General features: G+C 46.2%; 1 protein-coding gene across 1 annotated transcript; it reads right to left on the bottom strand.

The window, feature by feature from the left end:
- Positions 1-35,914: 35,914 nt before the first annotated feature.
- On the bottom strand, positions 35,915-122,371 carry BAX (BCL2 associated X, apoptosis regulator). The gene is made up of 6 exons (XM_082274470.1): positions 122,242-122,371; positions 77,838-77,886; positions 66,061-66,216; positions 62,589-62,724; positions 46,575-46,679; positions 35,915-36,320 (listed from the first exon to the last, which is right to left on the bottom strand). The coding sequence occupies exons 1-6, from the start codon at positions 122,354-122,356 to the stop codon at positions 36,219-36,221; spliced, it is 663 nt and encodes a 220-aa protein (XP_082130596.1). The 5' UTR covers positions 122,357-122,371; the 3' UTR covers positions 35,915-36,218.
- Positions 122,372-144,179: the final 21,808 nt, after the last annotated feature.

Raw genomic sequence — 144,179 nt, 5'->3', positions numbered from 1 at the left:
ACGTTTTGCGTCGTTGCCAAAAAGTTTGATTTTGGTTTCATCTGACCAGAGCACCTTCTTCCACATGTTTGGTGTGTCCCCCAGGTGGCTTGTGGCAAAATTTAAATGACACTTTTTATGGATATGTTAAAGAAATGGCTTTCTTCTTGCCACTCTTCCATAAAGGCCAGATTTGTGCAGTATAAAACTGATTGTTGTCCTATGGACAGAGTCTCCCACCTCAGCTGTAGATCTCTGCAGTTCATCCAGAGTGATCATGGGCCTCTTGGCTGCATCTCTGATCAGTCTTCTCCTTGTTTGAGCTGAAAGTTTAGAGGGACGGCCAGGTCTTCATAGATTTGCAGTGGTCTGATACTCCTTCCATTTCAATATTATCGCTTGCCTGGTGTGTTCCTTGTTCTTCATGATGCTATCTGAGCTTTAAACTGACCTCTGAGACTATCACAGTGCAGGTGCATTTATACGGAGACTTGATTACACACAGGTGGATTCTATTTATCTTTATTAGTCATTTACAGGGCCGCCATCAGGGGGATACAGCCAGTACTCCTGTATGGGGCCCTGGCACATAGGGGGGCCCGGACAGCAGGAAGATTGGTAGGATGACAGCATACCTCCCAACCTGGGCAGGACTGTCCCGCTGTACAGAGGCTTTGTCCGACATAATTCTGGTGATAAATGTTACCTTCTAGCTCAGAAGTACCTGCAGCAGTGGGAACATTTAGAACAGCCAGGGATTGGCTAACAAACCAGCTGGGTGTGCACTATGCAGCCACAATGAGAGGCTGCACCTGTCAAATTCATGCTGTGATGTCGGTAATGGGCGGAGCTGCTACTCAGACCCGCCCCCTGTGTCAAGCTACACGTGCATAGGGAAGAAGGAAGATATGGCAGCCAGCAACAGAAAGGTATTTTAGAAAGGTAATCATGTGGAAGATGGGGGACCTTTCGGGAAGATAAGGGCAGAGGTGAGACGTGTGTGTGTTGCAGACATTGTAGCAGCTGGGAAGAGGTGCAGTACAGAGGCATTTACATACATTCGCTACTATGGACAGCTTGGTATGGCACTACTCCTGATTTTTAACATTGGCCTCAATGGTAAATCTTGGTCACCTTGGTATAGCACTACTCCCGATTTTTAACATTGGCCTCAATGGAGAATCTTGGTCACCTTGGTATAGCACTACTCCCGATTTTTAACATTGGCCTCAATGGAGAATCTTGGTCACCTTGGTGTAGCACTACTCCCGATTTTTAACATTGGCCTCAATGGAGAGTCTTGGTCAACTTGGTATGGCACTGCTCACTGTCTAACATTTGCATCTATGGGAAATCTTGGCCAGCTTAGTAAGGCACTACTCCCTATCTAGAACTCTCCTGAGCCCTGCATTCTGTATCTAGCATTCTCCTGAAGTATTCCTGACCCCTGCACTCTGTACGTAATGCATTCCTGACCCCTGCACTCTGTATGGGGATGGGGTTGTGAATTTGTGGAGGGAAGAGGGATTGGGGGAGGGGGTGATAATATAATTTTGATATTTTCGGTGGAAGGGGGGTGCCCTGTCAGGTAGGCTGTATGGGGCCCCAAGATTTCTAGCGGCAGCCCTGGTCATTTAGGTCAACATTGGATCATTCAGAGATCCTCATTGAACTTCTGGAGTGAGTTTGCTGCACTGAAAGTAAAGGGGCTGAATAATTTTGCACGCCAAATTTTTCAGTTTTTTATTTGTTAACAAAGTTTGAAATATCCAACAAATTTCGTTCCACTTCATGATTGTGTCCCACTTGTTGTTGATTCTTCACAAAAAATTACATTTTTATATCTTTATGTTTGAAGCCTGAAATGTGGCAAAAGGTCGCAAAGTTCAAGGGGGCCGAATACTTTTAGCAAGGCATTGTATGTAAAGTGCTTAGTGACTCAAAATAAATTTAAATAATTCCAGTGGTATGGTGAAACATATATCAAAAAGTGCTGCAGTGATAAATCTACTAAGGTGCGAATCCTCAAAGGGATTAATAAGGAAAAAGTAAAGTGATGAAGTGCTAAAGAATCAAGTGGTTGGTGTATCTACCAACATAAATATGTGAAATATGGAATTGATATTTATGCAAATCGCACTATAAAGGGAATTTTCTAACTAAAAACCTTGATATTCAGGTTTAATTGCAGTGTTGGCACTTTGAAATAAAAAAGTTGGTTTTCCGTTGCAGTTTGGGCACTCGGGCTCAAAAAGGTTTGCCATCACTGGTATATAGCATCCAGCAGTTTAAATGCCACATCATTTATCTTGAAACATTCTATATTTAATAAACAAAGGGAGATTTCACAAATATCCTGCATGTATTATTATTCTGGAGACACTGATTAGTCTATTCATTTAAGTATCCTACATAATTTATTATACTTCTAGAGACACTAAATAGCTTAGTCATATGTCAAGTATAAGGTTGTCTAAACGACCTCACAAATCATGGAAAAAATATGTACTTATTGTTTTCACCTGGCATCTTTTACTTTGATGTGAGTCTTGATCATGTGAGAGAGAAGGAATTAGGGAACAGTAAAAAGAACAATAGAACGAAAGCCTCCTTTTCTAAATATGGAAACTCGCTTTTTATTGTGACCAGTAATGGGATGGATTGGTGTAAGTATTGGAGAGAATATTGAAAACTCTTTGTAAGGTATTACTATAAAACCTGATGGGAATTGAACCTCTCCTACTCAAGAATTTGCACTTTTAACACCCTGTAACCACTGGGACTTTGGGATTGGGTTGCCTGTCTTGTGTGAGGTGAAATGGTGGATCTTTCATATTATTTGTTGCCAAACTCTTCTTGCTTCATATTTTCCCACTTATCTCACATAGTGATCTATCTTCACTTTTGAAGAAAAGAGAAAATGTACAACCATTAAAGTGCTACTAAACCCACAACAGTAAAATCAGTCTGTCTATGGAGTAAAGAATGCTTGTTATACTCAGTGTGGAAACTAAGGGGCTAATCATCTGCACTGTGTAAAAAGGCTGCTTGAGATTGTATGCACAGATCCTCCTCTTCTTCCACTGACTCCAAAACATGTCCTGATTAGGGATGGTCTTGCGGTTCAACCGGCGGTCGGTTTGCGGCAAACTTTGCTCGTTCGCAGTCAGCCGATTTTGCGAACACATGGCGTTGTTCGCGGTGGCCATATTAGTTTACATTGGGGAGAACTTTGACCCATGACACAGCCATCGGGTGGAACAGGATAGCCAATTGAGACATTTCAGCACATGGACATACCCCCTACCTTATAAATAGACCTGACCTGGCGGCCATTTTACATTCTGCTTTTTGTCAGTGTTGGGAGAGGTTTGCTGTGTGGAGCAGGGACAGATTGTCAGTGACACAAATCACTCTGTTATGTCCACAAAAGTCCTTTTAAGGACTGGTATTTGGTATAGGTGTACTGTCTCTTTTGTCAGTGTAGGGAGAGGTTTGCTGTGTGCAGCAGGGACAGATTGTCTCTTTTGTCAGTGTAGGGTAGGGAGAGGTTTGCTTTTGGGAGCAGGGACAGATTGTCAGTGACACAAATTGCTCTGTTATAGGACCACAAAAGTCCTTTCAAAGACTGGTATTTGGTATAGGTGTACTATTCTTTGGTGTGCAGTGCACTATACAGGGGTGTAATACACTTGTAATATACTTTCTAATATAGAAAGCATATTATAGTGGATTTGTATTGTGCACTGTGCAGCATTGTGACTGGTGTGGTGAGCGTTTCTGCAGCAATACTACAAACAGTGATAAAAGCACTTTTAAAAAAGTATTATAACTGGTGTGAAAGACCAGTGGCCCCCTAATACCAGAGATTGAAGTGGGGTGTTATTTAACAGTATACTGTTATAAGAGTGTATTTTTGTCCTGCAAAAATGTTGCCCCTCTTGCTGCGTTAACTGTGCTACACACAGTGACAACAGTTACTGGCCAATTTTTTTGTATAACTGGTGTGATAGACCAGTGCCCCCCCCCCCCCCAATATCACAGATTGAAGTGGGGTGTAATCTAACAGTATACTTTTATAAGTGTATTTGTGTCCTGCAAAAATATTGCCTCTTTTGCTGCGTTAACTCTGCTGCACAGTGCCAAACTTACTGGCCAATTTTTTGTATAACTGGTGTGATAAACCAGTGGCCCCCCAATACCACAGATTGAAGTGAGGTGTTATTTAACAGTATACTTTTATAACAGTGTATTTTAGTCCTGCAACAATTTTGCCTCTTTTGCTGCGTTAACTGTGCTACACACAGAGACAACAGTTACTGGCCAATTTTTTGTAGAACTGGTGTGATAGACCAGTGGCCCCCAATACCAAAGATTGAAGCGGGTGTTATATACTGCGCTTCTCTAGAGACTTTTGGCACAGGGTAATTTAAAAAATGACTGGCAGAGGAAGAGGCAGGCCCTTACGCAGGGGTGGTAAAGGTAGGGCAGGAGCAGTAGGCCGGACCCAAAGTGTGATGTTTCAGAAGGTGCATTCGATTACGTCAAAGGACGCACCAGACTTGGTTGAGTGGCTCACTCAGCCTTCCTCTTCTGCACCCTCCTCATCCTCTCTATCTGCACCCTCTTCACTCTCTGCTGTGTGCACCCACAAAGACACAACCACCAACAACACCACCACCATATACCCTCCGCTGGAGTCACTGGAATTATTTTCCAATCCATCACAAGACATTTTTGCAGCCATTCTTGGCATCGGATCAGGAAGAGGAAGTAGCAACAGCCGCCACTCGGCAGTCTGACTACAGTACCCAGATCAACCCAAGGAGGTTGGTCCCCACTGTTGCTGATTACTCCGAGATCTCAAATGTTAGTGGGGGGGAAGGTGACGTGGATGATGACGTGTCTATGGATGTCACGTGGGTGCCCACAAGAGAGGAAGAGGAGGGGAGTTCAGAGGGAGAGATGGACCAGCAGATAGGGAGGAGAAGCAGGTGGAAGTTACATTGCACAGGAGGGACAAAGCAGACTGCTAATGTATCAGGAGCGAGCTATCAACCATGTACAGTCACATCTGGCGCTCCCAGGACACCGGCACATGGCTCCGCCGTGTGAGCTTTTTTTAATGTGTCCACTGCTGACAATAGTTTTGCCATCTGCAGCCTTTGCAGTCAACATATAAGTTGCGGTAAGCCCAACACTCACCTAGGGACGCCTAGAAGGCACCTGGACTCCCATCACCAAGCCCAGTGGGAGCAACGCCGTGAGAACCCACAAAGCCACACTCCAGGCTCTCACCATCCAGCCTCTTCTCCTTCTCCTCCTCACAATTGTCCTCCACTCCACCTTCCATCATGCTGTCCTCACATTGTTCTGGAAAAAGGCAGGCTTCCGTGGCCCAAATATTGGAGCGTAAAAGTGTCGGTGCCAAGATACATCTGACCACAAACACATGGTCTAGCAAACACGGGCAGGGAAGGTATATAACTTTTACTGCCCACTGGGTGAACCTTCTGATGGCCGTCAAGCATGTAACCCGTGGCACCCGTGTAGATTTGGTTTTACCGCCACAGATTGCATGCAGGCCTGCCTCTTCTTCTCCTCCTTGGCTAACTCCTCCTTTTCCGCTGCTACCGTCTCTTCCGCTGCACCACCCAAGATCCCCAGAACCTATTCCACATGCCAGGTGAGACATTGCCATGCTGTGCTGCGTCTTTTGTGCCTGGAAGCCATGAGCCACACTGGTCCTGCACTCCTTTCAGCTTTGCGTTCACAGGCAGATCAGTGGCTGACACCGCTCAATTTGACATTTGGTAAAGTGGTGTGCGACAACGATGCCAATCTGCTAAGCGCTGAAACAAGGAAAAATTACACACGTGCCATGCACGGCACACGTCCTGAACTTGGTCGTGCAGAGATTCATTGCCAAATATCCTGGGGTCGTGGACGTCTTGCGGCAGGCCAGGGAAATCTCGGGCCATTTCAGAAGATCTTACACAGCCATGGCTTGCCTTGCTGACATTCAGTGGCGACACAACCTGCCCGTCAGGCATCTTATTTGTGACTGCCCGACCCGATGGAACTCAACCTTGTATATGCATGATAGGCTGCTCCAGCAGAAACGTGCAGTTAACAACTACCTGTACGAACTCTGCGGCAGGACAGGTTCTGGGGAGCTTGGGTTTTTTTCACCTCGCCAGTGGCTGCTGATGCGCGACGCATGCAGACTTCTGCGGCCATTTGATGAGATCACCAAACTGGTCAGTCACGGCTCCATCAGTGACATCGTACCTTACACCTTCTTTCTGGAGCGTGCATTGCGTCGTGTCATTGATCAAGCCGTCGAGGAGCAGGAGCAGGAAGATGAGGAAGTCGCAATATTGGATGAATTCCCAGGGGGTGCTACTCCATCTGAGACAAGTCAACAACAGGAGTCTGAAGAGGAGTCAGAGGAGGATGGTGCCAGGGCGGATGAGGAGGAGCAAGAAGAGCATGCTTTAAACCTTTCTGGGATCCCTGGTGTGGTCCGTTGATGGGGGGAGGAGAACGAGGTCAGAGGTCATTATCCTGGATGAGCTGGAGCCAGGCCACTACACCGCTTCAAGTTTAGTGCAAATGGGGGCCTTCATGCTCCAGTGTTTTAAGGGGGACCCCCGCATAAAAAGCATAAAGGGCAAGGACCAGTACTGTGTGGCAACATACTTAGACCCCCGATACAAACAAAAAATGGCGGAAATGTTACCACCATCACAGAGGGCGGTCAGAATGCAGCACTTCCAGGCCTTAATTAGAGAGTATTCTGTCCTGCAGCACACCCACAAATTGGAAAAACAAGCCTCCATCCCAAAATTGTACACCAAAGATAGATACCATAACTAGAGTTGAGCGGACACCTGGATGTCCGTGTTCGGCGGGTTCGGCCGAACTTGAAAAAAAAGTCCGGGCCCGTGTCCCGGACTTTTGCCGAACTTTTCCCGGACACCGAACCCCATTGAAGTCAATGGGGACCCGAACTTTCAGGCACTAAAATGGCTCTAAAACACCAATGGAAAGGGCTGGAGTGCTGCAAATGGCAGCAAAACGGAGTTAAGAGCATGGCAAGTGCTTTGCAAACAAATGTGGATAGGGAAATAACTTAAAACAACAAAAAAAAACAGAAAAATAAAACAATGTTCTTCATCTCTGAAGGACGAGGCCCATATGGAGTAGGAGGGAGGTTGAGGTGGTGGTGGATGTGGCGGTGTCATAGGCGTGCGCACAGGGTGTGCCGGGTGTACCTGGGCACACCCTTATCACCTAGGGCACATTAGCATTATCGCTCTGTTTGCCAGTGAGGAGATGGGAAAGATCTCCCTCGGACCTGCTCTGCTCTATTTCACTTTGCCAGCAGGGAGAGTAATGTATCGGGGCCATGTACATGTAGGCAAACACATGCATGTGTATTTAAACTTTGGGGTGCACACCCTAATGCAATAGGCTGCGCACACCTATGGGCGGTGTAGGTGGAAGCGGCGGTGGAGGAGGACCAGGGCCGGATTAAGAGCATCATGGGCTTGGTGCTAAGGATTTTGAAGGGCCTTAAGGGCCGTGCCTTGGCATGCACCCAGAGGAGGAAGGGTGCAGCCATGCATGCCTAATTCAACATGGGATGCTGTCTCTGAAGCCCATAAACACATCCATGCATCGGCAACTGTCCCTCCTTGTCCGGCCTTCGTGCTGTGTGGGGAGGTTCTGAGGGAGCTGCCTGGGGAAGCAAGCATAGAAGCCAGACTTCTGTGTTTACAAGTGACAGAAGAGCGGTAACAGTGAATATGGCCAACCCGGGGCCTATATTAAGGTAGGGGCCTGGAGCTGCAGGACCAATAGCCCCTATGTTAATCTGGCCCTGAGGAGGACGAGGTAGCCAACACTACTTTTTTTCAGAAATTTTAAATGAGGGTACACCCCAAAAGAGTGAGAAAGAGCAAAAATAGAACAATGACTGGGTAAGGTCGGTATCCATCGCTATTCTGCACAAGGTACGGAAAAGTCCCGTGGGATCCATGCCTGGTTCATTTTAATGAACGTGAGCTTGTCCACATTGTCTCTGGACAGGCGGCTGCGCTTGTCTGTGATAACGCCCCCCAGCCGTGCTAAATACCCGTTCAGATAATACACTGGCTGCAGGGCACGACAGCACCTCCAAGGCGTAAAGGGCAAGCTCAGGCCATGTGCCCAATTTGGAGACACAGAAGTTGAAGGGGGCAGACCCGTCATTCACTACATGTAGGCGTGTGCACACATACTGCTCCACCATGTTGGTGAAATGCTGCCTCCTGCTAAGACGTTCCATATGAGCTGCTGGTGATGCTGTTTGTTGTGGCGTGCTGATAAAGCTTCTCCACATTTCGGCCATGCTAACCCTGCCTTCTGAGGTGCTGGCGGTGCCCTGGTTGCGTTGGCGACCTCTTCCTCCTCCTCTGCCTTGTGCTTCCACTGTGGCCCCGCTGTCAGGTGGGAATGCCAGCAGCATCGCGTCTACCAGCGTGCGCTTGTACTCGCGCATCTTGGGATCGCGCTCCAGTGAGTGAATTAAGGACGGTACGTTATCCTTGTAACGGGGATCCAGCAGTGTGGCCACCCAGTAATCAGCACAAGTTAGAATGTGGGCAACTCGGCGGTCGTTGTGGAGACACTGCAGCATGTAATCGCTCATGTGTGCCAGGCTGCCCAGAGGCAACGAAAGGCTGTCCTCTGTGGGAGGTGTATCGTCTGTGTCCTCTGTATCCCCCCAGCCACGCACCAGTGATGGCCATGAGCTGGCCTGGGTGCCACCCTGCTGTGAACATGCTTCCATCTCCTCCTCCAGCTCCTCCTCCAGAACTGTGCCCCTGCTGGACAATTGTGTCCCTGGCGTTTGTGTGTGCAGGAACCCACCCTCGGAGCCCCTTGAGAATGACTGCCCTGAAAGCCTTGGAAATGTTACCTCTTCATCCTCCTCCTCCTCCTCATCCTGTGCCACATCCTCTTCCATCATCGCCCGAATTGTTTTTTCAAGGAGGCATAGAAGTGGGATAGTTAAGCTGACAATGGCGTCATCGACACTGGCCATGTTGGTGGAGTACTCAAAACAGCGCAACAAGGCACACAGGTCTCGCATGGAGGCCCAGTTATTGGTGGTGAAGTGGTGCTGTTCCGCAGAGCGACTCACTCGTGCGTGCTGCAGCTGAAACTCCACTATGGCCTGCTGCTGCTCGCACAGCCTTTCCAGCATGTGCAAGGTGGAGTTCCACCTTGTGGGCACGTCACATATGAGGCGGTGAGCGGGAAGGCCGAAGTTACGCTGCAGCGCTGACAGGCGAGCAGGGTGAGAACACCGAAAGTGCGCACAGACGGCCCGCACTTTCTGCAGCAGCTCTGACATATCGGGGTAGTTTTTAAGGAACCTCTGCACCACCAAATTCAGCACATGCGCCAGGCAAGGGATGTGCGTCAAACCGGCTAGGCCCAGAGCTGCTATGAGATTTCGCCCATTATCGCACACCACCAGGCCAGGCTTGAGGCTCACTGGCAGCAACCACTCATTTGTCTGCTGTTCCATGCTCCTCCACAACTCCTGCGCGGTGTGTGGTTTTTCCCCCCAAACAGGCAAGTTTTAAAACTGCCTGCTGTCGTTTACCCCTGGCCGTGCTGAAGTTGGTGGTGAAGGTGTTACGCTGACCGGATGAGGAGGCGGTAGAGGATGAGGAAGCCGAGTAGGAGGAGTTAGGAACAGGAGGCAAACTGAAGCGCCCTGCAATCCTCGGTGGTGGAAGGACATGCGCCAAATTGCTATCCGCCTCAGGCCCATCCGCCACTGCATTTACCCAGTGTGCCGTTAGGGAGATATAACGCCCCTGACCGTGCTTACTGGTCCACGTATCTGTAGTTAGGTGGACCTTGCCACAGATAGCGTTGCACAGTGCACACCTGATTTTTTCCCCCACTTGGTTGTGCAGGGAAGGGATGGCTTGCCTGGAAAAGTAGTGGCGGCTGGGCACGACATACAGTGGGACAGCCACCGACATAAGGTTTTTTTAAAACTGTGCGTCTCCACCAGACGGAATGACAGCATTTCAAGGGCCAAGAATTTTGAAATGCTGGCATTCAGGGCCAGGGCTCGCGGGTGGGTAGGGGGGTACTTCCTCTTCCTCTCAAGTGTTTGGGAGATGGAAAGCTGAACGCTTCCACGGGACATTGTGGAGATGGTTGGTGACCCAGGTGGTGGTGTTGCTGACAGATCCTCTGTTTGCGGGGTGGCAGGTGCCGGTATCACTACAGATGTGGATGGAGCGGTTGAGACTGTAGCAGAAGAGGAAGCAGGATGAGCCAGAGACATTTCTTGGTTTTGAAGGTGTCTACTCCACTGCAGCTCGTGCTTTGCACTTAGATGCCTGATCATGCAGGTTGTGCTCAGGTTGAGAAGGTTTATGCCTCGCTTCAGGCTCTGATTGCACAGGGTGCAAACCACTCGTGTCCTGTCATCAGCACATTTTCTAAAGAACTTTCACGCTAGAGAACTCCTTTGAGCTGGCTTTGGTGCGCTCGTTCCCTTGCTGCGTTGGGCAGTAGCAGGCGTAGTGTCTAGGGCACGGCCGCTCCGCTTCTGCACCCTGCTCCCTCTTCTGCTGTGCTGGTGGCTCTGTGCGACCACCGCCTCTTCCTCCAAACTACTCAGGTCACCTGCATGACCTTCATTCCATGTGGGGTCGTGGACCTCATCGTCCTCCACATCATCTTCTACCCAGTCTTAACCCCTGCCCTCCTTGTCGGTCTCCACAATTCTGAACGCCGCAGCAGTTGGCACCTGCGTTTCGTCATCATCGGAGACGTGCTGCGATGGTCCTTGCATGCACTCATCTTGAGAAATAAGTGGTTGGGCATCGCTGCACTCAATCTCTTCCACTTCTGGGGCAGGGCTAGGTGGATGGCCCTGGGAAACCCTGCTGACAGAGTCATCAAAAAGAAGAAGAGACTGCTGTATGGCTTGGGGCTCAGACTGCTTGCCTGATTTGCAAGGGGGTGAGGTGAAAGACGGTTGGACATCGGCTGCAGGTGCCAACTCTGACCTTTCTGCAGTAGACTGGGTGGGAGACAATGTGAAGGAACTGGAGGCACTGTCAGCAGCAAACCAATCTACTATCGCCTCTACTTCTTCTGGCCTCATCACTTCTAGAGGCGTATGATGCCCTACCAAATACTGATGCAGGTTCTGTCGCCTACTCACACTTGAGGAAGGTGTTTCACTTGTGCGTGTAGCTGGCACAGATCGACCACGTCCTCTCCTTGCAACAGGAGCTCTACCAGCAGCACCACGACCCAGGCCACTGCCCCTATCTGACGGTCTCCTCATATTTCTGTAATTTATGATCTTGCCCTAGAAAGGTGTTTATTGAATAGCGGAACAAGACAACAGTATCGCACGGGTGTATCTCACAGTCAAGTATGCAAACTATGCCGCAATTTAATGTTTTTTTACCCCAAAAGGGTGTATATTGAATAGCGGAATAGGAAAAAGGATAAAAAACGGTGTATCTCACACGTACAAACACAGACTAGGCCCCGATTAAAATTTTTTGTACCCTAAAGGGAGGATGAGGAAGAGGAGTAGGAGGAGTTGGGAACAGGAGGCAAACTGAAGCGCCCTGCAATCCTCGGCGGTAGAAGGAGATGCGCCAAACAAATTTAAAAAAGGTGTATCTCACATGTACCGATACAGACTATCCCGCAATTTAATTTTTTACACTCAAACAGGGTGTATATTGAATAGCGGAATAGGACACATTTTATAAAACGGTGTATCTCACACGTACAAACACAAACTAGGCCCCGATTACAATTTTTTGTACCCTAAAGGCAGGGTGAGGAAGAGGAGTAGGAGGAGTTGGGAACAGGAGGCAAACTGAAGTGCCCTGCAATCCTCGGCGGTAGAAGGAGATGCGCCAAACAAATTTAAAAACGTGTATCTCACATGTACCGATACAGACTATCCCGCAATTTAATTTTTTACACTCAATAATTTTTTACGCTTTAATTTTTTACTACCCTAAAGGCAGGATGAGGAGTAGGAGGAGTTCGGAACAGGCAGCACCCTCAAATCTTCGGAAATATGAGATGCACCCCAAAAATTGGAAAGGTTTATCTCACACGTACCAACACAGACTATCCTGCAATTTAATTGTTTATACCCAAAGGTTTTTATTGAATAGCGGAATAGAAAATATTATCAAAAAAAGGTGTATGTATCTCACACGTACAGAACCAGACTAGGCCCCAATTACTATTTTTTGTACCCCCAAAGGCAGGATGAGGAGTAGGAGGAGTTCTGAACAGGCAGCACCCTCAAATCCTCGGAAGTATGAGATGCACCCCAAAAATTGGAAAGGTGTATCTCACACGTACCAACAGAGACTATCCCGCAATTTAATTGTTTATACCCAAAGGTTTTTATTGAATAGCGGAATAGAAAATATTATCAAAAAAAGGTGTATGTATCTCACACGTACAGAACCAGACTAGGCCCCAATTACTATTTTTTGTACCCCCAAAGGCAGGATGAGGAGTAGGAGGAGTTCGGAACAGGCAGCACCCTCAAATCCTCGGAAGTATGAGATGCACCCCAAAAATTGGAAAGGTGTATCTCACACGTACCAACAGAGACTATCCCGCAATTTAATTGTTTATACCCAAAGGTTTTTATTGAATAGCGGAATAGAAAATATTATCAAAAAAAGGTGTATGTATCTCACACGTACAGAACCAGACTAGGCCCCAATTACTATTTTTTGTACCCCCAAAGGCAGGATGAGGAGTAGGAGGAGTTCGGAACAGGCAGCACCCTCAAATCCTCGGAAGTATGAGATGCACCCCAAAAATTGGAAAGGTGTATCTCACACATACCAACACAGACTATCCGCAATTTAATTGTTTATACCCAAAGGTTTTTATTGAATAGCGGAATAGAAAATATGATCTAAAATTGGTGTGATTTATCAATAGCACATGTGAACAGCAGTGTCTTATATCAGTCAGCTCTGCTGCAGGCTATGGAGGGGAAAAAAAAAATTCCCCTTTTAAGTTTGTAATTTTTAACTAGATTAGTACAGACTATGCCACAATTTAATTTTTTTAACCCAAGGGTGTATATTGAATAGTGGAATAGGAAAAAAGTGTATAATTTTTTAAATCACTCAATAATAGCACATGTGAACACAGCAGTGTATTATCAGTCAGCACAGCAGCACTGAAGGAAAAACACTGCACACAGTGACTGATAGAAAAAGACTTTTCTCCCTCCTCCTCAGTGGGCAAAAAAGATTGTTTTCACTGCACCCCACACACAGCAAAATTGATGTGGACCACTGACACCTGCCTATCTCCAGCCTCTCCCTAAAAGGATTGATAAGATCGGTCACTGCAAACCCCCCCCCCCACACAGCAAAATCGATTGTAGAACACTGACCCTAAAAATCAGCAGCCTCGCCCTAAAATACCCTACAACTCGCCCTGCCTAAAACACTCCGACCTGTCCCTCAATTCTATCCGGACACAAATGATTTTTGCCCGTCTGTCCCTAATCAGCAGCCAGCACGATGTGTGCTCTGTCCCTGAACTACAGCATAATGACGCAGCGGCGCTGGCTCGAACTTATAAAGACTTGGTCACATGCTTCAGATGGCTAATCACAGCTACTAATACATTTGTAGGCATGGCTGGGATGGCTTAAGGCACACCAGTTAAACGCTTGTTGATTGGCTGTTGAAAGCCCGCCATGAAAAGCGCGCCAATGCATACAAAACCCGGAAATAAAATGACCGAACACGGATTTTTACCCGAATATACAGTAAAGTTTTCGGGTCCGTGTTCGGGTAACAAAAATTCAATTATTCGGTACGAACACGAATAATACAGTCCATGTTCGCTCAACCCTACTCGTGAGAGATGGTATAGTCCGAGTATACGGTAATCCTAGTGACCTGGAAAATACCTACTCGTGGAGAACATTAGGAGAGGCTATTTCCAGGTTACGTGAGATGGGTTGTATAACCGTATTAAATACATTTCCAGAATGGATGGGTCCAGATATGGAACCCTTCACGTCTGCTCTGCGCTCTAAGCTACTGAAGTCTGCACCACTTAATCTCAGGGCTCCTTTATTGTCCTTGTTGGGAGGCCTGGGTTTAAACAGCAAGATTCATGAAGCAACAACCGTTTTAAGCCAGACTTCATCTGGAAGGAAGCTCACTCCCGCACCATAAAAGTGGGGCATGTTGATGCACATGTGCCCCTGGTCCCAGACTTTGATAACAGAGTGGCAGACAGAATTGCCAAGGTGAATGCAGTTGTGCCAAATGATCCTGTCTTGATGAACTTGGCCAACTGGGCCCACAAGCAATCTGGACATTTGGGGCAGAAAGCCACATATGAATGGGCACAGCAAAGAGGATTGCCCATATCAATGAACATGATAAGGACTGTAATAGGGAACTGTACAGTGTGTGGAGAAGTGCGACAATGGCCATTGCAAAAGTACTCCACCGGGTCGATTAAGAGGGGAGAGAGGCCTGCAGAGATTTGGCAGATTGACTTCATCGGTCCCCTTCCCCGGGGAAACAATGGACTGAGGTATTGTTGCACTGCAGTGGACACCTATTCAGGACTTTTGTTTGTTCATCCTTGCAAACGTGCAGATCAAGCCGCAACACTCCACTGCTACAGAAAATTGTTTTTTGCGTATGGCTGTCCCAAACAAGTCCAAAGTGATAACGGCTCACACTTCACCGGATCAACAGTACAGCCAAAGATTCTGGAGTGTACTGGTTGTGCCACATCCCATACCATCCACAGGCAGCTGGTTTGATTGAAAGATACAATGGGCTATTGAAGGACCAGATACGCAAACTTACACCCACACGTACACTAAGGGGGTGGGATCGGGTCCTCACATAGGCAGTCATGTTGGTAAATTCAAGGCCACTAGCCAAAAGCACACCATATGAAAGGATGGTTGGGGCTGGGGTGCAGATTCCACAGCTAGAGTGCAGAGTTCAGTATTTACACAAGGTTCCTGAAAGAACAGGGTTTAACAGGTACCAAGTTACTGCTTCCCATGACATAGAAACCAAGAGTGACGTATCTGAAGCTGAAGCCTATCTAGGAATGAGAGGGAATCTGGCAGGAAGGTTTGAAGTTATATTTGCATTGGCAGATGAGCTTCAGGACAGTGGCTGGGACTCTGATTGGTTAGTGGATACTTCCCAGCAAGAGTGGAAGGTGAGGCTCTATAATATCAAACCTTCCAAAATAAACAGCAGTGATCTTCTAGGAAATATCAGTATATTTCCTCTCCTCCCTGTTGATGTTCTTTGGGAGGGTCAGAAGTGGATACAGGCAGGTGGAAAAGTGTTGGTCAGAGATCCAGGCAAGAAGTCAGTTAGAGGAGAGATTGTAGCTGAAGGGCCGGGGTCTACTGTATATGTATTAGTAGAAGGAACAGATAATCCGCTTTGTTTTCCACTCCACAGGCTGTCTCCGATTTGATCCATAGAAAGACCAGAGAAAGTGGTTACATGATGGACAGAATGATGGAAGACCGCAATAGCTGTGGAGAGCAAGGCCTTTTGATGTATTACAAGCCTGGACTTGTTTTCTAAAGAACGTTAGATTGGACCTTTTCTAATAAACTTTTAGCCAAAGACTGAAACACCTTCATAGTTATAGGAGGGAGGTTGCAAGCAAATTATTGTTTAGTTAGTTCCCCCATTTTTTTTTTTTTATTATTTAAGATAAACCAGGGGGTGGGAGAATTATTAGATGTAAAGTTGGAGGCATTATGACATTTGTGAGCCAAGGGGTGGAGTGTTGTGGAAATTGCATATTTAATACAGTGGCTCACCAATGCATTGTAATCTCTGGTCAAGAAGCCATATAAGGTCATACCTTTCTTTTCAAAGCCTACCTCCACCCCCCCCCCCCTTTAAGGTGAAGTCAAACAATGGATAAGCAAGCCCTTTTCTCCTCAGGACAAAGGGTGTTGGTTCGGGGGATGGTATTCTAAATACTTCTGGCCAAAGCTGCAAGAAAGACAGTCTCACAAGAAATATCCATGAAGCAAGAACTGGACCCATGACCCATGTTGCGTGATAGCAAATGGGACTCCATGGCTGCAAACTTCTTTTAGTTAAGTATTCTTGATAGATATATATATATATATATATATCTTTATCTGTATCTGCCAGTCTTGTATTATTATATTAGTTTTGTATGTACAGATTGCTTTTGCATAGTAAAAGCACATTTATATACACCACAAAGGTCTAAGTTTCCTTGTTTGTACCGCAAAGTAACCTTGCTAGACACAAGCAAAACAGTCTCCCATTGTAACAACTGGATTATACACCAGTAGAAAAGGTTTACTTTAATTCATAACGGAATATACAGAAAAATAATATTATACATTACAAGGTATACAATATAATTTAACATGGGTCAGATTACAATTAAAACAGGTAGGTATGTCAAGAGCTGACATGTGAGGGAATTCATTCCTGCATCGCACAAAAATATATATATATATATATATAATTTTTTTTTTTTTTTGGTACATAGTGGTGTTGGCATCTGATATGGCATTAAAAAGCATGATATCTTGGCATCCATATAACTCAATGCATTTCATGGTTCTGTACCCACTTTGTCAGGAGTAAGATGCAATAGAGATATCTAAAGATAGAATAGAAAAATATTAGAAAAAATTCCCCATGCCACAGGGGACAGCAATAGCTCCCTAAAAATTAGGTAAGAAGGGGGAAAAAAGATATTTACCTACAGGTCAGCTCAAAAAAGCAACCAGCTCCAGGGAGAAGAATGGGGGCGTCAAGCATATGTCTCACCCAGGGCGAGGTGGGAGAGACCAGCCCCAGCCACAGAGAAACAAGCCAAAGACAGGCCAGGTCTGTGAGAAACCATTTCCCAAGTAATGATATGTAGAAACTAGTATCATCCACGTTTGTCTAAGGATATATAAAGTTATATGAAATGTATGTCAAACTTGAAATGATGCACATGCCAGATGGAGACACACCTTAATTACTATCACTCACAACCATTCTTTCATTGCAGAGGTACACTTTACTTACCTAGTTACTTTTTCTTGTTTTTCCATCACTTTCTTTTGTTTTAGATCGCTTTCTTGTCCTTATATTTCTTAACCCTGGAAACTGGATTCTTGGTTATGGTATCTATCTTTGGTGTCCTAGTTTTGGTTTCTGTCTACTTATGGTCCCCCTTTGGACCTCGGTGTTTCATGCTATTCACCCGTGTCTCATGCTATCCACTAAGCATTTGCAGTCACCTTTTTATCTCATTGTGCATCATTTCAAGTTTGGCATACATTTCATATAACTTTATATATCCTTAGTCAAACATGGACGATACAAGTTTCTACATATAATTATTTGGGAAATGGTTTCTCACAGACCTGGCCTGGCTTTGGCTTGTTTCTCTGTGGCTGGGGCTGGTCTCTCCCACCTCAGCCCCGGGTGAGACATATGCTTGATGTCCCCATTCTTCTCCCTGGAGCTGGTTGCTTTTTTGAGCGGACCTGTAGGTAAATATATTTTTGTTTCTTCCCCCCCCCCCCTTCTTACCTAATTTTTAGGGAGCTATTGCCATCCCCTGTGGCATGGGGATTTTTTTCTAATATTCTATCTATAATAACTATCATGCTTTTTAATGCCATATCAGATGCCAACAACACTATGTACCAAAAAAATATATATTTTGTGCGATGCAGGAATGAATTCCCTCACATGTCAGCTCTTGACATACCTACCTGCTTTAATTGTAATTTGACCCATGTTCAATTATATTGTATGCCTTGTAATGCATAATATTTTTTTTTTATATTCAGTTATCATGAATAAACCTTTTCTACTGGTGTAAAATCCAGTTGTTACAATGGGAGGCCAATAATTGTCCATTTTATTAAAAATGTTTATTTCATAGAATCAAGGATCAATTTGCCTCATTTAAAGTCCCGCAAACCTATGTAGAGTATTTTTGAACTTCCAGGCCTTGCTTTGAGAAATGCTGCATTCTGCTTTTTGCGTGCGCTGGCAGAGGAATTTCCACTCACAGAGAAAGGTAGCAATCCAACAGCGCCTGCAAGAAGAGGGTGTTTTGAAGATGTGTTGGTCACTTCAGATATGAAATCATTCTTTCAGCCGACCCATCGACAGCTGTAATCCGGATCCAGCATCAGGGAATGCCTAGACCGACAGGTGTCCGACTACATCGGGTTAACAGCGGATGTGGACGCTCTGAGGAGTGAGGAACCCCTTGACTACTGGGTGGGCAGGCTTGACCTCTGGCCAGAGCTTACACAATTTGCAATGGAACGGTTGGCTTGCCTCCCGTCCAGTGTCCTATCCGAAAGGACGTTTAGCGCAGCGGGGGGGGGGGGGGATCGTGACCGATAAGCGCACTCGCCTAGCTCATGACAGTGTTGACTACCTCACATTTATAAAAATTAATGCGGCATGGATCTCAGAAGAATTCAACACGTGACCAGTAGACCAGGTTTGATTTAAATTCCTCATGACAGGCCACACATATCCGCCAGACCGCCATCCACCCACAACAATTCATGGTCCTTGTCTTCGGTAAATACAGAGGCATTAAAGGCATTTTATGTCCATTAAATGCCTAATTTTTGGGGCCTTTCATGGCCGACAATTATTTTTCCTGTGAATGCCTAATGTACCTTCAGCCACAGAATACAACGCTCTTAGCTGTCAGGTAAACCCATGTGGGCTAATTTTTGGGGCCTGTAATGGCCGACACTACTTTATCCTGTGAATGCCTAATTTTTCAGACAGGAATTAAAAATCAATGGGTCTGTAAACGTTTCGCCAAATTGTGGAACGGATGCGGACCCATTTTATAGATGTGTGAATGGACCCTATATGTATTTGACATGTATTTACCGGCTGCCGTCAGTTCTGGCTGATTTAGGTTAAAAAAAAAATAAAATTTAGGGCAACTTTTTCAATAGCAATACTTCTGTTATGAGTGTGTCCATGTGGTGGTACTATTTGTGCACAGCTAGTAAGTATTTTGTGGCTGCAAATATGACCTACATAGATACATAGTTAGTGAGGTTGAAAAAAGACACAAGACCATCCAGTTCAGCCTATGATGTGTGTGTCTGTGTGTTTGCTTTTAACCGTACATTGTATACCCCTGTATGTTGAGGTCTTTAAGGTGTCCATCCAATAGTTTTTTGAAACTATCAATGCTCCCCGCTGATACGACTGCTTGTGGAAGAGAATTCCACATCCTTAACCTTTTAAAACCTAAAAGGTTTTTAAAGTTCGCCTCCCATTAAAGTCAATGGGGCCCGCCGCAAACTTGCGGTTCGCAAACATTTGAGAAAGTTTGCGGCTAACGTTCGCGAAAAGCCCCGGCCGATGTTCATCCATCACTATTGTCCAGACTGGGGTGACCACTGGATCTAGATATCCAGCCTGTCACCCAAATTGGCAGTTGATTGTAGATCTCAGAAACAAACCAGGAGAAAAAATGCCATGTAAAAAACAATGCCAGGACCAGAGATCCCAACAGGGAAAGACTAAGCAGAAAAAAAAAACCAAAAACTGAAGGCCTATAGCAGAGAGGGAGATGTACACCACCTAGGACTGCCCATAGGCGTAGCCAAGACTTTGTTCTGCCTAGTGTCCTACTCGTGTAGGGGGCATAATAACCCTATGGTTCCGAATATGGAGAGTGGTGTCCGTCAATGAACAAAATAAATATTTACTTTGTTAATTTCATGAAGTTTGATAAAAAAAAAAAAAAAAGGTTACAGTGCAATGATCTGTTTTCAACATTTTGGCACTGCTCCAACAGGTACATCAGCAGGTACTTTCTAATGCAGCTTCTGGTGTGAATGAAGCCTCACATGATTTCTGCTTGTTAGTAAACATTGGTATTTGCTGGTACATCAGATGAAAATTTCAAGTGCCGTTTATTCGAGGTTTAATAACCGTTTCCAGCCAACTGCATATCAGCACTATGAGTTCTAAATGCTGGGGAGGCGGACATTCCAGTCACATGACCAGAAAGTTCCCAATCGCAATAAGGCATCGGGAGCTTTCTGGCTCCCGCAGGAAACTGTGCTGGGAGTGCGCATGCCGCTGGATGCTATTCAGACATTACCAAGTAGGTCATGCTGTCCAATCACAGACGCCAATCCCCCAGGCCAACCCCAATGAGGATTTGATGACTGAAGACCTGACTAAACCTCTGTCCACTCTCTACGCTGCCCTCCTTGGTATTGACTCCCTGAAGGTTGCCCTTCTCTGGGATCTCCAGAAGGCTGATATACCAGATCTAGATAGAGAGGATTGGGAAGACTGTCTGGAGAGCTGTGCTAAACTGGGTATTTCCTTTAAGGATAAGTTAATCCAAACTAAGTTTCTCCATAGGGTTTACTATACTCCAGTATGGCTCCATATCATTTACCCAAACACGTTGTTCTTTGTCCGTGCTGCCTAAAGCCCCGTACACACGTAGTGATTGTCGGCTTGTTAGTATGATGCTTGCGACAACCGACAGCAACTTTTTGGCCGAACAGAATCTGTTGTGCAGGCATTAAAATTTGTCGGTCGACACCAGAACGGCCGATTGTTCGCCAGTCAGTACAGAATTCGGCCGACAAACAGCCGATTAGCAAGACTGGGCATGCTCAGAAAAGAAAAAAAAAGACACGGAAAGTTAACTATCACATGACATCACTTCTGCAGTCGGCTGTTGTTGGCTGACAAAATTTGTGTGCAGTCTTTAGCACTTTTCAGCCGACAGGACAGCACCGGACAAAAGACGGTCGATCGTTCGGCCGACATTCGGTACGTGTGTACGGGGCTTTAGTCACTCAGGTTCCCATTTTCATACTGTATGTTGTGTTCTCGGGTTCTGTCCCCAAGGTTTACCCTTTTGGTCGGATATATTTGCTCTCCTTAATGATAGGCTACAGTTAGGCCTTCCGATGACACCCGAGTTGGCCCTTTTGGGTATTCAACAATTTTAGTATGATGGGGATGCTGTTCATCATAATTTCCTACCTATTGTATTACGCTAAGGAGATGCTTTGCAAATGGATCTCACATGCCCCTCTTTCCTTCCTAGGAATCTCCAACTTACAAGTGCTGCAATGCACTGCAGCACAAATTTCTCTCTGCAGTGCACTGCAAAAAAAAAAAATGCAGCCTGGACTATTTTTTAATGAACTGATGTGTGTTGCCACCTATTAATTTCAAATCGGCTGTCTAGCACAGCATGTCACAACACACAAAACATTGTGCATTGCATAGCAAACAGGACCTAAGGTGACAGTTACCCATGTGGATATACAGTAAATGCTGAGATACGGTCCCAACATTCATGTAAATTGGGGAAACGGTTTGAAAAAGTGTTAAAATGTCTAACAATCAAACAAGCCAAATGTGACCAACAATAGCATGACTTAGATAAAACCTTCAAAGACTTATTTAATACAATATCCACAATTTTATTTCATTAGGACAGAAAAAACATCAAATCAAGACAATAAAAAATGTTAGCAACTTCCTTTCATATAATTTGTTAAGTACAATTCAGTACAAATGTTAAGTTTTGCATAGACCCCACCCCCTTAAGAAGTGAATACATTGATTGTGCATGAGAAGCACCAACTGTACAAAATGATTCCTGTGATAGTTGGATAGAAATGAAAGGGAATCTCAAATAGGTTTTCACTATAGCCACTACAACATATAGATTAATACCCTTTAAGTAAGTTGAAAATAAAGGGCACCTGTTATCACAACTGAGATAGCCAATGTGACTACTGTCAATTCATAAAGAGCCAGATAAAAGGAACTGATCTTGGATTAAGGGGCCAAAGTGCTTCATATTTCAAGGACGACACTATACCCTAATCCATAAGTTGCACAATTATAAACAAAATGGCTGCCTTCAGCATCTGTGGGTAAAATGTATGCTTGATAGCAGCAAAACCCTTTAACAGCCTAAAAAGCTTTTAGAACTGTTAAAGCCTATTTAAACCATCTGTATTACTGTAATGCATATACAAAAAATATATATGGTGCTTTTGTTTTTTTAACTAGTTTCTAAGTACTGCAGGAAGGGTTAAAAATACCCTGTGCTAGCAGTACCATGTGCAGTCGGAGACGGAGCTCTCACCTCCCTGCTCAGCGGGGATTGGGGGATCGATCCCCCACTGAGCAGAACGGACTCCGTCGGGCGGTGCGCTCATGTGAAAGGGGCCTTAGAGTAAAAACGAATGAGGTTAATCAGGCTTAAATAGAAAAAAATGATTGCTATAGATAGCTTAGGTGGCTAATCAAATGGCAGCCATACTATATGCACCAAAAAAGCACAGCAACTGAAAATAAAGGATGGTCTATTCTTAAAATCATCTTACAGTTACAATAAATTCCTATTAATCATGCTTTCAATCCTTATAATGCTGGTTTATATGTAAGATTGTTAAAAATCCAAACCACAATTATAAACCGTGGCACAGCATATGGCTGAGGTATTGTGATGCGTCAAGTATCTCTCCATTAAAGCACATCATTGCACAGAAATATCCATCTACATCTTGTCTTACAAACAGCAATAAATAAAAATTTACATTTTACTATTCAAAAAAAGTCACATGTGGGATTGAACCTTCAATAAAAATTAGCCACCATTAGGTATTTTTAACCCATAAGAAAATCTAAAATTGAGAGAAATAATGTCCCAATCATGACTCTTTTCATGGAAGAATTTAAATATTCAATTGTTTTATAATTTTACAGTAAAAGTTACCCGCAGTTGAGAATAGTCTTATCTATGGGGATCCTAACTACTGCAATGCAGTTAGGAGCTGAAAGGCAGTGGGTTTTTAACACAACAAGGCAGATCACATGGGGCTCTCTCAGCTCTAGTCACCCTCAAAAAATGTTATAGCTAAAGTAAAAGGGTAAAAGCCTGTAAATCATTCCTAATCCTGAAAAACAAAACATGTAAACGTATGCATAAACTCAAACAGTTTGACATTTTTAGGGAGTTTTCTACTTTAGATAGGGAACAAAAACCTTGATTGAGACCAATATGTGTAAGAGTACAGGCTATTCTCACATTCCCCTCCAATTTTCTGGGACCACTAATCTCTAATTTAGCTTCAGAGAAAGTACAGGTAAAACCTACCATCACAGCTTGAACTGGTTCTCTTTCGGAACTAATCTATCTGAATGCCTAACCGGGCTTCAGGCACCCACACAAACAATTTCCATCTTAGGGATAAATTACGTGAGTGTTGAGTGCAATACCTAGATGTATTTACATGGGAAAAGCACTGATCCCTATTAAAAACAGCATCATATTGAAGAGCATCTTAAAGGCCAGCTGAATGAAGAATTACTACAATTGCTAGTGCCATTTGTCTTCTACCATGAAACATGAGAAACATATACGCTTAAACTAAAGGAACCTATACTATGCCCAATAAAAAGCATTCCTTGTAAATTATCTGCAAACAATCAAGCCTAGCTGCTTGAGCAATAAATGGGCTGGGAAGGAAGATATTTCACAGGGGTAATAGTAATATGTGCATGCTGCTCTTCTACAATTTTGCTGAAAATCTGTGCTGAATGCCAGTATTTGTCAAAATTGGTCATTACCACAGATCCATCAGTGCTTCTGCATAGGAGTCTGAACAGGCTATCCCTTTCCACCTAAAGTTGAAAATTTAATCGAAGCAGCATTGAAAAGTTCATACTGACATGTTTTGTGGAAGGGTCTACATCAGGCATGTCCAACCTGCGGCCTGGGACCTCAGGCAATACGGCCCACTGCCCTCTGACAATTTTTTTTTTTGCTGGGGAAGGAAGGCAGGTCGGGGGCACGGCCACAGCAGCTGCCAACTAACAGTAGGCAGAGGCTGCCTCAGAGGGGAGGGGGGGGAGCATGTGCAGTATTTCTGACTCTTACCACCATGACCACTTCAAATCACTGATCACTTTATTATCACTCAGAAGTAGTAAACCTCTGTTTCCATTTCATTTGATCATCCTCTAGTTGTGTTAAATTAGTGTGGGGGCATGGCGGGAAGGGCGCAGCAGCGGCATTTTATTACTAATATACCTTGACTATGGTATATATTTTATATGCGGCCCGAGAAAATTTCTCTACACTCAATATGGCCCAGAGAAGCCAAAAGGTTGGACACCCATGGTCTACATTGTAATTGCATCTATTACTGGCATAAATTGGCAATTGTTGAAAGCACTTGAACAGCTTTGGCCTTTGCGATTTATAAGATATAATTGGCAAAACAATTCTGTAAATATGTGCAAACCAGCAGCTGCAAAACAGGAGTCTTCAGGTTATCCACATTATCAGTAAAGGGTCACTAACTATATTAGTGATGGTTTCTGTAAAAAAAGTATTATTGAGAGATTCAGCTTGACAAGAACTTAGGAAATAATAGCTGAACATATCTTAAAAGAAGGAAATTTATATTGGCATTTTACAACATTTACAGCGGACTTCCTGTTCATAAACCCAAACTCAAATGCTGGTGTTTGCCTCCTAACTAAAATGGCAGCTAGCACCTAACAGTCGACCCCACAAAAATAGATTTATCCCATAATATTTTCTGTGTGGTTTGACTAATTTTACTTACCTTATGAGGCACTCAATAAGTACTTTGAAAATCTAAACAATGAGCTACTATTTCAGTTTAGAAATTCTGTAAGTAATCCATGTGTGGATTGCTCCTTATTCTGGCACAGAAGAGGATTTACAGAGAAGCTTATGATAAAACTTCTCTGGCTAAGGTAGTGACTAGGAAACGTTTTTGGTTTAGCATACTTATTGGCCCAGCAGTGAAATTCATTTTACTGTACAGAGATAAATGGGGAAAAAAAAAAAATGGGATTTTTGACTTACCGTAAAATCCATTTCTCTGATGTTCATTGACGGACACAGCTCCTGATCTTCATGACCATTGGGTTATACTCCCCCTTACAGGAATAGGACACTAGGCAGAAAAAGAATCTGGTTATGCCTATGGCCAGTCCCAGGGGGTAGACTCCCTCTCTCTGCTATACTCAGTTTCGTTACAAGCAGTGTTAGAAGAATTAAAACGCCACAGAGCAGTGGGTGCTGTGTCTGTCAAGGAAAATCAGAGAAATGGATTTTACGGTAAGTCACCAAAAACAACTGAAGCCCACCTGAAAAAAATACACCCTCAAAGAGGATCACCATGGAGGGACCAAATGTCAGACCCCCTGAAGAAAGGAAAGCACCAGGGTGTGAGTGACCAAGGGTGGTTGGAAGAAGACCGCCCAAGCCGACACCTGGCCCTTGATGGAACTCAGGGCCAATTTCAGTTCAACCCCCTGCTCCCAGGAAGGATCCCTAGGCCTCATGGACAGACCCAGGCAGGACTGGGGGCCCTGGCAGGAGGCTGCACCAGGTACAACCCCCCCCTGCACATTTGATCCTCCACTTGCTGGTGGCGCACCCCCCAATCGCTAGTAAGCGCCCTGCCCCAGGAACAGTGGTCAGACCACCCAAACAGCCCCAGTATATGTGGAGGGGAGGGCGGGGGCAAGTGAGTGACTCAGCAAAGGGAGTTGCATGAGAGGAGGGGAACCCAGGGGCCTGACTGTCCTGAGGAGGGGCCCATGTCCATCCCAAAATCCTCCAGGGGGAGATGGGGGAAAGCTACTCACCTTACCAGGAGCCAGGCAGGCGGCGCTTCAGGCAGAACCTCCTTTCCATTGAAATGGGGGGGCTGTCAGCCAGGAGGAACGCTGTGACTCGGGCCGAGACCCAGTCATATGCGACCTCACGAGGCATTTAAGTCACAGGACCAGCCCCTGTCCGGTGGGGCTAAGTAGCTGCTGACCTAGCACAGAGCTGAAGTCTGTGCGCGCTCGCTGGCCAGACTGGAGTGACCACTTGATCTAGATTGCCCAGCCCGTCACCCAGTCCAGCAGTTGATTGTAGTTCTAACAGGGGTAAAAAAAAAAAAAAAAAAAAACAGGAGAAAAATTTCTATCTAAAAATAAAAAATTGCCAGGACCAGAGATTACAGCAAGAAACTGAGTCCTTACTCCTGACTAGGCAGAAAAAAAAAACTGAGCAACTATAGCAGAAAGGGAGTAGCCAGATTATTTTTCTGCCTAGTGTTTTTTTATTCTACAAAACTCTGTGGGCAGTAGTACATCTTTTGTAAAGGTTTATTGTCAACCCCAATAACTGAATTCATTTTGGACCTTTTTGTCTGTGTAATTTACCATTGAAAGTTTTGTTATTTTACTATTTACTACTACTATGAGATTTCTGACAATTTTATTTTTTTTCCTCAGTCGGCTATAACTTCCTGTGCTGCATTCTTATAGCAAGTAATCTCTGAGGACTACAGAAATCACTTTCATCTGTTATGGAGAAAAGGAGGGGGTGGAGATTTCTGTTTCTCTAGATACAATACAGTGAGCATTGTCACCCTGGGACAGAAAGTGTGACATTGGCAGGATCACCAGGTAATCAAAGGAAAAAAAGGATGACCAGTAAGATGGTAATGTGCAATGTATTTAATGTGCTCTTTAGTGGATTTAGTAAAGGTGGGCTCAGGTGTGGTTAGGATTCTAATAACAAACCACAGGGCATGAGGCATTTCCCAATCTGTGCAGCTGCGGACCAGGAAATGTCTCTCCCTGTGAGTAGTGGTGTGCAGCGTCTGATTCCTGGCGGGATTGGGCAGGTAGATTGGGACTAGGATCCCAAACACACCTGAGTCAATCTCTAGGATTTAGATGCAAGTTAACCACTTAAAGACCAGCCATTTTTTGTTTACATGTGAAAATAGTTTTTTTTTTTTGTTAGAAAATTAGTTAAAACCCCAAAACATTATAAATTTTTTTTAAAGCAGAGGCTCTAGAGTAAATTGGTGGGCTTTGAAATTTTTATTGTCACACAGTATTTGCACAGCAGTTTTTGGGGAAAAAATAAACAAAATTTGAATGCAAAAAAACCACCACATAACCCATTTTTTTTTTTTGTAAAATATAGAAGAGGTGGTCACGCCAACTAAATATATACCAAACATGTCGAGCTTTAAAATTGAATTATAAACATCCACGCGACAGCAATTAGCTTATTGTCTATAAGACCCCAAATCCCTTCTTTGCACTTGTAAGATTGGCATTTTTGAATACTTTCGATTTTCAAAAATTGATATCTTTAGAACTTCAGTAAACCAGAAGTGATGTCATATAATCGCTTCCGGGCTACCATATCAGAGACCCGGTCAAAGTTAGGTGATTTGGCAGCAAGTGGTTAAAGAGCGACAGAAAAACTTTAATACTAAAGTCTTTTTCTTTAAAAATATCAAACAGGTTATACTTACCTGGCCTGTACAGTGGTTTCGCACAGAGCAGCCTTCATCCCCCTCTTCTCAGGTCCCTCACAGAGCTACTGGCCCCTCCCTCCTGTCAATTGCCTCCACAGCAAGCAGCTTGCTATGGGGGCACCCCAGCCAAAGCGAGCCCCAGCTGTGTCCATTTAGAGAAGCAGTGGATCTCTCCCCTCTGATTGGCGAACTGATTGACAGCAACGGGAGCCCATGGCTGTGTCTCAGCCAATCAGGGAGAGTCCTGGACGATCAGGCACTCATGCAATATTGCTGGATCAAGATGGGGCTTAGGGAAGTATTACAGGGACTGCACACTAAAGTTTTTTTTATCTTAATGCATAGAATGCATGAAAATAAAAAAAAAACCTTCTGCCCTTACAACCACTTTAACAAACTAATTTAGATGAAAAACTATGATCTGAGTTCCAAGTCACATTTTAATTTCTTTTTCAAAAGAGATTTACAACCTCTTGTTGGCAACATATTGCCAATGCAGCAACCATAAAAGGAATGAAACTTTACTGATAGCTTCGTAATAAGATTAAAATGTCACATAGACCAGCCTTAATACTAAGTCTGCAGGTAGAGCCTACAAGGAACTTGTTCAAATTTATATATGGCTCCTGCTTAACACCAAACGGGTCTCTTAAATCAGGTTCATATATTCTAGTCTTATCCACTGAGACATTTATTGGATAAATATACATTCCATTTTACTACAGAAACTGGGCTTTGCAGTTCAAGACTCTTGAGGTATTCCTTTTAGGTTTTCCTAACTTTTTTTGTGCACAGTTCTTCCAATAGGAACTTTATGCTGACTGCTGTGTTTTTAAAACTTATATTGGTAGTTGGCTGATAATGAGCCTGCCTCATTTCTTCTTTCAAGAGTCCTCATCAGCCCTGATGCAAGCAGTGGGTCTGCAAATACAGTTATAGATAAGGCTGGACATTTTCCAGCCCAGAAATGAGGCTGGCTTTATTTGACATGCTGCAGCTTTTCTAATGTACACTTCGAGAAGCTCAGTGTGCAGCCATATCACAGTAAGCAATTTCAGTATAGGAGAGGAGCCTGTACAATTGAGCAAAGAGTGGTTAGTGTCCAGCTTTACTGTCTTATGTATTGCAATGTCTTCTAGTATAATATTGTTCTCAAAGGAGGTGTAGGGGTGACCATGAGCACCCTTTTACAGCACCCGTCAGAGCTTTTACACTCACCAAATGGCTCCTTTCTCCTGCCTTCCCTCTTTAAAGTACCGTATGTCATTTTTACCTGGTGACCATGCCAGTAACACATCCTGTCCTAGGGACGATACCCACTTACTAGGCTCGAATACCTAGGATTGCTGGTTGTAGAGGAATTTGAAAATGGTGCATTGCCTTTCACATCATTTTATGCACTGCAAAATTTTTGTTCAAGTAAAGATATGACCGTGACCACCTTGTGCCATTATCTTTTTGGCGCAATACTGCAAACATTCACTTTGCAAAATAATTCCAAACTATTTTATAAAACAATTTGGCATAAATAGATATGCTGCACTTTGTCAAGTTCACTGGTTTGACTTGTAAGATGCAGCTAGCACACCAAATGTTGAAATATTCCAATCATTTGGTACATTCCATAAATCTTTGTTCCATGCATCAAAAATATTTGACAAACCATCAATAACTCATCTGGCCCACTGACTGTGGCAATGGAGGAGCAGCCATGTCACTCAAAAAGCAAAGTGTGTTAAGACTACTAACCCCCCCCCCCCCCCATAGCATAGGGGAAAGGTGATCTGTAGTTCACAGAGGAGCACTAGGCAGGAAAACACTGTAGAGTGCACAGGGCCACCATGGATTTCTGGTAGGATCAGCAGTTAATATGCATAAGGCTCCTTTCACACGGCCGCTCCGTGTGTCCGCAAATCATCCCATCCATTTGCAGATGATTTGCGGACATAATGTAAGTGAAAGGCACTGCGGATGTCAGCGGAATACCATCCGCTGACACCCGATTTTCCTCCTTTCAGTTCTGTTCCGTTTTTACGAATGGAACAGAACCCCATTTTTCCTTCCGTGTAAAAAACGGAAAGGAAGTAAAATCGGACGTCAGCGGTGTCATCCGCTGACATCCGCAGTGCCATATACTTACATTATGTCCGCATATCATCCGCAAACGGATGGGATGATATGCGGGCACACGGAGCGGATGACAGAAATGTCATCCGCTCCGTGGAAAAAAAAAAAAAGAAAAAAAGTCCCGCAGCGGACCTTTCACACGGAGCGGCCGTGTGAAAGGAGCCTTACAGATATACTGTACCATTCAAAATATTTTGTTTTATTTACCAGAGCAAAAGAAAACAAACAAGAGAAGTTCCCAATGATTAAGCTTCGAGGGGCAGAGCAAAACGCATTGGAGCATGGCCTGGTGGGAGCCCAGGCTGAGGTCGTCATTCTCATCACACACTCGCGTGGATGTGCAGCTTCGGGGGACTCCTTTCCTTCTCTCTAAGAGAAGTTCATTGTTGGGGTTTACATATACTTAAGGTAGTACACTGTACATCAGGCTCACTGACAATTCTGCAGCTGATTGTTTATCTTGGACAGTAAATCACAAACATGAAGGCACAATGAGAACAGTGCTGAAGCTTTCACCTTTAAAAACAATGACAGCTCACATATTTATACCCAGTAGGATTCTTTAAAGAGAATGAGAAACTTACATTGTATGTTCTGTTTGAGGCTGAACAGTAGACAGGGCAGCAACTGTCAGACTTAAGGTAAACTTGAGGTAAACTGTCACCCCTAACTCAAGCTAAAGAATCAGACACACCAAATTTAAATAGGGGTGCGGAAATAATAAGTTAGTTACCTTTAAATTTATAGTAAATAAAGACAGAATTAGTAGAATTTATAAAGAGTGCCTCAGACACTTAAGAATTCCAGCGCACAAATCAGCCCACACTTTAGAAACATGATGTACATGTTGCAACATTGACTGGATTGTCACGATTGCCACAATTTTACACCTTGCAACAAAATGGAATTGGTCTTGCTTAGTGTCACCTTTCCTGTTTAGATATGGTAGTATTTAGGTTTGAATTTGTCACAGGTATAGCCCCAGAATGCTAAAGTGTTGGAAAATAAAACCTAACGAATTTGTGGCATGCACAGTTAATGTCTATGAAACAATCACAATTCTTGGATAAGACCAGTCAGTTCAGCTTGAGAAGAGCCCCTCACAACTGAAGATTTTTAGATTCATAGTTTTTAAACTAAAACTGCGGTTTTATGCACTAAAGTGAGAGTGCTAATGATCACCCTTACTTTTCTGCAGCCTCCAATCAGAATGAAAAATTTGTTGCATTCCAATGGTTTTAAGGGCAGGTTTAAATCAGACTACTGAATAAGGCAGTAAATGTCATCAGGAAGAACATTTTCTCCTTTCACCAATTATGCCAATTGTTAAAGTGTAGTTATGGGCAAAAAAAAAAAAAAAAAAAAAAGACTTTAACAAAGCAGACTGTCAACACGTTGTCTAAGAATCAGCAACTATTCTGAATGTTAATAGTCTTTTTTTTTTTTTTTTTTTTAACTCCACTTTAATCTAAGAGGCTGGCTCTTTATTGCAGAAGAGGAACGGAATGTCTCTTCTGTGATAAAATACATTTACCTGTCTGTTCAGTCTTCTGCAGAATGTACACTAAGCTGCCAAGTGAGCTGGGATAAAGGATATCCATGCATGCGCAGAAATTACATCATCCCGTCATGACTAATCAAGACACCAAAGCAAAGACTGGCACCCAGATGAAGCCTGGGCACTGGCTAGGTACCTGGCATGCATTGGACCAGGGATAAGTTGGCTTTAGTTCCACTTTAAATGTAGTAACCCAAATATCAGCCAGTCAAAATTAATCATGTACTTGTGTAATGCCAGAATCAGAACAAATTTGTTTGGGTGCAGCTAAAGCAAAACTATGGGCAAAATAACAGATTGCAAAAATGGGTCACCCTGTGATATATCAATTGATCTTGGCAGATCTGCTCTTTTTCTCCTTCTTGCAACAGGTAAAGCCTATACAGCAGAAAAAAAAAATATATAGAATTGAAAGAACAATTGCTTACAAAAGGTAATTTTTTTTAATTTCTGGTTTCCAAAACAATGCTACCACTCTTCTGTCCATACAGTAAACACATCCCACATTATAACTTAGTGTGTTTTTTTTTTTCTTCGTCTAATGCCTCATGTTGCTCTGTTCAGGCTTCTTTCAATCTACACGGGATTGGGCCTGAAGAAGTGGCCATCATACTGCTTGACACCACTATGCAATGTACTTTTCACTGCGGATACCATGTTACTTGCATTCCTTTTTCCTAAACCAAATATGATATGAGGAAGGCTGTATCATTTTTTGCATCATGCTTTTTTACATGAAGCCAATGAAGAATTTTCTTTGCAAGAGCACTCCGAATCGCTGGCTTATTTATATCTTGTTCCAAAAAACCGCAGGTGCTACTCTAAGGGGCATATGCTTGAGAAGTCATATAGGTACAAGCATGGACTATAATACATTTAGAATGGTGCTTCATAAATTAATCTTAAAAACATTGCCTCTCCTAGCAGAATGCAGGGTGCTAAAATAGGACTGTCTGCATGCTGCTCAGGAGACACTTGAATGGGAACAAATGTGGGTGTGAATGAACCTCACCTCAACAATTTTCACCATTAATTGGAAAATGGCCCTCACGATGTCATCCCTGTACTGCTGAGAATTACAGAGGGTGTAAACCTTATAGCCAAGCAGAACAGGAAGAGGTTGGGTAGTTGGTAACAGAAGTTTATAGCAGGCTATTTTTATTTTCTTCATTTTTTAAAACATGAACTCAGGACACTACTTTGAGGAAAGAATAACTTTAAAGGCTCATTCTCACAGCCAAGAACAGCTCATATTTTCAGATGGTATAGCCACGTGTTCACATTAGGCTGCAGACAGGAAGCATGTACAAATATATGACAGGCTGAGACTTTCTGTGGCTGCTCACATGTAATTGCTGAAGGAGCGAGATACAGATCAGCAGCTCTGAGCACAGGCTGTTTGCATCCAGGGCTATTCATCTGTACCAAAAGGTAAATGATAAATTCATATTTATATTCATGTGGATAGCCCAAACTTGTAGCAGCCAGACAATTCTGCAAATGACAGGGTGAAGGAGGATCGAGGGGCTAGCAGGTTCTGCAGGGAAGTTTCCCAGAGTTGCATATGAAATGGAAAGCAGAAGTGGTATTTGAAAATATGGAGTGCGGGTATTCAAGGGGATTTGAAATTGTATAGGAGACGTTTTGTAAAAAATTAGGTGAACTTTTACTGTAAGAATCAGCTCTTTTTACTAAATACGGAGGTTTAATTGATCTTCACATAAAATACTGGACCTAATCTAATTCCACATCACTTCCATATAAATGCAAAGGAGCATCATTCTTGGACGATCATAGGTAGGAGATTTCTACAAACATTCACCAGTTTCCCATTATATTCTTACTAGGTACCCCTATGAATACACAATGAAGACCTACATGAAACTTAACTCTACGCTTGCAGAAAATAATCCATTTTAATTTTTAAAAAAAAATAGCTATTCAAACAGGGGCAGGCTTGTCAAACTGCTGCATAATTAGGCAGTTCACATCATTTTATCATCTTTTTTTTTTGGCCAATTTAAGAATTATATTAAATGTAAATCTATTATATTAAATTTAAACCCAATTTAAACCCAGACTGTTTTATTGGTAACAGCTACACCAGGGCTCGACAAACCCGGGCGCCAGGTCGCATTTGCGACTAGAATTAGCGACCTGGCGCCTGGGGTGCCCTGCAGGAGGTGTCCTGTCCATTTTGCGCCCCCCACCTTCTCCTCGAGTGCACGGACTTCCGCGCCGTCCAAAAATTGAGGCCCCGGCTTTTCGGCCTTCTTCTGTGAGATGAGAGGCTAGGGGAACTGGCGTCCTCTTGTGGTGGCCGGGAGTAATGCATGTTCTCAATGCCTTCCCATCTCCTTCCAAAGAGGAAATGAGAGGGAAGTTTTTTAAGGCTTCATCTCTCTGTCCAGTTACCTTTGCTTAAAAGGTAAGTGGACAGGGAGTGTGGTTATTATTAATTTATTTTTTAAATGTAAAAAAAAATAATAATTTTTTCTTTTTTTTTAAATTATTAAAAAAAAAAAAAAAAAATTTATTTTTTTTCCAATTCTTATTAAAAAAAAAAAATTATATATAATCTTTTTTTTTCCTCATCGCCGTGCCACCAGTGTTAATTTCGTAGACTAAAACCGACTAAAATATTTTCGTCGACTAAATTAAAACAATTTTAGTCGGCTAAAATACGACTAAAACTAAAACAATTCAGATGACTGAAATACGACTAAAACTAAAATGGCATTTTAGTCAAAAGACTATAACTAAAACTAAATCTAAATTTGCTGCCAAAATTAACACTGGTGCATGCTCAAAGCTTAATACCATAAATAATAACATTCGATTTTTCACTCCAGGACCAGCAGTAGTATATATTGATGGAAATTGTAGAGAAATGCTTAAATAATGCATTACAAATTACAATTGAACTACACCCATTCGATTATAGAGGACTAAATAGAGTTATAGTCGACTAAAATGTACAGGAGTTTTAGTCGACTAAATGCGACTAAAACTAAAAACACTTGCAGAAGACTAAAATGGGACTAAAACGCCATTTTAGTCCTAAGACTAAAATTAAATTGAAATTTGCTGCCAAAATTAACACTGCGTGCCACAGCCGAAGGCCCCTTTCACACGGGTTGTCTGATCAGGTCCGCCTGTCAGTTTTTCAGGCAGACCTGATCGGACCCTTCATTCTCCTCTATGGAGCAGTAATCTGCCGCCATCTGATCCTGTCCGCCAAAAACAGATGGATGGTGGTTCTATTTTCTATCCACCCCGTGGATCGGATCAGATGGCATCGGATGGAAAGAGACAGTCTGTTTCCATCCAATTGCGCTATAGAAGAGAGTAGAGTTCTAGTCGTATTTATTTGTAAATTTAGCATCAGTTTTATTAAATAAAGCTTGGTTGTTAACTGGCTCCTAACTTTTTTAGCTGGCTCCTAGATTTCAGGCAAATTTGTCAAGCCCTGTAGCTACACGTTTTCCTCATCAGTGAGTTCATGCATATTTTTGTTTGCATCTATATCAAGAAGTAAATTGTTGAAAAAAATTGTAAAAAAAAACACGAATTGGTTAACTAAACGTTTCAAAACTATTTTATAGTACCACTGGTCCTTTGGGGCTTCATCCACCTTTCAGTGTGGCCTGCCCAGTTTAGGGAAGTATATAGTAGAATTAAAATACTCCGAACAGGAATACCTGCACTTGCAGTACACTCATCTTTTAAATACAATTTATTAAAGGTGTTTTATTTGGAAACATGCTGCAATGTGCAACTTTTACAATTATTGTGTGGAACTGGATCTCTTAAAGTAAATCAAGCTCTGCTCCACTAGAAGAGAACCAACTTTACTTAATCCAAGCCTATTGCTTCAGCTTGATTGTCAGAGGTCTACTTAAATCTGAGCCTAGCTGCCAGTCACAAAGCCCCAAACACTGTCTTTCAACATAGGGATCATAAGAGCTACAAAAAGCATACTGGTGGTCTACATTCCTATTACTGACAAAGGTGTTTTGCTTTTTCGTTGTTTTCTTTTTTCAAACACATGTAGTATGTGGAGAGACAGTAAGATCGGGCAGTTGGCAAGGTGACAACTGTCAATTTGCAAATAGTCTCTGACCCTTGACGTTCAAAGTGAAATTTAGGCATAACCTAATTAAACAACATGACTTTGTCAAGTAACTTTGGAAAAAACAAAGGTTGACCAACATGAACTGGCTGGATTTTGGCTTTACGTTTTTAGGGTAAGCAAAACTTTATATTTCATTTTATTTCTATAGTAATCGTGTTTCAAGAAAAAAGATACAGTTTCAAACTCATACATGCAAAATTTTTTTTTCTTTAAAAAAAACACACTATAAAAAATTGTATACATGCTGGCCGGGTTCACATTTGGTGGTAACAGCATTCTTTTAAAGCAGCATGTCATGTTTTAGGTAAAAGAATCAGCTACCAATGGATTTTCAATCCCAGCAGTCGAAAAAGGTAAAGGCTACTTTCAGGGACTTCAACAGCAGATAAATATCACACTTTACATGCTGCTTTTACAAAGTTGAGACTAACCATTTTTCCCTTTAAATAACGGAACTTTTTTTTTTTCTCTCAAAGGTGCAAACTCTGCAATGCCGACATATTTCACTCAAAGAAAAAAAAATACTCATCCACAAGAGCCATGTGCATGATAGAGTATCTTTCACTTCATTGTGACAGTTCACATTATTAAAAAAAAAAAAAAAAAAAATGGAAGGACATAGAAAAAAAAAAAAATCTAAGGGTACTTATTCAAGTATTAAATCAAAAAGCCTCTTAAAAACCATCTTACGATATATATTAAAAAGGCACGACTTATAATAAAAAAATGTAAGAAAAAGTAAAACAAGTGATCCCCAAAGACAGACTGGCCAAAGAGGTTAGCCATGTAACGCTGAGGTGATGACGAGATTTCCCTGTGGAAGCACTTGTTCTGTTGCTTTGTTGTCAGTGCTGGAGTAAATCAGAAAACAGATGTGCTTCCAAAAGAAGGAACAGCTTCAGGGAGCTGTGCTCATAACTGCAATGGAAGTCCTAAGAGTATCTCCAGATGGCTACAGTGGCAGTAAGCACGCCAGCTAAGAAGACTCCAACAGTTTGCCAAGTTGGTGTGCCAAAGTAAGACAGAAGTCCCTCCTGCAAAAAAAAAAAATACATAAATAAATTACAACATATGACTTTTCTACAACACATTGTAATACAGTACACAACACCCTAACTATGTGTATGTGACCTTGTAGAAAGTTGAAAAAAACATCCACAGCTGGCAGGGTATTATCAATCTCATCAAGTATAACCAACAAGAACATAGGCCAAGAGCTCAACTCAATAGTGCAAAAGATCCACAAAGATGCCCCCTGTGCAGAAATCTCTCCCCATTACATTTGGATACCTTGCCTCTGGCAGACTATGCTCAGGCAACTGAATAGCTTAGTGAGGGCCTAGATTCCATTGCAACACAGAAGGTTAGATGCTTAGTTTCTGCATACACACACCGAGGGAGACTACTGAGTGCCGACTCAAGAGATGCACTTCACAGTAAATTCCTGTGAATACTCTGTCCTATCTGATCAGTTCAAGGGGATTAAGGAGGACATTTCCTTTCTAAGAAATAAACTCTAGAAATGTCAGAAAATCTATTATAGCCTAGGAGGGCAGACCTAGCTCTGTTGAAGATGATCAGATGATCCAACGCCACTTAAACAATGCCTAGATATAGTCAAGACTAAAAACTGAACAGTAATGACTATAAAATGAAGCACTTTGAGAATAGGTGAGGGCACAACAATTACCCCACTCTTCTTCATAGAAACATTGGGTTGCCTTCCAGAAATTGTCCCACAGGTGCTGAAAAACTTTTGCACTCAGTCAAACGTGGGAATGCTATAAAAAAGAAAAGATTATAATAAGGATCCACATTATTTCAATTCACTTGGCTCTTTAGGCACAGTAGAGGAAATCGCTTTAGTAGACTTTCGCTTACCCTGCTACATACTCCAGCTCTTCCTAAGAGACTATAAAGGGACAGTGGGCAACCTAACTCCCCTGCAACATAAGGCCCTAACAGACCCAAGTAAAAGAAAAGCTGGTAATCATACCATCTGACAAAGGTGGGTACGTAATGGACAGCCTAAAATATAGGAACATATGTTGGGATATTCTGAAAAACAGACTGGCACGCATGAAGGATCTGCTAGGTATCTGCCCCACATACTATGTTAGTACAGATACATAGGTGGCATGTTGACTTTATTGGGAGGCAATGAGGCAAAATTATTAGAGCTTATGCAAATTCTAAAATAATGATTATAATCTCTAAATTATGATGATGCTTAGTTAGAAGAAAATTCAATTTTTAGACACTGAAATCTTTTATTCAAGAAGGCTGCACCATTGGAATATCTTTATATGTTAAGTTCACAGTGGGCAATAAGGTATTGCATGCCCATAGCATGCATCTGCAATCATTGGTGCAAAAGCATTCTCTCCAGTCAATATTTACGTACAGTGGGAAAAAAGATTTTGATCCCCTGCAGATTTTGAAAGTTTGCCACTTACAAAAAGGGTCTATAATTTCTATCATAGGTGTATTTTAAATAATAGATACAGAATATCAACCAAAAATCCAGAACACACGATACTAATGTTATATATTAAAGTTGCAGATCAGTGAGTAAAAATTAGAGATTTTTTACTTACCGTAAAATCCATTTCTCTAATTTTCACTGACGGACAGCGCCTGATATCCATTGAGTTATACTGCCCCCTATAGGAGTAGAACACTAGGCAGAAAATAATTCTGGCTACACCCATGGGCAGTCCAAGGGGGTATATACTCCCTCTCTATGCTATAGCCACTCAGTTTTGTTACAAGCAGTGTCAGGAGAATTATAACTCCACAGAGGGGTGGGGGCTGTATCCGTCAATGAACATCAGGGAAATGTATTTTACGGTAAGTCAAAAATCCCACTCTCTCTTTTGTTCATTGACAGACACAGCTCCTGATATTTATAGCCATTGGGATGTCCCAAAGTAGTGTTAAACATGAGGGGTGGGAACAGCAAAACAATTCCCAAGGCTAAACATTAGCCAACCAGGCAACAGGAGCTCAACCAAACAACTGGAGTCCACCTGAAAAAAAAAAAAAAAAAAAAAAAAAAAAAAAAAAAGCACACCTTCAAAGAGGATCAGGTCCTCTTAAACAGCAGCCTGCAAAACCTTGCAGCCAAAAGAAGCATCTGCAGATACCAACACATCCTCTTTAGAATACTTTGTGAAAGTATGCACCGACGACCAGGTGCCGCCTTGCAAACCTGCATCGCTGACGCCTGATGACGGAAAGCCCAAGAAGCACTAAGCGGCCTAGTAGAGTGCGCCTTGATAGGGAAAGCAGGAACCTGATCCCTGATGGAATAGGCCTGGACCACCGTCTGTCTGATCCATCTGAAAAAGGTTGCAGAGGAAGCAGACAACCATTTTCGAGGTCCATCCTTGAGCACAAAGCGACTTCCTAAAAGACTCCGTAGCAGCCAGGTACGCCCCAATTGCCCGGACCACATCCAAGGCATGCAAGGCAATTTCCTTCGGATGTTTCAACCTGGGACACAGGGAAGGCAACACACTGTCATCATTCAAATGAAAAACAGAGACAACCTTTGAAAGGACAGTTTGAAGAACCACCTCATCTCTGTGAATCACCAGGTAAGGTGAATGACAGGAGTGCAGATAGCCACTTAAAAGGCCACCTTCTAGGACAGCGTAAGCAGGGGAAACTCCCGATTATTTTCAAAGGGAGGCTTTTGAAGAGCTGAAAGCACCAAATTAAGATCCCAAGGCGGCAACTGAGCCCGCACTGGAGGAACCAAATGTCAGACACCCCAAAGATACGTATGCACCATAGAGTGTGTGGCCAAAGTTCATTGAAAGACGACCCCTGGCCCTTGATTGTACTCCAGGCATATTTCTGTTCAACCTCCCGTTGAAGGAAAGTCAATACCCGAGCCACAGAGAAGGCGCGAGGAAGAACCCCAAGAGACTCACACCACACAATGTACGTCTTCCACATACAATGGTAGATCTTCCTAGAGGTAGATTTCCTAGCTTTCAACAGTGTAGGAATCGCCAACTCAGATAAAACTATTCTTCAGCACCTGGTGTTAAACAGCAAAGCTGTCAACGCCAGAAACTGTAAAGCAGGATGGAAGATTGGTCCTTGGGGGAGCAGATCCTCCCTGAGACGAAGCTGCCAAGAACGCCAGCGACTAGCCGCACTAGATCGGCGTACCAAGCCCAGCAAGACCAGTCCGGAGCCACTAAGATAATCGGAATGCTTTCTGCCTCGATCCTGCGTAGAAGTCTTGGCAGAAGCTTGAAAGGAGGGAAGGCATAAATCAGACAATACTAACCACACCGGGCCACCAGCGCATCTGTGGCATCCGCCAGAGGATCCCTTGACCAAGCCATAAAACTCTGCGGCTTTCTGTGGAGCCAAGACACCAACAGATCCACCTCAGGGGTGCCCCACCAGACAACAACTAATGAAACACCTCTGAATGAAGAGACCACTCCCTGTGGTCCAACGCCTGTCGACTGAGGTAATCCGCCTACCAATTTTTCCACCCCGGGAGTGTGTACAGCGGAGAGGGCTGGAATGAACCGTTCTGCCAACCTTAGAATGCCGACAACCTCCAGAGCCACCAGGACACTTCTTGTGCCCCCTTGGTGATTGACATAAGCCACGGCCGTGGCATTGTCCGATTAAATGCGCACTGGACAGCACTGAAGGCAATCCGTCCAATGATCCAGACACAGTCTGATCGCTCGGAGTTCCAAGACATTGACCAGGAGTCTTGACTCTTACAGCGTCCAGATCCTCTGAGGAGAATGCTTGCCGAGGACGCCTCCCCAGCCAGATAGGCTGGTATCCGTGCTAACCACTGTCAAATACAAGGGGAGGAAGGAATTTCCCAACCAGAGAACCAAGCCATCATATCAGGGACTCCTTTGTCACGACTTCAACCGGAATCATGGTTACCTGTTTTAATCTGGAAACCGGAGGGTCCACCACCGGTGGCACAGCCCACTTCTTAAGAAGGGACTCCTCATAGGGGTAATGCCTAGTAAAGCACTTAGGGACCCCACGGGGACGCTTTGTTCGTCCCCACACTTTAGCAACAATTGTGTCAAAACAGGCAAGAAAAGGAAACACCTTGGCAGCTTTGGGTGGCTTGTGAGTGCCAAAGGGCACCTGCGCCTCCATTGCAGCTTCAGCTACGTCCTCCATCTTCAGGGTCTCATGCACAGATACAATCAGTGCATCCACCAGTGCCTTTTCGGGCATGGTCACAGACGTGGAGGAATCATCCTCACTATCAGAGGATTTTAGTCGTGTGGTTGCAGACTTAGGATCGATTCGACAGACATTGGTTTTTCGTTGCCGATAACCAATATTTTGGCCATCGCATATCGGTATCGGCCGATATTTTGTACATTTAAAATTTTGCAAATAAACAGAAATTGTGACACAAATCTGTTACTGAACATGTTGATGTTTATAAACTTTTTAAACATTAAGGGCTTATTCTTCACACCTTAATGGCATGAAAACCAATAGGAAAACTGCACTTGCAGGGACATCAGTTTCACATCATCTGATTGTGAATAGCGCACAAACTGCTGCAGTAGTGCACGCACTCACTGCAATAATTTTAAATCACTACTGCAGCAGTTTGTGCGGTAGTAGTGCACGCACTCACTGCAATACTTTTAAATCACTACTGCAGCAGTGCAAGTCAGTTGCAGCAAAACTGCTAGAAACAAGTTAGAAAACAGATACAGTGGATTGGAGTCTGTGGACTACTGCTGCAATAGTGCACTCACTGCAATGATTTTAAATGGCTACTGCAGTCAGTGCAAAACTGCTAGAAAAAAAGCTAGACAGTGGATTTGGACCCTAGGGCTACAACACTTTTCAATACTCCCAGTTAAGTAGAATATTATACTGCAGAAAGCAGAACATTTCAGCATGTTCACCTGTTAAATGGCTTCTGTTTTTTTTCATCTCTCTCTCTAGCATCACTTGGTCTTTGGTGATTTCCCCATTCTTCAAGCATGCCTAGAAAGATTTCTGTACTGTACTCCCCAGTGTGGGATCTTTGCATCACTTTTTTATTCAAGATTTATATATTTATAGAAGTAGCGCCACCATCCTTCATCACTTCTATATCAATTCAAATTTTCCGGTCTAGTCTACTCCTGATGGGAGGAGCATAACCCACTAAGGTCATGGAGAGGAGGATGGACGATAGAAGTAAAATCTACATATGCTAGGAAGACCACACTGGAGCTTGTGAGCTGGCAAAGTGTTTTTAAAAGTAAAACAGGTACAGTAGTTTTAGTTGGCAAATTATTTTGTAATGGCCAGGTAAAGGTTTATTTTTTAAAAGGGTAAAGTTCACCTTTCCAGACAAACTGCAGCTTTGTAAAACATTTTTTTATTTTTTGGCATAATGGGACCAATTATCGTCAACAAAGGAGTCGCCATATGCGAAAATATGCGCCCAGCATGGCAAACATTTTTCTCAGCAAATGGGAAAATGAGATTTTTGGGAAAGCCAGTTAAGAACTAGTATTGTATAAAAGATACATTGACGATATCTTTATTGTGTGAAAAGGTAACCAAGAGGGACTAGGAAGATTCCTGGATGATATTCTTATTAATGCTTATAATATATTTACAGGAGATTAGAACAAATGAACTTTTTGGATTTGACAATATATAAATATGAGAATAAGTTCTATACTAAAACATTCTTTAAATCCACTGATCGTAATGGATACATCCCCACCCATAGCTGCCATCACCCACAGTGGATAAGAGGAATTCCAAAGGGACAACTGATGCGTTTGCGACGCAATTGTAAGGAAGGAGATGAATACCATCAACAAGCCAATATGCTTATCGATAGATTCAAAGATAAGAGATACAACAATTACGCTTTACAGGAGAATACATTTAATATTGAAGCTCTTAAAAATCGCACTACACTGTTAGATGATAAAGTTAGGGAAAACGGGGATCATAATCTAGCCTTCCTCACTAACTTTAATAGAAACTACAAAGAAATGCAAAAAGTCATACGTAAGCATTGGCCCATCCTTTTAAGAGATGGTAAGTTAAAGAGCGTTTTACCCACACAGCCCAAATGTATCTATCATAGGGAACCCAATTTGAGGGATAGGCTGGTACTAACAAACCAGACCCCCCCCCCCCCCCCCTTAACAAATGCATGCCCTTTTTGACTTGAACGATTTTTACTCTTGTGGAAAATGCAAACGTTGTAAAACCATTAGGGATAGAAAAAGAAAAATAGCATCCTTTCAATCTAATGCTACACATAAGCAGTAGGACATTAAAGCGGAGTTCCACCCTATTTTTTAACTTTGCAGTTTCCGTTAGATTAAAAAATCCTGAAAAAGAATTGGATAGTTATTTTTTTTGTTTCACTTACCTAATTTTTTCTGAAAATTAACTTACCTTCCTTCCACTTCCTCCTCCTGCGGCACCCAGCGTCACTTCCTCCTTTGCATTGACTCTTGGGAGATGAGCCTCATCAATCCCAGGAGTCAATGCGCCTGCATCGGTGTCCCTCGTCACTTCCGGTTCAGGTGCGTCATTCCCTGCTGAATGCATTAGAACAGCTTCTGGGCATGCACAGAACTAGCTGCAGGATGACACGCCTGCCCCGGAAGTGACAAGCATGGCATTCTGGGACTGGGACATCCAGGAAGAGGGACGCGATGAGGGACACCTTGCCCTGGCTTCAGCTGCCCACACCGCAGATGGCAGCACTGGACAAGAAATTTTCAAGGTAAGTTTTTCTTCTTACAAGTTAACTAAGCAGGGGACAGTTCAGAGGCCATCTTTGCTTAAATGCACTAGCCCTGACTGTCCTATTGGTATTTTTATCCCAAAAAAATGATTTGCCCGGAACTCCGCTTTAAGAAGCTTAATACATGTCCAAGCACCCGTGTTACTTATTTGCTTTCCTGTCTGTGCGGCCTCCATTATGTGGGCCACACCACACAAAAGCTATTAGTATGACTGGGTGAGCATATTAAATAACATTAAGAAGGGATTTCCATATTAGTGTTTCCAACCACTTTAGATTAGAACACAAAAAGGACCCCAGTCTACTTAAATTTTGTGGAATAGATAAAATAGACCCACATTGGAGGAGTAAGAATATGCGTATTGCAGTATCCCAAAATGAATCACGTTTGATATATGAATTGTGTTCGTTGAGTCCTCGTGGTATGAATATAGATATGGACTTTAATTGTTTTATATCTAATACTTAAATTAATTCATCTAATGATCCTTATAGGTACGCTATGCCATGTAATTATACTCTTACCGTTTTGTACCAGGAAGATCCCATTCCATTTTAGGAATCTTTTAATTACGATATTTTATTCAATATTTCTACTAGTCTCCAGGACACACATTTTGGGAAACTTGGGGGAATTCTTCAATTTAGCCACTAGATGGCCATAGCAAATATTGCCCTAGAGTCGATATATTTATATTTTTACAGTTTTTTGTTCAGGAGATGGCATAGGGGAGCAACTATTGTATTTTTAATATAGATATATTTTTCATTTACTTTTATTTATTTTCTATAATTATTGAGTAGTTTTGTTAAAACTTTTATATCAATGCCCGCCTTTCAATTACCAGTTACAAACACAGATTTTAGGGTATGTGAATAATGCATACCATTTACTAGATGTGCATTATGCTGTATATTATAATAAACTTTAATAACCCCTTTCGATTATTTACATACAAGGGAAATCATTTAGTACCGAGGTATCTGAACATCTATATAAAAAAGGAGTGATATCTGCGATACCCTTATGACGATACGCGCAAGGCGGACTTGGACACCTGGACGTCTAGCACGCTCTTTTATGCCGCGGCTTTCAAAATCCTTTACATGTCTTTTATCTTCGTACAAATGTAAGTGTACTACCTTTTATTAAAGTATAATTTGTGCAATCTACACTATTGCTTTGTTCATTGTTCTGAGGTACTGTTGGCGAACTGAAGAACAGAGTGTTACACATACCTGTAACTGTCCAGCTTTATGAGTGTGGGAATACAAACTAAAAATAAACAGCTGGCGCTTAACGGGGAAGAAAAGTATCACCAGGGACTTCACCAGTGTCACTAAAAACACAACAGAGTAAATAGTTGTCAAATAAAAAGGGACAATTCATAGGTCCATATATAAAAAGGTCCATAAAAAATCCCAAGATGCACTCCTGAGGCAGCTCTAGTGACAAGTAGAAGATGCTTGGAGTCAACTGGAAAGGAAACTTGAGATTTATTGTATAAGACCAAATAAAGGGGTACTCACAAAGGTAATATAATGTAAAGTAATACAGTGTTGTTTATGAGCTTTACATTATATTACATTTGTGAGTACCCCTTTCTTTGGTCTTATACAATAAATCTCAAGTTACCGCACTTATCCCGCTTTTTGACACTTTTACCTACAGGTAAGCCTATAATAAGGCTTACCTGTAGGTATAATTAATATCTCCTAAACCGCCACGGTTTAGGAGATATTTGCAGTGCATGCAGCCGCTCACGCGAGCGGTGCATGCGCTCTGAAGGTCCGGGGGGACCTCCAGTTTTCCTAGCCGGCAGCTTGCCGGAAAATCACTCCCGCATGCGCGGGAGTGACGTCATCGCGGCTCCGGCCAATCACAGCGCCGGAGCCGCCGAACCCGGAAAAGACGCTTCCGGATCATGGCGGCGCCCGCAGCGATGTCCGGGGGTCCGCGTCGGGGCTTAGTTCTAAGGTAAGTAATGCATAATGAGCTAGTATGCGATGCATACTAGCTCATTATGGCTTTGTCTTGCAGGTTTTTTTTTTTTTTTTCATTTTCAGGTTTACAACCGCTTTAAGAGTGGCGCCTGTGTTTCCTTTCCAGATGTGTGGGAATGCCTTTTTGATCGATTGTTTTGTGGAGGAGGTTCGTGTCATCTCACTCTTCCGGATGATCCTTTGCCTCGGTTGACTCTCTGCCTGGTTTGACCTCTCTGTCATAGAAGGGTCAATTGCTTCTGGTAAGCATTCCTTTCGGCTGTCACTAGTGGGTGCCTTATCCATTCCTACTGAATCACCGAAGCTTGGAGACCTCGGATTGTTTTCCTCCCCTTCCCTCTCAAGGATTCTGGGACTGTTACTAGTTTATGGACTTTTGCATATTTTTATGTCATTTATATTGGCGCTGCTTTTATTTCTTATACATTTACTGACATACTGGATCATTCAGAATCGTATATCCCAAAAAGTGGTATGACATTTGCTTGTTTGCAATTAGTGTTGAATGAGGGGAGGGTGTGTAGGTGGAGAGATGGAAGTATAACTTGGAGGAATAAGGAAGCGTGCGTTCCAGCTTCTGAAGACGTCAAATCCTATGACGAAACATGTCAAGCTGGAACGCATGCGGTGAGGTCATACGCTGCGAATCGAACGCAAGCTGGAAATCCAGCGTGCTGTACCTTGCATGGCTCCCTACACGCACGGGTGTTTTTTCTTGCCCACCGCTAATATCTGCATATATATTTTGTTTTGCCCTCAACATAGCCCTTATTTATAGGCTTTTAATAAAGGCAATACTGTTTTACGCTATGTGGAGTCCGCTCTCTGTTCCTTTTTTTTACATGCACCATCTCAGCTGGAGCACTCGAGTTGGCCAGTGAGGGGGATTCGTAGGACATATTGAGGACAAATCTTGGGTTTAAGAACCTACCAAGCTTTTCCTGATCCTATTGCCGTATGGCATGAAGGATCAATATCTGCTGAGTGACCATCTTGCATCATTCTCTTCACCTCTGGGCACATGTCACTTTCTAATTGAGGTTTTTCATATTACTGTAATTTGCACTATATTATGTTGCACTGTAGATAAAGACGATTGCATATTGTTATTGCACATATTTATAATACTAACCTCACTACTATAGCAAGTGCTGGTATCAACACGCAACATTACCCTAGCTTTTATCCTTTACTGTTTTCAGCCTTTGGGCTTTTTTAGTAGAGATTTTTTAGCGCAAGTGGAACCGCATTATTTTAAATATTCCTCCTTGTTAGACCCCTACAGATGAAATGAGCATTATATCCCATAATTAATTTGTTTTGGCCAGTGTAAAGCTGGTCAAATTCTAACAAACTTCTTTGACAAAGGCACCCAGCAGACAAGTGTGACTGGCTCCTACTGCTGAACAAAGTTCTTTATATTATTTGCAGGTATCAATGTCTTGAACAGTGGCAACATATTTAACCATGTCTTCGCAAGTAAAAAATAACTTACCCAGCCGCCTTGATCACGTATCCACTGGACAACATAGTCCCTGAGGTAGTCCATGGTCCAATCAATGATTGTACGGATGGTCTGTGGCACATGTGTACACAAAGCCTGCAAAAGATAAATTAAAGTTTAAAAAAAAAAAACGGAATTTTTGTAAAATCTTACCGTAAAATTCCTTTCTCTGAGTCCTCCGACAGTCGCCGCCTCCTTCCAAGTCCTCACCAATGGGTATTGACCTTTGCTCCGTAGGAGTAGCTAGGCAACAAGAATTGTTAATACAAAAGCTTTTAGCATAGACACACCCCTAGGGGCTGTCCCCTCAGTCAATACCTCCCTGCACCAGCATTCCCAACTCAGTTTGGTAGCATAGCAGTAAGAGTACACAAAAACCCCAAAAGAGGGGCGGGGGGCGGCGACTGTCGGAGGACTCAGAGAAAGGAATTTTACGATAAGATTTTACAAAAATTCAGTTTTCTCTTACGTCCTCTGACAGTCGCCGCCCCCTTCCAAGTCCTCACCAATGGGACGTCCCAAAGCAGTGTAGACATGAGGGGTGGGAGACGCAACCGTAGAAAGGCAACGCAGTACCCACATCAGAGAAAGGAACCTTACCACAGTAAGAGAATCAACTGGGCAACAGGAAAACGTGCTCAACAGGAGCAACAACCCAGGAAAACAAGTAACCCAGGGGTAAAACACCCCCACAAAAACAAGGGTCCCTAAGAAACTGCCGCACTGAGAACTTTACGGCCAAAGGAGGCATCAGCCGATGCCTGAACATCCACCTTATAGAATTTTGAGAAGGTGTGAACGGACGACCAAGTCGCCGCCTTACACACCTGGGCCACAGAAGCCTGATGACGGTAAGCCCAAGACGTACTCAAAGATCTGGTAGAGTGCGCCTTCACAGGGAAGGGGGAAACCTTCCCCTTCAAGGCATAGGCTTGCTCAATGATCTGTCTGATCCATTTGGCGATGGTCGCAGCCGACGCCGCCATGCCCTTCCGAGGTCCCTCAGGAAGGACAAAGAGGGAATCCGACTTGGGAAAAGATTTAGTGGACGACAGGTAAACCCTGATCGCCCGGACAACATCCAAGGAATGTAAGGCAACCCCCTTCGGATGCTTAGGCTTCACGCAGAGCGAAGGCAAGACAATGTCTTCATTTAGGTGAAATTCCGAGATCCTTTTCGGAAGAAAAGATGGGTTAGGTCGCAGGAACCAACTTATCCTTGTGGATCACCAGGTAGGGAGAGTTGCAGGACAAAGCCGCCAGCTCCGACACCCTGCGAGCCGAAGTGATCGCCACCAAAAAGGCAACCTTCTTGGACAACAGAGACAACGAGATCTCCCTGATCTTTTCAAAGGGAGCCTGTTGTAACACGGACAGAACTAAGTTCAAGTCCCATGAAGGCAAAGGTTCCCTCCTAGGAGGGGCCAAATGTCGCACCCCCTGAACAAAGGTGCTAACCAATGAATTAGACGCCACAGGGCGTTGAAAGAGAACGGCCAGCGCAGAAATCTGACCCTTAATCGTGGCCAACTCCAAACGCTGGTCCACTCCCGTTTGAAGGAAAGCCAACACTCTCGACACAGAGTATGAGCGAGGGGAATACCCCCCTGGACTCCCACCAAGCAAAATATGCTTTCCGAGTACGGTAGTAAATTTTCCCCGAAGAGGCTTTTCTAGCCTTGATCAAAGTGGGAATGACCTCAGGGGAGAGACCCCTATCCTTCAGGACCTGGCTTTCAACAGCCAGGCCGTTAAAGCCAGCGACTGTAAAGCAGGATGGAATATCGGCCCTTGAGACAGGAGGTCTTCTCGAAGCAGCACATGCCACGGAGCGTCGACTGCCAGATTTACGAGGTCTGCGTACCAAGACCGGCGAGGCCAGTCCGGTGCCACCAGAATCACTGTGTGCGGTTCCGAGGCTAACCTGCGAAGAAGCCTGGACAGTAGTTGAATCTGTGGAAAGGCATACATCAGACGATACCGATGCCAGGGCGCCACTAATGCGTCCGAGGCGTCTGCCCGAGGGTCGAGCGTCCTTGCCACGAACCTTTCCACCTTGTTGTTCAGACGAGACGCGAACAGGTCCACATCCGGGGAACCCCACTTCGCGCACAACATCTGGAAGACATACGGGTGAAGGGACCATTCTCCCTGGTCCAGGGTCTGGCGACTCAGATAATCCGCCTGCCAGTTCTCCACCCCCGGAATGTGAACTGCCGTTACCGCCGGGACGTGCGTCTCGGCCCAAGACAGAATGTCGGCTACTTCCCGAGCCGTTCGGGCACTCCTGGTGCCCCCTTGGTGGTTGATGTAGGCCACCGCGGTGGCATTGTCCGTCTGAACCCGAACTGGACGGCCCCAAAGCCGGCCCGTCCATCTCAGAAGGCAAAGCTTTATCGCCCTCAATTCCAGAATGTTGATCGAAAGGGAGGACTCCTCCCCCAACCAAGTTCCCTGGGCGGACAGAACGCCCAGAACACCACCCCAGCCCAACAGACTGGCATCCGTGGTGAGCACCGTCCACGATAATGGACGAAAAGACTTGCCCCCCGACACTGCCGGGAACTGGAGCCACCACAGAAGATCCCTTCTGGTGTTGTGGCTCAACGAAATCCGCAGATCCAGGGATTGCGGCCGCCCGTCCCACTCGGCAAGAATCTCCGCTTGGAGACTCCGCGTGTGAAACTGGGCAAAGGGGATCGCCTCGAAGGCCGAGACCATCAAACCTAGACACCTCATGCACGTCCGGAGAGACGATTGTCGGTTGTCCCTGAGGGACCTGACCTCGTCCTGAAGAGTACGAAGCTTGTCTTCCGGTAGGAAAACCTTCGCTTGGACAGAGTCCAGAATCATTCCCAGGTAGGGAAGACAAACCGAAGGACACAGAGTCGACTTCGGAATGTTTATGGTCCAACCGAACTCCTGCAGTGTCCGCATTGTGGTGGACAGGTCGGTCACCAGGCTCTGACTGGCGCTTGACCTTAGCAGGATATCCTCCAGATACCCCAAGATAGCAATGCCCTGTGCTCGCAACAGGGCCAGAAACGGCGCCAGCACTTTGGTAAAAACCCGCGGAGCCGAAGCGAGACCGAAATGTAACGCCACGAATTGGTAGTGATCCTCCGCAATGGCGAATCGAAGGTACCTCTGGTGACCCTCGAAAATGGGGATGTGTAGGTACGCATCCTTCAGATCGATGGAGGCCATGAATTCCCCCGGACTCCGGGCAGCCACCACTGAGCGCAGGGATTCCATGCGGAACTTGCGAACCCGCACAAAGCGGTTCAGAGCTTTCAAGTCCAGAATCGGACGCACCTTGCCCTCCTTTCTGGGCACAGTGAACAGATTGGAGTAAAACCCCCGAAATCTGTCCCGATGAGGCACCGGGACCACCACCCCCTGGGCCCGCAGGTCCCGCACCGCCAGGTGCAGATCCTGCAAGTGCTCCGGAGACAGCTGAAGATTTGAGGGAAAAAATCTGCCCGCCAGCCGAGAGAGAAATTCGATCTTGTAACCAGATCGAACGATGTCCTGAACCCATCTGTCCCGAATGCGGGCCAGCCAAGGTTGTAGGAAACCGCGCAGACGTCCCCCCACCCCAGAAACGGGTGAGGGCGCCCCTTCAGGCGGAAGTGGTATGGGAAGTTGAACCGGACTGGCCGGACTTTTGCTTCCCCGCCCACGGCTTCTTCTGGGAGCCTTGGCCTTTGAAGGGCTTGCCCTTGGACTGCGACCGAAAGGCACGAAAGGACCCCTGAGAGGGCCTAGACGAGGAATTCTGTTTACCACGGAAGGACTTATGCTTGTGGGACTGGGGCAGGAGAGTACTCTTGCCCCCCGTAACCCCTTTTATCAGGGTATCCAAAGCCTCGCCAAAAAGGCGAGATCCTGCGTAGGGAAATTCCGCCAGTGTCTTGCGAGAAGATTGGTCGACCGACCAATTCTTCAGCCAAATCAGACGACGGTTCAGTATCGCCACGCTGGACAGGCGCGCAGCCAAGGGAGCTAAATTCAAGTCCGCATCACACAAGTACATGACACCCTGATGGATCTGGTCCACCATAGCCAACGTGGTAGGTGAAGTTGAATCAGCCACTAAGGTGCGCCTGAGCATCTTTGTCCAATCTGCAACAGCCTGTGCCGCCATAATAGAAGCAAAAATAGGCTTCAGCATAGAACCAGCCACCATATAGGCATGATGGGCAAGAGACTCCATTCTCCTGTCCGTAGGGTCCCGGAAAACCGGGGTATCCTCAGAAGGCACCGCAGTAGCCTTGTTCAAAATGGCCACCGCGTGATCCACCTGAGGCGCCACACACCAACGCTCGTCGGTGGAGGGCGCAAACGGATAAAGCAGTTTAAACTTATTTGGCACAGTAAAGGGCTTCTTTAAATTGCACCACTGTTCATTAACCGTATGGTGAAATTCAGCAGGACAGGGAAAAACCTGCGCTGATTTGAGAGTCCTCTGCGTTCCAAAAGAGGACACCCTAGCAGGAGGAGTAGGCTCATCCTCCAGGTGCAAGGTATCCTTTATGGAAGCAATCAGCTCATTCATGAGTGCAAGCTCTTCAGGCGAGCCAGGGGGAGAAACATCAACCCCCTCCACCTCTGCCTCCCCCCTCGGACCCCAGAAGGTCCAAAGATGAGCGGGACCCCGAGAAGGGTACGCCAGCCACAGCAGCCACATCGCCCTCTGAATCAGAGGAAACGGACACCCTGGCCCTTTTTGCGGATCGTTCAGCATCTGCACCTGAGACACTAAGGAAGCCACTACAGCGGTCAGATCGGCCCCATCGGGGGGTGCAGCAGCCCCCTGGTCCCCCACCAGGGCGGGGCGAAACTTGCTATCCTGAGAATCCATGCCCCAGCACAGAAAAGTAATAAAAGGTACTGGCCCTTTAATACCACGGCGAGCGCAGCCCACCGCACACTGCTGTATGCACCAACCCCGCAGGGATAGATAACACTGAGCAAGGAATGACAGGACAAGAAGGTAAAAACCTGGAGAGAGCACACCAGACTGCTGCCACCGATCACTGTTCCCAGAGAAAGAGGAAGTGATGCAATGCTGGCTGACTGATATAGCCTATGAAGGCTCCGGCAAAATGGCCGCTCGGCTGGGGGAGAAGGCTACAGTAAAATGGCGCCGACATGTGCTCGGACGAGCACCGCCCGCCAAAATGGCGGCGAATGGCGCCAAAACACGGCGCTGCACAGGGACAGGGCCGGTCACAGTATTCAGGCAAAGAAAATGGCGGATCGCCGCAGCGACCGCCGCACACACACGTCTGCACACAAAACTGCACCCAGAGCATAATTCACAGCAGGATGGCCCCCCCCCTCGCAGCCCACAGGCAATGCAGCCACACAGGGATCTGACAGGGAGCCCGCAGTTACACAGACATGGGGGGTACTACACAGCCACAGACTGACACCCACACAGAAGGTCCCCACACAGAAGGTGCTTACCGTACCAGATGGCGTGGGGAGCCGTCTCCAGCGGCAAACCGCTATCAAGGCAGACGGAGTGCCGCAGCCAGGACGCTTGTGGACCGCAGCCATGGCGTCCAGTGAGGTAGCCACCTCACAGGCAGCATCCCTGCAGCGAACAGGGATGGGTCGTTCAATGTGCCAGGGTAAAACCTAAGCTGAACGCTCGATGGCAGGCTGGGGATCCATCTGGCTCTCAGCCCTGGGATCCAGGGCGGCCAGTCCGAGACCCAGCTCCACATGACGATTCTTCAATTGAAGATCCCTAAACTAAGGCTGACAAAATAACAGCTAGTAAAGAAAAGAGAAAAAATAATTGAAATAAAATCAAAGGGTAGAAGGCTGAGACTGAGCCCCAGCACAGGAAAGCCAGCTACTCCTAAGCTAGGCAAGATCAGACTGAGTTGGGAATGCTGGTGCAGGGAGGTATTGACTGAGGGGACAGCCCCTAGGGGTGTGTCTATGCTAAAAGCTTTTGTATTAACAATTCTTGTTGCCTAGCTACTCCTACGGAGCAAAGGTCAATACCCATTGGTGAGGACTTGGAAGGGGGCGGCGACTGTCGGGAGGACGTAAGAGAAATTTTTTTTTTTATAAAAGTCAGGTACCCAAAAAAAGAAAATACCGTACCAAAATGAAAGCGTAACCTTTTGAGGAGACTGCCCATAAATGATGATTCTGTGATTTAGCAATCACCATCAATTACTCCCTAGCTGGGTTTGGTTTTCAGTTTTTCCCTCCTTACCGTTCAATTATAAGCTGCACATAATATGTTTCATAAGTTTCACTGTGATAGCAATGCCTTAAAGGAGAAGTCTGGTCAAAGCGCTTTTGGCTCTACTTTTCCTGGGGGTCACAGAAGCCCACTTAGTTCTGCACTCCTGTGACCCACTTTAGCCCACCGTCAGCTGACATCACTCAGCTGATACATACTCGAGGAATCCCAACTTTAATGCCCTAGCAAAGCGCTTAGGAACTCCATGGGGGACACTTTGGTCGCCCCCACTCTTTAGCAACAATTCTGTCAAAATAGGCGGGGAAAGGAAACACCTTTGCCGCTCCATCAGTGCATACACCAGCGCCTTCTTGTGCGCGGTCGCAGACGTGAAGGAATCATCCTCACTATCAGAGTATTCCAGGGGCGTGGTTGCAGACCCAGCAGGGTGATCCACGTTCGTGGCGGCAGAATCAGATTCAGGATCTGATGAGACAGATAAGGCAGTCAAAAGCGGTGGGTGCTTTTTTTAGCCCTTTGCCCGAAAGCCACCTCCACCCGGGACACAAGGGACTCCAGGACCGCCGTCAGTGCATGGATGGATGGGACCCGGAGTGACCCGCAGCCTCAAAGAGATCAGGTGGGGAAACGTGCTCCAAAGACTCCATGAGTCACCAGGGGGACCCCACAAAAATTATATAACACTGCTAAGGGACAACAGCCACCGTGCTGGCAGCACCACCCGGTCGCCAGGCACAAAGCGATCCTCCACAGAGAGGGGAGGACCCCACCAGACTCACCACCCGCAGAAACAAGCACCCACAGCCACCAGGATAATGCACTACACCTGCGGCGATCAGGAAGTAAAATAAACCAGCAGTCAGCATCAGGGGATGAGGAGGGGCTCCCACCACCGAAATTGCCGCCACTGTCATGGCCGCCGCTATTTTCAATGGTAAACCACATCAAAATGGCCACCAGACTACACAGTTATGGCCGCAGTATATGGAAATACACAGGCTTCAACAAAATGGCGGAACCGCACTGCACCACGACGCATACAGGGACCCAGGAGGGAGACCAGGCCACAGACAGGCCCAGGCGGGATGGGGGGGCCCTGGCAGGAGCCCCCACCAGGTACAACCCCCCGCACAGTCGATTGTTTGAATGCCGGTAACGCACACCACCCAGCCCCCATCGCAAGTAAGCCGCCCTGCCCCCACCCCAGGAACAGTGGCCAGACCCCCCAAACAGCTCCAGCATATGTGGAAGGGGGAGGGGGGGGTTTCAGGATTAGAGACTTGGGAAGTGGGGGGTGCTCAGGGGAAAGAGGAACCTGTGGGTCGACCGTCCCAAGGAGGGGCCCACATCCACCCCAAAACCTTCCAGGGGGAGACAGCTACTCACCATACCAGGAACGAGGTAGGCACCGCTCCAGACAGAACCCCTCTCCATTGAAATGGTGTGGGGGGGGGGGGGGGGACACTGCGACTTGAGCCGAGACCCGGTTGTATGCGACCTCGCAGGGTGTTTTAACTTGCAGGTCAGCCCCCGTCCAGTGGGGCTAAGTCGCGGCCGACCTAGCGCGGAGCTGAGTTCTGAGCGCGATCGCTGGCCAGACTGGGGTGATCATTGGAAGTAGCAGATTACAATCAACTGCCAGATGCAGATCCACAGGAAAAAAAGATTTTGTCTAAAGACAAAAAAATCCCAGGACTAGAGATCCCAGCAATGAACTAGGTCCTTAGGCAGAAAAAAAAATACCTATAGCAGAGAGAGGGAGTATACCCAATGGGACTGCCCATGGGTGTAGCCAGAATTATTTTCTGCCTAGTGCCCTACTCCTGTAAGGGGCAGTATAACCCAATGGTTATGAATACCAGGAGCTGTGTCCGTCAATGAAAGAAAAAGAAAGATACATTTTATTCTGCTGCTTGTTCTATTTACTGCAACATTGAAATTACATATTTGGTACAAAGCACGTTGAAGTCATTTACAAAATGTTTTTTTTTTTTTTTTGCATACATTTCATTTTTCTCATAATGCATCAGTAATTTAAAGTTCTTCCTGATTTAAAATAAAACAGATATACCCTAAACCACATATTTTAAAACAGCAAATCCTTAAAGATAACGTATAGGCATGAGGGGTGAGAAAAAAACGCAACCAGAAAGTAATGTAAACTCCGAAGGCTAAACCTAGCCAACTGGGTAACATGAAGCTCAACCAAAACAACATGAGCTCACCCAAGTAAAAGACCTCTAAGTGAATAAGAAAAAAACATTCTCTTATGAAACAGCCTGCAAAACCTTACAGCCAAAAGAGGCATCCGAAGAAGCCAACAGATCCACCTTGTAAAATTTGGTAAAGGTGTGCACAGACGACTAAGTCGCTGCCTTACAAACCGGTATGATCGAAGCCCGATGGTGAAAAGCCCAAGAGGCACTCAGCGCTCCAGTAGAATGAGCCTTCACAGGGAAAGGAGAAACCCGACGCTTGAGTGAATAAGCCTGAACAACCGCCTATCTGATCCATCTCAAAATGGTCGCAGCGGACACAGCCAAAACTTTGCGAGGACCGCCCGTAAGGACAAAGTCTGATTTCCTAAAGGACTCAGTAACCGTCAGAAAAACCATTATCACTCGAACCACATCCAGAGAGTGCAGGGCAATTTCCTTGGGAAATTGTGTCACAATGTCTTCATTAAGGTGAAAATCCGACACCACCTTAGGGAGCAAAGACTGTTTTGGCCGGATCCCTGTGGACCAACAAATAAGGCGAATGACAGGATAGCGCCGAAAACTGCGAGCAGAAGAAATAACCACTAGGAAGGCAACCTTCTGTGACAAGGAAAGCAGAGAAATTTCCCTAATATTCTCAAAGCGAGGCTTTTGAAGAACAGACAAAACCAGATTGAGATCCCACGGTGATAACGGGGATCTCCTCGGAGGAGCCAATGACGCACCCCTGGATGAAAGTGCTTATCAAGCTATTAGTGGCCAACAGACGATGGAAATAAACAGCCAAGGCCGACACCTGGCCCTTGATAGTACCCAACACCAAGCGCTGATCAACCCCTCTTTGTAAAAAGGCCAAAACTCTAGCTATAGAAAACAAGTGAGGGTGCAGCTGCCGCGATTCACACCATGAAATGTACGATTTTCCACGTGCGAGGATAGATCTTCCTGGAAGTCGACATACTGGCCCTGCAGAAGGGTAGGATTTACCGAGTCAGACAGACCTCAATACCTTGCTTTCAACAGCCAAGCCGTTCAAGCCAGCGACCGTAAAGCAGAATGGAAGATCGGTCCTTGAGACAGTAGATCTTCCCGCAGAGGAAGTCTCCATGGAGGGTCTACGACCATTTGTACCAGGTCTGTGTACCAAGACCGCCGAGGCCAGTCTGGTGCCACCAGAATGCCTTCCATCGCCACCCGGTGAAGAAATCCTCGGCAGGAGTACAAGCGGAGGGAAGGTATAAATCAGGCGATACTGGCTCCAAGGAGCCACCAGAACGTCTGCGGCGTCGGCCAGAGGATCCCGATACCTGGCAACAAACCGCTGAACTTTCCTGTTGAGGCTAGATGCAAACAAATCCACATCTGGAGTCCCCCACCGGGCACACAGGAGATCAGTCCCCTTGATCAAACACCTGACCCCGGTAATCCTCTTGCCAATTCTCCACCCCCAGAATGTGGACTGCGGAAAGAGCCGGGATATTTTGTTCCGCCCAAAACAGAATCTCGGCCACCTCCTTGGCCGCCAGGAAACTCTTGGTGCCCCCATGATTGATGTAAGCCACCGCTGTGGCATTGTCCGACTATATCGTAACCGGAGATTCGCGTAGCCAACCCGTCCAGTGAAGCAGGCAGAGCTTGATGGCTCCAGGATATTTATCGGCAAAGACTCTTCCACTGCCCAAGTCCCCTGGGCACAGAGCTTACCCAGCACTCCACCCCAGCCTGACAGGCTGGTGTCTGTGGTGATCACCGTCCAAAACACCGGCAGGAAGGCCATGCCCTGGCACAGGGCAGGTGACCGGAGCCACCAAGAGCCAACTTTATTAGATGGCTCAAGTGAATCTTCTGGTCCAATGACCGAGGATCTCTGTTCCATTTTGCCAGAATCTCCTTTTGCAAAGGCCGAGTGAGACTATAGCAAACGGGATTGCTTTAAAGGTCGAAACCAACAGACACAAGGCCCTCATGAAAGCCCGCAAGGAGGATTGATGGGTAGTCAACAGCAACCTGATTGCTTTTTGCAGCTACTGAAGTTTGTCCAGGGGGAGAATGACCCTCGCCAGAGCAGAGTGGAGTCACCCCAGATAAGTGACCCGTACTGATGGATTCAGAACAGATTTTTTTTAAATTGATCGTCCACCCGAATTCTTGAAGGGTCTGAATCGTGATCGAGATGTTGCCCAACAGATCTGAGTGGGAGATTTCTCGCAACAGGAGATTGTCCAAATATCCCACAATGGAGATACCTCGCTGACGTAACAAGGCCAGCACAGGGGCCAGGACCTTGGTAAATACTCTGGGAGCCAAGGCGAGACCAAAGGGTAATGCCACAAATTGAAAGTACTCCTCTGCCACCGCAAAGCAGAGGAATCGCTGGTGTCCCTAGAAAATAAGGACGCGGAGATACGCATCCTTGAGATCAATGGAGGCCAGAAAATCCCCCTGACACAAAGATGCCACCACTAACCGAATAGCCTCCATGCGAAAAAAAAAAAACGGTTCAGAGCTTTGAGATCCAGAATTGGACGCACCTTGTCCTCCTTTCTGGGCACCGTGAACAGGTTTGAACAGAAACCTTGAGAGCGTTACTGCTGAGGAACCGACACAATCACATTGAGCCAGGAGACCTTGCGCAGCCTCCCGCAGATCCTTCAAACGCGCTGGAGACAGGCGAATATTTGACTGAAAAAAACGGTCCCCTGGCTAAGACCAGACATCGATCTTGTACCTGGAAGAAATCAGTTTGCGAACCCAATCCACCTGAATGAAGGAAGTCCAGGGTTCCTGGAAGAAGCGGAGACATTTCCCCCCCCCCCCCCGAGCTGGGTTAGGGCGCCTTGTGAGCAGAAAAAGTGGGACCCCGCTTAGTCTTACCCTTGGAGGATTTAGGAAGAAGAGTACACATCCCGCCAGTGAAGCCCATGATCAACTCATCCAATGAGTCACCAAACGCTCTCCCAGAAAGGGGAGGTCAGCTAGGGCTTTCTTAGAGGCTTGGTCAGCTGACCAGCTCTGTAGCCAAACCATGCGTCTCAAGCCAATGCCCACGGCAGAAACCCTGGCCGCCAAGGGAGCCACATCCGTAGACACATCACACAGGAACACCAGAGCCTGGATCACCGGGTCCAACAGCTCCAGCAGTTCTGGAGGTATAGTCTCGGGGTCCAAAGGCTCCCGCAAATCCCCAATCCATTCCGTCACCGTCTGGGAGACTAAAACAGACACAAACCCCAGTTTCAAAATGGAACCCGCCAACATGTGAAGATGGCGGGAAAGGGATTCCACCTGCCTGTCCACCGAATCCATTAACAACCAGGGAATCTTCCACAGGCACAGGAGTAGATTTGTTTAATCTGGAAACAAGATGGTCCACTTTAGGTGGCACTGTCCAACAGTTGGAGACCTTGTCATCAAAAGGATACTGGCGTTTAAAGTAGGGATCGACCGATTATCGGCAACACAGCTATATCGAGAACCGATACCAAGCCCGCCACCCACCAACAGGGTGACACCAAGCCCGCCACCCACCAACAGGGTGACACCAAGCCTGCCACCCACCAACAGGGTGACACCAAGCCCGCCACCCACCAACAGGGTGACACCAAGCCCGCCACCCACCAACAGGGTGACACCAAGCCCGCCACCCACCAACAGGGTGACACCAAGCCCGCCACCCACCAACAGGGTGACACCAAGCCCGCCACCCACCAACAGGGTGACACCAAGCCAGCCAGCCCACCCACCCACCCATGTTCCAGCAAGCCAGCCACCCACAACAGGGTGACACCAAGCCAGCCACCCATAACAGGGTGCCAGCAAGCCACCACACTGCCAGGCGTCAACCACCGACCCACAACAGGGTGCCAGTCAGCCACCCACCCACACTGCCAGGCGTCAGCCACTGACCCACAACAGGTTGCCAGCAATCCACCCACACTGCCAGGCATCAGCCACCCCCAACAGGATGCCAGCAAGCCACCCACAGCAGGGCAGGGTGCCAGCAGCCAGTCAGCCATTTTTTTTTAACCTTATTGTCTCTTTCAAATTGCAATGGAGATGGATGAAGACAGAAAAAGTAAAAGTGTGGTCTGGGACCATTTCTCGTCTCAACCATCTCTAGGAAAAGCAGCAGTGTGCAACACATGCACAAACAATATAAGCATGGGATCAGTAACTGCAAAAAACAAAAATATGTCAAATCTTTGGGCCCATCTAAGAGTTCATCCTATTGAATATCATGCAGCAAAGAAAAAACAAAATGAATATCAATGTGATTTTGAAATACCTCCTCCACTATCCCAGGCAACAACAAATAAAACAGGTGTCACAGTCTAGATTCAGATGGAAGATCCAAACTGCTGGACAGAGTAATCACAGAGATGATAGTCACTGATAACCAGCCATTTACAATGGTGTCTGACTCCGGATTTAAGCGGTTGATTTCCATACCCGAGCCAAGGTACACACTGAAGAGTGAGGAGTATTATCGAACAGAAATGCTGGGAAAGATTCACCAAAAAGTCGTTGACAAAGTAAAGGCTATGCTGCAACCAGAGAATGCTGGCAACTCACTCTCATTCACAACTGACTGATGGTCAGGACAAACAGTCACTAATGATTCTTACATGCCACTCCATTGACAGCTGATGGACAAAAAGGCAATTGGTGTTGAATACAAAAGTGATGCAAGGATCCCACACTGAGTACAGTAGAGAAATGTTTCTAGGCATGCTTGAAGACTGGGGAATCAACAAAGACCGAGTGATGCTTGTGCTCCTTCCAGACAGTGGAGCAAACATGCAGAAAGGAATGCTTGCTGATATGTCAGACCTCAGTGTCATGCCACACAACACCCTCCAGCTTTCAAATGATGGTCTGTCAAGCCAGAGAGCTTTGATATATTTTGAGAAGCATGAAATGACTAAAAATGTTGTCCTGGCAAGTCTTTTGAGTCCTCGATACAAGAACAATGCTTTCTCTTCTGATGATGTATTGGCCAAGGCAAAACAATGGCTGACAGGAGATATTCAACAGGAGGTGCAGGAGGTTACTGTCGAAAAGACAGAACAGCATTTTTATATTCTGAAAGAGCAGCATGCTGCAAAAACAGAAAAATGTCCAAAAAGACTACGACAAACAGAAGAGAATCTCCCTCATTGGGGTCGAATTGATCATGACATTTTCAGTGTTTTATTGGGGACTCATGCGGAGGATTCTTCCGAATCTGCAATAATGAGTATAGATGATGAACTTCATCTCTATCTGAAGTAACCAGTAATTGACAGAAGACGTGGTGATCCTCTTCAGTGGTAGAAAGAAAATGAGGCATTCTACAAAAGACTTGCTTCCCATGCTAGAAGATACTCCTCTCCTCCTGTTCAAAGTGAGCATGTTAATGAAGTGGCAGCATTATATGAAAAAAAAAAAACAGAAGCCATTTAATAGGTGAACATGAACATGCTGAAATGTTCTGCTTTCTGCAGTATAATATTGTTCTACTTAACTGGGAGTATTGAAAAGTGTAGTAGTACTAGTGTCCATTCCAATCCACTGTCTAGCTTTTTTTTCTAGCAGTTTTACACTGACTGCAGTAGGTGCAGTGAGTGCACTACTGCAGCAGTAGTCCACTGACTCCAGTTGTCTAGCTTTTTCTCTAGCGGTTTTGCACTGACTGCAGCAAATCATTGCAGTGAGTGCACTACTGCAGCAGTAGTCCACTGACTCCAATCCACTGTCTAGCTGTTTGTCTAGCTTTTTTCTAGCAGTTTTGCACTTACTGCAATGCAGTAGTGATTTAAAATTATTGCAGTGAGTGCATGCACTACTGCAGCAGCTTTTGCATCATTCACAATCAGATGTGAATTTCTGATGTCCCTGAAAGTGCAGTTTTCATGCAGTTAAGGTGTGAAGAACGAGCCCTTAATGTTAAAAATGTTAACAAACATTAACATGTTCAGCAACAGATTTGAGTCAAAATTTGTGTTTATTTTGTAAAACTTTAAATGCTCAAAATAGCGGCGCATATCGGCCGATACCAATATTCATTGGCCAAAATATCAGTATCGGCAACGAAAAACTGATATCGGTCGATCACTAGTTTAAAGCGTTTTGGCACTACTAACACGTGCTTAACGAGCCGCCATTGGACATTCACAATATTGTGAAAAGTGTCGGGACAAGGGAAAACCTTGCTAGCTTTCTGAGACTTCTGGGAGCCAAAAGCCACCGGCCTCCCTGCCGGCGTGGGCTCCGGGAGTCGCACAGAGTGGGTCTTCGGGTGAATTCACAGTTTGGGAATCCATATTGCAAGTCGCAAAAAACAGTAATGTCGCTTTAAGAAGTCCACCATCAATCGCAGCGGTCTGCAGAGATCCCCTTTAACCGCTTGCCGACTGCCAACAGTAATATTACTGCGGCTCCCCTGGGTCCAGCAATGTAGACCTACGTCACTCAACTGCTAGCGATTCCTGCGGCGGCTGCACTCCCGCTGGGTTTAGACCCAGCGGGAGTCCGGCCGCGGGGAGGAGCAGCTCTGATTGCAGCTACCCTCTCCGATAGCCGGGGAAAACGGTGAGAAGATAGACTAGTAGACTATTGTGTTCTGATCCATCACATAAAATTCAGATTAACAAAACATTGAACTTAAGGCTGTAATGTAACAAAATGGGTAAAAAGTCAAGGGGGTGAATACTTTTGCAAGGCACTGTAGGTACAGCAATCTCTAGCTTATATGTGTCCTGCTGGTGTCAAGGGTGCCTGTATCTGCCTGAGGTGCAGCCTGCATTGAAGAATCCAAAATACAGTATTAGCTTCTCCACCTTTAGCATCCTGACTGCCACTGCTGGAAGGAACCGCTAATAAGGCATCAGCCAGCCCTTCCCCTGAGCCAAAAACAAGGCTTGGAGCCAGAGCTGACCCCCTGCATCATCCAGCTAAACCGGAACACAGCCAGGCTACACACCCAATGCAACTACCATGCAAGTCCCTGCAACCACCAGACTTCCTTCACCCACCTTCAGTACTTGGTAGTGCTACCTGACAAAGTAGAACTAAAAAGTGTGCAACTTTTCTTCCCTATTTTGGATAGAGTAGGGGAGGGTTATAACCCTTGTCAGTTTTTTTTTTTTTTTTGCTATCTGTTCTATAACATTTTCCTTCACTTCCTGTCCAATATCCATAGAAGGAAGTGAGAAGCAATCCCTCCAAAGCGAGGGAATCCCTGGTTGTCAACAGATTTACCAGAACTACCCCACTGGAAGCTTTGCATCTATTCCTGTTCAGATGACAAGCCAAAATGTGTGATTTTCATTTATTTTCACTCTCTGCCAACAGGACAAATATAGAGGGTAAAACTCACTAACAGGGGCAGACCGCAATAAAAGCCTGACAAACTATGTATATCAGGTGACAGGTCATGCACACATTTGTTCTAGGTCAGTGACTCCCTACGTAAAGAGCATACACATTCAAAAGCAAATCAATAGCAGCTCCCATATTTCCATCAAAACAGACAAACATTACATTTTAATTTAGGTTTGTACAGCAACTATCACTCACCTTCAATACTAACTTGCAGGCAAAATAAAATAAAGCTACAACACGACCCCAGTTAAAGTTGCCATCAGAAAACATTTCAGTTGCCACACGGAAGAAGACCTCTTTGGGAGGGTTGCTTTGCACTTGCTCAATCATCCTGTAAAGCATTAAAAAAAAAAACACACCAGATAGTATTAAAATTAAAACGCTCAAGCAAACCAAAGTACAAAAGTACACAATTTCCTTTAGATTATATTTGAAAGCATTTATTCCTTTTTTTTTGGGGGGGGGGGGGGGGGAGATAATATTCCCTGCCAAAAAAAATTCCCACGTAATCTTTGGAACACATGAAGGTCATCATTGCAGGCAACTGTTATGGGATATCAGGCTCCTGATGCAGGAAAAGGGTGTTCTGTGCACGTTTACCGAACAGCGTTCCAAAATGCACTGCCTTTGCAATCTACTGTGTCCCCCGATATACTGTTAAGGCACCGCAAACAGATTGCAAATGCCATCTGTGCAAATTTATGGGCACCAGATCGCATGGTACTTCAGTACCATGCGATTTGGTGCAGTTAAGAATTCATAAGTAGTGCATGAACTGCTTTTTGTGCAATTCGATGCAATTTCATCCCATTCAAATGAATGGCCTGAAAATCGCACTGCAGGAGCACACGAGAATTGCACAGGAACTCGCATTGCGTTCCTGTGCTATTCTGGTATGAATTGGCCCCAATTGCCAATATCAGCGCCTTGAAGGCAATGCAACCATGTATTTATTTGATCCCTATAGACTGTAGCCCATTTTGTGCCATACGGCCAGCGGCCTACTATATCCTGGTCAGACAAACCAGCACTGCAGTAACACTTGGTAACCTGGCCACTCCCATAAGTGCAGTTTAAGCTGGTGAGGTGGCTAGCACAAGTACTGTCCCGCAGCCTCGAAGAATACAAAGGCCCATAGTGCCCTTCCTGATGCCCTTGCAAATCCTGATTGGCAGCCTAAAGATTCTGCAGCGCCCGTACTTCTCCCCCCCCATTGGCTGGCCAACCGGAATTCAGGTGGAAAAAGCAGATTTAACGCCCTCTGGTTTTTTTGAGTGTTTTTTCACTGAAGATCTGTAAAGATCTATTGTGGACCAGAGCAATTGATATGCTGATCAATTTGTTGCCACAAACCCAAATTTGACCCTTGCCACACAATTTGCATGGAAACGTATCACGGTTTCCCAATTTAAAACTTTTGAGCCTATCCTTCAACATGGGCATTACTAAAAATAATGAGTTGCGGTCATATTGGTCCACTGACCCGTGTTCTCTACTGCCATGGCCAGGACTAGATACAAGCAAATATTGTGGTTTATGCACTTTAGTGACAATGAACCATGTAGTCTTCGGGGTGACCCTGGATATGATCGGCTGCACAAAGTTCATCCCCTCGTAAATCACTTGAACCAAAAATATTACCTTGAATCAAAAATATGTAGCTTTGTATATGCTCCAACAAGCTTTCTGCGTAGACGAGTCTCTGATTATGTTTTCTGGCCGCCTTGTTTTTAAACAGTGCGATCTAATCGCCGGGGCTTCCCCCAAAGGCTTGTAAATTCCCAACTAAGACGGGGGGGGGGGGGGGGGGCTTGCTTGAAATCTGATAAATTGCTTGCAGTAAAGTACACACAGAATGTTTTCATTCTGTCCTCCATTCACGCAGATATGACAGTCTAAACTGCAACAGCCACCGGTGTCGTTGAGAAGCCCCTCTGTGTCCACGACTGCAACCTTAAAATGGGAGGAGTGGACTTGAATGACCAGATGATGGGGCCTTACTTCATTGCCCGTAAGGCCAGACACTGGTACAAAAAAGTGTGTCTGTATATTTATTCCGATTGGCTCTGTTCATCGCTTACGTACTTTACAAAGTCAGGAAGAAGTGGATCCTTCATGAAATTCCAGAAAGAGATCACCACAGCCCTTTCATATCCAGGAAGTGCTATGACCCAAATTCCCAAACCAGATACGAGCCGGCTGCATAAGAGGCATTTTTCAGGATCTCCTCCCTGGTACCCCTACCCAAACAGCACCCAGGGTAGCCATTTAAGCTAGAGAGGCCACGTGACCCCTTGTTGCTGTTCTGTGATATGCCATGTGCGGTACAAAGTGTACCCAAAAAGGGTACTCATGGGCTTCCCTAAAGTGCGGAAAGAAGGAATAAGCCTTCTGTTCCAGGCACTATGAGCACAAACATCCAGAGATAGCTGTGCTCCGATGTGGGAATCCAGAGCATTCGCTGTCAAGAGAAGCATGCCGAGAGAATATAAAATAGCAAGCATAAGCGCAGTAAACCCACTGAAGAGGAAGCCGTGTAGGCCAAGTAGAAGCTGTGTTTTCAATGCATTTCAACAGAGAAGAGGGGGTGGGGGGCACAGAAGTAAAGCCACAAGCCATGTACTAACTATGCGGTCTTCATCTCTAGCTGCAGCCCATTCCTGCATACCGGTCAAACGCGGATGTGCAGATGAGTTTATGCAGCCACTGCGTCTTCATTGACTACATAGGTTGAATGCAAGCACATTGCTCCAGATGCATAAACTAACAACTCTTGCACACTATATGGGCCCTCTGCCCCCATGTGAATAAGCCCCTTAAAGTACATTAAATGTTGTAGGTAATCGGCAGTTTGATGAGCAGGGGTTACACCCTCCTCTGTGCCATGGGATAGTAACCCCTCTGTTCCATGGGATAAACTGCTAACACTGAACAAAATTAAAACAAGCATCAGATTATTCAGAATGCAATCATTTACATATATTCCTCATTTGCCACCATGATCAAAGTGGTGAGATCACTGTACTGAACAAAGCCTGTGCTGTGGGTTGGGCTTAGAAAGTTCTACCACTATTGGCTGCCTGTAGAAAACTACACGCTGTGTCTAGCAGTTTGACACTTGATTACTGAACAGATGTTTATGAAATACACAAAGGACACCAAGATTCAACAACATACATGCCTCCTGCATTTTGACGATATTTGCTTGTCCTGGAGTTCAGCTTTAATTTTTTTAAATCATTGGCTTAAAATGTTTATATTTTCAAATTAAGCTTCTTTTGGGCGACAGCATAGTGCATTGTGATTTTGCTGCGATTGCAGCACGATTTATTGCCCGACATTTGTAGTAAAAATCGCACTGAGTTTGGGGTGCTATTAACAAGTAATGGCAACCCAATCACGTTCCACATTTTGCCGTGATTCTGATATCGCAGGCAGAATTGCAGTGATTCCACACCCTTGTAAATTGAGCTGCTTTATTAATTTGAAAATTTCAACATTTTAGGCCAATGATCTAAAAAATTATTCCAAACATCTAGGTGTGAATGCAGCCAAAAAGATGCCATAAAAAGACAAACATGTGGAGCTAGCAGGGGAAAATCTCAAACAAAGTAGTTGAAGAAAATCCCAAAAACTGATTTCTAAAGGAATACAGCTACAGACATACCTCTGCAGCTCCATGTTTCCATCCAGCTCATCACCTATTTTGCGTAAGCATTCACTCAGGTTCTTCATTGATGGGTTTGTCGGCTCCACTGCTCTGAGCTCTGGAACCTCTTCATTGGCTGCAACTGGGTTTCGTTGAACCCGATCCACAATGAACCTGGAAAGGAATGAAAAGACGACACTGTTTTATAAAACAGGTCAAAAGCAATTTTTTTTAAAGAGAACTAGGACATGTAGCAAGTAACTATTAAAAATAAAATACATGTTTTCATAGAGTTCATCACTCAGCATGGATATCATTCAAAGAACGCTTTGCATTTTTCTAAATGAATGCAAGGTGTCCTCCGACTGGAGGCAGTGGAGAAGCAGGGTAGTGAGGTCTGGATCTCTACCTCGTCCGATGGTGATCGACCGTGCAGAGCAGCTGAACCCCTGTGGTTACTTTGCAGCTAAGCAGCTGCTTGGAAGGGGACCCAGAAGACAGCACGGATCACTATAGTAGCAGCGGCTATTACAGCGATTCTCTGCTTGCACAGGGATCAGATGGGTATGATATATGCATACTTACATTGGTTCAAGCTGGGCCAGTGTAACAATACAAACCATACTTTGACTTCGGCTTTATAGTCCCCATAACAGCCATTATAAAATAATATCTACAATTACAGGCACAACACAGTTTTTACAAATTGATACCTACTTGTTACAAGGTAGACATAGGTCCCTTTTCAGATCAGGTCCGCCTGTCAGTTTTTTTAGGAGGACCTGAACGTATTCTTCATGTACCACTATGGAGCAGCGAATGTCAGCTGTGGCAGCTGTCAGCTGTGGTCCGTGAAATCCAGGATGGATAGAAACCTTATTTTCCATCCGTCAGAGGAATCGGATAGGATGAAAATGTCAGTTTTTATCCAATCTCCCAAAGAGGGGAGCAGGGGATCTGACAGCTCCGCCTCTGCAAAGTAAGCCACCTTTCACCATCCACCTGCTCAGCGGAGATCGGCGGATCGATCCCCGCTGAGCAAAACGGAGTCCGCTGGTCAGAAAGCCTGTGTGATAGGACACATACATTGTTTTCACCTGGTCCAAAACATCATGTGCCAAACTTGCAACAAAAAGAAACTGGGTATGCCTCGGTTCACACTAGGGCGACCTGTGAGGCGACCTGGTCGCCTCACAGGTCGCCTCCCATAGGGAAGCTGCGTTCTAATAGGAGCGACACAAGTCGCTCCGACCTAGAAAAAGGGTCCGGAGCTTCTTTGGGGCGACCAGGAGGCGACCGCCATAGACTTCAATATTATGAAGTCCGTGTCGGCCGCTCCGAGGTCGCGGCGCCAGGTGGCGGCGCGCTGCTCGCACCGCAATCTCGGAGGTCGCCCCGGGAAGTAGCGTCGCGGTAGTGTGAACCGGCGCTATGAGTGAAGATGTAAATAGCTACCAATAATTCTATTTCCAACAAAAAATAACTAAAAGGTTCCTCCTGACGCAAAATATGTTGGACTTTATTGCCACACTTGTGAGACTATGTGTATAATAAAAATGCACCTGTTTATTACAAAAGCATTAAAAACACATATACAGTATAACTAAAATCCAGTGGTGATAAACCTAGATGGGAAGGCCTGATATATACCCCATAAGATGATAAAAAACAGACACCTTAAAAGCGGTTGTATATCCCGCTTGGTGATTTTTATCTACAGGTAAGGCTTACCTGTAGGTAAAATCAATATCTCCTAAACCTGCATGCAACTGCTGACATCAGCTGTGCATGCACTCTGAAAGTCCGGCGTATTGTGACGAAACTTCAGCGCTACTTCCCATGCGCGGGAGTGACATCCCAGAAGACACACCGAGGTAACATCCCTCAGCAGTGACCAGGTGCTGCTGCGGGGGGGGGGGGGGGGGGGGGGGGGCTGCGCTTCATTCTAAGGTAAGTATTTCATAATGAGGCCAGAAATTTTATAGGACAACCCTAAGGTTTAAGGTTGTTCTCCTTTACATATGCCAAAAACTTTTTGAAAAATAGACAGTCCAAGGTATTTAGAAGTTATTAAGTAAAGTTATTGCTCACACATGCCATAGGTAACTGCACCCCAAAACACATTTTGCTACTTCGATATGGCGATGCCACATGTGAGACTTTTTCAAAGCCTAACCACATAGAGAGGCCAAACATCCAAAGAGTACAAAAATATATGAGAACATCTCCTCTAAGTTTGGGATTTTAGCAACAAAATAACCTAATAGAATAAAAATTGCTATTATTCATAGAAAAAGGATCACAAAGGACCTCGATAGTGTCCACATTACATAAAAGAAAAATGACATTACAATCATAAATACAGGAGTACAATTATAGATCACTCATAAGGGCTGAAAACAGCAATTGCAGATTAATAGGACCAAGAGGGTCCTCATGAAGAGGGAATGTCCAACGCGCGTCAAACACTTTCATAAACTTTTAGTTTGGTTCTTCTTCAGAGACAATCCCCACCTCTGCAACACAGTAGGCACTATACAATTCATGCGTCAATTTACAAAGTTTCATAAGACAAACAGATCATAAGACAAAACAACTGCTTATACTGACCAAAGAGAAATATAGCATTCCCCATTTGCGTAAAATCCCATCAGGCTATCCCAATGCGTTTCACCCAGGTAACCAGGAAGAGGGACCCAAGCTACCACCTCCAAGAGACACATGACGTTTAAATTTCCAAAAGATTGACTTTCTGGATGTAAGAACCCTTAAGGACGAGAAGGTACGCTTAGCAAGTAAGCAGTTCAGGAAGGAGACTGCTGGGAACACCATCTTGCATGCCAGCAGTTTCCATCCTGAGCCACTGAAGAGGTCTATCCCTTATAGCCAGTTTCTAAGGGCCAAACGGAATTGTACATCAGAAGATTTTCAGTTAGAGACATAGTCTCACACAAAGGCTATTAGCTAGGGGATACACAAAATCATATTTAAGGAAAACCTTTAATAAAGTTAAGGGGATGGACAGAAAAAACTGAATTTTTGTAAAATCTTACCTGTAAAATTCCTTTCTCTGAGTCCTCCGACAGTCGCCGCCTCCTCTAAGTCATCACTGTTGGGTATTGTCTTCCTATCCGTAGGAATAGCTAGGCATATAGACTTAGTCCAAAGACAAAAGGCATTAGCATATACACACCCACGGGGGCTGTCCCATCCGGTCAATACCCCCCCTGCATCACCACTCCCAACTCAGTTTTGGTAGCATAGTAGTAGGTAATAAGAACCCCAAAAGAGGGGCGGGGCGGCGACTGTCGGAGGACTCAGAGAAAGGAATTTTACAGGTAAGATTTTACAAAAATTCAGTTTTCCCTTACGTCCTCCGACAGTCGCCGCCTCCTCTAAGTCATCACTGTTGGGATGTCCCAAAGCAGTATAGACAAGAGGGGTGGGAGACGCAACCGTGGAAAAGGCAACGCAGTACCCACATCAGAGAAAGGAATCTTACATGCACCGTAAGAGAACCAACTGGGCAACAGAAAAAAACAATGCTCAACAGGAGCAACAGCCCAGGAAAGCAAATGCCAATAGCCAGGGACCCAGAGAAAAAATTCAAGGGTCCATCATGGCACTGCCGCACTGAGAATTTTGCGGCCAAAAGCTGATGCCAGAACGTCTACTTTGTACAACTTGGAAAAAGTGTGCACCGACGACCAAGTCGCCACCTTGCACACCTGGGCCACAGAGGCCCGATGCCAATAGGCCCAAGATGCACTCAAAGACCTGGTAGAGTGCGCCTTAATAGGGAAGGGCGGAACCCGTTCCTTCAAGGCGTAAGCCTGCTCAATGGTCTGTCTGATCCATTTGGCAATAGTTGCTGTCTTCCGAAAGGATTTCGTAGGCGACAGGTAAACCCTGATCGCCCTGACAACGTCCAAGGAGTGCAACGCAATCTTCTTCGGATGCTTAGGCTTCGTACAAAGCGAAGGCAGAACAATGTCCTCATTAAGGTGAAATTCAGAGATCACCTTGGGAAGGAAGGATGGGGGTGGCCGCAAAACCACCTTATCCTCGTGAATGATCAAGTAAGGGGAGCGGCAAGACAACGCCGCCAGATCCGACACTCTGCGAGCCGAAGTGATCGCCACTAAAAAGGCAACCTTCTTAGACAGCAGAGGCAACGCTATCTCCACGATGTTTTCAAAGGGAGCACGCTGTAACGCGGACAGAACCAAGTTCAAGTCCCATGGAGGTAAAGGCTCCTTCCTGGGAGGAGCCAGATGTTGCACCCCTTGAATGAAGGTGCACACCAAAGAACGAGACGCCAGGCGCTGATCCACTCCAGACTGGAGAAAAACCAAAATTCTCACCACCGAGTAAGAACGAGGGGAGAACCCCCTGGACTCACACCAGGCGAAAGGCTTTCCAGGTACGGTAATAAATCTTACCAGAGGAGGATTTTCTAGCCTTGATGAGGGTAGGAATAACCTCAGGAGATAGACCCTTGTCCTTCAAGACCTGGGCCTCAACAGCCAGGCCGTTAAAGCCAGCGACTGTGAAGCAGGATGGAAGATCGGACCTTGAGACAGGAGATCTTCCCGCAGCGGCAAACGCCACGGAGGCGCCACTGCCAGGTGAACAACGTTGGTGTACCAAGACCGGCGAGGCCAGTCCGGCGCCACCAGAATCACCATGTGCGGTTCCGAGACAAATCTGCGAAGGAACCAGGATAGTAACTGAATCGGAGGAAAGGCGTACAGAGGATACTGATGCCAAGGGGCCACCAACGCATCCGAGGCGTCCGCCAACGGATCGCGCGTTCTTGCCACGAACCTTACCACCTTTCGATTTAGCCGAGATGCGAACAGATCCACGTCTGGGGATCCCCACTTCGCACAAAGCATCTGAAAGACCTCCGGGTGTAGGGACCATTCCCCCTGGTCCAGGGTCTGGCGGCTCAGATAGTCTGCCTGCCAATTCTTCACACCCGGAATGTGAACTGCCGAAATCGCCGGGACATGAGTCTCGGCCCAAGACAGAATGTCCGTCACCTCCCGGGCTGCTCGAGCACTCCTGGTGCCCCCCTGGTGGTTGATGTAAGCCACCGCGGTAGCATTGTCCGTCTGAACGCGAACAGGCAGGCCCTGGAGACGGTCCGACCACTGGAAGAGAGTTTTATCGCTCGTAGTTCCAGCACATTTATCGGGAGGGAGGATACCTCCTCCGACCAAGTGCCCTGGGCAGACAGGTTGCCCAGGACTCCACCCCAGCCCGACAGGCTGGCGTCCGTGGTAACCACTGTCCACACCAACGGGTGGAAGGACTTGCCTTCCGCCACTGACGGGGACTGGATCCACCACAGAAGAGCCAATCTGGTCCGGCGACTCAAGGAGACATCCAGATCCAAGGACTGAGGAAGTCTGTCCCACCTGGCCAGGATCTCAGTCTGGAGAGCCCGCGTGTGGAACTGAGCAAAGGGAATTGCCTTGAAGGCCGACACCATCAACCCCAGGCCCCGCATGCAGGTCCTGAGTGACGAGGACGGATTGTCCCTGAGGGACCGGATTTCGTCCCGCAAAGACCGGAGCTTGTCCTCCGGCAAGAATACCTTTGCCTGAGCAGAGTCCAGAACCATTCCCAGATAGGGAAGGCGAAGCGACGGAAACAATGCTGATTTTTGAACGTTGATGGTCCACCCAAACTCCTGGAGCGTCTGTACCGTGATGGACAGATCGCGCACAAGGTCCTGACTGGCACGCGATCTCAGAAGCAGATCGTCCAGGTACCCCAGGACCGCAATGCCCTGGGCCCGCAGCAGGCCCAGGACCGGTGCCAACACCTTGGTAAAAACCCTGGGTGCCGAAGCGAGACCGAACGGTAACGCCACAAACTGGTAGTGGTCCTCTGCGAACCGAAGGTACCGCTGATGACCCTCGAAAATGGGGATGTGCAGGTACGCATCCTTCAGATCGAAGCTAGGAATTCTCCTGGACTCAAGGAGGCCACTACCGAACGGAGAGACTCCATTCGAAACTTCCGAACACGCACAAAGCGGTTCAGTGCTTTCAGGTCCAGAATAGGATGCACTTTGCCCTCCTTCCTGGGCACAGTGAACAGATTCGAATAGAACCCCCGAAACCTGTCCCGATGAGGCACCAGGACAATGACCCCCTGAGCAAGCAGGTCCTGCACCGCTTGATGCAGGTCCTGCAGAAGCCCCGGAAGCAGATGGAGATTGGAGGGAAAGAATCTGTCCGCCGGCCTAGAAAGGAATTCGATCTTGTAACCTGATCGAACGATTTCCTGGACCCACCTGTCCGAGATCCGGAGCAGCCAAAGCTGGAGGAAACCGCGCAAACGTCCCCCCACCCCCCCTTCCCCTTCAGGCAGAGGCGGAGTGTCCCGCCGAGCCAGCATTGCCGGTTTTCTGCTTACCCGCCCAGGGTTTCTTCTGGTTGCCCTGGGCCTTGAAGGGCTTGCCCTTGGATTGGTTCCGAAAGGCACGAAAGGACCCCTGATTTGATCTAGGCGCAGAACCCCGCTTGCCACGGAAAGACTTGCTTTCGGGTTCTGGGGTAGCATAGTGCTCTTGCCCCCCGTGACGCCTTTTACCAGGATATCCAACGCCTCGCCAAAAAGGCAAGAGCCAGCATAGGGAAAATCAGCAACAGTTTTCCGCGAGGACTGGTCGGCCGACCAGCTCTTCAGCCATATCAGTCGCCGGTAAGTACCGCGACACTCGAGAGGCGAGCCACCAAGGGGGCCTCATTCAGGGCTGCATCACACAGATACATGACTCCTTGATGGATCTGGTCCACCATTTCCAGTCGTGCAGGTGGCACGTCATCAGACACCAGGTTGCTTCTAAGCATCTTAATCCAATCAGCCACCGCCTGAGCCACTATAACGGACGCGAAAACGGGTTTGAGCAACGAACTCGCCACTGTATAGGAATGGCGGGCTAAGACTCCAACCGCCGGTCCGTGGGATCCCGGAAAACCGGGGTATCCTCAGTAGGAACCAAGGTAGCCTTGTTCAGCATGGCCACAGTGTGATCTACCTGAGGAGGCACACACCATCGCGATTCCGTAGCCGGCGCAAAAGGATAAAGCAATTTGAACCGACTAGGAACCAGGAATGGACGTTTTAACGTGCGCCACATTTCATTAACAGTGTAATGAAATTCAGCAGGGCAGGGAAAAACCTGCACAGATTTGCGTGCCCTGTGCGTCCCAAAAGAGGACACAACGCCCGGAGGACTGGGCTCGTCCTCCAAATGTAAGGTATCCTTAACCGAAATAATCAACTCATCCATGGTCGCCCGTTCTTCAGGTGACCCTGGGGAGGATGTATCAACACCCTCCAGTTCAGCCTCCCCCTCAGACCCCGGGGGGTCTAAGGATGAGCGGGACCCTGAAAAGGGCACGCTCGCAGCAGCAGCAACCATATCCCCATCTGAATCAGAAGAGAGAGACAGCCTGGGCCGTTTTCTCGCAGCCCGTTCAGACATCAGCATTTCCAAATTTGCCACTAAAGTCGCAACTACAGCAGCCAGATCAGGTCGCAGCGGGGCCACAGGAGAACTGGGGCCCCCCACTAAAGCTGGAGGAAACTTGCTTTCCTGAGAATCCATGGCTCAAGATAATAAAAAACTACAGTGCAAAAAAGTAGTGTACTGTCCCCTTAAATAGCGCTGCGGAGTGCGCAGCCCACCGCTACTGTCACAGCTATGAAGACCCCCAAAAGGAGAAAGAAACTGAGCCATAAGCAGTATACAGAAGAAGACAGAGATAAACTGCAGAGCCCACAGATCGTTGCTACCTGTGTCCTTGCTGCCTGAGAGGAAAAGGAAATGCTGCTGGAGGGGGCTGGCTATAAGCCAGACCCCAGGGAAAATGGCTGCCCCATAGGGATGCATAGGAGGCTACGCCAAGATGGCCGCCGACATGCGGCCGAACCGATCGTTCTACCGCCCACAAAATGGCGGCGGATGGCGCCAAAATGAGCTGTATTACTCGCCCCAGAGGGGCTATACACGTGTGCATAGTAAAAACATGGCGGACCGCGCAAATTTTCCCCCGCAGCGGTCGCTGCACAATACACATGTCTGTACCCCCAAACATGCACCTAAGGTGACACAGGGACAGGGACCCCCGGCAAACATACAGATCTGCACAAAAGCGAACCCCGCAGGGATCGCACAGGGAGTCACACAGGCACAGACATGGGGACATACAGCAACACAGACTGCCACCCCCAAACGGAGGCCGCACACAGAAAAGTACTCACCTGTACCCGATGGCATGGGGAGTCTCCATGCACGGATAAACCTCTGTCCTCATCTGACAGGGAGTGCCGTGAGCCAGGGACATGATGCTGCAGCATCGCAGACAAGTCCTGTGAGGTAGCCACCTCACGGCTGCATCCCTGCAGCGAACAAGGATGGGTCGTTCTTAATGCCAGGGCGAACCATAGCTGAATGCTCGATGGCGGGCTGGGGGTCCATCTGACCCTCTGTGCCCTGGAGAACCAGGGCGGCCAGTCCGAATCCCAGCACTGCATGATCCATCTTCATCCAAAGAATAAACTAACACTAAAGCTGACAAAATAAACAGCTAGTAAAGTGAGAGAAAAAACTGACATTTTAAAAGAAAATCAAACAACAGATTAAGGAAGGCTGAGACTGAAGCCCCAGCACAAGGTAGCCTGACTATTCCTGACGCTAGGCAAGTTAAAACTGAGTTGGGAGTGGTGATGCAGGGGGGGTATTGACCGGATGGGACAGCCCCCGTGGGTGTGTATATGCTAATGCCTTTTGTCTTTGGACTAAGTCTATATGCCTAGCTATTCCTACAGATAGGAAGACAATACCCAACAGTGATGACTTAGAGAAGGCGGCGACTGTCGGAGGACGTAAGAGAAAATGTGATCTTTAAACCAAATACAGAAAAACGAGATAATAAAACAAATGATTGCTCGATATCCCAATGAACATCGAAAGATACAAGGAATTCTAAACAAATATTGGTTTATCTGCACTGAGGATCCTACTTTGTCCAATTTTGTTACAGAAAAACCCTCGGTAGTTTAAAAAAATGTGGGTTCCATTGGTGAGAGGATTGTCTGTAGCAAGTACAGAGGTGACTCAAGTAGGGACCCCTGTAAAACTTGGGGAACCTACCCGTTGAACATGCTCTTTCTGCCCCTTTATACAAAAAAGAACCAAAAAAAAAAAAAAAGCTTACCCCAGACTTGGTATCCACCTTGTCTTGTATATCTCTATCCCTCCCTCATTTCCAGTAGACGGTGTTACATACTCCCCCAATACAGCGTTTGTTCTGTGTTTTTCATTGTCTGCCTTCCCCCCCCCACCTTTTTTTTTTTCCTTTGTTTTTGCCCTTGATGCATTGAATGTTAATATACCCCATATACCTGTGGGATTTGCTTGTATGATATATTTGTGATGTTATTCAAGTTTTATATTGTATATGCTTTGATCCTGTAGGGATGCCTATGCATTCACCATGTCCAGGACTTGGGCTATTCCCCGCTCTTCCCTTCTTTTTGATTTTCCCTGTGCTCTTGTCCGGCACAAGTAGGCCCCCTTTGGGGCCTCGATACATTTGGATCGTACTTTGGTGTGGGGGGGGGGGGGGGATTCTCCCTCTATGGGATTTGTGTGCTTTACGTGTCGGCGGCCATCAGTCCTCTCTCCCTTCACCAGAGGGGAGGCATCCTTCTGGGATCGCGTTTAGATCTTCGCCGGATGCTTTTTGTTCCTTGCGCACGCGCCGCTGGTGTCTGACTGTGGAAGGAGGGGATGACAAGAAATCGTCATCTTGGTTGGCCAAGACACAGGACGTCGGGCATGCGCCCTTTAGAGAGGACGCCGAGGCCCGCTATTGGCGCCATTCCCCCAATGCTTTACAACAGAGGTGGACGTTTTTGTTCCGCTACTTGAATGCAAGTACTTGAATGCAGGTTTTTTTGCTTTAAGGCCAGTACCTGGCAGTGGGAAATTCCCTACCATCTTAAGAGTGGGGACTCTTTTATATATGTGTGCCATGTTTTGGCCTATACTGCAAGTGAGTACTAGGGGGACATTTTAGATTACAGTCAACCCCCTTTTTCTCTATGGGGTGCCTTAAACCACAAATTACTCTTAACTGATTATTACTTTCGATCTCACATTTTATTCAGTAAGGGCATCGATACAGTCTTCTCATGGGATTTTATCAGTTCCCGTGGTCCTACGAGAGCGAAGGGAATTTTCTCTTGGAGGTGGTAGCTTGGGTCCCTCTTCCTGGTTAACTGGGTGAAACGCATTGGGATTTTACGCAAATGTGGAATGCTATATTTCTCTTTGGTCAGTATAAGCAGTCGTTTTGTTTCATGAAACTTTGTAAATTATGACGCATGAATTATATATTGCCTACTGTGTTGCAGAGGTGGGGATTTTGTCCCTGAAGAACAACATAACTAAAAGTTTATTAAAGTGTTTGAAACATATTGGACATTCCCTCTTTATGAGGAACGTCTTGATCCTATAAATCTGCAATAGTCTCAGGGTGTTTTCAGCCCTTATGGGTGATCTATAATTGTACTCCTGTATTTATGATTGTAATGGCATTTTCTTTTATGTAATGTGGACACTAATGAGGTCATTTGTGATCCTTTTTCTATGAATAAAAAAATATTAATTTTTATACTATTAGGTTTTTTTTTTTATTGCCCCTAAAATCCCAAACTTAGAGATGTTCTCGTATATTTTTGTACGTACGATTTATGGGATGGTGGCATTCCATATTCCGAGATTTAAATTAATCAAACATCCAAAGAGTACCTTCAGGCATTCTACACTTTAAGACCAGGCCATCTTCTGACACTTTGTTTACAATAAAAACCAGGCCATCTTCTGACAGTTTGTTTACAAGTAAAAACCAGGCCATCTTCTGACACTTTGTTTACAAGTAAAAACCATATTTTTGCTAGAAAATTACTTCGAACCCCCAAACATTCTATATACACACACATTTTTAGCAGAGGTGCTAGAGAATAAAATAGTGGGTTTTGCAATTTTTTTTAGTAACCTAGTATTTGCTCAGCGGTTTTTCGAACACAATTGTACACACCAACACAATACTACTCCAATCACTGAGCTCAGCGGGAGAGCCGACACATACACAGACACCCGTCTGTTTACACTTTATGATGGCTGTGATTGAACACAGCAATCATGTTATCAGGAGGGCCAATCACAACACCCATGTCCCGATCTGTGATGTGTCTGAGGGACACAGCCATCATAGGATTGCACTGCTGAATGGCCCTGAGAGACGCACATTATTACCTGTACGTCCAGTCAGAAAGGTAAAGCTCCCACCTGGCTGTTCATGTGCAGTGGCTGGGTAGGAAGCAGTTAAACAAAAATAAAATCAAAAAAGACAGGACACATGGCACATACAGTATATGCACAGTATATGCATTAATGTGTATTTAAACAGACAAATTTAAGCTTGTAAACACACTAAAACTATTGCTTCATGTGTTTTTTTACATTTATTTTCTCCCCTACACCACATGTGCAAAACCATAAAATTACCATACAAATAAATCATGTAGCACTAAAAAACGATTTTGGATTTTAGTGAAGTTTAAGAACTTAGGCACATGATGTGCCGACATCACACGGAAAATAAAAAGGCAATATGCATTTCCAAAAATACAGTAAAATATTTTAAAAATATACTGAAGTAGCTCTGCTACCTTTTAAATCAGTAGGTTGCAGCTAGACTACTTACCCCCGTAGCAGCAAATTTCCTGTCTGCAGGATTTGGTCAGTGGATACTCCTGCAAAAAAAATAAAAAAATATATATATGTATATACGGTATATATACAGAGACGAGGAGATAGTGGGAAACACCTATAAGATTACAGAATAGGTCATAAGAGAAACATACTGCCACAATAAACAATTTAACGTGAAAGGCTAGCTTGCTTTTAACTACTTTTATCCAAAATATCAGGTATCCCCAGTACCACAGGTCTCCAAAATATACAACATCAAAAAAATATTTAAAAAAAACAAAAAAAAAAAAAAAAAAAACTTTTAATACTGGGGCTAGAATAAAACCTAAAGAAACCGCAAGTCCAATCTGGAATGTAGCAAGCACTTCAAAGCACAACTACATTAACAAAACGATCTCCGCTGCATTGCATGTACCATTAAGCAGCAAAACAAGATTAATTGCAAATACAGACTCTTAAAGAGGAAGTCTGAAATTTTTTTTTTCCTTTTTGTTTACCTGCAAAGTAAATGCATAATGTGCTAGTATGCAACGCATGCTAGCACATTATGTGACACACCTGCAAACGAAGCCCATGTCGTCCCCATCCATCTCCACCCATCTTCCTTTCGGGTCTGCAGACTCCGGCCGTACTACAGGCGGCATGCCCTCGGGAGGGGCTGGTCACGGCACAGGGCTCTGAAGAAATGGCACGAGTGCTTCAAAAGCGCATGTGCTGATGGCGTCATTGGCTGCATGCAATGTAAATATATCCTAAACTGTGCAAGTTTAGGAGATAAAATACAGTACCTATAGGTACAAACATTACAGGGGGGTTTACAACCACTTTAACCAGTTGCCGACCGCCAGCTACATTTATACCGCGGCAGGCCGGCTTGGCTGCGCGAATCACCGTACCTGACCCCCCCCCCGATGTTGTGATTCGGTTCAGAACCGGTCATCAGGTCCAGGGCAATACATTTTTGGCCTGGACTTGTTCATCGGTTCTGACCAATTGCAGACCCTCCTGTGCCTGTGTTCACAAATTTTACAAATGATGCAATCTCCTCTACCGGAGCCCTTTTCGGTTCCAGTGCGAGAAGAAAGAGCATCAGCTGTGAGTACACAATCAGTACACTGACACCAGTACACATAGGCCCACATTTAACCCCCTGATCACTCACTTATACATTTTTTACTCTGTCACTGTTTACACTATATATAGTACAGATAAAATTTACTGATTACTGTATTAGTGTCACTTGTGAATTCAGATAGTGTGAGAGACAGTTAGTGGTAGTCCCAAATAGGTTTGGGGTCCTCGCCATATATCCCCCAATAAAGATTTAACCCCTTCATTTCCATGTAACAGTGTATTATAGTGTACAGATCTTTTTTTCTGATCACTGTATTAGTGTCACAGGTGACGAGTCAATTCATGGCATAAACACCTCCAATACTAGTATATAGTGTCTGAACAGATTAATATCTTTGATCCGAACAGAACTATACTAGCGTCCGGAAAACGCAGCGTTAGTAGGATCAGCAGACACCTGCCAGGACCTACGTTCAGCCCCTCCGCCCCCCTCAAGAAGTGCAGAAAGATTACCAGCACTTCCAATACACAGCACACTAAACTGCAGTCTGAGAGTCAGGCCTGATCTCTGCTAGCACTAGCAGTTACATTTTTTGGTAGCGGTTCAAACAGTCCTTGACAACCAGGTGGAGAGTCACACTAGGTACCTATAAATTTATTGGCCAAAATGTCCAGTGTTCACTAGTGAAGAGGTCTACACAATACTGAGCAAGACAGATGAGAATGATGGGGAAGACTCACTGTCAGAATCAGGCTCAGTATTCAAACCTGTGGGACCGCAGCGGCAACCTGACAGATAGCTCTGATGACGGAGTAGTGGTCCTTTCTAAGGTCAGACGTGGCCGACCCCGTTCTTCTGTTGCTAAGGTGCAACAACCTCAGGATTCTCGTATGCAGCAGAGTGTCGGTACTAGTGCGGCTCAACCTTCTGGTGAACTGTCAAGCACCAGGGGCCTAGTACATCCTGGTCATAGCAAACCAGCACTGCAGTAACACTTGGTGACCTGGCGAGTCCCATAAGTTGTAAGGGGGGATGGGTGCGCTGATAGTGTGTTGAAGCTGCTCCCGGTATTCAGTGCTTTTGAATATAGATAAATGTATATGTGGTGTGGGGTGCGCTAAACAACAAATAAATAATGAATATATAAATATAACATATCTATGTGTGAACCAAATCAACAAAAATAAAAATATGTGGCATATATCAATCTGTGAAGCCAATTAATAATGCAAATCAATTGGTGCATAAACATAAAAGTTCATAAGTGTCCATAAATATTGTGCAGGTGAGTAGAATTGTATTCTATCCAAATAATACGTGTATCCACCACCGAGTGAAATTCATCTTTAGCAAACGGAAATAAATAAGGTGCAACTATATTTTCTTGTGCTGAAAAAATATCCAATCTCCTTGTGAACAAACACCACGTGCAAATCACCAAGAATTAGCCTCTTACCAGATGGTAATAGGTATGCACTTGTTCAGTGAAACCACCGCCTTGCTTCCTCTTTAAAATCCTGAAGTGGGATGTAGAACCGCTCTACCTTTCTTTCTCCACTAGATGGCAACGAGTACCAGCAAGAAACACAGCCTCATCCTTCTTTACAAGCTCACAAAACCACCGTGTATTAAAGGAAAAAAGGGGACTAATAGTGTATTACCCTTGAGATTTATTCAAAAACAGTTGATAATGCACTTACAATTGGATGTCTTGTATTCAGCATAAACATAAGGCATACGAATTCCTGCAAAGGCTTGCGGCCGGCTGCAGCACGGACCGCAAGTTGTGTGTGACGCGTGCGCCTCCTAATCTGACCGGTTTCTGTCTCAGTAGAAGTCCTATGGGAAGAAACCGGTCAGATTAGGAGGCGCACACGTCACACACAACTTGCGGTCCGTGCTGCAGCCGGCCGCAAGCCTTTGCAGGAATTCGTATGCCTATGTTTATGCTGAATACAAGACATCCAATTGTAAGTGCATTATCAACTGTTTTTGAATAAATCTCAAGGGTAATACACTATTAGTCCCCTTTTTTCCTTTAATACACGGTGGTTTTGTGAGCTTGTAAAGAAGGATGAGGCTGTGTTTCTTGCTGGTACTCGTTGCCATCTAGTGGAGAAAGAAAGGTAGAGCGGTTCTACATCCCACTTCAGGATTTTAAAGAGGAAGCAAGGCGGTGGTTTCACTGAACAAGTGCATACCTATTACCATCTGGTAAGAGGCTAATTCTTGGTGATTTACACATGGTGTTTGTTCACAAGGAGATTGGATATTTTTTCAGCACAAGAAAATATAGTTGCACCTTATTTATTTCCGTTTGGTAAGGATGAATTTCACTCGGTGGTGGATACACGTATTATTTGGATAGAATACAATTCTACTCACCTGCACAATATTTATGGACACTTATGAACTTTTATGTTTATGCACCAATTGATTTGCATTATTAATTGGCTTCACAGATTGATATATGCCATATATATATTTACTTTTGTTGATTTGAGTCCCATAAGTGCAGTTCAAGCTGGTGCGGTGGCTAGCACAAGTAGTGTCCAGCAGACACCAATAGTTCGAAGAGAGGCCCGTAGAGCCCATAGTGTCTTTCCTGATGCGCTTGCAAATCCTAATTGGGAGCCAACCACTTCTGCAGCGCCCATACTTCCCTCCTTACCTGGCTAACCCACGAGTTCACGATTTTACCCCCCTTGGTTTTTATAAGTGTTTTTTTCACGGAAGATCTTTACAGATCTGTTTTATGGACCAAAGCAATTTATATGCTGATCAAGTAATCGCCGCAAATCCAAAGTTGACCCTTGCCAGAGAATTTGAATAGAAACGGATCACGATTTCCGAATTTAGAACTTTTCTGGGCCTAACACTCATGGTCATTCCTAAAAAGTGTGAGTTGCGGTCATATTGGTCCACTGACCCAATTCATCCTATGCCCATGTTCTTTGCTGCCATGGAAAGGACTAGATACAAGCAAATCTTGCGGTTCATGCACTTCAGTGACACTGTCATCCTTGGGGTGACCCCGGATAGGACAGGCTCCACAAAATTGGGCCCTTCGTAAACCACTTCACAGAAGTTTGCAGCCTTGTATACGCCCCAACAAGCTGTCTGCATTGAGGAGTCCCTGATTACATTTTCTGTCCGCCTTGCTTTCAAACAGTTTCTCCACAGCAAGCGTGTCAGATATGGGGTCAAGATGTAAAAGCTTTGTGACAGGGCAACATGTAGTTTCCGGGTTTACGAGAGAAAGGATAGCAATGTGGAGCCCCCAACTGCCCAAACTACATGGGGAGCAGTGGCAAAATTGTTTGGGACTTGGTGTCACCCTTGTTCGGAAAGGTGTACTATTTATACATGGACAAGTTCTATAGAAGCGTGCCACTTTTTAGACACCTTTTTGATTTTGCAATTGGCGCATGTGGCACCGCGGGACCTAATCACAGAGGCTTCTCCCAATGGCTTGTAGATACCCGACTTAGACAGGGGAGAGAGCCTGCTTGAAGTCAGATAAATTGCTTGCAGTGAAGTGGAGGGACACCCGGAATGTTTTCGTTCTGTCCTCGATTCACGCAGATACGACAGTCCAAATTGCAACGGCGACTGGTATTGTTGAGAAGCCCCTCTTTGTCCACGAATACAACCTTAACATGGGAGGGGTGGACTTCAAAGACCAGATGATGACCTTTTTTGCCCATAGGGCCAGACGATGGCACAAAAGTGTAGGTATACTTATTTAAATTGCCTCTGCTGAACGCTTATGTGCTATACAAAGTGTCAGGAAGAAGTGGATCCATCCTAAAATACCAGGAAGAGATCATCACAGCCCTTCTGTATCCAGAAGGTGCTGTGGCCCAAATTCCCAATCCAGATGCAGTGAACCTGCTGCATGAGAGGCATTTTCCAGATGTCCTTCCTAGTACCCCTACCCAAAGAGCACCCCAAAGAAGATAGTGTAGAAAACGCAGATATAGGCGTGACGCCTGCTTTTTTTGTCCCTCCTGTCCTGGCCAACCTGGTCTCTGCATTGGGGACTGTTTCTGTCGCTACCACACACTAGTAGAGTATTAGTATAGGGTACAGTACGGCACAGTCTAGGGCACGCTTTCTCACACAGAGTCTCAAAAGATGTTGGCTATCACATTTTGAGAGACCCTAGCCTGGCAAAGTTTTTTTTACAGTTGTAAAAAAAAAAAAGCCAAACAGTTTACGTTTTATTGAGTTAATTTTCTGTTCTTACTCTACGCTTACTGTACTTTATAATATACTGTTATACTGAAATGTTTTATTATTACTGTGTTATATTTTTAACCATTGTTTGCTTTGCATGTACGCCCATCAGCTGCAGCACCGATTTGTTTATTCTGACAGCAACAGTGTTTGCTTTCACCATATACGTAATCAATGACTGTCGCTCTGTAGGAGGTGATTTCACCACCGCAGTTATTAAAAAAAAAGCATATATGGCGAAGAGGGCGGATCTCCCCTATGCTTCGCCGTGTTTTTTTAACACTTTTATTGGCAGCGATTTCTTCATCCACATCGATCGATCGATGCGAATGGAGGAACCTATGTTTTTTTTTCATTCAGGCCATTGGCTGAACGAAAAAAAAAAAAACAAGCAGTGATAGGGGTAAACTGTCCTGCCATTTTATGCCCAATATTAGAAGCTTATGCCACACATCATCCACTCTTCTAATCACTTGAAGACCAAGCCTTTTCTGACACTGTTTACATGAAAAAAAAATTTTTTTTTTTTTTTTTTTAACTAGAAAATTACTTTGAACCCCCAAACATTATATATTTTTTTAAAGCAGAGGCCATACAGAACGAAATGGTGGGTGTTACAATTTTTTTTTTTTTTTTCACACGGTATTTGCGCAGAGATTTTCCAAACGCAATTTTTGGGGAAAAAACACTTATTTTGCCACAAGCTTCGGAAAAATTACAATTTTTGTTTGTTAAAAAATAAATAAAGTGGTCACTTAAATTATATTTTGCTTACTGCCGGTTCACACTACCGCGACTTGTCAGGCGACTTGGTCGCCTGACAAGTCGTGCTCCATTCAGTGCTATGGAAACCGTTCTAATAGGAGCGACTCAAGTTGCTCCGACTTGGAAAAAGGTTCCTGCACAACTTTTGACCGAAGTCGGAGCGACTTGCATTGACTTCCATTATGTGAAGTCCGTGCAAGTCGCGCCGAAGTCTTGGTGCACGACAACTTCACTAAGCGCCCCCGAAGTCGTGCTGCCATAGTGTGAACCGACTCTTAAACATGCCATGGCTATAATTAAAATAACACACCAAAATACATTCTGCGGCTTCTACTGAGTATGGCAATACCACATGAGACTTTTTGGCAATCTAGCTGCGTACAGGACCCCAAAAATCAAATCACTGCCTTCAGGCTTTCTAAGGGCGTAAATTGTTGATTTCACATCTCACTACCTATCACAGTTTCGGAGGCCATGAAATGCCAAGATAGCACAAACCTCCCCCCAAAATGACCCCTTTTCGGAAAGTAGAAACCCCAAGGTATTTGCTAAGAGGCATGGTGAGTATTTTGCAGCTATCGTTTGTTTTGGAAAATGAAGAAAGAAAAACGGAAAAGTATTTTTTTTCTTTCTTCAATTCTCAATACTTAGTGACAAAAAGCAAGCTCTGCAAAATACGCAAAATGCCTCTAAAAATGTTTTTTTATAGGGATATCTTTGGTGTGTTTCTCTTGATGTGTTCTCCTACTCTCTTTGCCCTTATCCCTCCCCCCCCCCTCCTCCTACCTTTTTATTCCTTCCACTCCTCTCTTCCCTTTTGCAGCCCCCTTATATGAGCGTTATGTCTATATAATTTTTGTGCCGACTCAATACAATTGAATTCTTTTTTCAAAATGTGTAGCACCCTACAGGTAGGTGCTAGGTAAAGGTATAGTGGGCCTTGTCTGCTTAACAGCAGGGCTGTGATTTATTTAGTCAGGCTGTCATTGTTTCCAGGTGTGCCTGCTGAAGGGGGAGCCTCCCCACTGGCTCCTGTGAGAGGCTTCTCATAGGGCGATGGAGGAAACCCAATCAGGAGACACATCCAGGCTTGTAACTACCCCAGAAGGCAGATTGTGCTGCAAGGGATTCTGGGAGTGGGTATAAGTTTTGGGGTGGCACATGACACGACGTCTTTGGCAGGAGCAGATTCCCAGGATGGAGAGTGCAGCTGTCTCTCCTCCTGTGAGGAAAGAGGATTTCTGGAGGTGTCGCTTGATAATCCAGAGTGCTGAGTTGAGCTGAGGGGATCCGGTGTGCCGAGAACCTGCGGAGACAGAGGGGTTCAGTTCCAGGAAAGCCTATACAGGTCGTGAGTACTGAAGATAGCCCCTGGGGGGGTCTGTCAAGTTAAAGGGGACCACTACGGAAGAGGTTCTGGGATACAGTGCCAGCTAGCGGAAAGGGGGTACCTAGGCTGAGGACCCTGAAGTTACAGAGGGGGGTACATAGACAGTGAACCCTGAAGGATTCAAGTTAAAGGGGCACCTACTATTGGGCCCTGAATTGTACAGAGAGTGTAGTGTGCCAGTTGGGATTTACAGTTCTACAACATACTACCTCAAGCCAGAGCAAGGCGGGGGGGGGGGGGGGAAGTATTCAGTGACTTGTTGCAGTGTAACAGTGGCGGTGGTTCTACAATTTCACAGTCCTGGATCTTTTGAACTTTAAGTCAAGGATTCAGCACTTACATTTAGCTACAGAGTATTCTCAGAGTTGGTGCGTTCTTGACGCCAGCCAACGCTCACTAACGGGCATTTTTCAGGAGACAAGTCCCAAGTGTACATAGTTGAAGCCTAAAGGAGTATCCCACTCATTCCCTTCTCCCATCCCCTTTATCTACAATAAAACAAAACCAAGATGCCAGAGTCGTCCATGTCTCAGTCTCTACATCCAGGGCCGCAGCTCACATGGGCTGGAAAGGTAACCGGTAACAATGGCAGACCCACATCAGGCCACAGGCCTGGAAAACCTGCTACATATGCATTAATTTAAAAGTTTTCGAAAAAATGTAAAATTCGTTGTCCGGTATACATGTACATAATTTGGAGGTCTGTATTATGTATATGGAATTTATATTTGTTTGTGTAAATTGCCAGTAACATTTATAACTTTGCCAGAAACAAACCAATGCATAAAGTTGTACATTTACCGTGATTGTGTAAAGCCTCGTACACACGCACAGATTGTTGGCCGACCGATCGGCCGTCTTTTGTCCAGTGTTTGTTGGTTGAAATGTGCTCTAGACTTGCACTGGACTTTTGTTGGCCAACAAAAACCAACTTCAGAAGTGATGTCATGTGATGGTTGACTTTCCGTGTGTTTTTTCTTCTCTGAGCATGCCCAGTCTTGCTCATCTGACTTTTGTCTGCTGAAATCTGTACTGACTGACGAACAATCGGCCGTTCTGGTGACGGCCAACAAAAATTTTATAGCATGCACACCGGATTTTGTTCGGCCAAAAAGTCGCAGTTGGTTGTCTGAAGCATCATACTAACAAGCCAACAATCAGCCGATCGGACGTTGGCCGAAAATTTACGGCCAACAATCGGTGCGTGAGTACGAGGCTTTACTCATATACAATCTCTCCATACAATCCAGAGACACATTTTCTTCTCTGGCACTTGCTTGAGGGGGTTTAGATACCCGCCTCTTTTCAGAGGTCCCCATGCAGACGCCAGAGGCGTCCGGGTTGGCTCTCTTCATGTCCTTGGTGGTTTCGTCCTCCTTGGCTGGGTTGAGATAGACCCGTGGCGTCGCCTTCCCCCCGGTGGGGATACGCATTTGTTGTCCTGGTCTCCACGGCAGCCGGCCCCATTAACACCAGCTTCCTCCATGACAGCAGAGAACATGGGCATAGGATGAATTGGGTCAGTGGACCAATATGACCGCAACTCACTTTTTTTTAGTAAATTACAACCCCAACTGCGATCCTTCAATACACTTACCACTTTTGAAACCTTATGTATAGACATTGCTGAACCCACACATCTACTATCACAGATGTACAAGCTTGTGCTTGGCACACAAACTACATCTGTCCCTGAAAGATTGTATTAACATGCCTTATTATATTTCATATATATTTTCAGTTTATGCCCATTCTATGATGAAATGTGGGCCCTTGCATTTACATAGTAACGAGCCAGACTGACACCCATTCATCCACCCTGGACAGCAGACAGCTGTATTTTGCATTTAGACGACATGTTAAACCACTTTTCCATTCATTCATTTGAACACTTAACAGTTGGATATTTTGCATTTAGATTACAAGACATTTTGCATAGAGATTACTGACACCACCCATAAACAATTGACAATTGTTTACATTAACACATCAGGCAAGATGAACACAGACGGACCGACTCTCCAACAAAACACAGATTCAGATACAAGAACACCTCATATTGACACAAATACATAGGGAAACAACAGCCTTTCATGTACTGTTCTGTGAAACATGTTCTATTGTCAAATTGACTGAGAAATTGTAAACCAGTTTGGAGCAGTCTTTCCCGCTCAAAACGTGCCTTAAATATGAGCGAAACTTGCAATAAAATCAGTTGTGTCTGCACTAAGTTTGAGTGCTGTGTGTCGTCATAACTCCCGGCCGGATGAGGGGAAATTCACTATCTAGGGGCGGCTAGCCACTGAAGGGCCGTGTATCATCTTTTAATTGCCTCCTGACGAGATATGAGCTAACAGTCCCCTATTACATCAGACTGGGGGAGAGCGCTAGGGCAGGTTTTCAACCCACTCCAGACACAACGAATGATCAGATTAACACACTTCACCTCCATTATCTCGTGTCCAGGAAACTTCATATACATTTCTTGCTAGATGGTATAACATTCCCGTCTGGCCCAGATGGTCACAGTGGCAGATGTCCAGCCAGCGGGATACATTTCTTCTTACATGGTGGTCCCGTCCCATGATAAGGGCCTTCTTGGATGCCATTACCCCATGGATCCAGAGAACAACCCTCAGTCCTTTAGCATTTTCCCCAATGCATTTCCTTTTCCACAGGACCCCCTCATCAGCTAAAACATACAAGAAGAGTGTCACTCCTCATTCAAACGCAGCCAAATCCCTGATCCCCAGATTCTTAAAGGCAATCAGTGTCCCACGTTGCTTGATTGGAATAGGGAGGTAGATGCTTTTATGGAGGCGGAGCAGTGGATACATATGGTCAGACATCAGCAGGAAAAATTTAGAGATACTTGGTAAGGGTGGATGTATTATTCCTTGATGATAGCAACGATCTAACCGCCATCAATATACCATCATTGCTACATGATCCCCCTTTGGGCGTGCCCAACTTTAGTTCGATTGCTTATCGCTTTCTCTTTTTTTCCTCCCTAAGGTTTGTTTTCCCCTTAAACCCCCCCCCCCCCCCCCTTAATGCCGACATTCCATCAGAGTCATATCTGCTCACTGCATGTATGCCGTACCTCATAGGTCAGTTCAGGTTATGTGCATGGTTTTGATATATGTTGTACTTTGGTTCACCCCCAACTAGCCGCCCATGCCCGTGTTGACAAAGGTGTGGGGACAGGTGGAGAACCTCAGTGCTCTTTAATATGCGATACGTATTAGCCCTAAATGTAAGCAGTACATGCTGCAAAAATGACCGATATAGATAACCTATGTACAACAGATGTGGAATTTATGCTTATACCTTTGTATGGTTCTTGATACGTTTATGGAATTTTGTACTTCCTGTAAAACTTAAACTTTCATTTAAAAAAAATAAATAAAATTTTGATTTTCAATGCAGATCTTTTACACAAATTTGAATAAGTTGTAAAGCACTGCGTAAACAGTCAATGCTATATAAATCCTGTATGATAATGCAATTTCCCTAACAGTCCTCTCCAACATTGTGGTGATTGACAGGAAAATGTTACCCAAGGACACCCAAGCACATGACCTGCTCTCAAAAAAGAAAGAAAACAAGCCAGATGGTGGCTGTTGGGTTCATTTTGCTGATATGAGTCACCTCCCAGTCTCTGTATGTTGACATACAAGCGTAAGCGTCTTGTTTCCTAGACTACAGACAACCATCTACCTGAAACTAACATTAGACATGATACCTCCAAGTATTGAGCATTCCACCAGCACTGAGCTCAGGTTACAAAAATAAAAATCAGCAAGGCTCTGGAAGAGCAACTACAGCATAAAGCGGAGTCAAACCAGTGTAAACTGCATTGTGAGTCATGCTTTATGTGGTTTCTGACGATGTCTTTCAAGTTTCACGGCTGAGAGTCATAAAACTTGCAGACTCAAAAGCAAGTGAGCATGGTTCGGAACCTCCCTTCTGATGTCAATTTAAAATACTAAAAGGATGAAACAGCCTGTTATGCGTTGCTTAGATCTAATTAGCTACAGTATTTGCAACTAGGAATTCAGCCTTACATAAGACAATAGCTGCAGTGAATTTATGCAATACACTGGCGACCAACTTCAAAATGACAATGCGACACTTCGAGAGGCTCACACAATAACAATGCTTTTTCTTGGATTGAGGAGCACTACGTCAAAGTTTGACAGTTCATTCAAAATGAATGGGTTGTAACACAGCTCAATGGCCAAAATGTGAATTATCCTGCATATCACACTGCACACTAAAGAGAAAGCGAAAGTAAAATAAGCCCCATTATTATTAGGTCAACGGATGCAATAACCAACAACAGTTTTGCTGTCAATTAAATGCAATAACTCCCAGCATTGTTGTTTTTGGCCACAAATCCTAACTCCCAGGTTTGTTGCATGTGGCCGCAATATTAACCCCAGCATTGGGGTGTGTGGCAGTACTGTTAACCCCCAACCAAGTACTGGTATTTATTTCTAGTGCCATTTAAGGCAGTTTTAAACCCAATAGCAAACATTTTTTATATTGCAGCTTACCAATTCTTGGATGTGAGGGCTGCATTAGTTTTGTTTAAGCTTTATTCTATTTTCATCTATTTTCATCTGGTGATTCAGTCAGTAAGTCTGTTTTTCAAAAGAAAAAGCTCTTTTTCATATTTAGAAGTTTGCAAGAACGAACCAAGCTATTTAACACTGGCAGGGGTGCTTACAATGACCAGTGTTTTTTCTTGATGTATACCCTTTATCCAAAACTGTGGTAACTGATTATAAAGTTTGTATTCAAGCAAGCTTACATATAGGCTGGCCAGAAAAAAAGGACAAAAAAAAACCTGGGGGTGGGGGGCGGTTTGGAGACTTATGCCAATTGCCCTACCACCAATTTTGTCAAATCTCACCCCCCATTACTGTCCGGAACACCCCATAGTACTGACTTCAGTCCCACCACTACTGTCCTGAGCTCTCCCCCTTAACTGTCCCCAGTCCCACCATTACTGGGGTCCTGAACTCCCCCCTTAACTGTCCTGAACCTCTCAACTACTGTTCTGACCCCCCCCACAATCCAGCGCACCTATGCCTCCAATAACCTCCCTCAGCCAGCACACTTAAAGCGATGTTCCAGTCGTTTTTGTGTTGATTAGTTTAAGATTAAAAGTCAGCAGATAAAAGTCAGCAGCTACTCGTATTCTATCTGCTGACTTTTAATAAACGCATACTCACCTGTCCCACAATCCAGCCGACCGAACCTTCGGTTCTCTCCCCCCGCATCACAAGTGTGGACGCCCAGCTGTGACAGCTTGTGGCTTCACTGCCAGGTGTGCAATATGCATGCGTGAGTTGCACTGCACCGCCTCAATGGCCGGGCAGTCTTCTGGGACCTGTGACGTGCCCCAGCAGATTGCAGGGGGAGGGGGGGGGGGGGGATGAGAACTGCTGCTCCGAGCGGAAGTGGGAGCTGGGTACCTGTCAAAACTAAGTACTGGCTCCCTCTAAGTACCGGCTTTATGCTGCTCTCTCTTTGAGTAGGACTAGGCAGAAACCTTTTTGGTTACACCGCTGAGGCAGTCCGACAGGGTATACCATCACTTCCTGCTATAGGACTCCAGTTTGTAACAAGCAGTGTCAGAAGAACACATAACTCAACCCAACAGAGGGGCGGTGCTGTGTGTCAGTGAACCGCAGAGAAAAGGATTTTCCATTCTGCTCAGCGGGGGATCGATCCGCCAATCCCTGCTGAGCAGGCGGATGAAAGCTCCATCTCCGCTCTGTGTGCGGAAACGGAGCTGTCATATCCACGCTGTCCTCTATGGGGGGAATTGGATGAGAACGGACCGCCTGTGAAAATCGCAATGTGATTTTCTCATTTTGTCTCTCATAGTTGGAAGTATACCTATGATGAAAATTACAGGATTCTCATCTTTTTAAGTGGGAAAACTTGCACAATTGGTGGCTGACTAAATACTTTTTTGCCCAACTGTATGTGCCACTCACTCATATGTAAGTGGCATATTCAATATAACATCCTGTAGCTTCAGAAGGTTCGCCTGAGGAATGAACACCCGGGCTGACGCAGAGTAAAGCGTCAGACCCAAGTAGTCCATCCGAACTCCTGTAGAGTTTGCGCAGTAATGTCCAAGTCGGCCTTTAGAGCTGAGGAAGACTCTGCATGCAGAAGCAGATCATCTAGGTAACCCGGTATCGCAATCCCCTTCTGACGAAGCAAGGCCAGAACTGGGGTCAAAACCTTTGTGAACACCCGAGGAGCTGAGGCGAGACCAAAAGGTAATGCCACGAATTGATAGTGCTCCTCGCCCGCAGCAAAACGAAGAAAACGATGGTGCCTGACACATTGGAATATGAAGGTAAGCGTCCTTGAGATCGATAGAAGCAAAAAGCTCACCTTGATGAAGGAAAGCTATTACTGTGCAGATGGACTCCATCCAAAATTTCTGAACCCGCAGAAAGTGGTTCAGAGCCTTGATATCCAAGATCGGACTAACCTTGCCTTCCTTCCTGGGAACTGTAAACAGATTTGAATAAAATCCTTGAAAACGTTCCAACTCTCGGAATCGGCACAGTAACTCCTCATGCTAACGGGTCCTGCACTGCCCGTAGAGGCCCTGTAGCCGCTCGTGAGACAGGTGTAAGTTGGAAGGGAAGAACCATGCTGGAGGCAAGGACTGAAACTCAATCTTGTAACTGAACCGAATCAACTCGTGGACTCATCTGTCCTGAATGAGCAGGGTGCACAGATCCGGAAAAAGGCAAAGACATCCCCCCACCCCAGATGTGGGTGAGGGCGCCACTCCAGGCTGGTGAAGGCTTGTCTGAGGAACCAGAAGTGCCACCTTTGAATTGAACTTACCATTCCAGGGTCAGACGACCGCAAAGTTACAGGTGGATCTCGAACCCTTTTCCTGTGATCCAGATGTTCGAAAAGGCCTCTTGTGAGCTGAGAAAAAAGGACCATGTTTACGACGAGGATCCTTGCCCCTTGCAATCTGCGAAGTAATGTACTCTTACCTCCTGTAAGGCCCTTATCTGTGTTTTCCATAGAGGCCCCAAACAAAATGGTCACCTACAAAAGGTTTGATCAGTCAGCACCTTTTTAGAAGCCTGGTTAGCCGACCAGTACTTCAACCATAACATGCGGCAAAGAATCACCTCCGTCGGATACCCTGCCGGCCAAGGGAGTTGCATCCAAAGATGCATCACAAATGTACTGTAACCCCAGGATGAACTGATCCGCCAGCTCAGGAGTGTGTTGACTCCCTTCCAGATCCTGCCGTAAAATCTTTGCCCATTCCATTAAGGTCTGAGATGGTGATAGCAAACACTGGTCCCAAAATTGAACCGGCCACCGTGAAAAAAGTAACGGACCAGAGCCTCAGCTCTCTAGACCACAGGATCTTTAAAAGATGGAGAATCCTCCACCAGCAAAAAAGTGTGGTCTTATTTAGCCTGGAAACCTGAGTGTCCACCGACGGTGGAACCGTTAGTTTCTTCAGAAGAGACTCCTCAAAAGGGATATCTTTGAGGGATATACCCCAGGTGGGATCCCTAGGCCTCAGAAAAATGGGACAGGCAGAAAGGGGGCCCCCCCCCCCCCGGCAGGAGCTCCCACCAGGTACAGCCCTGCCCCCCCCACAGCCGATCGCCTGGTCGCCAGTGGCACACCCCCTTCCCCCAGCACGTTGCCCCCACCCAGCATCTGCGGAGGAGGGGAAGAGGGGGCCAATATGGCCCACAGGGACCACCAGGTCAATGGGGGGGTACCCAACGGGAAGGAGGGGAACCCACGTGTTCGACCTCCAATGGAGGGGCTCATGTCCACCCCAAAACCCTCCAGAGTGAGAGGGGGGGGGGGGGGCAGTCACTTACCATACCATGAACCAGGCGGGCACCACTCCTGACAGAACCTCCTGTCGGCCAGGAGGGATGCTGCGACTTGGGCCGAGACCAGGTCGTATGCGACCCCGCGAGACATTTAACTTGCAGGCCAGCCCCCGTCTGGTGGGGCTATGTCGCAGCCAACCTAGCCCGGAGCTGAGGTCAGCGCATGCTTGCTGGCCAGGCTGGGGTGACCACCCGATGTAGAAAAAATATTAAAGAAGAAAAAAATTGCCTGGAACAGTGACCCCCGAAGGAACTAAGTCCTTACTCCTTATTAGGCAGAAGAAAAAAAACGTACTTTAGAGAGGCTGAGTATACCCCCTGGGACTGCCCTTAGGCATAGCCAGACTTTTTTCCCCACCTAGTGTCCTACTCCTTTAGGGGGCAGTATAACCCAAAGAGTAAAGAAGATCAGGAGGGGTGTCCGTCAATGAACGAAAGAGAAAGTGTTTTTTTTTTTTTATTCACAAATAAAAAAATAGACCCTTTAAGGCCATTGGGTGGAAGCGACGTCCGAGGTCGATCCGGTCCTCCAAGGGCATAGAGTAGAGTAGGGGCCATCTTGCCCTCGACTTCTGCCCAGCACAAGAAAGGACTGGATCATTTTCCCCCCTACCAATAGCTCCTTTAAGCAGGGGAAACACCCAGGATGCGGCGGGAGGGGGTAGGCCCCTCTTCCGCTGCCCATTCACCGCAGTGCATTTGCCACTGGGTTCACTTTTATGTGAAAGAGGACGGTCGGCCATGTAAAAAAAATACCGGGGTTATGGCAGCTATCTGCTGACATAACTCCGGTATTTAACGTCAAAGTAGCGACGTAAATACACGTTGGGTGGTCCGGAAGTGGTTAAGAGATATTCACACAACATGCAGCCAGTGAGGTCACCGATGCATGCGCTTCGAAGTGGCGGCATACCGTGCTGTACTGCTCCGTCCCAGAGTCTAGGCCAGGGCTCCTGCACGCAGGGGCGGGAGGGAAGCCATTGTGGCCCCGGCCACTCATACAGCCAGAGCCCACGAACAGGGAAGGAAAACCAGGTGAAGATGGCAGCGCCGGGAAGCCATTAAAGCATTGTGCTGGAGGTTTCCGTGTACAGGCAAGTTTGTCATATTGTGCTAGTATGCAGTGTATGCTAGTACATTTTGGCTTAAACCTGAAGGGAGGCCCATTGTTTTTAATTTTTCTGCCGGTTTACCACGGCTTTAAACTTCATTCGCCATGTAGTTGCTCACCCCTTTATTTTATTGAGGTCTTTCTTGTAAGGTTTCTATATTACTCTGAAGTTATTGCCCGTTTATTGTAAGGGCTCTTTCACACAGTATGTCCATTGGACAGACTCCGTTTATCTCAGCGGAGATCGATCCGCCTATCCCCCGTTGAGCAGGAGAATGACAGCTGTTCTCCGCACTGTGTGCAGAGTCACAGCTGTCAGAGCCCCATACATCTCTATGGGGGAATCGGATGGGAACGGACCGTCGGTCCGTTCTCATCCGATCCGCTGGACGGATGGAAAATAGGGTTTCCATCCGTCCAGATTTGACTAATTGGATGTCAGCGGACATGTCTCCGCTGACATCCGATGCCCCATAGGGATGCATGGGGGGAGCGTTCAGATCCGCCAAAAAAACTGACAGGTGGATCTGTGTGAAAGGGGCCTTATACAAGAAGAGAAAGTTAAATACAAAATTTGGTTCCCATAAATTAAATGTTTTCTGGTCACTAGTATTGCTTCACTCAATGCAAACAACTGTGCTTTCCAGGCAATGCAAACAAAAAAAGTCTCTCGTATGAAATTCAGTGGGCGTAAAAGCAGTTTAGGGAACTTGTTACTGTGCTGATATTTAAAATTATCCCAGATATTAAGCCCTGTGTTTAATACAGGAAACAGACCTCTAAAGGAGCATTACAGTGCTAAGTAAATGTGGTTACAAATGAGACAGCTTCTATTACCTAGCTGAGTTTCCAGTAAGCAATGTCACAGAACAAGCGTTGAAGTTTCAGCAATTATGAAAGAAGAAGCAATAACAGTTTCAATACCAAAAAAAAAAAAAAAATATATCTAAATATCTTTCCCACAAACAAGCATGGAAAATTAACATGCAGGGTGGACAGAGCATGGGTATTGAATTAAAATTCATGGAGATCCGATTAGTAAAATTTTCTCCCAGCAGAGGTCCGAATTGCATTTTTGTGCAATAACTCAGATTCTTTACATCACAGCCCAGGTGTGCAGGCAGGACAGCCCATTAATTTGAATGGCCTGCTGTGCCTGCCTTTTCTGCTGGGAAAAAGCCCTGGCACCTTTTTAAAAATGCAGCCGCACGGAAACTACATGGTGTGCACCATGCAATTTCCATGTGCGGAAGACTGCACCTTGTATTTCATTGAGTTCAGGAGTCAATGGTACCCCTGCACTTTTTCTGTGCAACACCTCATTTTATGTGCAGCTGCTTATCCCCCCCCCCTTCACATTTTTCCCACCACAGCGCTGCCCCCCCCCCTTCACATATCCCCACAGCACTGTCTCTTTCACTTCCCCCGCACAGCATTGTCCCTCTGTACATCACCACAAACACATACCACTGTCCCACTTTATATCAACCCCCCATACACACACAGCTCTGCCCCCTTAACAAATAACCCCCACAGCACTGCTCCTTCCACATTCCCCCCCCCCCCCCAGCACTATCACCCCCTTACATCACCCCCACACACATACACAGCACTTGCTTCTTAACATATCACCCCCACAGCAGAGAGCAGGAGGTGGGACAATCCTGAACTGAAGGCAGAGCCTCAGCAGCACTGGATGGGGCGTGGGAGCTGCCAGGTTGACTTCTCATATTAGCAAGCTGGTGACTGGTTGCTAGGACCACCCACCCCCTAGCAGCCAATCACCTCCTAGTTATCGTGAAAAGTTCATTTAGGCAGCTGCCTCTCTCCATGTAGTGCTGGTCCCGCCCCCAGTCCAGAATTGTTCCGCCTCCCACGGACTGCTCTGCTAATGACAGCGGAGGAGGCTGGGGACAAAAGTGGCAGCTAAATGGGGCGATCACAGCAATTCAGATAGAGCAATAGCTTGGGCCAGGTGCAGAACAAGGCCTGCCATTTAGTGATGCCTGACGTAGAGCAATAATGGATTTTTGAGTTCACTGGTGGACACAGCTTCATTTTTTAAAACCATGGGGTTATATTGTTCTCTACAGGCATAAGACACTAGGCAGAAAAACTCATCGTTTGACTTACTGGTTACCGTTTCTACAAACCTCCCAGGACGGAAATACAAAAGAGATGAGAGGCTCCACCTTACAGAAAAACAATCAGTTCACAGCTGCTTAACCACTTGCCGACCGTCCCACACAGATCTACTGCGGCAGGGCGGCTCGGCTGCGCAAAATTACGTAGATCTTCGTAATTTTGTGCAAGCGGTCTCAGCAGAGAGCGTGCGCGCCGCCGGAGCCACGCTCCCGCTGTGTTAAGACACAGCGGGAGGCGGCGATCCTCCGAGAAACCGACAGAAGACCCGCCTGCTTATGTAAACAAACCAGGCGAGTCTTCTGTCACACAGGCAGGGAGAGATCAGGAGTTTCAGCTAAGCTGAAACCCCGATCTCTCTGTGCCTGTCACAGAGCCCTTCCCCACCACAGTGAGTAAGCACAGTTAGGCATACATTAACCCCTTTGATCACCCCCAGTGTTAACCCCGTCCCTGCCAGTGTCATTTATACAGTAACCATGCATATAATTTAGCACTGATTACTGTATTAATGTCACTGGTCCCCAAAAAGTGTCAAAAATGTCAGCAAGGCTGCATTCACACTTCAGTGTAGCGTTTTACTGCGATTTTTACCGCAATTTTTTTCAGGCGTTTTTGGAGGCAGGCATTGACATGAAAAACGCTGGTAATCAGCCCAAAAAGAAGCTCATGTACTTTTTTCAGCTACAGGCGTTTTGCAAAACGCTCAGATGTGAACAGCGGCCATTTAAATGGTGTTTTACTTGTTGGGCGTTTTGGAACGTTTGTTTTAGCGTTTTTTGGAGCTGAAAAAACACTCAGGTGTGAATGGAGCCTTAGGGGTTCGACCTGTCTGCCACAATGTCGCAGTCCCCCTAAAAAATCGTTGATCGCCGCCATTACTAATAAAAACAAAAAGAAGTCGTCCAAAAATCTATCCCGTAATTTGTAAACGCTATAACTTTTGCGCAAACCAATTTGAATACGCTTTTTGGGATTTTTTTTTTTTACCAAAAATATTGTCGCAGAATACAAATTGGCCTAAGCTGATAAAAATAAGTTGAATTTTTACATCTTTTTTATTGGGAATGTTTTAGTAGAAAGTAAAAATGATTGTGCTTTTTTCAAAATGGTCGCTTTTTTTGTTTATAGCACAAAATCTAAAAACCGCAGATGTGATCAAATACCACCAAAAGAAAGCTGTATTAGTGGGGGGAAAAAGACATCAATTGTATTTGGATACAGCGTCGCACGACCACGCAATTTTTCATTAAAGTAACAAAGGGCCGAATCGCAAAAAATGGCCTGGTCATTAAGGGGGGGTAAAACCTTCCGGAGCTGAAATGGTTAAAAAAGACTCCACCCTTCCCCTTGTCCCTCAATTGTAAAATAAAAAAAAAAAAAAAAAGATTCTCCCAACCGATCCACCTATTGTTTACATTCTTTCCTCTCCCACCTTAAGGCTACATTCACACCTGAGCGTAGCGTTTTCTACTGCGATTTACAGGCGTTTTTTTGTGCAGGCGTTTTTAGATTGAATAGAGACCAATGGAAAATGCCTGCAATCTGCCCAAAAAGAAGCTCATGTACTTTGTTGGGCGTTTTGCTCACAGCGTCAAAACGCTCAGATGTGAACAGGGGCCATTGAAATGAACAGGATTTGTCTTGTTGGGCGTTTTGAGAGCGGATCCTAGAGCAGAAAAACTCCTACATGTGAACGGAGCCTAACTGGACGAGAAGTAGACCTGCCATCCTGGAAGGTTTGTAGAAACACCATTACCAGTATGTCTAACAGTCGCTTTTCTCCTCTCACCTTCCAGGATGGCAAAACATGAGAGGATAATGAAGTAACCACAGGCCTACCTTAGGGTGGGACCACCGTCTGCAAGATATTCCTGACAAATGCCAGGTTTTTCAGCGTGTTTTACCTCAACTCCATTATGACTGATGAAAATATTTTAGCTGGATCAAGAGGCTGATCAGCACGTTTGCTCCACCAATGTCCCTGCCTTCTCTGCTTCGGATGCAGGACCTATGTGGCCTGGATTCTTAAAGAAGGAATCAGAAAAGCTGCCAAATCAGTAGGTTAGCAAGGTTGACGATCTCAACCATCTAGCAATTGTAGCCTATCATGCCACTTCTTAGGACCACTAAGGCTACGTTCACATGTTAGCGTAGCGGACCGCGGCAGAATCACTGCGATTCTGCCCGCGATCCGGAAATCATTACAAATCGCGGGACGCCTGTGCGTTGCCGTTGATTTGCAATGGCACCCCAAACGCTGTGCGATGTTGCCGCGATTTCCGCCTGCCGAATCGCGGTAAAATCGCTCAAACAAAATCGCGGGTCGCATTAAGCCCAAAAAAGGTACAAGAGCTTCTTTGGGGCGTCATGCGACCCACGATTTTGTTTGCACGATGTTACCGCGATTCGGCAGGCGGAAATCGCGGCAACATCGCACAGCATTTGGGGTGCCATTGCAAATCAACGGCAACGCACAGGCGTCCCGCGATTTGCAATGATTTCCGGATCTCGGGCAGAATTGCGGTGATTATGCCGCGGTCCGCTACGCTAACATGTGAACGTAGCCTAAAAGAACATATTCAAGACTTGCTCAGTGAAACAAGGACACTACTTTAAACAAAGAGGATCTGGCTTAAACTTTACTCTGTTCAGGAGAATGATTTAAAATTAAAAAGAAACTCCCTGACAGACAAACCTTGCAGGTCCCCTTTAAATTATTTTTTATTTATTTTCATAGTGGTGGGTGAAGGGAAGCCCACTTAAGGGAAATAGATTAAGAGTCGGTTCACACTAAGGCGACACGACTCCTTACTACTTCGGGGGCGACTTGTGCATTACCATGCACCACGACTTCGGAGCGACTTGCAGGGACTTCACATAATGGAAGTCTATGCAAGTCGCTCCAAGGTTGCCCCGAAGTAGTACAGGACCCTTTTTCTAAGCCGGAGCAACTTGTGTCGCTCCTATTAGAATGGGTCCTGTAGCGGTCAATGGACCGCGAGGGAGCGAAACTTGTCAGGCTGACAAGATGCGCTAGTGTGGACCGGCTCTAAGAGAAGGTTATTCCCTTGGCTCAGAAAGCTGGACAGGTATGTATCCAAAGTACACCAAACCTATGACTTCCCTCACATCTCAATGTTGGCATGTAAGTTGTAAAAATGCTCTATATACCCAAAACTCCCTATACATCGGCACAAAATGCAATAAAATTAAGCGGAAAGGAGCTTGGTAAAAGAATGTTTAACCATTCTGTAGAAATCAGGTGTCTGAAACCATAATCCACTTCAACACCATTGGGTGCCTTTTGGTACTGATGAGGCATACATTAAGCAGATTCCTACTTCAGATTAAGTCCATAGCAGTAGCAGAACACTCACATTAAATAATAATGGTATAATAGAAAGACACCCACAACATTCAATGTTGTGCATTTATGATGCTCAACAAGGCACAGTCAAACCAGAAAAAGACAACTTAGAGCCCATTCAGACAGGGGCAACACGACTTTTTGGGGGGCGACCTGTGAAGTCGCAGTGCACAGCGTGCACCGCGACCTCGGCGCGACTTGCACGGACTTCATATAACTGAAGTCAATGCAAGTCGCCTCCAGGTCGCCCCAAAGTAGTACAGGACCCTTTTTCTAAGTCTAGAACGGGTCCTGTACTATTCAATGGCGAGCGACCGACCGTGACTTGTCAGGCGACCAAGTCGCCTGACAAGTCACGCTAGTGTGAATGAACCCTAAGTGTTGTGTATTTCTGAGAAAAAAAAAAAAAAAAAGGCACAAATAAACTTCCACATTGTGCGTTTCTGATATATAGCCAGACAAGACAAAGTCAGAATCATGGTGAATTAAACTAAGAAACAGCCAGCAGAGACCAAAATCTATCATAGGCATAGCTTAGACTCTAGATACTAAACCTTCATCCACCAGAGAACCAGGGTAGTTCCAAATAATGGAAGTCTAAGGTGAGTGCCTACACCACACAAGTAGTAGCGGTTTGCCTACCACTGCATAAGTATGAGCAGGTGTAGTTCGCTCACACACAGGTGGAAGTCCAAGTCTCCCAGCATCTAAAGTCATAATGAGCACAGACCTAGAGATCAAATAAGTCAGCCTCAGGAAGAAGTGGATACAATCTTATGCTGGCCATACACTAGCCAAAAAATCGTTCAAACTCATTTTCAAAAAACAAACACTCGGCCGTTAGAGCAGACGATCGTGCCATCGTGTAATGACCGAATTTTAAACGATAAATTGTTCAATTGACATAAATGAATCCGTTTATCGTTCATTTTGTCACATATGCTTAGTGCAAACAGTTGGGGCGAGGAACACATTAACCTTTCAATTTATCGTTCATTCGGCAGAATTTTCTTAACTGTTCCTTTGATTTTTCAGCTTGTGCCCATTAACTGAACGAAAAACAAACGAACGGACCAAATGACAGATGTTTAAATGATTTTTCGGCTAGTGTATGGTCAGCATTAGCCTGGAGGCAATCAGAAAACCTGTAGGGCTTAACAAGCAGGTTAGTGTATATGTAGCTCCCGCATAGAGGTTTGCACCAAGAAACCATAAATCAAGGGTTGCAGGATAACAAATTATGCTTCTATTTAAAGCGGAGTTCCGGGCACGAAAAAGTTTTTTCAATAAACATACCCCCGGGACAGTCAGGGCTAGTACATTCCACAATGGCTAGCCTCTGATCTGTCCCGGTTCGCACTTACCTGCAAGAAGAAATACTCACTTATAAAATTTCTTCTCCAGCGTTGCCATCTCTGTTGTGGGCAGCTGAAGCCGGCGCGATCCTCTTCTGCGTCCTCTTCCGTGTCTTCTTCTCCCAGAATGTGCCTGCACCGGCCCCTCTCGTCACTTCCGGTGCGGCGCCGCATTCCTCCACAGCTTCTGGGCATGCCCAGAAGCTGTTTAGCAGGGAATGTGGCGTCGCCCCGGAAGTGACGAGCGGGGCCGGTGCCGTCGCATTGATTCCTGGGACCGATGACGTTCAGCTCCCAGGAACCATCGCAAGACAGGAAGTGACGGCGGAGCCGCGGCACAGAGGGAGGAAGTGGAGAATAGGTGAGTATTTTCTATCTACAATTACAAGGCGAGTATAAAAAAAAAAAATATATATATATATACCTAACTATCCAATTCCTTTTCAGGTGAAGATCCAGCGGATGGGCACAATATCGATCAGGTCGATTTTGTGCCCGGAACTCCGCTTTAATCCAAAGGGTGGGCTGTAGCCCAAATCACAGGAGGTCCCAATTAACTCTTACACACTAACAGATATAACAGTGTAAGGAGGAAAAGGTTGGAGTTTGTGAAGATGTTACACATAGCAAGCAACCCCACAAGGAGAAAATGTTTCTAAGGTTACCCCCCATACTGTGCCTCTTCACCATATGGGAAAAATTTAGGAGGCTGGTTAAACAAAACAAAAAAAAAAAAAAAAAAAACACTCTAAGGCCCCTTTTACACAGGCGGACCGTTCAGATCCGCCTGTCCGTTTTTTTGGCGGATCTGAACGGTCTCCCCATGCATTCCTATGGGGCATCGGATGTCAGCGGAGACATGTCCGCTGACATCCGACCCGATCCGTCAAATCTGGACGGATGGAAACCCTATTTTCCATCCGTCCAGTGGATGGATCGGGTGAGAACGGACTGACGGTCCGTTGACATCCGATTTCCCCCATAGAGATGCATGGGGAACTGTCAGCTGTGTCTCCGCACACAGCGCGGAGACACAGCTGTCCTCCTGCTGCTCAGCGGGGGATCGGCTGCTCGATCCCCCGCTGAGAAAAACGGACTCCGTCCAACGGACGGAGTGTGTGAAAGGAGCCTAAATGATCCATCTTTGAGCTACCTGCCAGATTCAAAGCAGCTGGCCTAATATATTCAGATTATCTGCTGTGCATTGCTGACCAGGGAAAAATCTGTGGTATTACTCATGGAATCTCCAGGTTCCTGCAGACCACTTTACATCCCTTTCAATTAACTCTTTAGGAGTGTCTAACTTGTTCAGTGGCAGCAATAGCCTGTAAAGCCTCGTACACACGCAACGAATTTCTGCCGACCGGTCGTCCGTCTTTTGTCCAGATTCGTGTCTGTTCTTTGGAATGTGCTCTAGACTGCACACGAATTTTCCCACACGACAGAATTCTACTTCAGAAGTGATGTCATGTGTTGGATTGCTTTCTGTGTTCTTTCATCTCTGAGCATGCCTAGTCTTGCTCATAAGATTTTTCCCCATCGAAATCTGTACTGACTGATGGAAAATCGGACGTGTTTTGATGGTCGACAAAAATTTTATAGCCTGCATACCAGGATTTTTTCGGCCAAAAAGTCGGAGTTGGTTGTCGGAAGCATCATACTAACAAGCTGAAAATCGGCAGATCGGTCGTGGGACGAAAATTCCCGGCCGAATTTCGACTCGTGTGTACGGGGCTTAAGACTCTGGTGTACATTTATAAAAGGGTGAATTTTTTTCTCTGTTCGCTTCTCTGCAGTTCTCCGGGGAACATTATCACCTCTAGCACCCTTTTTATGAAGCGGAGAACTTCAGTTCTCCCAGAGTGATCAGAGAAGTGTTTCCTCAGCGAATGGCCGAGATCTCTATACAAGTGAATGGGGCGCCTGTAATCTCGTGAGACAAAGTGAGATTACCGTACTATGAAAATCACTGGCACTCTTTAATAAGCAGTGATAAATTATCACTGCTGAATACACGATCCCCACTAATGTTAATAAATAAATTATATATATATATATATATATATATATATATATATATATATATATATATATATATATATATATATATATATATACATACATACATACATACATTATATATACACACACACACACACACACACACACACACACACACACACACACACACACACAGGTCCCTCTCAAAAAATTAGCATATTGTGATAAAGTTCATTATTTTCTGTAATGTACTGATAAACATTAGACTTTCATATATTTTAGATTCATTACACACAACTGAAGTAGTGCAAGCCTTTTATTGTTTTAATATTGATGATTTTGGCATACAGCTCATGAAAACCCAAAATTCCTATCTCAAAAAATTTGCATATTTCATCCGACCAATAAAAGAAAAGTGTTTTTAATACAAAAAAGTCAACCTTCAAAAAATGATGTTCAGTTATGCACTCAATACTTGGTCGGGAATCCTTTTGCAGAAATGACTGCTTCAATGCGGCGTGGCATGGAGGCAATCAGCCTGTGGCACTGCTGAGGTGTTATGGAGGCCCAGGATGCTACGATAGCGGCCTTGAGCTCATCCAGAGTGTTGGGTCTTGCGTCTCTCAACTTTCTCTTCACAACATCCCACAGATTCTCTATGGGGTTCAGGTCAGGAGAGTTGGCAGGCCAATTGAGCACAGTAATACCATGGTCAGTAAACCATTTACCAGTGGTTTTGGCACTGTGAGCAGATGCCAGGTCGTGCTGAAAAATGAAATCATCTCCATAAAGCTTTTCAGCAGATGGAAGCATGAAGTGCTCCAAAATCCTGATAGCTAGCTGCATTGACCCTGCCCTTGATAAAACACAGTGGACCAACACCAGCAGCTGACATGGCACCCCAGACCATCACTGACTGTGGGTACTTGACACTGGACTTCAGGCATTTTGGCATTTCCCTCTCCCCAGTCTTCCTCAGGGTCCGGTCACCTCTTCTCGTTGTGCAGCGTTTTCTGCCACACTTTTTCCTTCCCACAGACTTCCCACTGAGGTGCCTTGATACAGCACTCTGGGAACAGCCTATTCGTTCAGAAATTTCTTTCTGTGTCTTACCCTCTTGCTTGAGGGTGTCAATGATGGCCTTCTGGACAGAAGTCAGGTCGGCAGTCTTACCCATGATTGCGATTTTGAGTAATGAACCAGGCTGGGAGTTTTTAAAAGCCTCAGGAATCTTTTGCAGGTGTTTAGAGTTAATTAGTTGATTCAGATGATTAGGTTAATAGCTAGTTTAGAGAACCTTTTCATGATATGCTAATATTTTGAGATAGGAATTTTGGGTTTTCATGAGCTGTATGCCAAAATCACCAATAATAAAACAAAAGACTTGCACTACTTCAGTTGTGTGTAATGAATCTAAAATATATGAAAGTCTAATGTTTATCAGTACATTACAGAAAATAATGAACTTTATCACAATATGCTAATTTTTTGAGAGGGACATATACTATATATATATATATATATATATATATATATATATATATATATATATATATATATATATATATATATATATATATATATATATATATATATATATATATATATATATATACATACATACACATATACACACACATACATACATAAATATGGCAGGGGGACATGATTACCGTGTTGGGGGGTCTGAACGAGGAAGAAGGAAGTCGATAATCTTCCTTCTTCAACCTCCCCCGATTTGGTCTTCACTCCCCGATTCAGAAGCTCCAGGCTGGTGAATCCGGGAGTGTGAATTCTGGCCCAGATCACCAGTGAAGTGCGGAGATCGCAGCTTCATAACCTGGCCATTTCTATGTCAGGCAATGACAGATTCCCGTGTGAAGAGATGATCAGCGGAGAACATGTTCTACCCCGATCATCTCGGTTTCATAAACTGGGAATGATCGGAAATGAGCTGTGATCAGCGAGATCACTGCTCATCTCCGTTTCATAAAAGGACACCTCTGTGTCTAACAGGTCTCACCCCTTCACTAGATTTACCCTTATTGATGTACAATAGGGTTTATAGTGAGAGGCTGGAAACTTAATGTTGCAATAACCACAGCATCTTCTGAGTTAAAAAGGGAACTGTGGACATTAGTCTAGCTGAATCTTCTGGGTTATTTGTTCCCAGGTCTAAGGGAAAGGATAGTAGAAGCCTATATTAAGAGAGAGTGAGTACTATCTCAAAGCCCAGAAACCATCTGGCTGCGATTAGGGATTTTGCTGCTAAGCTCCCAAGGCAAATGGAAGTATTTACCACAGCCACAGGGCTTGCTTTTCCATCCTCAAGGTCACATGAGGAGGATAGCAGTCAAAATCGCCCAAGTTGCTGTCCCAACTGGGGAGCTGCAAAGTTAGGCATACACACACCTCCTGGAGATCCAAACTTTTTCAAAGTGGAGGGGGTGGAGCATTAGCAGTAATACCTTATTCCTTATTCGTGCTGTGTGATCAGTCCTAAGCAGTTTCTCCTGTATGACGCTCCGGCCAGTGATCGTACACCGATGTAATCAAACAATGCCCAGCAACAGTCCTGTATTGTATGTGAGGTCAGCAAAGCTATCGCCTACAACTAGAAAAGTCAGAGAGAATAGCACCAGCTGTACAAAGGACAAGGCAAGTATTATAGAATTTTCCTCCACCCCTAGCCTTAACCACTTGCCAACCGCTCAAAGTAATACTACTGCAGCAGGTCGGCTCCCCTGGGTCCAGCGACGTAGACCTATGTCGCTGGACTCCTAGTGATCTCGGCGGCACCGCCAGAGGCTCACTCCCGCTGTGTTTAGACACAGCGGGAGCTGGGCCGGAGGAGAGGCGGCGATTGCCGTCTCTCTTCCCCGATCGTCGGGGAAAGTGTGAGAAGATCTGCCTGCTTGTGTAAACAAAGCAGGCGGATCTTATCTGTGACAGACAGGGAGAGATCACAGGATTCAGCATAGCTGAACCTGCGATCTCTGTCTGTGTCACAGAACCCCCCCTTACACGTCAGTAAGCATGAGGCATACATTTAACCCCTTGATCACCAACAGTGTTAACCCCTTCCCTGCCAGTGTCATGATTACAGTAACAGTGCATATTTATAGCACTGATTACGGTAGTAATGTCACTGGTACCCACAAAAGTGTCAAAAATGTCAGTTAGGGGGTCCGATCTGTCCGCCGCAATGTCAAAGCCCGCAATAAAACGCAGATCGCCGCCATTACTAGTAAAAAAAATTAAAATAAAAAATTACATAAAGCTTTCCCGTAGTTAGTAAAACGTGATAACTTTTGCCAAAACCAAATGAATCAAAATACGCTTATTGCGATTTTTTTTACCAAAAATATGTAGCGGAAAACAAATTGGCCTAAAATGTTAAAAAAATGATTTTTAATTTTTTTTGGGGGGAATGTTATTTTTTTCAAAATTATTTTTCAAAATTGTCGCTCTTTTTAGGTTTATAGCGCAAAAAAAAAAAAAAAAAAAAAAAAACATTGCACAGGTAATCAAATACCCCCAAAAGAAAGCTATTTGTGGGGGAAAAAAAAAGGACGTACATTTTGTTTGGGTACAGCGCTGCACGAATGCGCAATTGTCTGTTAAAATAACGCAGTGCCGAATCACAAAGTATGGCCTGGTCAGGAAGGGGGTAAAATCTTCTGGTCTTAAGTGGATAAAAATACACTCCATTGAGAATTTTTTTTGTCAAAGACATGTAGCTAAATACATTTTGGCCTGAATATATGACAAAAATTTAATATATTGGATATTTTTTAACAGTCAAGTAGAAAATGTCAATTTTTCACAAAATGTTCGCTTTTTTTTTTATTAATATCGCAAAAAATAAAAAGCGCAGAGGTGATCAAATACCACCAAAAGAAAGCTCTGTTTGTGTGTGTGGGGGGACGTAAATTTTGTTTGGGTACAGCATTGCATGACCACGCAATTGTCAGTTAAAGTCACGCAGTGCCAAGTTGAAAAAAGTGGCCTGGTCATTGAGCAGCAAAATATTCCGGGGCTAAAAAGGTTAAAGCTGATTCCCAGCTTTTAGCGAAGAATAGTTAATTTGGACCAAGCTGGGTAATGTTGACAGGGCCAGACATGGCTCAGCTCTCAGCCCATTCAGGATGAATTTTACAAAATTTCAAGCCACGTGTGGCTAGCCTTTAGCTTTCCGATGGTACCAGACAATGAATAGGCTGTATAAAAGCACACACTAAAAAGTGCTGTACTGTAGAATGAAATGGTCCTTACACATTGCACCGTAAAAATGGAAGCAACAAAATAATTGACTTTCCATTTTCAAATAAGCAGCACATAATTATGCACAGTGCTCATTCCATGTCCAAACCGATAAGGGCTGCCTAGGCAGAATAGCAATTAGAAAGTGATCAGTGCGTTTCCCAATCATGTGATCAATAGGTCAGCTATGACATTGATCACGTGGTTTGGTTTGTAAATAACAGTCACTGGCAATGGCAGCTGCTGGAGTTTCTCTTTCTCTATGCAAATATTACTTAGCACAGAAAAAAAAAAAAATGTTTTTGACCTGTTTGATGCTCCATGCACATTCAATGTTTGTTCAAGGAAGCGGGATACTCTACATGCATTAGGGCCACAGTATCCTTTTTTTGGCATTTTGCAGAACTCAAACACGTTCCCTGCGCTAATACAAAAAGATGTAAACCCAATCACTTGTCACAAATGGAGAAGTATGGCCACATTTCTCTTATGGATCACAGGACTGCAGTTCGTTCAACATTCCTGTGACCTGTTTTCAGTCCATAATAGGCTAAAGCATGCTGTTAAAAACGACGCGTGGTTTTTGACTGATATATTAAAAGTGATTTGATAACAGATGCAATAAACAAAGTGCAATACACAAAACCAAATATTAGCGAATGTTCAAATGGCAAAGTGTCACTAGATAAGTGAAACTCTTGTTGCCTAGAACGGTGTATCAAGTGAATTACATAAAAAAATTGGGTTTTAGACTTACCGGAAAAAACATTTCTCTGATGCACATTGACGGACACAGCTCCTGATCTTCATAACCATTGGGTTATGCTGCCCCCTACAGGAGTAGGACACTCGGCAGGAAAATAATCTGGCTACGCCTATGGGCAGGCCCAGGTGTATACCCCCTCTCCCTGCTATAGGTACTCCATTTTGTTATAAGCAGTGTCAGAAGAATTACAACTCCACACAGGGGCAGGAGCTGTGTTTGTCAATGAACATCAGAGAAATGGGTTTTACGGTAAGTCAAGAATAACATTTTCTCTTTCGTTCATTGACAGAGACAGCTCCTGATCTTCATAACCATTGGGATGTCCCAAAGCAGTGTTAAAATATGAGGGGTGGGAACAGCAAAAAAATTCCCAAGGCTAAACAGTAGCCAACCAGCCAACAGGAGCTCAACCAAAACTGGAGCTCACCTGAAAAAAACAATATACCCTCAAAGGGTGGGGGGGGGAGGAGAGAGGGGGGGGGAGGAGGAGAGAGGGGGGGGGAGGAGGAGAGAGGGGGGGGGGGAGGAGGAGAGAGGGGGGGGGGGGAGGAGGAGAGAGGGGGGGGGAGGAGGAGGAGAGAGGGGGGGGGAGGAGGAGGAGAGGGGGAGGAGAGAGGGTGGGGGGAGGAGAGAGGGGGGGGGGGAGGAGAGAGGGGGGGGGGGGAGGAGAGAGGGGGGGGGGGAGGAGAGAGGGGGGGGAGGAGAGAGGGGGGGGAGGAGAGAGGGGGGGGGGGAGGAGAGAGGGGGGGGGGGAGGAGAGAGGGTGGGGGGGAGGAGAGAGGGTGGGGGGAGGAGAGAGGGTGGGGGGAGGAGAGGGTGGGGGGAGGAGAGGGTGGGGGGAGGAGAGAGGGTGGGGGGAGCCGTGTCCGTCAATGATGCATAATAAATGATGCAAAAAGTTTGTAAATAGTCCAGTGCTCCACAAATCAGTGTTTAGTGAAAAGATGATGCTCCAACTTTCCCACATGCAAATACAACAAACTGTAGTGCAGCTGAAATAATCCAAAATGGAAAGTGTGCCACCGCTGTGCTCTATGTGTCAAAACTGGCTGCTTATCAAGTCAAATGATCCCACCAAACGATCGTGTGTGAACGGAAGCGCCTCTGAAGACAAGTGGTCAGCTAAGCTCCTGGGAATGTTTCCAGGCTTATGGTGCTACTTAATCTCATTAATCACATCATATGGTTATAAAAGATAATGGTAAACGCTTGTAGTGCATTTAGGCGTATAAAGCCGATTTATTCAACAAAAATTGCACTTACATCAAGGACAATAAACTGGTGCAAGATTTTATTCCATATCACTCAAATTCATTGTCCTGGATGTATAACTACACCGTTCTAGGCAACAAGTTTCACTTCTCTATTGACACTTTGCCATTTGAGCATGCACTATATTGTTTGATTTTTCTGTTACCTAATCACTTTTAGGATAATATCTCTGGGCAAAAACAGCGCATCCTATTTTTCTTCACGTCTTTTTCCTCCCATTCAAGGCGTGTTTGATTGCAGCAGTTTCTTGATTTCACATATTTGCAGCTGAGTGCACCTTTATGTATTGTTTAAAGCACACTGTTGGCTTGCATCACTCAGCCCGGTCCAGGCTCAGAAAAGATCCCCACCATATGGTCGGGATCCACCCCGATGTTAGGACTAGCACCTGGCTCAGCCTCTCAGTGATCCACTAAGAGCCTGAAGCAGCCCCTCTCGCATACTCTACAGCCCACGCTCTACAGTGAGCGCCAGAGGGGAGAGCAGAAAGCTGATAAATCACAGCTCTTTGCTCAGAGGGGAGGGGGGGGGGGGGTTGAGAACTCGGCAGGGTTTGATCGCTCAGTTTTTACTGCAGGGCAGCAGGGGACAGCTGCAGCATCAGATCCTCGCACCAAAGCGAGTATAAATGTTTTTAAAAAAAAAAAAAAAAAAATTCTCTTAATGCAACTTCAAAATGTCAACTATATTTGCAGGTTTCATTAAAACAACATCTGCTGATCCTATGAGGAAGATATTTGGGCACTTATAAGGTGAGGACAAAGTTCTTGTCTCCTAATGGCCATCTTGCATTGTCACCATGTCATAGGCTTCCGATGGAACTAATGCCTTGTACACACGATCAGATAATCTTACGAAAAAAATCGCTTTCAAATAATCGCATGATAATCTGATCGTTAGGACACAGCTTTCGACAGCCGATTACGACATTTCGTCCAAATACAAAAAGGACAAACAAAAATGACAATCAATTGATTAATCAAAAGCAATTGCGTTTGCTAAAAATCGATAGACCAAACACCACGCATGATCAGAAACCCGAAAACAACCCAGGAAAAAGCCTGGCTGCCATTGTTTTTGTTTTGCACTGATACGCAAACTATGCAACCAGAAAGCATTTCCAGGATCGTACAAAAAAAAAAAAGAAAAAAAAAAATCATATGTTTAGCACACATTGTTGATATCTATACTAGTATCATGCAACTAGTTATGTGACGGTATCAGATTTCCATGCTGCGATCAATTGATTAAGGTTATGCCACGGTATACGGTATTATCACGGTATTCAATTATTAAATGAAATTAATACATTTCTACCTCACTTAAATTTCATTGCTGAATTTAAGGACTTTGGTTCTCTTTTGCACATTAACCACTTCAATACAGGGCACTTTCCTCCCTTCCTGCCCAGGCCAATTTTCCCCTTTTAGCGCTGTTGCATTTTGAATAATTGCGCGGTCATGCAACACTGTACCTAAACCAAATTTATGTAATTTTCCCCCCACGAATAGAGCTTTCTTTTGGTGGTATTTGATCACCTCTGGGTTTTTTCCTTTTTGCTAAACAAATAAAAAAATACCAAAAAGTTTGAAAAAAAAAAAAAAAAAAGTTTTGTTTATGTTATACAATTTTGTAAATAAATAAGTTTTTCCCTGCACTGATAGGCACTGATGAGGAGGCACTGATAGGCAGCATTGGTGGGCACTGATAGGCGGCACTGCTAGGCGGCATTGATGGGCACTGACAGGCGGCACTGGTGGGCAATAATGGGCACTGGTGGGCGACACTGAAATCTGGCAATGATGGGCGCTTGTGGGCAGCACTGATAGGGAGGGCAATGGGGGGCTCCCTGAGCCCTGATTGCCCTCCCTGGTGGGCATAGTGGGCATCCCTGGGGTCATAGGTGGGCATCCCTGGGGTCATAGGTGGGCATCCCTGGGGTCATGGGTGGGCATCCCCCCCCCCCCCCGAGGGTCTGCACTGGTAATCAATGATCTGATTACCAGTGCCGACCCCCCCCCCCCCCCCGTCAGGGGAGCCACCGATCGGCGCTCCTTTACTCGTGCCTGTCAGACACGAACTAAGGAAAGCCGATCAACGGCTGTTCCTGTTTACTATGTGACCAGCCGTGATTGGACACGGCTGATCACATGGTAAAGAGCCTACGTCAGAGGCTCTTTACCGAGATCGGAGATGCAGGGTGTCAGGCTGACACCTCGCATCACGATCGCCGCTCTGCGCGCCCCCCCCTGCCGCCGCCATATGACGTCCGGTCAGGATAATACAACCACATTCCCGCCGTCAATCTGTTATAGGGCAGGCGGGAAGTGGTTAATATATCGTCAATACAGACTGTGAACCAGGCCTAAAATAAGCCATCAAGCAGTGTCTGGCCTACCTGGTGATGACCTGTCCTGGCCATTAAGGGGGCAAATCCTTGCGGTCCAGAAGTGGTTAAACCTGCAGGAAGGCCAGTGTTTTTATTTATAAATTACTTTAGGCCTAGTTCACATGTATGCGGGTTAGCGGCCCACATTTGCACAGGCAGCCCACTGATTTGAATGGGCTGCTATACCCTCGTTTTCTGCAGAAAAAAGGTGCATGCAGCATTTGAAAAAAAATGCAGTGGCCTTGAAATCCATCCTGCCTTTGCACCATGCGACTTACCTGCAGTTCCTGCTCTGGCAAGCTTTCTGCGTTTTTATATACGTAGGCCCAGCATTTAAAAACACAGTTTGCGTTTGCAGGAACTGCAGGTAAATCGCATGGTGCAAAAGCAGGATGGATTTCATGGCCACTGCATTTTTTTAAATTCTGCATGCACCTTTTTTTCAGCCGAAAAAGCAGGCATAGCAGCCCAAGCCCATTCGAATCAATGGGCTGCTATGCCTGTGCAAATGTGGGCCACCAACCCGCATACATGTGAACAAGGCCTAAAGCAATAGTAAAGTAATTTATAAATAAAAACACTGGTCCTCCTGCAGGTTTAACCACTTCTGGACTGCAAGGATTTGCCCCCTTAATGACCAGGCCATTGGACCGGAGCCGAGCGCCAGGACCAGTCATCAGGTAGGCCAGACACTGCTTGATGACTATATAATAATGTAATGTGGGCTGCTATGCCTGTGCATAATTTAAATTTTATATATATATATATATATATATATATAAAATAATAGACACACAGTGACAGTATATAGTGGGTAGGTAGGTACTTTCAGAGATTTGCTTGTAGTAGGCAGTGGCACTGTGTCTGAGCCCGGGAAGCATGCAGCATAGAGCAAAGCAGCTGCTTCCTGTCACAGGCGGAGTGCATCTGATATCACTCCGCCTGTGAGCCAGACCTATACAGGAAGTAGCGGCTCCGTGCTAGTAGGAGAGCTGAGCTGAGAGTCCGACACAGCGGGGAGACGCGGGGTAGCCCGGCAGACAAAAATATACGTTATTTTAAAAATGATGGCAATATTAACACTGTAGATATGCGATACCGCGATATATCGATTTCATAATCGATTAGTTGTCGATTAATTGATTAGTTGTTTCAGCCCTAATGACAAGCTTCGTAGTGTACAGTCATGATGGATAAGGTGCAGCCGGACTGGTATGGATGGCACAGATGCACAAATGTGTCTCTTACATCGAGGGCAGCTCTTTGTTAGGCAGAAGCAACAGGGGAGAACCAATCAGGGGAGCGGTTCACGCATGCTCCGAAACCGAGGTGTGCGCTTCACCGCTGCCTCGATCTGACTTATGCCCCGTACACACGCATCGATAGTCGGCCGTGAATTTTCGGCCAACGTCCGATCGGCCGATTTTCGGCTTGTTAGTATGATGCTTTCGACAACTGACTACGACTTTTCGGCCGAAAAAAATCTGGTGTGCAGGGTATAAAATTTTTGTTGGCCGTCAACACAACGGCCGATTGTTCGTCAGTCAGTACAGATTTCGGCAGACAAAAATCTGATGAGCAAGACTGGGCATGCTCAGAGAAGAAAAAACACACGGAAAGTAAACCAGCACATGACATCACTTCTGAAGTTGATTTTTGTTGGCCGAGAAAATTCGTGTGCAGTCTAGAGCACATTCCAACCAACAAAACAACACTGGACAAAAGACGGCCGATCGTTCGGCCGATAATCGTTGCGTGTGTACGAGGCCTAAGTCCCCTGATTGGGTCTCCCCTAGTGTCATCTCCCGGCCAGCCTTAGGAACGGAAACACCGCAGACCCGGAAGGACGCCGAGCTATGAAGATAGACGCTTACCTCCATGTAAGTTTTTATTATGAGTCAATAAAATTATTTACATCTGCTACACTGAGTGGCGACTTTCTCTTTTCTGCACATTTGAATATCCAGTAATTGTCAAACAAATTTCCATGACTTTTACAAAAAAACTTTTCCAGGCCTTGAAATTGCAATTTTAAAATTCCACGACCGTACGAACCCTGTGACTTGGTCTATGGCTGGCCTTAGACAACTACAAGCTGAGACAGTAGAGAAATAATGTCTCAAAATGCACAAATCAAGCTCAAAGTAGCAGTATGCATGCTCAACCTGTGATAAGCCCCAGCATTTCACCAACCTCCAATAACCATCCACAGCCATCAATATTTTACATCAAATACTAGAACACTTTTTTTTTAGCTACTGAGCACAAGGTCTCAAAGGCAACTAAAAAATCAGGTCTGACATTCTTATTAGAACGTAAACACGATTAGCACATGCAATGCAATTTATAATAACATTGCCTTTTAAAAAATTCCAGATGTGGGTGTTTTATATATAGTTATATTGGTCCAGCTGGGACCAAAGTAACTATATATACACACACATCATACCTGGCTGAAGCTCCTGGAAATCACTGTAGTAGACATCACTAGTCTAGTGATATCCACTGGCTTTTGTATCCAGTGCAGAGCGGCAGCCCTGCTGTATTCTGAACGCAGGTGGTCAGCTGCTTGGCAAGGGCATCATTTAGAGAATGCAAACTGGTCTCTGAGTGGACAAGGTGGAGAGTGCAATGTCACCACCCTACTTCTCCACCTTGTCCAATCAGAGAACGTTTTCACATTCATTCAGAAAATGCTTTCAGTGTTGAATGCAGCAGGGCAGCCACTCAGCACAGGATCCAGAAGCGAGTGACAATCACTAGATTAGCAAAGTCTACTACAGTGATTTCCAGCTTCCCAGAGCATCAGCCAGGTAGGGTACATACGTCCAAGCTTAATGTATCTTTGTAAAAAAAAATTCCTAGGTTTTCTTGGAATTCTTCTTTAAAGCGGTGTTGAACCCAAAAGCAAACATTACACTGCAGCTTACCAATTCTTAGATGTGATTACTGTACTAATTTATTTTCCTAGGTTTTCTTCCTTCTATTTTCCTATGGTTATCAAGCCAGTAAGTCTGTTTCCCCCAGGAACAAGCTCTCTTCCAGATGAACCAGTTTACAGGAATGAGACAAACCATTTAACACCGGAAGGGGTGCTTACTGTAATCAGCATTTATGTAAAACCTTTATCCCCAAAAAGAAAATTGCTTTAACTTATTATAAAGTTGTACAAAAAAAAAAAGTCTACAGGTCCTTGTGACTGATTTCTGCGTACTCTGCAAAGTGTATACACTATGCAGCACAGAGCCCGGCTGTTTTCTAGGCATGCCGAGAGCCACGTGCCGGAGACAGTGCATCACGTGAGCATACAAGTCCCAGGAGACAGGTAACCATGATCCTTAAAATTTCTGATGGCATCGAACTTTTGAGGTTTTCTCCAGGTGTAGTCAGTGGAGCTGACTCCTAGAAAAAATCCTTCTGGCTCCTGCATTGGACAGACTGGCTCCTGATTTCCATATGAATTTGTCCACTCCTGAGCATATGTACAGAAGAGGATAAATCTCTCCAACCTGGGACACGGAATAACACACAAAAATGCATATTTCGTCAAAAGGGGGGAAGGGAACTTTTTACAATTTTTATTTTGTTAATGTCTTCCTTGCCTGAAGACCACTTTACCCCTCCCCATTTAAATTCTTGTGAAGGGCATCACAAGCACAGGAAGTGATGGTAAAACCCGAAAACAAAGGTAGGCCATACATTTTCGCAATTTTGTTCCTTTCACCACCGGTTGATGGGGAAAACCGTCTCGCAGCGCTATTGTGTCCTGCCGGTAGAGAGCCTGCCCTGACTGTCACGCTACAGTCATAGGAGAACACTTCATTAAATATCACATAAGGCTTGTCTCCCAAAAAGGAGCAGAAGCTTCTTTTGGGTGACAAACGCACACAGAGCAGCCAAATAAAGTGAACGGGCTGCCCTGTGTGTGACATGCAGAATCACAGAATACCTACCCACACAAAGTCATAAACCGGGCCCTACAAAGCACTTCCACCTGGCAGCACTAGGGTCATCGGTGTGAATCCCAACCACGGCACAACCTGCCTGGAGTGTGCATGCTCTCACTGCATCTCCGTAGGTTTCCTCTGGATACTCCGATTTCCTCCCACACTCCAAAGACATGCTGGTAGGTTAATTTGCACCAGTCGAAATTGGCCCTAGTATGTGTATAAATGTCAGTTAGGTTCCTTAAGAGTGTAAGCTCCTTGGGGGCAGGGACTGATGTAAATGTATTACAGTATATGTAAAAGAGCTGAGTAAATTGACAGAACTATATCAGTAACGAATAAAGTGATGTACTGAAATGGCATAGTTACATAGCGTTTTAAGGAAGTAAACAGAGCAAGCCTCTGCGTCGGAGATACATGGTTACATCATCCTGGCAGGGCACGCTTCACTTTATGGCATTGCCAGAACGTTGTGAACATGTTAGTAATTGGGAATACGCAAGTGAGGTCACCCTAAACAAGAAAAACAAAATCAGGACCGGTGAAACTTTAGAGGAGTTTGTGCACATCTACAAGGAGAATGTAAAATCTGCTTCCAAGTAAGCAGCAGTTTTAAGGTGGACTTTACTTCCACTTTATGTTCTGTAGTGTTTTTTTAAAGCAGAACTAAAATCTTGCTATAAAAAAAAAAAAAAAAAAAAAAACAGTGAGCAGGCAGGCTTTGGTTGCAGAAGAAACATGCACTGTCTCTTCTGCAAAAAAAAATACTCCTACCTGCCCAGGGCTGGGTGGGCCTGGTGTTGAGGATTTTGGTGGGCCTTTTTATGAAAGCAAATAAGACAAAACTGTAAAAAAAAAAAAAAAAAAAAATTGTTAAAACAAATTAAACATTTTAATTACTAGCTAGTTCGTTTTTTTTTTTTTGTTTTTTTTTTTTTTAAGGAAAAGGCGAATGACGTGTACTGTGCATATCCCTGGAGGCATAGCCATTCATTCAGCAAAGGAGGAGGTTTGGGCCTATCAGTGCATTATTGGCTGAATTTTGAACAGCTGGCAGCGTACTGATGACATCACAGCAAAACATGGTGGCATGGGACCGAGCACAGCCAGAAGAGAAGAGGTTCTCAGCTGGACAGCGCTGGATCTGTTGGGAATCTCAAATGTGCTAAACACTCCACTATGGTTAATGTAATGCCACTGGTCACTGATGCATTAGTAAACAGTGGCAGTTAATTAACTCCTTTGTGCTTCATTAGGCTGGCCATACATGTTCAATTCTCTGTTAGATTTACCACAAATCACATAATATGAGGTCAAAGCTAAACAACACTTTCACTTGTATCCAATTAGGCAGGCCTTTGTACTACATAGTTGAAGGTAAATTTCAAGAAAATTGTATAATGTATGGCCAGCCGTAAGCTGGATACACACTATCCAACTTTTGTTGTTAGATTTCCTTCAGATTTACCTTTTCTATGTAGTGCAAGGGCCTGCCAGATTGCATACAAATTGAAAGTGTTTAGGTTTGACCTCATATTATATGGTTTTGGCAATTCTAAAGGAAAAAGTTCAGAAAATCTTATAGTGTGTATGGCCCATTAGTGGCACCAGGATAAGTCCAGTGTTTAATAACACATTCATGCTACAGAGACTGCTCCACATTGCCCCACACAGAGACTGAACTGCAAAACCCCAGCATTAGATTGAGTCTGTCTGACATCCACCTGACTCCAGTACATCAAAAATTCAGGGGCAGCTCCTGTGATATGGTGGTCGGCGAGAAAGGCATATCGAGGGACGGGGCTTTTATTCAGCTCCCAACTTGCACCCACGAGTCATGGTCCATGATGAGGTCACGTCGTAGGGTCACATACAGGCACACTTTCACCACTGGACACATCTCCCCCCCCCCCCCCCCCCCCCACCGAGCACACACTGCCAGACAGTAGCAGCAGCACTCAGCTACGGGAACCACACCTGGTCAGCCAATAGAGCAGAGCCATGTTTTTAATGGGAACTCTTCTCCTGTCACAGACATTTCCAGACAGGCGAAAAGTGCCCAGCTTTTACAAAAGTTGGCTGGGCCTTCATTATGTTATTGTTAAGGGCAGCTCCAAAAGCTCCTACGCTAATCCTGCCCTGTACCTGCCTGCTCACCATCTCCTACAGCACTGTAAACTGAGCTGGCATGCACAGCCCTAATTTCAGTGCCAGGATGATGGCCTCCTTCCAGCCATCTCCCACCAGGCAAAAAGGGCCCAAAGCCGTGCACTTATAAGAAGATGCTGGGGCTGGACAGGGAAATATGGAGATTTTAGTTCCACTTAAAAAGAGAAGTTCACCTTTTGTAATATGTTACACCCATATTCATGATACAAATGCACCAGCAACCCCCCCCCCCCCCCCCAGAACGTTTGGAGACCCCATGATCTGCTGATTATGAGTGCAATGCTTTACAGTTCCCTAGCAAAACTAAACAAAAAATGCAATTTGTTTACCTGCAAAAAAATGTGCATTGATTTTTTTTTTTATAAAAGTGAGTTAGGCCCCTTTCACACGGGAGATCTGATCCAACCCGCCTGTCAGTTTTTCAGAGGAACTTGATCGGATGCTCCATGCATCCCTATGGGGCAGCGGATGTCAGCGGAGACATGTCCGCTGACACCCGCTGCTCTCCGATCCGTGAAGTCCAGACGAATGGAAACCTTATTTTCCCTCCTTCTGGAGGATGGGATGAGAATGGACAGGCGGTCTGTTCTCATCTGATCTCCCCATAGAGGACATCAAGGATCTGACAGTTCCATCTCCGCACACGGAGCAGAGACAGAGCTGTCATCCGCCTGCTCGGCAAATTATGTTGGCTGGAGTCACACTTAAAAAATTTACCTGTTCCGACTTACAAACTCTGCTTATGAACAAACCTACAGTCCCTATGTTGTTTGTAACCTGGGAACCGCCTGTAGTAGCGCCTCATATTTCATGTATTTTCTTATTTTGGGTTTATTCCAAAATTGATGGCAGCTGCATTATCACAAATTTACTAACACAGGAGGCACAATTTTTCTTGAATCATTTAGACTCACAAAAGCGTATGGCTTAAAAAACACTGACAAAAGCCGAATAGCCACGTTTTTCAGCTTTTATCAGACTAAGGCCCCTTTCACACAGACGGACCATTCAGATCCCCCTGTCCGTTTATCAGGCGGATCTGAATGGATACCTCATGCATCTTTATGGGGCATCGAATGTCAGCGGAGACATGTCCGCTGACATCCGATCCGTCAAATCTGGACGGGTGGAAACCCTATTCTCCATCCAGTGGATCGGATGAGAATGGACAGCAATGCTCCATTAAAGGTGCGCGCATGCACGGACACGCAGTGTCATTGAAGGTCCCGCGCAAGCACAGATGCAGACGAGGCGGCCGGGGAGCAGAGCGTGCGCCCCGAGAGCACGCCCATTGTGTGACAATAACGAATGAAAATTCGCTATTGTCACACGGATACTCCTCCTGGCCAATCAGGGAGCGGGTCCTCCCGCTCCCTGATTGTCTGAAAGGCCAACCCCATGCCATTGGCCGAGGCGGAGGCGCCGGGAGGACTGAGGAGATGCGGGAAGCCGGGGACTAAACTGAAGCTGCTGTGACCGTGAGGTAAGTGCACGGACGGGAGGATGACAGGAGGAGACGCAGGGAGTCGGGACTGAAGAGAAGCTGCCGTTAGGCAAGTGCACTGGTCTCGCGGGGGGGCAATGCTGTGGGCACTCTGCATTGATTGGGGGCAATGCTGTGGGCACTCTGCATTGATTGGGGGCAATGCTGTGGGCACTCTGCATTGATTGGGGGCAATGCTGTGGGCACTCTGCATTGACGCCCCCCCAGCGGGCCACAGAAAATTTATCAAACGTTGACCGGTCCGCGGCGATAAAAAGGTTGGGGAGCACTGCGCTCAGAAATGTTTTTATTTGCTCAGCACAGTAAAAAATTAGAGGGAACATTGATGGACAGTCGGTCTGTTCCCATCCGATTCCCCCATAGAGAACAGTGAGACTTGGACAGCTGTGTCTCCGCACACAGCACGGAGACACAGCTGCCACCCGCCTGCTCAGAGGGGATCGGTGGATCGACCCCCCCGCTGAGATAAACGGACTCCACCGACGGACCGGATTGTGTAAAAAGGGGCCTTAGAGCGTTTTGTAAAGCTGGAAAAACTCTTATAACCCACTAGTTCTGGGGGTTATTTCCAGCCAGAAACGCTGATTACAGCTTGTATGTGTGAATGGACACTGAGGGCTCTTTCACACTATGTGTCTGTCAAACGGACTCTGTTTATCTCAGCGGGGGGATCGACATGCCGATCCCCCACTGAGCAGAAGGATGACAGCTGTGTCTCCGCACTGCTCAGTGCGGGGACACAGCTGTCAGTTCCCCATACATCTCTATGGGGGGAATCGGATGGGAACGGACCGCCGGTCCGTTCTCATCCGATCCCATCTGCTGGACGGATGGAAAATAGGGTTTCCATTCCTCCAGATTTCATGGATCGGATGTCAGCGGACATGTCTCCGCTGACATCCGATGCCCCATAGGGATGCATGGGGGGACCGTTCAGATCCGCCAAAAAAAAAAAAAAAAAAACGACAGGCGGATCTGAACGGTTCGCCTGTGTGAAAGAGCCCATAGGATAACACGCTGGGGAGTTTACTGGCTGCAGAAAAAAAAAAAAAAGTTTGAAGCAAAAAACCGTAGGTGTAAAAACATCCAGCGTGCATGAGAGGTCTTCTACACAAAACTGACAAAACCACAGGTACAGTACATGTATTATAGGTGTGTTTCCACTGAAACCTATAGGGCCAAAACCACGCTGCAAACTGCACCAAAGCAGCCCGTGTACCTTTTCCAAAAATGTCCCATGATGTGAAATCTGCACCATGGCCAATAACGGGATTTCAATTGTTGTGCGATTCCAGGTGGCTGAAATCACATTGGTTTGAAGCCGGCCGAATACAGAAGGAGGTTATTGGCAGATCAGCAGGGGAAAACAGAGCGGGGGGAAAAAAAGCTTAAAAAAAAAGAAAACTGATGTAACCACAACTAATGATTGCTAAGCTGCTATATACACATTTTTGGGTTTATTACAAGTGTAAGGGCTCTTTCACACAGGCGGTCCGATCAAATCCGCCTGTCAGTTTTTTAGGCGGATCGGATGCCCCATTCAGCCCTACGGGGCAGCAGATGTCAGCGGTGATACCCGCATCCGATCCTGTCCGTGAAATCCAGATGGATGGAAACCCTATGTTCCATCCGTCCTGGGGATCGGATCGGATGAGAGAGAGGACAGGCAGTCCGCTCTCATCCGATTCCCCATAGAGAGCAGTAGGGCTCTGACACCTCCCTCTCCACACACAGTGCAGTGACGGAGCCGTCACCCGCTGCCTCAGTGGGGATCGGCGGATCGATCCCCGCTGAGCAGAGCAGGGTCCACAACGGAATGCGGACCGTGTGAAAGAGCCCTAAAGAGTTTTTTTTTTTTTTTAAAACCCTGGATAAAGTAAGAGTTATAACTCCTGTCGTTGTTTTGGCCCTCTGTGTCCCATAGCGGATATTTCCAGTTACTTCCTGTCCCATAGAGGATATTTCCAGTTACTTCCTGTCCCATAGAGGATATTTCCAGTTACTTCCTGTCCCATAACGGATATTTCCAGTTACTTCCTGTCCCATAACGGATATTTCCAGTTACTTCCTGTCCCATAGCAGATATTTCCAGTTACTTCCTGTCCCATAGCGGATATTTCCAGTTACTTCCTGTCCCATAGCAGATATTTCCAGTTACTTCCTGTCCCATAGACAACACTGGAAGGGGGAGAAAATCCCTGCAAAGTGAGGGAGTCACCAGAACTAGTGTCCCCAATGGAAGATTTCAACTCATTTCCTGTACTGGTGACAACCCAAAATTTGGGATTTTCTTTCACTTTTGGTGATAATAATAATAATAATAATAAACAGGACAAATAGAGAGGAAGAATCTCCCTAACATGTAACAATAAAAACCTGACAGGGGTTCTAATTCCTCTCCCCGGTATCCACAACTAAATGAGGTTTTCTCCTCCTCCTCCAGTGACCCCCCGGAAGGTTCAGGGACACAATTGAGGTGCTGTGGTCAGAGGTGAGATTCGAACCTGGGAAGTGGTGGTCCCTCTGAGCCCGCCCCTCCCATACAGGAGACAATGAAGAGCCAGGTGAGGGTCCTCTATGCCGCGTACACAGGCCGGGCTCTGAGTCACATGCTGGGACTTGTAGTTCGGCCCGCAGTCCCCTCACACACACACAGGCCTTCCTATCTTCTCCCCAAATACCATACACTTCAATAGCAGCACGCCCCTCCCCAGCCTCTCACCTGTCCCGCTGCTCTTTCCATTGTCACCGGAGGCTCCACCGGCATTACCGCCACCTTCCGCCCCTCCGCTGTTCCCGCGCCCGGGATCGTCCCCGCTGGCCGCCTTGTCCGCCATCCCAAGCGCGCACACACACACTGACACCGCCGCTAAGACACCATACACTCCTCACTGCAGCGAAGGCCGCGCCCCCTCAGGTGACCGGAACAAGCGAGACTCTGCGTCCGCCATGTTGGTTACTGGAAAAAAGGGCAACGTGCTACGTCAGGGGGACTGAGTGGCTTTTCCCGCTCTGTACTTCGTGTGTTGATTATAGAGATTGCAGACTGTGTGATACATGCATTCCCATGGGGTACATCACTGATATGGGGCAGTATACAGAGAATGAAGTCAGGGCCAGGCCTTGTTTTCTTTCAAAATATAGCTGTAGGTGCTGACACCCTCACCCTGAAAAGACCACCTTCCCAGGATGAGGGGAGAGTGATATGTGCAACATGGTGGGTGTAGTCAGGGTTCAGAGCTTCAGCATGCACAGGATGCCATGTTGAGGCATGTGTAATGTACAGGGCTCAGGAGGGCTGGCACAGGCTAATGTGCAACCAAAAATTATCTCCTCCCAGTACAGAGCTCTCCCCCAACCTCCTCCCTCAGTACAGAGCTCTCCCCCAACCTTCTCCTCACAGTACAGAGCTCTCCCCCAACCTCCTCCCTCAGTACAGAGCTCTCCCCCAACCTTCTCCTCACAGTACAGAGCTCTCCCCCAGTACAGAGCTCTCCTCACAGTACAGAGCTCTTCCCCAGTGCTCTCCTCACAGTACAGAATTCCCCCCTAACCCTCTCTTCCATACAGAACTCTCCTCCCAATACTCTCCTCACAGTACAGAGTTCTCCCCCAGTGCAGAGCTCCCCTCCCCCGCAGGGCCGCTGATAGAAATCATGGGGCCCCGTACAGCCTAGCTGACGGGGCCCCCTTAAGCCCCACCCATGGCCCCACCCCAACCCCGCCCCTGGTCACATCCCAGCCCCACCCCCGGCCCCACCCTAGGCCCCGCCTTTAAACAAAGTGCAGTTTTGTCTTCAAGTGATATTTACCTTCCTCCAGACAGTTTTGGGTTACTTCAAATGAAATGGAATCAGTATACAGAGGTTTACTTTTTCTGAGAGATATTAAAGGAACACTCTAACCACCACGACCACTTCAGTGATCTGAAGTGGTGATGGTGGTAGGAGTCAGATACACTGCACATGCTGGGATATTTACAGTTATGTGCTGGGGGATAGTTGCACCCCTAGTACCTGTGACTTAGGTAGCTAGAACATGTCATGTCGTCCTTATTCATACGTGTATGAACAAGGACATGACATATTATGACAAAACACAACTAGTTATTAAAAAACATATTGTAACAATTGACACACGCTAATGCACATACCTTTTCTAAGACTGCTGTCGGTTACTGCAGGCGGGTAATGCTGGTGGTTACTGCTTGCGGGTAATGCTGGTCATGCGGGTACTCTGGAAGAAGCAGCGGCTGCAGTAGAGAGCAGAGCTGCTGCTTCCTGTATCTAAAACCAAAAAAAAGAGACTAAGCGCTGTGATAATCATGTGCCTATAGCTGCCAGAGAGGATCAACCTAGGGACCGTGAGGATGCTAGGAAAATGCACACAAAAGAGTCGCTTGGGAGTCTCACCAGGAGACGCTTGGGGCTGTGATGAAAAATACTAATGCCATTGCAAATAAAGTAAAACAACTTACTGTTTATTAAGATGAACAAGGGAAACAGTTAAAATAATAATACTGTCATGTGCTTTCTGCTTCACTGACCCTTTAAGACAAGCCGAGTGTTCTGGTCAGTGGATAGAGCCGAATAGGAGCCAATCCTGCAGCTGTCTAAAAAAGGCTGGGAGTGCTGGGAGAAAAAGGACAACCTGTTCCTTGTAATGCTAACCCCAGTGGACTGTGTAACATACCATGGGGGACTTCCAGCGGTCCGCTTGTAGACACACAAAGGGCTCTGTCCAGGCAAAGAGGTGGAGGGGAGATCAATGGCGATGGAGCCGAACACTGCAGCTGGAGGATGACGTCACCGCTGTGAGCCGACCGACAATCCGATGGTATGGGACAGGCCGCACTCGGCTACTGAAGGCCGTGTGATGCTTGGACAAAGCCATCCCATACCACCAGAGTGTCGGTCGGCTCACAGCGGTGACGTCATCCTCCGGCTGCAGTGTTCGGCTCCATCGCCGTCGGTCTCTCCTTCGGCAGACATCCTAAGTCTCCTGCGGCAGCTGGGAGATCGCACGGCAGTTGCGGGTGTCCGTGAGCCACCAGCCAAAGGTGGGAGACTCCCGCAAGTCGCGAGAGACTTGGGATGTCTGTGATCGGCTCCAATACCCGGAAATGTAGAATCTCATATATATATATATATGATCCTGTGCAGCGCGAAGGCCCTGTAGCAGTAAATCTGCTACGGGGCAGTCAGCAACTGGTTAAGATCATCAGCATTATGATAACTCTGTCGTGTGTATGGTAACATCCATGCCATATTGTGCTTCAGAGACAGTGCCATCCATGCCATTGATGCAATGCCATAATGCATGTGCTGCAGAGATGGTGCCATCCATGTCGATGCAATGTATGTGCTGCAGAGACAGTGGCATTCATGCCGATGCCATGTATGTGCTGCAGAGACCGTGCCATCCATGCCAATCCAATGTATGTGCTGCAGAGACCATGCCATCCGCTGTAGAGCACCTACATGGCATTGGCATGAATGACACTGTCTCTGCAGCACATACATGGCATCGGCATGGATGGCATGGTCTCTGCAGCACATACATTGGATTGGCATGGATGGCACGGTCTCTGCAGCACATACATTGCATCGGCATGAATGCCACTGTCTCTGCAGCACTTACATTGCATCGTCATGGATGGCACGGTCTCTGCAGCACTTACATTGCATCGGCATGAATGCCAGCAGACAGTGCCATCCATGCCGATGCAATGTATGTGCTGCAGAGACTGTGCCCTTCCAATGCCATGTATATGCTGCAGAGACAGTCCCCCCATGCTAATGCCATGTATGCGCCGCAGAAACAGTGCCCCCCCTTCCAATGCCATGTATCATACATGGAATTGGCATGGGGGGGGCACTGTCTCTGCGGCACATACATGATATATGTGCTGCAGAGACAGTGCCCCCCCATGCAAATGTCATGTATGTGCATCAGAGACAGTGCCCCCACCCCATGCCATGTATGAGCTGCAGTCAGAGACAGTGCCCCCCATGCCATGCATCATACATGGCATGGGGGGAGGGCACTGTCTCTGACTGCAGCACATACATGGCATGGGGGGGGGCACTGTCTCTGTCAGAGACAATGCCCCCCCCCCCCCATGCCATGTATGTGCTGGCGCTGCAGCTAGAGACAGTGCCCTCCCGCTCCCCCCTCATGCCAAAGCCATCCCCCAAGCACACACCTGTTGTAAAACACTTGCGTCCTCCTCCTGTCTGGACTGCTGAACTCACACTTTAAAAAGCAGCTGCCTCCTCCTCTGATTGCTACACAGCCTACTACAGTCTACACCGCTGTAGCTTCTAAGCTGAGTTGGGCTGTCACTCACTGAGTCACTCACAATCACGAGTCTCACACAGCACAGGCAGCCTCTGTCTCTCGTCGCAGGATGAGTGGAGAGCAGAGCAGAGCTTAGTGCCGGCCGTGGGCGGAGCCGCGGAGGATAATAGATCCCTCCGCCAGAGAAGGTATAGGCATTCAAGGCAAAGTGAAAGTGCAGACAGGCGGCCGGGACTTGAGCCGGACGGCGCCCTCCGTCAGCGTAGAACGCGGCGCGGGGCTGATGACATGATGCGCCGGCGCCCGAAATAGAAAAAATAGTCCCAGACTCCCCCCAGCACACAACATCGCAGAGGGGCCATAGAAAGAAAAAAAAACACACACACACAGGCGCAGCCTAAGATGCATGCAGTAAGGCTTTTTTTTTTTTTTTTTGCGCTGTTTAGAGATTTCACCGGGCCCCCCTACTGAGCTGAGGACTCCGGGCCCGGTACAACAGGGCCGGTTGTACTGGCCTATCAGCGGCCCTGCTCCCCCGTATAGAGCTCCCCCCCCCCCCCCCCAACGCTCTCCTCATAGTACAGAGCTTACCCCCCCCCCACCCTCTCCTCACAGTGCATTGCTCTCCTCCCAATCCTCTATTCACAGTACAGAGCTCTCCTCCCAACCCTCTCCTCACATTACAGAGCTCTCCTCTCAACCCTCTCCCCCCCAGTACATGGTTCTCCCCCAACCCACTTCCCCCAGTAAAGAGCTCTCCCCCCCCCCCCAGTACAGAGCTCTCCCCCAACCCTTTCCTCATTGTACAGAACTCTTCCCCCAACCCTCTCCTCACAATACAGAGCTCTCCTCCCAATCCTCTCCCCCAGTACAGAGTTTTCCCCCAACCCTCTTCCCCCAGTACAGAGCTCTCCCCCTAACCCTCTTCCCCCAGTACAGAGCTCTCCCCCTAACCCTCTTCCCCCAGTACAGAGCTCTCCCCCCTACCCTCTTCCCCCAGTACAGAGCTCTCCCCCAACCCTCTCCTCACAATACAGAACTCTCCTCCCCCCCCCCCAGTACAGAGCTCAACCTTCTCCCCCCGGTACAGAGTTCTTCCCCAACCCTATCCTTACAATACAGAGCTCTCCTCCCGATCCTCTTCCCCAGTACAGAGTTCTCCCCCCAACCCTCTTCCCCCAGTACAGGGCTCTCCCCTCAACCCTCTTCCCCCAGTACAAAGCTCTTCCCCCAACCCTCTCCCCCCCCAGTACAGAGTTCTCCAACCAACCACCCCACCCCCTCCCAAACAAAGTTCTCCCTCAGTACAGAGTTTTCCCCCCAACCCTCTCCGCTCAGTACAGAGCTCTCCCCCCAACCACCCCACCACCCTCCCAAACAAAGCTCTTCCCTATTACAGAGTTCTCCCCCCAACCCTCTTCCCCCAGTACAGGGCTCTCCTCTCAACCCTCTTCCCCCAGTACAGAGCTCTTCCCCCAACAACCCCACCACCCTCCCAAACAAAGCTCTTCCCTATTACAGAGTTTTCCCGTCAACCTTCTCCTCACAGTAAAGAGCTCTCCTCCCAACACCCTCCTCCCAGTACAGAGCTCTCTAGCCATCTTTCCCCCAGTACAGGGCTCTCCTAGCCCTCTTATACTGAATTGTATTGTGACTGTATTGTCTCAGTTTACTATGTAATGCGTTGTGCAAACTGTTGGCACTACTGTAATAAAAATGCAGATATTTGTGCACAGACAGAATTCCGCCTATTTTTCACCCAGAAGTCACAAGTGTTTGCATACAACAGTGGCCAGCAACATGTACAAATCAGTGACAGGCATTTCGGCTGTACATACTTCAGAGCTGTACATGTGTACATGGATCGCTTTTCAGAGGGGGGTAGTAATATTTGCGCAAGCCCTTAAAGCAGAACTAAAGTCCTGGTGTAAAGAACTACAACTCATTTACATTCTGACACAGCACCTGTTTGAAATGATGACTGCACTTTGCAATCCATAACCCAGAAGAGGCTGGGTAGAAGATGCCGATGCCGGCAAGGGACGTTGTGCCGTTTTAGGAAAGTAAGTGTTCCAGAGTTTAGCTCCCCTGTAATGCCTTGGCCCAAGAAATCTCTTTTGGGAAATGTCTATACAACCCAGTAAACAGTCATCAAGCAGCAAACTCATTTACACTTCCTCTTTCTGTTATGAAATGTTGTGTATTTGCTTTGATACCATTATTTAATCTTGAGTCATCGGTATTAAGAAAAAAAAAACACATTGCTTTAATAAGGTTTACTTTAAAGGTGCAGATAGAATACCAAGTTATCTTTCCTTAGATGTTTAAGTTGTAAAGCGTCTTTGAAATTACTTTAAGATGACTTATGCTCTTTTAAACAGATTTCAAACCCCACCAATAAAATTTCATATGTCACATTATTTCCAGTATATTGAAGACTACATTTAGCCTAAATTACAAACGAAAATATCAGCACAAGGGATCTCCTGTTTGCTGACTTACCACAGTCTTGCGTGGAAGGGGGGGAATGTGGGCCGGGTACAAGCCAAGATATTTATCAATCTAGAATAGTGGTCTCCAAACTGCGGCCCTTTGCGTGCTTTAATCTGGCCCTAAAGCCCCGTACACAGGGGCCGAATGTCGGGAGACATTTGCCAGTTCAAAAAAAAACAGTCAATATTCAACCCGTGTGTATGGCATCCTGTCCGACATAAGCCGGCCATTAGGCTGGCTTCTGTCAGATGAGCATGCTGGAAAACCAGCAGCCAACCATCTCCCGATAAGCGCTCTTAGTCAAAGGCGGAGAGCACTGATCGGAGTATTCTGGCGGGGGGGGGGGGCGTCCCACTGAACACAACAGCTTAGCAGGTGTTAGGAACACTTCTGTGCACACTGAAGTGCTGTCATGAATCTGCCACTTAAGAGTTAACATAGTGCAGACTAATTGCACTAATTGGCAAAAGACTGCCTTATTTAAACACCTCAGCAGCACTGTGCCCTTGCTGTCTTGTCTGCAGCTTTACCTGTACTTCCTGATCCTGAACCTGCTGTTTCCTGTTGACTTCCTGATCGACCTCCCAGCCTGTCCACTATTTCGTCTGATTGCTGCCCCCCTGACCTTGGCTTGTTCCTGTGACCACTCTCCTGCCTTATCCTTGTCGGCTTATCTGCTTCCGGTTCTGGACTTGTTCACCTCCTGGTGGGGCAACCCTGAGGACCGCGACCTGGTGTTCAGCACGCTGCAAAATCCATCCTCACCATCAGAGGCTCTGGTGAAGACCTGCTGTCACCTCCGCACCTCGGACTAGCCCGTGTCTACCACCAGTGTGACCCGTCCGTGTTCGTCCGTGGATATTGCTCATGGGTTCCCATGAATTATCTTCAGGGGGATACCCCTTCCACTTAATTAAGTACTGAGTCTGTCTACCCCTTTTCCTGCAATCCAAGATGGACTCGACCTCAAACTCAGTTTCACCTTCCACTGAAACCGGCGGTGGAGGTAGCTCCTCTCTTCCAGGGAACGGGCTCTGTACAACTGGTTTAAGTAGAGAGGTATGGAACACTGGGTGGATCTTGTAGGAACTGGGCAGAGCCAGTTCAAAAGCCACTGGATTAATCACCCTCTTGATTTCAAAAGGGCCGATAAATCTGGGCCCAAGTTTCCTAGAAGGACAAGACAGTTTCAAATTCATAGAAGAAAGCCATACCTTATCTCCAATCTTGTAAATCAGGATTTCCTTTCCTCTTCAGATCATAGAATCTTTTATAGTCCTTTTGGGCCTTGAGTATGGAATCCTGCAGTAACTGGTAGTTGGCCTGGATGCAACTTACTCGATCCTGGACTGCAGGGACTGATGTTTCAGGAATGACATTAGGCAAGAAAGAGGGATGGAACCCGTAATTTGCCCAGAATGGGGTTTGATTGGTTGCTGAGTGTAGAGAATTGTTGTATGCAAATTCTGCGCAAGGAAGGAGAGAAACCCAATTATCCTGAGAACCTGTGCAAAAACATCGTAGATATTGCTCCAAAGTTTGGTTTGTTCTTTCGGTTTGCCCATTACTCTGTGACAGACTTATTTCAATGGATAAGGATTTACATAGCTCCCTCCAGAATCTAGAGGTGAATTGTACACCTCTGTCTGATACGATATTGCCTGGAAGCCCGTGTAACCTAAGTATCTCTCTAATGAACACGTTGGCAGTATCTAGAGCAGAGGGTGTACCGATCATGGGTAAAAAGTGGGCCATCTTTGAAAGACGGTCAACTACCACCAGAATAGTGGTGAACCCTTCTGAGGGTGGGAGATCCACAATGAAGTCCATAGAGAGCTTCTTCCAGGGTTGTTCAGGAATGGGTAGAGGTCTCAGTAGGCCCCAAGACTTGGTTTTGGACCCCTTGCTACGTTGGCAAGTGACACAGGAACCAACATAAGCCTTGCAGTCCTGATTCAGGCTGGGCCACCAGAAGAGGCGTTGGACCAGTTCGAGGGTCTTCCGTACCCCGAAGTGACCGGCAAGCTTGTGGTCATGAAAGCTTTTTAAGACCTGAAGTCTTACTTGAGGGGGAACAAAAATTTAGTCTTGATGCCACAAGAATCCATCTCGTCTGCTTAAGGGGGGAGTTACTGATTCTGTACTCTGAGCAGAGGCCTTCCTAATCGCAGTCTTCAGGTCAGGCTGGATAAGCAAAAAAAAATTTTGAGCAGAGAGAATGGTATTGGGTTCAACCATCTCTGGGTTTTCAGGAAACATCCGAGAAAGAGCATCTGCTTTTCCATTCTTAGACCCGGGCCTGTAGGTGATGTGGAAGTTGAACCTTGAAAAGAACAGAGCCCACCGGGCTTGTCGAGGTCTTAGACGTTTAGCTGTTCTTAGGTATTCTAGGTTCCTGTGGTCAGTGAAAATCATGATGGGACGGGCGGCCCCTTCCAGCAGATATCTTCACTCCTCTAAGGCACATTTTATAGCCAAAAGTTCACGATCACCTACATCGTAGTTCCTCTCTGGAGGAGTCAATTTCCGGGAGGAAAAGGCCACGGGGTGAAGAAGCGCCTTCGGACCTTGACGTTGGGACAGGATTGCCCCAGTAGCAATTTCTGAAGCGTCAACTTCTAATATATAGGGCAGAGCCGGATCCGGGTGCTGAAGGATAGGTGCCGAGATAAATAGTCTTTTTAGTTCATCAAATGCTGCTTGGGCCTCCGGTGACCAGCGGAAGCGAACCTGCTGGCGGGTCAGCTGGGTGATGGGTGAGATGATCGTGGAGAAACCTTTCACGAACCTTCTGTAAAAATTTGCAAAGCCTACAAACCGTTGGACACCTTTTTTGTCGGAAGGGGCTGGCCAATCTAAAATAGATTTTACTTTCTGAGGATCCATGGAGATTCCATTGGTGGAGATAATCAGTCCTAAAAACTGAATGGAATCCTTCTCAAAGTCGCACTTTTCTGCCTTTACATAGAGTCCATACTTCCTCAGGGTAGCAAGCACTCTTTTAACATGAGCCCGATGGAGCTCAAGGGTGGCAGAAAAGATGAGGATGTCATCTAGATAAACTATCAGAAAGTTGTCCAGGAATTCTCGGAAGATGTCGTTCACGAGATGTTGAAAAGTCGCTGGAGCGTTGCACAGCCCAAAAGGCATGACCAAGTACTCGAAGTGGCCAAATCGAGTTCTGAACGCTGTCTTCCACTCATCCCCTTCTCGGATACGGACTAAGTTATAGGCTCCTTGGAGATCAAGTTTTGTGAAAATTCGGGCACACCTGAAGCACTGAACAAGTTCAGGAATAAGGGGAAGAAGGTACCGGTTCTTAACGGTAATCTTGTTGAGTTCTCGGTAGTCCACACAGGGTCTTAAAGAGCCATCTTTTTTCTCCACGAAAAATATGCCAGCCCCAGCAGGAGAAGAGGAGGGACGGATGAACCCCTTCTCCAAGTTCTCATTGATGTAGACTCTGAGGACTTCAAGTTCGTTCTCGGATAAAGGGAATATCCTCCCAAATGGGATCTCAGCTCCAGGGAGTAATTCAATGGGACAATCGTAGGAGCGGTGAGGGGGAAGGACCTCGGCTTTCTTTTTATAAAAAACGTCCATGAACTCCCGATAGGCTGCAGGGATGCTGGAAAGGGTGTCGGGTACTGGTTGAACCGCCAAGCAGGTAGAAGAACTATGAGGCCCGGGAGGGAGTCAGTGATTCTGGCAGTACTCAGAAGTGAAGAGGATCTCCTTCTTGACCCAATTAATCTGAGGGTTGTGGGCCTGCAGCCAAGGGAGTCCTAGGATGATGGGGAACATGGGTGAAGATATTACATCGAAACGAACAAACTCTTGATGGCCAGAGTCCGATGTAGTTAGAACAGGACAGGTCTCCCGGGTAACTGGACCGGAGCTGGGAAGGGAACCATCGGCTAAGTGGACCTCAAGTCTTTGTTTCCTCGGCTGCAAAGAGATACCCAGTTTCTTAGCCAAAGCAAAGTCCATGAAACAGCTGCACGCCCCGGAATCAATGATCACCAGGAGCCGAACCTTCCCTTCTGCCACCTGTAGGGACACAGGGAGAACAAGGTGAGAGGAGGAAGGCTCAGAGACTTGACAGTTCGGAGAGCTTCGTAGGTAAGACTTACTGGGTCTTACAGGGCAGTTGCGCAGGAAATGACCAGTCCCCCCGCAGTAGAGGCAGAGGTTGGCCTGTCGGCGGCGTTGTCTTTCCTCAGGAGTCAAGGAGGAGCGAATCAAGCCGATCTGCATGGGTTCCCCATCCATGCTCAAGGTAGCAGGTGACCCAGTAGGAGGTGCAGGAGCTGATGGAACCTTAGGCAATACCCAGGTGGGTCAGGAGCCTTGGTAACGTTCAGAACGTCGTTCTCTCAGACGTCTGTCCAATTGAATGGCTAGTTGAATAAGACCCTCGAGAGAAGCAGGGGTATCGACACGAGCCAGTTCATCCTTGAGGATTTCAGACAGTCCATGGCGGTATTGATATTTGAGAGCCGCCTCATTCCAATCAGTATCTGCGGCCCACCTGCGAAAGTCAAGAGTATAGTCCTCTGCTGGTCGTTTCCCCTGTTGTAAAGCATGCAAGGCTGATTTGGCAGTAGCGGCACGCTGGGGGTCCTCATAAAGCTGAGCCATAGCCTCAAAGAAGGAGTTCACCGAATTCAGAGTGGGACTCTTTTGTTCCAGAAGGTTATGGGCCCAAGTTTGGGGTTCCTCAGATAGTAGGGAGATTATGAACCCCACTTTCACAGTTTCGGAGGAAAAGGTCCTAGGCTGGAGGGCCAAGTACAATAGGCAGGCATTTTTAAAGGACCTGAATTTCTTTCGTTCTCCGCGAAAACGTTCAGGTGTTGGCACCCGTGGCTCTGGTGGAGGTGCCATTGCAAAATGTGGAGAACTGGGGTGCTCTTGTTGTGAGGAGGCAGAAGCGGAGCTGGCAGAGAGCTGGCTGGGATCAGCAGGAGAAGATGTTGTTAAATGCTGCAGATGTCCTTCTAACTGGAAGTAGCCATCTTGAAGCCTCTGGACTGCTTGGGTCAGGGTGGCGACTTGTTGACATAGCGACTCGAGCGGGGAAGCACCTCTGTCGGCCTCAGACATGGCTGGATTATACTGTCACAATCTGGATGGAGGCCGAAGTGCAGAGAGGGCTTCCCTTGCAGCTCAGTGCGAGTCACCCCTGGAAGTGGTACAGGAGGTGAAGCGTCCCAAGTAGCACAGGTCGCCTGTGGTGAACACCAGATGATTTCAGGAACTCTGGGTAAGGCAGGCAACTAGAAGAGTAGTAAAAGCCAGGCCGAGGGTCAAACACCGGTGATCAGTCCAAGAGCAAGGTAAGTAGCAGAGCAGGGACGAGCCGGGGTCATACACAGGTGAGCAGGCAGAAACAGAGTCCTTAGGCAAGCCGGGGTCATACACTGGGAAAACAGGCAGGTAGTAGCAAGAGCAAAGTCCGAGAGGCAAGCCGAGGGTCAAACACCAGGAGGAGATCAGATGGTTCAGAAACAAGCCGGGTCACAACAGGAAGTCCAAACAGGAAACAGGAAGCACAAGATCACAGGAAGCTGAGAGATAATCCAGCAATGAGTCTGCTCCTATGGCCACCTTTTATAGGCCAGCAGAGGGCAGTGTCAATTGAGGCTGGAACGACCATTGCTATTTCTGGCAATGTTGCCAGTTCTCCTACGGTCATTTCCCTGACGGGCCAGCAGAGGGCTGTGTCGATTGAGCCAGGAGCGTCCATGACTTGTACTGGCAGAAATGCCAGTACGGCTGTATCCCTGACACGCTGGTTATTCTGCATTAAAGGGGTCACGCTGGTCATTCTGCATTGAAAGGGGTCACGCTGGTCATTCTGCATTGAAAGGGGTCACGCTGGCCATTCTGCATTGAAAGGGGTCACGCTGGTTATTCTGCATTAAAGGGGGTCACGCTGGCCATTCTGCATTGAAAGGGGTCACGCTGGTCATTCTGCATTAAAGGGGGTCACGCTGGCCATTCTGCATTGAAAGGGGTCACGCTGGCCATTCTGCATTGAAAGGGGTCACGCTGGTCATTCTGCATTGAAAGGGGTCACGCTGGCCATTCTGCATTGAAAGGGGTCACGCTGGTTATTCTGCTTTAAAGGGGTCACGCTGGTTATTCTGCTTTAAAGGGGTCACGCTGGTTATTCTGCATTAAAGGGGGTCACGCTGGCCATTCTGCATTGAAAGGGGTCACGCTGGCCATTCTGCATTGAAAGGGGGCACGCTGGCCATTCTGCATTGAAGGGGGCACGCTGGTCTCTCTGCATTGAAAGGGAGCACGCTGGTTATTCTGTATTGAAAGGGGGCACGCTGGTTATTTCTGCATTGAAAGGGGGCACGCTGGTCATTCTGCATTGAAAGGAGGCCCGTTGGTCTCTCTGCATTGAAAGGGGGCACACTGGTCTCTCTGCATTGAAAGGGGGCACACTGGTCTCTCTGTTTTGAAAGGGGGCACACTGTTCTCTCTGTATTGAAAGGGGGCACACTGGTCTCTCTGTATTGAAAGGGGGCACGCTGGTCTCTGTATTGAGGCACACTCTACCTTGATTACTGAAGGCCCCTTTCACACTTTTGTGACCTCAAAGTCACGCAATTTTTTTACAGCGTTTTTTGCCGCAAAGCAATGCCTATTACATTTTTCTGTTTGTGCCCCCCCATTTGCCCCCTTTTTGGTTGGATGGAGCTGGGGGCATTTGGGGTGGATGGAGCTAGGGTGGGCATATGGGGTGAATGGAGCTGGATGGGGGGGGGTGTATGGAGCTGGGGTGGGCATTTGGAGTGTTTGGAGGTTGGATGGGTGTTTGGGATAGATAGTGCTAGGGTGGGCTTTTGGGGTGGATGGAGCTAGGGTGGGCATTTGAGGTGGATAGAGCTGCTGGGGGCATTTGGGGTGGATGGGGGGGGGGGTGTATGGAGCTGGGTGGGCATTTGGGGTGTATAGAGCTGGGGGGGGTGGAGGGTGCAGAGTCCGACCCCTGCATTCTGTACATTACATACTCCTGTCTCCTGCATTTTTTACATTACACTCTCCTGCACTATATACAATATACTGTACATTATATACTTCTCACCAAAGTCTTCATTGTCTCAACAGTTGCTGGTTGCTATGCAGTCTCTGACTATTTTAATGAAGTTCTTCTTTAAGGTAGGCTGAGCAATCAAAGCATATTTTATGAGTACTAGGAAGTCTGGGTTTTGTTTACCCTATCCCTTAAGCCCCTCCCACTGCTAAGCAATTGGCCACACCCACAATTTGCCGCAGCGCGCTACGCGCACCGCAGGTTTTATTTCTCTTTAAGTGTCCCTCATTGCAAAGTTCAAAAGTTGGGAGGTATGCACTAGGTTGAACAAAAAAAAACCTCAGTGTGTACCAGGCTTTAGGGTGCTTTTTTATTCACTGATACTAATAAAGGGCACAATTCCTCCCAATGATATCCAACAATGGGACCCAATGACACCAATGATGGCACACAATTCCTCCCAATGACACCAACAATAGTGCACAATTCCTCCCAATGACACCAATGATGGGGGATTGTTTACGCCCAACCTTTTCAACACAGGGGAATACAGTGCCTTGAAAAAGTATTCATACCCCTTGAAGTGGCACATAATTGTTAAGTGGAAGGAAAATTATATATGGTTTTTAAAATGTTTACAAATAAATATCTGAAAATTGTGGCATGCATTTGTATTCAGCCCCTTTTACTCTGATACCCCTAACTAAAATCTAGTGGGACCAATTGCCTTCAGAAGTCATCTAATTAGTAAATAGAGTCCACCTGTGTGTAATTTAATCTCAGTATAACTACAGGCCGAGTATCAGTGCTGTATCTTGGCCTAGGCCAACAAGGCCCAGGCCTAGGGTGGCACTTTGCAGGGGGGCAGCAAAAAAGCTGCACCCCCCAAGAAAAAAAAAAACAGCCTTCTCCCGGCTCCTGCGTGAAAAGGGTCCCCACCGGCTTGCGCTACACTTTTAGTATAGTGTCAGGCTTATGGGGAAAATTGGACCAGAGGGCAGGGTCCAGGAGGCAAATCAGTCTGGCACCCACATAAAGCAGTCACATTGCTACCTGTGGGCAGTGCTGTATCTTGGCCTAGGCCAACAAGGCCCAGGCCTAGGGCAGCACTTTGCAAGGGGCAGAAAAAAAGCTGCAACCCGCACAAAAAAAAACAGCCTCCTTCTGGCTCCCACACGAAAAGAGTCCCCGCCAGCTTGCGCTACACTTTTAGTATAGTGCCAGTCTTATGGGGCGAATTGGGCCAGAGGGCAGGGTCCAGGAGGCAAGTCAGTCTGCCATCCCCATTAGCAGTCACACTGCTACCTGCCGGTATGATAATACCGGCCGGCCAGGACATTCGGACAGACCGCAGGCCGCCGACCACACTTAATACAACTGGCCCGACAGCCGCCAATGCTAATAAATGTGACACTGCAGCCTAATGCTCCACCTACCCTCCTCCGCGCCCAGGCATCAAGTCAATAAATTAATTAATTTTTTTTAAAACATCCTTGTCCTTGAGCGAGCATACTGAATTGCATCATATACAATTAAGACTTTTAATTGTATATGATGGCAATAATATTTTGGACCTGCTCACCTAATATGTGCTAACGCAATATGTCACTGGATTAGTAAGATTACTCTTTTCTTTTAAGAAATTTGGACTTGTGTTTGCTGCCACTGATTGTAATTATAGGATTATTTCACTTATTTATAAAATGACTCTGGACTTCCTAGTCATTATACAAATAAGTGAAATAATCCTATGATTACAATCAGTGGCAGCAAACACAAGTCCAAATTTCTTAAAAGAAAGGAGTAATCTTACTAATCCAGTGACATAGGGCTGTACTAATGGGCACTGATATGCTGCACTGATGGGCACTGATATGCTGCACTGATGTGCACTAATAGGCTGCACTGATGGGCACTAATATGCTGCTCTGATGGCCACAGATGAGGCGGCAGTGGTACGTACTGATAAACTGCACTGATGGGCACTAATGAGGCAGCAATGATAAGGCAGCACTGATATGCTGCAGTGATGGGCACGGGGTGGCACTGAAAAGCTTCACTGATGGGGCTGCATTGATATGCTGCCCTGATGGGCACTGATATGTTTCACTGATGGGCACACTGATGGCCACTGATGAGGCTATGCTGATGGCCTCTGATGAGATGGCACTGATAAGCTGCACTAATAAGGCAGCATTGATATGATGTACTGTATTGAAGGCCTCTGATGAGGCCACACTGATATGCTGCACTGATGAGGCTGCACTGATGGGCAGTAATGAGGCTGCACTGATGGGCGCTGATGAGGCTGAACTTATAGGCACTGATACACTGTGGTTGTGGTCTGTGGTTTACAGATGACAGGGCTGGTCATAAACAGGAAGGGGTGTGGCCTTTACAGAAAGGGGTGGGTCATATTTAAATTAGGGGATGCCCAAGTTTAGTCAGGCCTAGGGCAGCACAAAACCTAAATACACCACTGCCGAGTATCACATACCTGGTGCTGGAGGCCAATGGAGAGAGAGGGCTTCCCTTGGGGCTAAGTTCCAGACCCTCCTGAGGATGAGAACAGGAGAGGTCAGGCCCAAAGTAGCACGGGTCGCCTGCTGGACTGTGTGCAGGAGGATCCAGAGTACAGCTGGAGTGCTGGAGTGGAATCAGCAGACAAGTGGCGCCCGTGAGGTGTTTGCAGGACTTGGATAATGCTGAGACTGGAACATGGTCAGGTGGATAGCCAAGATCAGGAGCCAGGTGGGTATCAGAGCAGACGTGGTCAGGTGGATAGCCGAGGTCGAACACAGGAAGCAATCAGGAGACTGGTCAAGGACAAGCCAGGTCAGTAACAGGAGACAGGAACTTGAATATCAAAAGGATAACACACTGGAGGAGCCGAAGATCAACCAGCAACTAAAATCACTGTCAGGCTTCCTTATATAGGCCCAGGTAAAATGCTGCTAGTGCTGCTGGGTCCTAAAGTTCTTCTCCTGCCAAAGTGCTGCTAGCACTGCTGGGTCCTAGAGCTCTTCTCCTGGTGTTTGTGCCCTGACAGTGCCCCCCCCGACGGGCAGCCTCCGGATGCCCATTTGGGCAATTTTCTCTGGGTGTTTATCCTGAAACTCTTGGAGGAGTCTGGGGGCATGTACATTGGCTTCGGGTTCCCATGAGCTTTCTTCGGGTTGATACCCTTTCCATTTAATTAAGAACTGGGTTTGTCTCCCTCGTTTCCTGCAGTCCAGGATTGCTTCTACCTCAAATTCTGTATCCTCACCAATAGTCATTGTCGGCATAGGTGGCTCCGCTCTCCCTGGAAATGGGTCTGGAACAGTTGGTTTAAGCAAGGAGGTGTGAAAAACTGGATGGATCCTATATGAGTCAGGCAAAGATAGTTCGTAAGCCACTGGGTTAATTACCCGTTTGATCCGAAAGGGCCCAATATACCTTGGCCCTAGCCAGGGCAGCCGTCAAAAATTTTTGGGCCCCTTACACAGCTTTAGGCCTGGGCCCCTCTGAGCCGGACCACCAAGGACCCGCCATGGGCCATCCCACCAAATCTACACACTGGCCACCTCACCTGTACTCACTCAGCCCCCCCTCACACCTGTATATGTGTCAGCCCCCCTCACACCTGTATATATGTCAGCCCCCCCTCACACTTGTATATATGTCAGCCCACCTCACACCTGTATATATGTCAGCCCCCCCCCCTCACACTTGTATATATGTCAGCCCCCCTCACACCTTTATATATGTCAGCCCCCCCTCACACCTGTATATGTGTTAGCCCCCCCTCACACTTGTATATATGTCAGCCCCCCTCACACCTTTATATATGTCAGCCCCCCTCACACCTTTATATATGTCAGCCCCCCTCACACCTTTATATATGTCAGCCCCCCCTCACACCTGTATATATGTCAGCCCCCCCTCACACCTGTATATATGTCAGCCCCCCTCACACCTTTATATATGTCAGCCCCCTCACACCTGTTTATATGTCAGCCCCCCTCACACCTGTATATGTGTCAGCCCCCCTCACACCTGTATATGTGTCAGCCCCCCTCACACCTGTATATGTGTCAGCCCCCCTCACGCCTGTATATATGTCAGCCCCCCTCACACCTGTATATATGTCAGCCCCCCTCACACCTGTATATATGTCAGGCCCCCCCCCACACACCTGTATATATGTCAGCCCCCCCTCACACCTGTATATATGTCAGCCCCCCTCACACCTGTATATATGTCAGCCCCCCCCCACACACCTGTATATACTTCAGCACCCCCCCCCACACACACACACACCTGTATATATGTCAGCACCCCCCCCCACACCTGTATATATGCCAGCACCCCCCCCCCACACACACCTGTATATATGTCAGCATCCCCCCACACACACACACCTGTATATATGTCAGCACCCCCCCCCCACACACACACACCTGTATATATGTCAGCACCCTCCCCCCCCCCCCCCCACACACACACACACCTGTATATATGTCAGCACCCCCCCCACACACACACACACACACCTGTATATATGTCAGCACCCTCCCCCCCCCCCACACACACACACACCTGTATATATGTCAGCACCCTCCCCCCCCCCCACACACACACACCTGTATATATGTCAGCACCCCCCCCACACACACACATACCTGTATATATGTCAGCACCCTCCCCCCCACACACACACACACACACACCTGTATACTGTATATGTCAGCACCCCACATACACACAACTGTAAACACACAAAGCTCTGGCCCCTCCTTGTACACACACAGCCCCCTCCCTTTCCTTCATTGCCCCTACTTGTAAATGAGGTCTTCCTACCTACTCCCAGCTCTTGTTTCCACAAAGCTGACACATTGCTGAGACACAGAGGAGCTGCAGCCGATCACAGTACATAACACAGTACAAGCAGCACACACGAGGGGTGCACATGAAGATAGTAGCCAGAGGTGGCAGTAATGAGCTTGATTTCTGAGCTCAATGAGACAGAGCAGCAGAAGTTGCTGAGTTTGTTTCTGTAGTGCACAATGTGGCTCCCCTTCACCCGCTCCTGCCTTCTCCTGGCCTGGCCGGGCCCCTCAGGACCCTGGGCCCCTTACATTTGTATCGGCTGTCCCCCCCTGATGGCGGCCCTTGCCCTAGCTTCCGTGAAGGGCAAGCCAATTTCAGGTTGGCAGTAGACAGCCACACTTTTTCCCCTAACTTGAAGGAAGGATTTCCCCTCCGTTTCCGATCAAAGTGTTTTTTGTAATCCACTTGGGCTTTCTCTATGGACTCCTGGAGGACCTGATAATTGTTTTGAATGAAAACAAGTCTGTCCTGTAAGGTGGGTACAGAAGTTTCAGGTATAATTTCAGGCAGGGCCGCAGGGTGGAATCCATAATTAGCCCAGAATGGGGACTGGTTTGTAGCTGAATGGACAAAGTGATTATAGGCAAATTCCACCAGCGGAAGCAGGGATGCCCAGTCATCTTGGGAAAAAGATGAAAAGCAGCGGAGGTATTGCTCGAGGGTTTGGTTAGTGAGTTCTGTTTGCCCATTACTTTGGGGATGGTAGGCAGATGATAGGCAGAGTTCCAATTCCAAGGCTTTACAAAGGGCTCTCCAAAACCTAGAGGTGAATTGCACCCCCCGATCCGAAACAATGTTCTTTGGTAGTCCATGAAGTCTTATGATCTCCTTGATAAAAGTGTGAGCGGTTTCCGCTGCAGAGGGAGTACCAATCATTGGTATGAAGTGGGCCATTTTTGATAATCGGTATACCACAACCAGGATGGTCGTGAATCTTTTAGAGGGAGGAAGATCAACAATAAAATCCATAGAAATCATTTCCCAGGGGCGAATAGGGATAGGCAAGGGTCTTAATACCCCCCAGGCTTTGACTTTATCGCTTTTGCAACATAGACATATCCTGCATGACTTGATGTAGGATCTACAGTCCCGACTGAAGTTAGGCCACCAAATCGACTGCTGAATGAGCTACAAAGTGCCCTGCAAGTCGGTGGTCGTGGAATGTCCTGAGAACCAGAGACCTAGCTTCTTGAGGTACAAAGATTTTGTCCTGGTGCCAAAGAAATCCACCTTTAACGAGTCATGTTCGGATTCGGGGGCAAGATACAGAAGCTTGTTCAATGGATGCCTTTAGGTCGGGTTGAATAAGCAAAACATTTTTGGCAGATAAGATAGTGCTTGGAGGAGCACATTCAGTAAATTCTGGGAACATCCTGGACAGGGCTTTGGCTTTCCCATTTTTTTAATCTGGACGGTATGTCAAGTGGAAATTAAATCTATAAAACAATAAGGCCCACCTGGCTTGTTGAGGTCTTAGGCGTTTTGCAGATCTTAAATATTCCAAATTTTTGTGATCTGTGAAGATCCTAATTGGATGGTTAGCGCCCTCCAGCAGGTACCTCCATTCTTCGAGAGTGACTTTAATTGCCAGAAGTTCTCTGTCACCCACGTCATAGTTTCTTTCAGCCTGATTCAGCTTCCTGGAGCAAAATGCTACTGGGTGAAGCAGGGCCTTTGGGCCCTGACTCTGAGAGAGCATGGCTCCTGTAGCTACTTCGGATGTGTCCACCTCAAGGACAAAGGGAAGAGCTGGGTCTGGGTGTTGCAACACGGGAGCAGAGGTGAAGAGAGCCTTCAGTTTTTCAAAAGCCGCTTGAGAATCTTGGTTCCAGGAGAAGCGTGAATGCAGGCGAGTGAGCTGGGTGATCGCGGCAATAATAGTCGAGAAATTCCGAATAAATTTCCTATAAAAATTTGCGAAGCCTGCGAACCTCTCGACCCCTTTCTTGTCAGAAGGTGCAGGCCACTCCAAGATTGCTGATACCTTCTGAGGATCCATGGAAATCCCTTTCGTGGAGATTATGAGTCCTAAGAACTGGATAGATTGTTTCTCAAACTCACACTTTTCTGCTTTAGCATATAAGCCATGGGTTCTTAAGGTCTTTAACACTTTTCTGACGTGCTCTCGATGGAGTTCAAGCGAGGTTGAGAAAATTAGTATGTCGTCCAAAGAGACGATTAAGAACAGGTCAAGGTATTCTCTGAAAATATTATTCACAAAATGTTGGAATGTCGCGGGGGCGTTACATAGGTACACACAAGGTACTTGAAGTGACCAAAGCGTGTTCGGAAGGCAGTCTTCCACTCATCACCTTCCCTAATACGAACCAGGTTATAGGCCCCCCGTAAGTCCAACTTTGTGAAAACCTGGGCTGTTCTGAACCTTTGGAATAACTCAGGGATGAGAGGGAGTGGGTATCTGTTCTTGATAGTAATTTTTATTAAGGTCCCTATAATCAATGCATGGTCTGAGAGAACGATCCTTCTTCTCGACGAAGAAAATGCCAGCTCCAGCAGGTGAAGAGGAAGGTTTTCATCTATATATTGTTGGAGGGCCTCCAGCTCGGATAAAGGAAAGATGCACCTGAAGGGTACTCCAGGTAGCAACTGAATTGGGCAGTCGTAGGTTGCTGCTGTCAAAGTCAGTCAGCCAATGGGGAAAGGAAAGGGGCGGGGCCAGGCCACATCTCCATGTCTGAATGGACACAGGGAGCTGTGGCTCAGGTGCCCTCATAGCAAGCTGCAACAGGAGGGAGGGACCAGGAGCCCCAACAAGAGACCCGAGAAGAGGAGGATGTTGGCTACTCTGTGCAAAACCACTGCACAGAGCAGGTAAGTATAATATGTTTGTTTTTTTTTAACTAAAAAAAAAAAAAGACAAAAAAAAACAAGACCTTAGTATCACTTTAAGGTCTGAACAAACTCACAGATACAAATTTAGCCACTCTGGATGGTCTAAGGAGGCCTGTAATGCAGAACAGTGCTTTTGATGGTGGTCTGAGGATGCCTGTAATGCTGCACAGTGCTCAGGACAGTGGTCTGAGGAGGCCTGTAATGCTGCACAGTGCTCTGGACGGTGGCTGCAATGCTACACAGTGCTCTGGACGGTGGTCTGAGGAGGCCTGTAATGCTGCACAGTGCTCTGGATTGTGGTCTGGGAGGCCTGCAATGCTACACAGTGCTCTGAACAGTGGTCAGAGGAGGCCTGTAATGCTGCACAGTGCTCTGGATGGTGGTATAAGACTATGAGAAGCCTGTAATGCTGCACAGTGCTCTGGATAATGGTATGAGAGAGGACTGTAATGCTGCACAGTGCTCAGGATGATGGTCTGAGGGGAGGCCTATAATTCTGCACAGTTTTCTGGATGGTAGTATGAGACTTCAAGAGGCCCGTAATGCTGCACAGTGCTCTGGATGGTGGTTTGAGAGAGGCCTGTAATGCTGCACAGTGCTCAGGATGGTGGCCTGAGGGGAGGCCTGTAATGCACAGTGCTCTGGGATGGTGGGCTGACTCTGAGAGGCCTGTAATGCTGCACAGTGCTGGATGGGGGTCTGAGGGAGGGCCTGTATTGCACAGTGCTCTGGATGCCGGTGGTCAGAGGAGGCCTGTAATGCACACAGTGCTCTGAACGGACAGTGGTCTAAGAGGAGGCCTGTATTTGTGATGTACACACTCACAGTGCTCTCTGCTCTGGACAGTCGTGGACGGGAGTGGGACTCTTGTACGGAGGCCTGTAATGCACAGTGCTGCTCTGGACGGTCATCTGAGGACTTGGAGGCCTGTAATGCTGGTTGCACAGCCGGCTAACTGCTGCTAAGTGAAGCACGCTATGGACTCGAGTTGCTTGCTTGCTTGCTGGGAGTAGAAGCAGACGGAGGTCCATGGAAACTAGAAGTTCATGAGGGTAATCGTCCCTGCCTTATGTTTTAGTTAACAAACTAAA

This window comes from Pelophylax lessonae (genome assembly GCF_965119305.1).
Source record: "Pelophylax lessonae genome assembly, chromosome: 12".
In the NCBI taxonomy this organism is placed as follows: domain Eukaryota; kingdom Metazoa; phylum Chordata; class Amphibia; order Anura; family Ranidae; genus Pelophylax; species Pelophylax lessonae.
This window is presented reverse-complemented; position numbering and strand designations above follow the sequence as displayed.

Excerpts from the sequence above, each read along its gene's own strand:
- BAX (XM_082274470.1), bottom strand. The coding sequence starts at position 122,356 with ATGGCGGACAAGGCGGCCAGCGGGGACGATCCCGGGCGCGGGAACAGC. Across the intron at positions 77,887-122,241 it reads TGGAAAGAGCAGCGGGACAG|GAGTATCCACTGACCAAATC; the intron begins GTGAGAGGCTGG and ends TTTTTTTTGCAG. Across the intron at positions 36,321-46,574 it reads TACGTGATCAAGGCGGCTGG|GAGGGACTTCTGTCTTACTT; the intron begins GTAAGTTATTTT and ends TTTTTTTTGCAG.